This window comes from Elgaria multicarinata, chromosome 4, assembly GCF_023053635.1.
Source record: "Elgaria multicarinata webbii isolate HBS135686 ecotype San Diego chromosome 4, rElgMul1.1.pri, whole genome shotgun sequence".
In the NCBI taxonomy this organism is placed as follows: domain Eukaryota; kingdom Metazoa; phylum Chordata; class Lepidosauria; order Squamata; family Anguidae; genus Elgaria; species Elgaria multicarinata.
In genome coordinates, this window is record NC_086174.1 from 87218208 (window position 1) to 87362386 (window position 144179).

Consider the following 144179-nt stretch of genomic DNA (forward strand, 5'->3'; position numbering starts at 1 on the left):
TGTTGACATACTATTGTTGTGGTGCTTGCATGAAGTCATGTCTTGCAATACTCCACTGGCTTTGCACCTGGCGTAACCTAGCCTGTGCTGTCACGGGAAGCCTTAGGCCTTTGCTAGACCTACCTGTAAATCTGGGCCTGACCAGGGGAGATCCCACGATGCAAATATCACGGGATCTCGCCGTAGTCTACATGCAAGGTGCGCTAGCGCACTGGCCATTATTTTTTTTTACTGAAGGGGCTGGATGTGCAGGAGTGTTCCTGTGCAAAAGTGAGTATGTTTTTTTTTTTTTAAAAAAAAAAACTTCCCCAAACTCCCCCCCATCCCCAATCTCTCCCCTTCCATGGCCCCAATCTCTCCCCCCATCCCCGATGGGTGCAGCGCTCCTGGGGAGCACTGCGCCCCATCTGCAGTTCCTGCTCCTCGTGAGTAATTGCAAGGAGCCAGGAAAACTGCTTGTTAGAGCTGCCACACGCTTGCGGTCTCCTGAGACAGTGAAAAATATTGGGCTAAAAGTGGTGCCCGTTATCCTGGGGCTAGGGAGGGTTGATCCCTCCCTGAGCCCGGGATCCCCTGTGTGTCATCTGGATGCACAGGGACGATCCTGGGGTTCACCCCGGGACAAACGCTGGTCTAGCAAAGGCCTTAGACTGGTTTTACACTTGACAATCAAAAGCACCTTAACTCTTCATGTGCCACTTGTGCCAGAGGTGAACATTCACAATGCAAGATAGGAGGTGAAGAGAGAGCATCAAAGACATGTAAAATATAAAAACCCATTTAAGCCTCATTAGTGAACACACATCCATACAACCTCTATGGCTGAAATCCTAGGGAATATGTTCCACCGAATGGGACTTACGTCTGGGTAAACATGAATAGGATTGGCCTCTGTGTCAATTTCTTGGATGTGACTCCCAGAACAACCTATGGGCCATAATTATTTCCAAGTAAGATGGAGCAAGGGCTAGAGCATGGGAGTTGTGTGACTTTTTCTGTTTAAATGTGCTATGATTGCTCCCCAAATGTGTTTAGAATTATTTGCATGAAATGAACTAACAGTTTGAACCAATCTAATGGCAATTCTAGAGCATGGAAAAATGGAATCCTATTTTGCCCGTTGCAATGTCCAGCGGTACAAAGGTTTCACATGAACTGACACTACATTTGACTTCACCAAGCTAGGAACACAGCAAGCATCTGTACAGCACTTTGGTTCACAGCCAGGAGTGTGAGAAGTATCTGTGGAAAATAAAAGGTGCCTTTCCCTGTGTGGCAATCCCTCTTCAGTGGCAGGATTAACACATCCACTGGGCAATTTGCAAAGAGTGGTTCTGCAGGCTATAGTTGTCTATACAGTCCGTGCAATGTTCCTACAGGTCTTCCTCCTTCAGAGGTAATGATGAACCATCAGCCAACTAGGAAAGATACCATATATTCAGCTGGCTGTATGGGATTGTACTTTGAACAAATAGCATGGATCCAATCTGATAATGGATCTGTTCTAAGTGTGGTTTCAGAAAAAGGGAGCATGTCATGGAAGAATATAATGTCAGCATTATTTGGTTAGATGCAGAAAACATTTGACCTGCAAGCCACAATTGGGAAAGTGAAGCAGTTTTAGGTCATCTGGGACATGTGTCATGTCAGATGGCTCATGTTTTCCAGAACGCATAAGACAGCTTTAGTGTTTTAAGTGCCTACTATGATGACTGAGTGTGATGTCAGAAGGTCAGAGAGAGGTGTTTGCCATAGACCTTTGGGGTTGTGGTGTGGAGCCTGTGTGCATGTTTTAGTTGGTTAACAGAAAAGCTTCTGGAACCAGACTTTCAAGCAGCTTTCTGTCAGTGTACACTAGAGTAACAAATCTGCACTGAATAGAAAAGCCTTCCCCAAACTGGTGTGCTCCAGATCTGTTGGACTACAACTCTCATCATCCACAGCCAGCTTGCCCCATGGCCATCCTGGCTGGATGGTGATGGGCATTCTAGTCCAATACATAGCTGAGCTTGGGAAAGGCTGAAATAGAAAGCCAGAAGTAACAGCAGGAATAGTAAAAGTTATGGCTAGTGGTTTAGGATTGAGAACAAAGTTGGGCATGAAGCAAGAAATTGCATGGACAGTGAAAGGTAGCAAGGAATTTCACATATAAGCCAGAAAAAAGACACAGCTCTATAGTTACTTTGTTTCCTTTAAAAACAAAACAAAAACCCAAACACTCAAGAAGTCCCTACTGTCTGATAAGGCTGAAAACCCAGCTTCAGTTGAGACACACCACAAAAAAACCCAAATGTGTGGGGCTGCTGCATAGCCAGTCTTCTGTAGTGGCCAGAACAGAGGACTTGGGCTGGGGAGACCCGAGCCAAATCCCGCTTCAGCAATGGAGCTCAGTGGGTGATCTTGGGCCAGTCATTGTGTCTTCACCTAATCTACCTAACAAGATTGTCGTGAGCATAAAATGGGAGGCGGAGACCCTCATACAGTACCCTGAGCTTCTTGGAGGGCAGGTGGGACAAAAACGTAACAAACACACAAACACAGCTTGTCTTTCAAGCTGGATACATCAACAGATGTCTGCTGGATTGAACATTATGTCTATCGGTTGACATGCAGCTTGCTCCTATGCATAATTCTGAGTAAACCACAGGACTCAGGGGACTTGCTTCAGAGGAAATAAGTGTACGATATGGCGATTGGGCTGCAATTTTTCTGAGTTCATTTATTGCAAAGTTAAATCTCAATGAATACAAAGAGAATTACTTCTGAGGTTAGGACTGGGGTTTTCAGCTTCAGTTCTGAGTTCTTTTACCACAAAGTTAAGGCTACAATCCTAAAACACTGAGTAAGGAGGAGCGAGCTCTACTGAACACAGTGAGTAAAGCATGCATACGATTGCAATGCATGCCTCACTGACCACAGCAATCATTATTCCTGAGCAAACATGCCCAGGATTGGGCTGTGTTAGTCTATAATCCTTGTTTCCTTGTGCAGCCCTGAAATCTCTACTTATCTGTTCTCTGCCCCCTTCTCCATCTATAAAATAGGAATAGCAACCTAATTCATCAAGCTTTTCTAAAAGGATGAAGGAAATATGAATTGTAAAGTTCTTTTGGAAATGCTGGAAATGCTAAACAATGAAAAAGCAAAACAATTATTACTAATAATGGCAGTGCATGCCTTATCCTGGTTGGTACAGAGTGCGGTTTCTTTTAAGTGCATCTCAAATCCATTGCATCCTTTTCATTTCCCTTTTCTTAAAACTCCATTTGTTCATCCTCCCATTTGTATTCTAGTTAGGTATCATGGCTCAGCACCAGAGTTTAGTTTCAAAGTCCCCCCCTCATTCCCGCCCCCAGCATACATTGCAATAAACAGTTCCAAAGTCTGGAGGTTTCAGAAATCCAGATGTTAATATGGCTGAATAGAAGTTCAGGGCAAGTCCACCTCTTCTCTCCCCTCCCCACTCCCCCAAACACAAGCAGATTTCTGAAATCAGAGAAACACGTCCTTCCGTTGGTTGACCTTGCTGGTTTTAACAAAACTCTCTATGAATGTTCTTCTCTTTCTAAAACCAGACTGCAGGACTAGCCAAATATACTGGAGCAGAAACAACGTGAGAGGTGACAGAAAATGTTAAGGCATCCTTCACAAAATGTAGATATTAAAAAAATCTACTGAAGTCCTCCTTAGGAGCTTCCACATGAGGCTTTTATTATGCAATCACCCTGCTTCATGCACAGTATTTTACAGGGCTCCAGATGCCATTGTTATCTTCCACTCATAACCTTCCCAACTTTTGCCACCACTTCTTCCACCTTTTTTCTTGCCATGGACAATCCACCAAGGAAAAAGAAGGATGGAACTGGTGGCACAACGCCTTTTGGTTGTTAGCACCAAGAACCCCTGCCTTTGGAATCTTCCCTTTGCTGCTTTCCCTTGTTTTTCCACTGGTTCTTCTGTCTTTTTTCTTACCACAAAAAATCCATTAAAGAAGCAAAGATTGAGGGTGCTTCCAGCAGAGGGATCCTAATGTGCTACCAATCAAAAGGCAGTGTGCCCCTATTCCGTCTCTTCCTCCTTAATACATTTTTTTTCTGCTCAAAAATTAAAAAGATGAAAGAAGTGCTGGGTTGGGGGGAAACGGGGTGGGCTATAAATGGAAAACAATGTCATCTGGGCCCACACACCCCTAAAATTCTGTGTTCGACACAGGGTGATTACGGGATAAGACCTTTGCCTGGAAGCACTTGAAACAGCTGCACAACATCTTTGATTGGTAGCATTAGGATTCCCCTGTCTGGAAGCTCCCTTCATTGTCTTGATTTTGTTCTTTCCTTACTGAGAAGAACCTTGGCCAACACTACCCATAAAGAATAAATAAAGGGTACCCTAGGGGAATCTCAGATGCCTTCAGAAGAAAAAGCACCTTCTGCATAGGTGCTTTCTTTTCCAATCCTAAATGATGGTTTTCCGATTAATTTATTGGAATGTAGCTTGACGCAAGACTTTACTCCCAGGACGTCTTTCTTGCACAATTTTCAGTCTACAACATCCAAACGGTTTCACAGCCATTACCAGCGTGGTGAGGTGCAGGATTCCTCCTGCACTGTACAAGCCACCTAGTATACCAACTTGCTTGAAATCCTTAACAAAAGGCTGGATCTATTATCCAAAGAAGTAGAAAAGGGGGCAGTGGGGGATCAGTAAGACCACGTGAAAGTCATCCGATCAGCACTAAAGCAGAAATTAAACAAAGCCCCTAATTAAGGACCTTGCTTTGCATGAACTATTAAACACCAGGCACGATTTCCATATGAAAGTAAAATGTGTGTGCTTGTGTGTCTAATTGTAAAGATTCTTGGTGAGGAATCTTTTCATGGTAACATCATAACACACTGTTGCAATGTGCCTTCGGTTAGTTTTCCGTAAAGCTGGACGTTTATTCCCTGAAAAGAAATCATTTGTTATATGGAAAGCATTCTCCTGAGATGAAACCTTAACCAATGACGTTTTACGCTAAGCGTGGAAGCTAAGCCCCTAAAATAGTTGAAAAATAACAGCTCCCGAAGTACATTTATCTTTCTGGTAAGGTTCAGACACATTGAAAAATTGTAGCATAAAGCAACACCACATCCATAGTACTACGTGGTTAAAAGGAACACAGAGCCACTGGTTAAATAAAATAAAATAATTCTATTTCGTGCGTAGGTCAGAGGTAAACACAATCTTCTGAGAAGATTTGCTTGGAACTAACTTGAAGTATAAAATAATCCAAAGCTTTCCCATCCTTACCTTGCTAGTCAGCAGTGAAGAAGGTAAAATCAAACGCTTCACTTCCTCAGAGGGTTAAAACTTAAATGCAACAACTGTTTCAGGCACCGAGGCTGCCTATTTAAACTTTAAAAGTCTCCTGCTCTTTTGTCCGGAATGTCCTTCCTTTCCCCTTTCCTGAAAGAAAAGTGCTGAGACCTCGTTCAAGAAAAACACACACAAACACCCCTTTTTTTTTCACCCAAACTTGGAGCACGGAGCTTTTAAAAAGTTTTCAAGCCACTAACTGTGAAGGAGGAGGGGAAAAGGAGGGCTGAGAGAATCAGAGGTGGGGCTGCTAAGGAATGGGAGGAGAAAAGTCAGAGAAGACACAGAAGCAGTAGACAGCATTAAAAAAAAAAGTTGTGGGGGGGGGAGGAAAGGGAGAGAATGAACTGAGCACCGAAGTGGCTGAGTAAGCACATACTTAAAAAGAATGGGGGAGACATGAAAGAGACCAAAATGGGACTGTATCCAAAGCCGTCTTGCCGCAGGGAAGTGACACAGCTTAATTTGCTGTATGAAATACAACTCTCTGAAGGTGCGTGGCTTGTCTACATCATGAGTTTACTGTGGGCCCGGGATGAGACGAAGTTGATTTCATCAGCAGCTGGCCTAGAGCAGCTCTACTCCCAAAGGCAACCAACTGGGAATTGGCACCAGCAGTCCTGCCACCAAAAGCGGCGCTTGGACGGGTTGAGGTGAATTCTCCCTGTGGAACTTTACAAGCTACCAATAATGGTCAGAGATAGAGGTCTCATTTCCCCCTGCCAGCTGCTGCACATTGGCAGAGATCGTCGTTTTTGTGCCCTTCCCTCTCCTCTTTTGTGAAATCGTGCTTTTCTGTTGGGGTTTTCTGCGAACTTTACACAATTGCACAATTCTCCATGTAATTCAAAAAGAAAAGAAAAATATGTGAGGGAGGTTGCCGGCACTGTGAGGAAAGAAACATCACCACAGTCTTGGAATAGTCATTTTGACCAAAGATAGCTAACTGCCATATAAACAAGCAAAGGTTGCTCATATAATTCAACAGCAGTGCTGAAGCCCTGTGAACTAATATCATGCAAGGTTACCATGTGGAAATATTGAGGAATGGTAGACAAGCTCAACGAATTCATCACTGCTGAAATGCAGGCTGTTTGCCTGGCTTTGGCTACATAGTAGTCAATTGTTCCTATTTAACTACTGACTTGGTTCACACATAATGACAACGTATGTTCGTTTAACCCATTGGTTGTTGAATTTGCGTTGTCATGGTGTATAAACCCAGCCATGGTAATAAACTTTGATTTGTTAACCACAAAAAAACAGAAAGAGAATCTATGGTTTGTTGTTAGGCTGTGAGCTTTATGTCATTTAAACCATAGCTTGTTGTTGCATGGGAACCCAGAACTGTAGGTTGTTCGTGGTTTATTACACCAGGCTAGAGAAGTGGTGGGCAAGAGTGGCCAAACAAACAAACAAAACCACCAGCTAATCTACATGCTAATGCTACTATGCAGCAAAGTCATTTGGAATACAGGGAGGGAGCGGCTTAAGAAAACATGGTTTGCTCAATTGCCTCCCAGATAAACCTTGGTAAAGCAAACCACAAGTTAAGTATGGTTTAATTAAACCATTGGATATTGTTATGTGAGAACCTGGACACTTCCTCTATAATTTCTTGTCTATTCTTGAAATTGCTACTGACTAAGAAAAACTGATTAAACAAAACTAAGCACTTCAGAACATAGAAGAGCCAGGCTTGATCAGAACAAAGGTCTGTCAAGACCAGGGGCACGTCTACATGAAGGGTTTGCCCCGGGGTTGCTTCGCAGTAGTGGCAAGTCATCCACATGATGCAGCCACCATTGCAAAGCCATCCGGGGGCAAACCCTGGAAACTCCACTCCAAAAAAGTCGGGCACTTACCCCAACTTCTTTGGCAACGGAGGTGGCCCAGTGCCTCTAAAAAAGTTTTTTAAAACACAAAATAACGGGGAGGGGAGAGAGGAGAGGAACAGTGCCGTTCCAACCCCCCCCCTTTTAATTTTATAATCTCTATCTGTGGCTCTCCGCAGAAACAAATAATAAATATAAATGCGGGTGGGTGGGGAGGAACGGGAAGCCAGAGGAAAGAGATGCTGCTTAGTCTCCAGTCCCTCTCGCGTCCTCCTCTGGCTGCGTCATTCCCTCCCCCATTTTTATTTTGAATTATATGAATCTGCGGAGCTCCGCAGATAGAGCTTATAAAATTAAAACAAAGTGGGGGGAACTGGCAGTCAGAGGGAAGAGATGGGTTCAGTCCCTCTCACATCCTCCTCTGCTGCCTCGTTCCCTTCCCCCCCGTTCCCCCCCCACACACACTTATATGAATCTGCGGAGTCCGCAGACAGGGCTCATTAAATTAAAAAGGGGGAGTAATGGCCCCACTGCTTTCCTCCCCCCCCCCCCTGGTTTGTTTTTGTTTTTTAACTTTTCAAGAGGTGCCGGGCAGGAAAAATGGCATTTGCCTTCCTTTCCGTGCAGATGCCGGGAAAGAAGGCAAGTGCGGGTGCAAGGCTTCTGGCGGCTCTAAAGCGCCTCCGTAAAGATGGGGGCCAGCATCCTGTCTTGTACAATGACCAACCAGATACCTATGGGAAGCCCACAAGCAGGATATGGATGGAACAGTACCAATTGGGATCCAGTGTCATATTATCTGTGAAAATTGGAGTTCCATTTAACCATCATGACTAATAGCCATTGATAAACCTCTCCTCTATGTATTTTTTTCAAGCCACTTAAATTACTTGCTATCACCATATCTCAAGGCAGCAAATTCCATACATCAATTACACGTTATGTGGAGGAGTATATTATATTGCTAGATAATTTAACTGAATCACACACACACACACACACACACCCCTACAATTTCTGGTATTATGAAAGAGGGAGAAGAACTTCTATGTTTTCCACACCATGCATAATTTTATAGACCTCTAGCATTGTCCCAATTAATTGCCTCCCCCTGCCCCATCGTAAACTAAAAGCCTTCTCTTGTGGGGCTGCTTTTTGCCCCAACTTTTCTAGCTCTAAGGAATCTTTTTTTTTTTTTGAGCTCAACTGTATATAGAATTGCAAATGTGGTCTCACTATAGATTTATATGATAATATTGGCACTTTCAGTCCCTCTCTTCACTTTTTCATAGTAAAGCCCCATGCCTGCCTGCAGTAGAAACCTAGAAAAAACTAATTTTAAAAGGCGTAGAATTAAAGGGCAAGTTAGTTTAAAAACGAAAGTATAGGTTTTGCCTTCAGTCCAAGTCCACACAGTTTCCTGGAAGTAAGTCCCATTCATCTTACTTTTGAGTAGATATGTGTAAGATTGCACTGAATGAAGTTAATACACAATAGACTACACCAGCCTTCCCCAACCTGGTGCCCTCCACATGTTTTGGAGTTTATCTCCCATCAGCCCCAGGCAACATGGCTAGAAATGCTGGAAGTTCAAGGTCTTAGATCATTTTAAATGTTCTTTTTTTTAAAAAATTAAAAAATCAGTTTATAACTAAGATGTAGAATTAGAAAAGTGTATATTTCGCCAACAGGTCAGACTCTTACATTCCCAGTGGAATCTGAATAAGCTAATCCATATTCATCACCAATTCTTGTCCATTCCCTTGATGAAATCATTGGAGGAAAGGGTCGTTGGCATACAAACTTGTCACCCCACCAATTGCTTGTTGGTCTTTGTTGTGTGTGTGTTTTCCCTGATTCACATTCCAGAAAGTATTAACCAAGAAACGGTTGTTTTGCTTACTGCCAGTGTCTGTAAGACACAACTTGCACTAATTAGTTTCTACAGTCCACTAGCCCTGTGTGTGCACAAGAGGTTCTTCCATTGTCAATTACAGCGGGGGGGGGGGGTACCCATCCTGTACTTTTGCCTTAGCAAGCAGTAGACAGCAGCTAAGCCCGTAACAAATGTTTGCAAATATTCAACATCTGGCAACATCTCTTCTTTCACTATGTTAGACTGCAATACTGCGTTTGAATTTAAGCAGTGATGTGAAATCATATCTCGAGACCTTAAATTTGAAAACATTTTCTTGACACCTCTTGATGGTTTTAATTCTGACAAGCATCAAATAAGAAAGCTTATAAACTGCTTAGTGTCAGGTATGGTCAATTTTTTTTTTTTAAAAAAGAAATCCCTTGTTATTTCTCATACACCTTTAGACAGATAGGTTGCAGTCCTACATGGGATGTAGGTACAACGGAACATCCTTCTAAGTGGACAGGCCTAGGATTATGCTGTGAGTACCACTGCAAGCCAGCTATCAAATGCAATCCATCATAAAGTTCCTGTGCATGTCTAATACTGAAATCAGATCAAATATGGTGTGAATGCATGGCAAACATTCAAATATTCAGCATCAAACATTTTCAGTGAAAAAATCCTCAGGGATTTTTTGGGAAGCAAATTTATTTCAGTTTTAATTGCAGCACTTAGGTGTGTGTGTGTGTGTGTATGTGTGTGTGTGTGTGAGAGAGAGAGAGAGAGAGAGAGAGAGAGAAGGGAAGGGCAATGTAGCATTCCACCAAGAATCCACAGGACAAAATACAAAGCAGGACATTCATATTTCTAGGTTGGAAAGGGCGAGCATTCTATTGCTGTTGAACCTCAGCCAATCCCTTATAAACGCTTACAGAGTAATTTCCTGCTTTGAAACCACTTCAGTACACTCTTACTGTGATGGGGCTTCGTAGAGCCAAACTCTAGAGCACACTGCAGCTGTGTGGAAATACTTTTTAGTGACTCCTTCTCCATTGCCATGTACTATTGGGGGAGGGAAATAGCTTGCAGTAGTGTGGGCTAGTTGTTCAACCCTTTCCTTGACACCTATGTTTTTTCCTGAAAATTCACCACACTGCTCCTCCGCTGCGGCATTTTGAATTCTTGTCTGTGAGGTAAGCATAACATCCAGAACACTGCTGTCAGAGGAGAAAGCTAGGAATGGTGTACTGGGGGAAAGGAAGGGAAATATTAAGCATTCATCCAATGTATACTCCTGCTTTTCGGGCAGTGGGGAGGAGGCAAACTTTCTTCCTCTGGGTTCAATCCACACAGCTGCCAACATAGAGCTGGGGATCCTCTCCTCAGTCCCATCACAGCTTGCTTACCCAGGGAGATCAGGTGAACAGATAATGGCAGCAAAAGGAGCTGAAGCCAGGCCAGGGGGTCTCCAGGGATTGGCAGTGGGGTTCCTCCTAGGATATGGGTCTCAGATAGGGTCTGATAATGCCAACTCCATGGCAGTAGCCCTGCACTTATTTTCCCCTCCATTTCCTTACCCATTGCAAAGTACCTCCTGCTGAGGGTGCCTTGCAATAGCGAAAGGGCCACCAGACTAATGTAACACCTAGCTGAAGTGTAACAGGTAGTTTGGCCTTTAGCACAATCCCTGACATGCCTAGCTAGACCTTAGGGCCAAACTACAAATGATGCAAGAGAACAGATCTTCCGTCACCGTGAATTTTACTCAAAAGCAGCCATGGAATGCTCCATATTGGATTGTAGCAGTAACATTGAGGGAGGATGTGTTTTCCAGTGTATAGTTATCCTCCCCTGAAGTGTTATTTTTTGTGTTCCAGGGCTAAGTACCATACGTTGCCAACACAGTGCAAAGGAAATGGGTTAAACACCTTCCCTACCACCACCACCACTGCTGCTCCAACTCAGTTTGGATTCATCATTCGCTCTCCAGTTACTGTTAAGGCAAATTTCAAATATCAGAAGATCTATGATCATCAATCATATCTAGCTTGGCCCTTAGAAAGTGTAATTATTTCTACTGTGTTGAGCTGGTTCATATCCTTGAATTCTGGGCAACTCCTTGAAAGGGATAACAGATATTCCAGCTGCTCATTGTGTTTGGATAGCTCACCAAGTCTATTGTTCTGTGATGTTTCTATATTTTGACAGCTGAGAATTCTTGCTCCACTGCAGGGTTTCAGAAGGTTCATTAAAGGCCACCAACCCCAACGGTGCGTATTCTGGGCTAACAACCTTTTGAAATCAGAGCATAACTTTTATTACAGGCCCATGTTCATGTATAATGGCAGGTAGGCATATTTCCACATCATTTAAGCTTGATCTCCATACTATGTAAACCATCTATGTGATATTATCCAAATTCATATCCACTATGATTAAAAAAACACCTTGATAAATAAATAAATAAATAAATAAATAAATAAATGGTTTTCTTAGGATTCCTTTTTTTAAAACAAACAAACATCAGTCTCAAAATTATGTTAAAAGTTGAATGCCCATTATACAGATGGGCAAACCAAGACGAATACTCATATCTTCCTTCACATAGTGGCAGAAAGGAAGAACTGAGACCCTTCTCCCACTTCTACAGTTATATCTCTCTGCATATGACAAGATACTGTCGGACGATAAAGTGGGACTGTCCTTTTTACCAGCCTTTTCCCAACCTGGTGCCCTGCTGAAGTTCCCATCAGCCCCAGCTAGCATGGCCAGTGGTCAGGAATGCTGAGAGCTGTGATTTGTTAGATAGAACCCTGGTCACAAAAGGAAGGAGGGAGAAAGTGGGTTGAAAGTATAGATAATCCACTCCTGAGGTCTCAATGGGAAATTTGGAGTAAATTTAAAGGGAAGCTGCTTCCGAGCAACTCTCCCTTGTCACCGGTAATAATGTTAAAGAATTTCCCAGAGGAACTGAAGGGTAGATTAAGTAAAATATTAAAAGAGAAAAACAAAATGAAATTAAAGGATTGGTTAAGAGATATAAATACAAGAGAAGATATGGAAGAGCTGTTAAAGGAGAAAAAATTATCTTGGTTAGAGTATAGGCAATTAGAACAATGGAATAAAAAGTGGATTAAAGAAAATAGAGTTTGTAGAGAAATGACGAAGTTTGAGGAGTTAATAGTAAATAAGGAAAAAGGTAAAGGGGAAGTATAGTCTTAAAAGGGTTAATGAACGAAATATATAAAATATTGTTAGAAAAGGGGCTAATGGATAGCTCAGGAAAAATGGTATGGGAGACAGATTTGAAGGTACAAATAGGGCGACAGAGCTGGGAGGGACTGTGGAAACAAAGAGTGTTGAGAAGTATGTCAGTGAGAATAAAAGAGAATTACTTTAAAATTTTGTGGAGGTGGTACCTAACCCCGATTAGATTGAATAAGATAAATAATCAGCACTCAGCAAATTGTTGGAGAGGTTGTGGGGAAAAAGGAACGTACTTACATATGTGGTGGGAATGCAAATATGTACAAAGATTATGGAAGATGGTGTTTTTTGAAATTGAAGAAATAGTGGTAATGAAAATAGAACAAACACCAAAAATTGCATTACTGTCACTATTTGAAGATTTAAAATGTGGAAAAGAAATTAAAGAATTGATATCGAGTTTGCTGACTGCAGCACGATTGATGGTAGCTAGGAACTGGAAGATTCAGGGGGAATATTCTATTGAAGAATGGTATAGAGAAGTTTGGGATATAGCTATTAATGATAAATTGACTTGTAATATTAACTGGAGGAAAGGTATAACCAAAATAAATGAGTGTGAAGGAATTTGGAAACAGTTCCTAATATTTGTGTTCTCTAAGGGAAGTGGGAAGAAAGCATGAGATTTTGGAAGCAGGAATAGATCCCGAGGTGGGGGGTGCACTTATATGTTAAGAATGGTTATATTGTATGATAGGATAGGTTATAGATAATATTTACTCAATATATATGTATTCAACATTTATTCAAAATGTATGTAGTATGTTGTGTTGTTGTTTCTTTTTTGTAAGATGTTTATTTTGTGTCTTAAAATAAAAATTAAAAAAAAACAAAAAAACACCAAATGGTTAACTCAATTTAATTTTTAATAATGCAGTTTCACAGTTTGGTATGTTGCTCACTACCTTGAATAACAATGATGGTAGTAAGGAGACATATAATTAATTATTGATAAGAGTGCAATCAAACAAGATTTCCGCTCTTTAAATGGAAGGCTCTGATCTCCCATATGAGACTCTTCAGACAGGGTGGGTGGAACAACGGAAGGAAAAATGTCTCCCATTCCACCTTACAAAACATTTTCAGCTAGTTGGGCCTCTTGGCCCAACCAGCTTGCTGTGGGCTTCATTGGGTGACAGAGAGCTTTTGAATCCAGTGGATATACATCTCTCCCCTCCATTCCCACTCTTACCTCCTCAACAACCCTCTTCTGATGTCACAACAGCAATTTTGGAAGAGGAGGTACTATTGAGCTTCCCATAGGTGCTGTGGGTGGGGGAATTCTTACTCAGATCCCCCCACCCCAGATCATAGCCTGGTTACAGCCTGATGGGGGGATTTGGACCACCCTATGGTTCCTGAGATGCTTCCCAAAGACCATAGGATTGCTCTGTAAATAAATAAATGCAACTGAATCATGGAATAAATTATAATCAACAACCAGTAATCTGAAAGTCCTTTATCATCCAATGAAAAAAAGCATTTTGGTTAGGGGAAGAAAGCTCCCCACCCCAACTTAAGAACATTTTCCACCAATGTTTTATTGACCTTCTATTTCCTCCTGAACTTTCTGACAACAACACTTGGATTTTTCATGCACCTAATTACAAAAAAAACCTTCACTTCTTAATTCATCAATAATATCAGGCCATTTCTACACCTGCCTTTTCCCCCGGGATCATCCCTGTGCATCCAAATCACACACAGGGGATTCAGGGAGCAGGCAGGGACAATCCCTTCATTTTCCTGGGATAATCCTTAGGTGTAGAAAGGGCCTCAATGTTAGTTTTTAAAAAATTAAAACAGCAATAATAACAACAACAACAACACATTTAGCCATTTCATCTGGCTTGTTGATGGTCACTGATATTTATGAAGGAAGAATTTGCTATTGGTTTGTGTTTCCTGCCACTTTATATTTTATGTCCAGATCATTCCAGGGATTTATAATTTCAGTATTCCATACAAAGATATATTTGGGTAACAAAAGGAAACATAATTTTGATGCTTTGGGCGAAGCTTCCTCTCCCTGCACTCATCAGGCAAACGTATAAATGTCCAAGTGAAATACACTAACTCGGTGAAAAGTTCAGATCTGGCTTATAATATAGGAAGGCTTCATTATTTTGATTCTAAACACAAATCCTCTCTGTTCTTCAGGGCCACACAGTGTTATGATACTGATTATCCTTGCACTGTGAAACATCAGTCTTTAAGTAATGACACCTTCAGAACACTAGAAGTTGGAATCAGGGACACACAGTGAAAAGTTTGACAGTAGGTTAGGAGAGACCAAATTAATTTTTTTTTAAAAAAAGTCCTGCTTTATACAATGGCATCCTTATGGAACTCACTGCCCCAAGATGTAATGATGGCCTTTAACTTGGATAGTTTTAAAAAGAAAAGGATTAGATAAATGAATGGAGAATGTGTCTGATGGAAATCTGAAGCCAAGTAGAAGCCAGAAGTCCATTGTTATTAAAAGTTGCCAAAGGCTTACAGGATGCTGGAATTTTCTCTTTAAAAATCTCTAAAAAGGCAGGACTTTGTGGGGAAGATGTTCAGGACCCACTCAGAAAACTGAACAGGAAGGCCTCCAAACAAAGCAGTGTTGGACACGTTTGGAGGGAAGTGAAGTAAGACGTGTTATCATCTAAAGTGTGTGTGTGTGGGGGGGGGGGGGAGTGGGTGTAAGATCATTAAGTCTAGAATCTAATAATCACTTAATTGTATCATTGTATCTAACACACAATGGCTTGGATCCAAATATGTGGTTCTCTAATAATGGCTTCCTAACTTTAGCCAATTCCCTGTTCCTACTTGCAGCCCTCTGCGATGCATCCCATGCCATTCTGGAGAGTGTCCTAGCACTCCAGATCAACTTTTCAGGATGTGTTTGTGCAGAGAGCTATAGCACAAAAAGGTCCAAGCTGGAAGTTGTGTCACACTGATCAGAGTTGGCGCAAGACATTTTGCTTCCTGAGACAAAGAACAAGGTGGCGGCCCACTCCTTTCCAGGTACAGAAGCTGACTGGATTGGCAACTAAACACTGGCAAAAAATACTGGGCCCTCCAACACATCTGGGGGCATCAGTCTTGTTTAGGGAGTGCAGGACAGGCTGTGTGACACACATAGCTCTGCTATCCAAAAGTAGGAAATGGCTGGCTGGCAGGCAGACGAGGAACAGCTGGCGAGCTGTCACTCCTATCCCCCAGTATGTGGTGCCAGAGGCAGTTGCCTCCCTCTGTCAAATGGTTGGGGCGGCCCTGACACAGACAAGATTTTATTGGTTGCTGGAGAAAGATTAATTCTAGTTTCTTTAAGGTGCTGTTGATAAGATTAAGCAAGGCTATAAGAAAATGCTTTTTGTTTGAACTTTGGAAGTGTGGTTTTATCTCAAAATAATCTCAGTCCACACTGTGTATTTAAGAAAATGCATACAAAGGAAGAAGTAAATAAGTTGTGAAACTTCATTTTCTATTAACTGATGGAGGGGAAAAACAAAAGGTATGCAAACAATTCAGTAATTAGGCAAATTGAGTTTACTTGTCACATCACCTGATGTCTGTCACAAAGGCCACAAGAAGCCACTGGGACTCCCCTCAGTTGCTTATATACACACACTTGCTTAACTATCTCCATAAACAAAAGCTGATTTTGATCCACTGAAAGTGTTTGTTCTTCACGGTTGCAGAGCAAAAGCTGCAGGCATAAATGACTGACAGGAATTAGCACATTTCTCTAGGACATTTACAGGACCCTCAAGGCTGAGGACAGGAAGGAGAAAAGAGCCATGAGCAAATGAGGAATACACATCCACCTTGTGCTTCAAAATATGACACTTTTAAAAATGTATGCTAGTTATTTGTTTAGTTAGTTGTTAGGTTTGTATACAGCCCAACTATGCCTTTAGGGCAGTTTACCATGGTAAAAAAGAAAAAGAAAAAAGTTACCTGCGCCATTAGGTTAAATGGAGTTACATAAATATATAAATTTTGGCTACCTATTAGATTTGGTAGCCCAAAAAAATATATATCCATGTTCAGAGGCAGTATACCTGTGAATACAAGGTGCTGGGCTTGAGCAGGAGAGGAGGGCTATTACTTACTCTCACCCTGCTTGCAAAATCCCCTGAGCTTCTGGTTGCCTGGGGTTAGAAACAGGGTGCTCACTATTCTGATCCAGCAGAACTCTTGGTAGGTACTCAAATTCTGGTAGTAAAATCCCTTTGGAATTATAGAGTGGCCAGAGGTCCAACTTTACAGAGGACAATCAGTCCTCCGATTGAAGACCTGTTAGAGGACAGCCCTCCATTTGAAGTCATCCTCTGTTTGAAGTCCATGTGTGGTTTAAAGATGACGAACCATAACAAAGGAGAGCAGGGGGTCTTGAAGTTCCCTATCAAGAATGAAAACCTGGACAGAGAACTGAGCAGACACACAGGACACCTGGTCACACACAGTCTTCCCCACTATGGTGAGATGTATTGCATTTCTGTTTAAATTTTAGTTAGTATTTCTAAATTTCCTTCTATAAATTAGCATATGGAAATGTTATGCAAGTTGTTGTTGTTGTTTGCTGATGCTTAAGTGGCTACCCTAGTAATAGGCCATTCTCTTCTGTGTCCAGCACTGAGCATCAAAAGAGTACCCATTTAGTAAGATGGGGAGAAGATAATGGGAATACAGCCACAGGCAGAGGTAAATTCAGCAAGCGAGGTTCATGCTCCTTTTGCTCTCCCCACTTTATATTGTAACTGGGGCAGAATCACAGTTCTGCTGCCATCATGAGTCTGTTTTGGCCCAAACTGGCAGGATCTACACTACTGCTTATAACAGTTTATAAGGGTTATGACAACTGTTCAGGCCCAGGACACATTACATATGCCATTTTAAAAGTGTTATATCCTGCTTGGTGTAGATTGGCCCCCAGTTGTGAGAAAATGCTGAAGGCCCAGAGACACCTTCCTTTTGTGCTGACTGTTGTAAAACCAACTGTGTGGCCTGTTATAACTCTGTTGAGGAAACCAGGTCATGACAAACAAAAGCTACAGGATGGAGCTCAGAGTACTGGCTCTCTTAACTGCAGTTCAAGAGGATTAGGCAGCTAATCAGAAGGACAACATCTCTTCTCTCAGTGACCTGAAAAGGCCTATTTGTAGGCCACCTAATATTCATTCTGAACCACTGCTGCATGACTAGACTTTGGCTATTTCTTTGACACCCCAGGCCAATTTAGGTGTGAAAAAAATATTGGCACATGCCCCATGACAGTCTTCCCCAACCAGGCATCCTCCAGTTGCTGGCTGGCCGAGGGGTTATGGGAGATATAGTTCAGTACACATGGAATGTGGCAGGTTGGGAAAGGCTGCTCTATGATCGTAAAAGAGAAATGATGCTTTATATATGAAAGTGGATCCGATTTTCTGAGAGTCTTGGGTTGTAGTGGAACAAAGTGGGTTGCCTCCTTTAGGAAATCAAGGCAAAAGGACAATTGCAACTAACTGGCAGTCATAAATGTAAACGTTTGAAGAAACTATATTGGACAGAAAATACATTTTAATTCAAGTACCAATTCTTACCTCCATTGTGATATCACTACTTTCATTTTCACAATGGATATTTAAATAGACAAAAAATAAATCTATTTACAAATTCATTTGCCTACAAAATAGCCTTTCCAATCCATAAGGGAGATTTTTCTTTATCCTCCAATAACATGTGAGGTTATTGGAGGATATCTGGTCATGCTAGGCAGAGCCCTGTGGCTTTAACTGTTGTGACGAAGAAGGAGTTTCACCAGGTGCTGCATACATACAAATGGCACCTGCTGAAATTCCCCTTTCAATACAATTGTTAAAGATACATGGGCCCTGTCCTCCTTTTCATATGGTCACCCTATTGGTCCAACCCACCACTGCAATTGGTTGTTTAATTTTAGTATACTTCCTAGAAAGTAGTATGTGTGTTGTTGTTTTAAAAATGCCTTCTAATAAATATGAGAAGGAAGTAATAGAAGAACATTGCAAATAAACAACAAACAAAGCTTACATTTTTTTGCATTTGGCTCCCTCTTCTGTACATAATGGAAATAAACTTAGGCAATAAATCCATGCATTGAATGTTAATTAATATGTTTACTTTGAAAGTAAATATTTGTGAAATATGTAGATCAAAACAGAATTTCATGAGCGTTTGGGCTCTTCCTTTCTTTTTTGCCATTTATTTATGTCTTCATTCATTCATTTATTCTGCAGTATTCTTTTTGAGGTATAGTGACCAGAAGCGTGCACAGTATTCCAGGTTTGGCTGCACAACAGATTTGTAAAGAATAGGGGATGGGAACATTTTGCCCCACTCCCCAGACCATTCAGGTGGGCTGGATGTCACAGGATGGGAGCCACATAATCAAGCCCCTCCCCCTGCTCTGACATCCTCCATCACCACCCCATTTTATTTTTCTCCATGCAGAGAGAGGCATGGAGCTTTGTGCTTTTCTCTACATGGTAAAAGGGACTAGGCTGGCACATGGAAGAGTAGTTCTAAGTTGGGTGCTTCTTTGACACACTGCATGCCATCCCAACCAGGGCAGTGGCCAGTACGAGTAGGCTCACTTGACTGGCACCTCAGGGAGTGAGAAGGAGAATCTGCATTTTTATATCCAATCAGAGAGAAGAGTGAGGATTTCTTTTCCCACGAAAAGAGGGCAAAGCCTCGGGAAGGAAACCTGAGATGGGGGCCTCTAGATGTTGCAAGTGGCCCATGGGCCAGAGATTTCGCATTCATGAGCCATTATGTCATTGGCAGTTTTATTTTCAGTTCCTTTCCTAATAGCCCCCAAAAGGAATTTACCTTTCTTACAGCAGCCACACTTTGAGTCAATGTTTTCATTATCCACTACAACCCCCAAATCATTTTTCTATTCAGTCATATCCCAGCAGTGCCTTTGCAAGGTTAGGATTTTTTGCCCCAATGTGCATCACTTTACACTTAACTTACATTGAGCTGCATTTGCCATTTTAATGCTCATTCAGCGCTTTGCAACCCTTTTTGTCTTCACTGTAAATAATTGGGTGCAGCAGTTTCTGCAGCTGAAACTCTCCCCACGGCCTGAGTTCGATCCCAGTGGAAGCTGGTTTCAGGCAGCCGGCTCGGGTCGACTCAGCCTTCCATCCTCCCGAAGTCGGTAAAATGAGTACCCAGTTAGCTGGGGGAAAGGTAATAACGGCCGGGGAAGGCAACAGCAAACCACCCCGCTATAAGGCCTGCCAAGAAAACATCAGCGAAAGCTGGCGTCCCTCCAAGAGTCAGTAAGGACTCAGTGCTTGCACGAGAGGTTCCTTTCCTTTCCATCAGGAAACTAGGCCACCTCGTTGCCCACACCTACCTCCAGATAAGTTAGGAACAAATTAAAAGGCACTGGTCCCAACACAGACCCTTGGGAGGAAATAAAGTAGAAGGAGGGAAGCACCAAACAGGACAGAATACAAAAAAAAAAAAAAAAGCATTCTCAAATGTGTCAGAGAGCGCCAGAGAGCGCTCATTGCATTTTGGCACAAAGAACTCCTTTGTCGGGTAAAAAAAGAACTACATAAAACAAAAGAAATATATGCATAAAAGATCATAAAAGGGATAAACCAAAATTTAAAATACTTTGAAAAAAATATGAACAGTGGTACAAAAGGAAGGAATAACAGAAAAATACCATCGTTAACTACTACTATAAACATCAATGTATTAAATGAATACTTTACTATTCCAAATTCTAGGGAAATTCTAGCTTCCGAAGAGGGTGACTATCTTTTCTACACCATCAGGACAGTTGCATGGAATTTCAAAACAGTGTTCCTTATATTGCTCCCAATAAGCTATAGATGACACTTGAACAATGCATCTTGATGGGAAAATAATGTCTATTGTTGAAAAACAGACTCGAATGGGACAATTATACTTGTGAGTAACAACTTTCTCATCAGTAATCCATGTGACAAAAACAAAACAAAAACTTGCACACACACTCACACACACACACAGCATTGCATAAACCTACTCCGTACACCAAACATTCTTTCTTTCTTTCTTTCTTTCTTTCTTTCTTTCTTTGTAAACGTGTGCTTGGTGAAACTGATGTACTACAACCTAAAGTACCTAATATATTGACTTTTTCCAATGGCTGCAAAGTTTAGAAATAGTACATGACTGAATAACATTAAATATACTTTTTAATACTTATTCTGCCATCTAGTGTTTATATCATCACAAATATTGGGTAAGGCCTGCTTCACACAATATGCAAGAACAAACCCATGTTTTACCGTAAACATACACTATTGGTAAGCAAGCAAGTATAAAATATTTCATGGATTCACCTTAAAAGTATAATGTGTGAAACAATCCTAAGAATTAAATCTGTCTTGAAATTATTAACTGTATATAATATGAATGGTAGAGTTTAGAATGGCTCTTGTCTTATACTGGGAGTGCAATATCTGTGGCCTACAGATAGGCAATGAAGAATTTGTGGGTGGCTGGCCTGGCCAAGCACTTGGTGATGCACAAGTCTGGGCCTCCAGAAAGTGTGCAATTCCCCCGGCCATTAGACCCAGAAAGCGCGTTTTGCTTTCCTCCCCACCCCCACGCTAATTGTAGTCTTAAAGGCCCTCTTAATCCAAGAGGGCCATGAATGGCATTGAGGGAAGGGAGTCAAAGCATGCTTTCCGTGGCCTCCAGAAAGTGCGGTAATTCCCCCGGCACACTTGCATTAAGAAGCACTCTCTGGCCCTGAATGGCACCGGGGGGGGGGGGAGGGGTTTCCCCTTCCTTTTTTTTTTCTTCTAATGGTGGCCCCATCAGAGTAGAAGGGAAGGGGGAAAAAACTTCTCCTCCCCACCCCACCCCACCCCTCTGATGGAGGCCTTAAAAGTCCTGTTAATGGGCTTTTAAGACCCCCGTTGGGGGTGTGTGTGTGTGAGAAACATGATTCCCCCATGCTGGGGAAATTGCATATTTTCTCCCTCACCCACTGATGGGGGCCTTAAAGGCCCGATTAATAGGCCCTTTAAGGCCCCCATAAGCGGGGGGGGGGGCGAAACACAATTTCCCCAAGGCTAGAGAGGAGGGAGAAAATATTCAATTTCCCCAGCCACTGCCATTACCGCAGCAGGGGTAAAAGGACAAAGGGCATGCACAGGTCAGGGCAGAAGTAAGTTTCTCTTGGACGCTTTGTCCAGCAGCAGCCGTGGGGTGAAAATCCACTGGGCATGTCCATTGGGGCCCAGGAGGGCCAAATCAGAGGCATCTGGCCCTGCTGTGGGCCCAGACAGATTTTCATCCCATCACTACCTACAGATTGCATACAGACCACCCAGGCATTTCAGGTGGCCCATCATACCCCTCTGCATTATTCTGGTCCAATCATACTGAGCTGCATTATTTTAGTGACCCATCTTACCCAACTGCAGTATTCCGTGTCACTGCCTGGGGATAAACATTTATCTTACTAGCATTTGCGCTACCAAGAGAATTCCCAGTGTGTACACCCTGGCTACACGACACTGCCTGATATGGCCCTGAGGGCCAAAAAGGTTGTGCACACTGCCCTAAACAACCCAGTACACATAAGGACAGGTTGTGGGTGACAAGAATGAGGTGAGCACTTTGGTTGGAGTGCAACTAGGCCACTAGCTTATTTTAACGTTCACAATAATAAAATTAATATGATGGAATGCGGAACTCCTCTTTCTTCCTGCCTGAGAAACTGGTTTGCTTACTTATGCCTTGGGGCAGTTTGCTCACGCTTGAGCCTCTTGCCTGTGATGAATTCCTATGCTCAACATGCGATTGGACTAAGAATAGGTCACACTCCAGCAGTCACCCCAAATCTACTGGGCAGACTTTTCCGTGCCTCTGTGCCATTGATTACAGGTGTGGAAGATCCCCTCTCCCTCTACAATAGGGTGTACACATCATTAAAATAGAGAGCATGCATCACACAGCAAAAAAGGAGAGGAGCAATTTGCACAAAACTTTCATATGCCGTTTCATGCATTTAGATGCATATAATTACTATAATTTAAATAGATATATGCTACATATCACCGTAGTGATGAAAACTCTGACCAGATGACCTACATGCCTGCTTAGTCTGCTATGACCATCTGGAATGGCATGTGATGGGACATGGGAGGTGGTAGCAGGACAGGAAAATTGGAGGAATTTGTTGGGGTTGCCTTTTCTGCTTGTGCTGGACAAGCCTATATTGTCGTGTTTCTCAAAAACCTCCTGCCTTCTTGGGAGACAATAACAAGACCTGCTAAGTAATCCACAAAGCTTTATTTAAGCAATAAACATCTCTTCCCACCTGAAGAGAGTCTAATCTCTTGGTACTTTCCCTTAGGCAAAACAATGCAAACTAAGCGAGACAATTGTCCTTTCAAGAAGAATGAAAAGCATTTTCCCAAGATCATTAACTTCAGAGACACTCGTTCTCAGGCAGCTTCTGATGTGATGCTAGCTGGGCCGACTTTCTCTCACCTTCCTTTTGCTCCGCCCATTTTAGCCTGCGGCGTACTCTAGGAACGGCTAACCTGTCTATGCTCTCTCCTTAGGAAGTATGTTGGCTTCCCACTGACTGTGTATTATTTGCGCTTGACGAGATAAATTCTGGAGAGGGTTCACTCCCAGCTGGTGAAGAGCCCGTGAGAGCTTTCTCCCCCACTGGTACAGGTTAGCTTGTTTCTGGCACCGACTTATCTACTTCAGAGTCTGATTCTGATAGATCACCTGAAACACCTTCTTCCAACCCAGGGAGAGCAGGGCGAGACATGACATATATAAATACTGCACTGCTATTCCATGACTGCAATCTCTTCTGTAGAAGAAAATGCCGCAAGTAATTCTTCAAAGTCTGTAGAGAATGTGTGTGTGTGTGTGTGTGTGTGTGCGTGTGTGTGTGTGTGTGTGTGTGTGTGATACAGGCATCATCACAAGAAGGTAGGAAATGAACAAAAATGCATGTGACTCTTGTGAAAGTAGCCTTAGATATTATATTGACTGCAAAGCATTAGGGATGATTTTATATTCTCCAAAGTCTGGTATGGGGGGGGGGGAAGTGATAGGAAATAGTGTTATCACCATTTCCCATGTTCAAAGGCTGTATAAAATGGATTTTGAATCTATTTAACAGTGCAATACCAAATAATCAGTTCAAAACTTAAATTGATTCCGCTTTCAAAACTTTATATGTATCTATGTCAGTGGTTATGCAAACATATAGAAGGGGTGATAACTACATTTCTGTTAAAAAGGAAATTCACAAATGTTTCGTTAGCACTGGATAAATATTAGAATTATAAATCATGGGCCACTAGGGGGAGATGAAAGATAGAGAGATTTTGCGCCATATTTCTCTACAATATCATAATTTAGATTTCTCTGTTTCCTGCGAGTTCACCTGCATATGGTCTCCATATCTTTAACCTGAATTTATTTTAGTTGGCTGTTTTCAACTTCAGCTTCTGGTTTGTGTGTTGATAATAGTAAAACAGGCCTACCTGATAACTATGAGCATCAGCCTATACAGTGACATAATTTGGGATGGCAGTTCAGGAAACCTGCTTCATTCATCTTTTGACCTAATGGACATGTGAGTTGTGAGTCCTGATCACAATGGTTTCAATCTAGGACTACTCATGTGCAAACAGCCACTTTAAATGACTAATAAAGTACATGATACTTTGATGTGAGAGCATATTTGCCTTTCATTTAGATATGGAGTTCAAATCAGGGAAGATTCACAGGAATTGGTCCTGCATTGCCATTGTGCTGGTTTCTACATGTGCAACACCGTAGATAGATGGATTAAGACCTATTCTTTTCTCTCCCCTCCCCCTGCCCATACGCAGTGGGAACCCATGCAGTTTGCTATGCATAGAGAAGAAAGTAGTGGACATGCTCTCTCTGTTTTACCCACAATATGGTAGCCCCTTACACATTGCCAAAAAGGAAGATATGCCTCAGCAAAAATTGAGACAAAAAATAACAAAGTTGCATATGCTAATTTATATGTATAGATGTACACCAGTTGCTGGTATATACCAGTTGCTGGGAACATGGGTGGGAGGGTGCTGTTGCACTCATGTCCTGCTTGTGGGTTCAATGCCAAAATGTGGTTGGCCACTGTTTGAACAGAGTGCTTGTCTAGATAGACCCTTGCTCTGATCCAGCAGGGCTCTTTTTATGTTCTTATGCATACTTAGAAATAATTACTATAATTAAATAGATACAAAATACGTTTTGCTATAGTGGGGAAGTCTGTGACCAGGTGCCCTGTGTGTTTGCTCAGTCTAGTGCCCAGGTACTAACTGTTGCTGGGCAACTTCAAGGCCCCCATCCTCCCTTCTGATGGCTCTTGATCTTTAAACAGCACTTGGACTGGATAGGCCTTCAAACAAACAATGACTTCAAATAGAGGACTGTTCTCTGACAGCTCTTCAAATGGAGAACTGACTGTCCTCTGTAAAGTAGGATACCTGGCCACCTTAAAATTCCAAAGGAATTTTACTACAAGAACAGAAACTTAAGAACCTAAGTAGAGCCCAGCTGGATCAGAACAATGGCCCATCTAGTACAGCATCTTGTTTCTATAGAGGACTGTCCTCTGTAAAGTAGGACATCTGGCTTTCCCTGTGATAGCACATTGTAAGTGACAGTTGGTTTTGATACATGACTTTGAGCATATATGTCTCTCTGAACTAGGGATTGCAATCCATATGCAGATTCCCCCTCCCCTCCCTACAGGTATCAAGCTTAATGGGCAAAAATGACACCTTCTCAACAACTGACCGAGTGCACCTTGCAAAGCTCTAATAGCTGCTCAGCACAATTAGAGGTTTTGTCAAAGTGAAGTTGTATGGTGAGGTGGGTGCAAGAGGGAGGACATGCCCTGACTCACTGCCCTGGTTCACAAATAATGGGAAGCCACCATGGGTGAATTTCCCCAAAGGCTTCTCATTGTGGCGACCGCCACCATTTTGAATGTTTGAGCTATTGTGGGGGCACACTGTAGCTTGCTGTAAAGTGTGAACACAGTGAGGGAGGGTTGTTGTGGTGGTTGACAATCCTCCCAGAGCCCATGGACTGTTTAGGGTTGTGGTTGGCTTGTCAACTACCCTAACAATCCACCTTCACTGAGTTCACACATAACGGCAAACTACAGCATGCCCCTGCCATGATTCGAATAATTAGAATAGTGGTCACTGGTATGATGAGAGCCCCACAAAGAAATTCACTCATGGTGGCTTCTCGTTTCGTCTGAACCAGGTCAGTCTCTCTTCCCCAAATAGGTGATTGGCATTTTTAAACTAAATAGCTGTTGTTTTCCATTCTTTGGCAATGGGTACAGAAAACAACAAACAACAGCCCCAGTTGCTGGCTGGGAATGATGGGAATTGTAGTAAAACACATCTGTAGGGCACCAGGTTAGGATCTAAACTATTTAAATTCTAAAGAGTAGGAGAAGTGAATCAAGCAGCATTTTTATTCTAGTAGAAAATATGTGAAAACTTGATTAATTATGGAAGCAATAGCAACATATTCCTTGCATAGAAGAAAAGAAAATGGAAGAGCTCAAGGCATTTTCTATCAGGGTATCTGAAGCCATCCTTTCATGGTAAAGTGAGTTATGCTGATGTCAAGGAGATCAGAATAACAATAAATACAACAATTAATCAAGCAAAACAAGGACAAGTAATACAATCATGAACAATAGAGAACCTGGATCTATAAAAAAGGACCTCATGAGTTACTTTTTCATTTGCTGAAGTATTTTGAAACCATACCCTAAACTTGTGTTGGAAAACAATAGATAAAATGATCAATCATGTCTTTTTTTCCATCGTCAGATCTCTAAATTCTTGTTACTTTTGTAGGAAAAAAACCCCAAACATATAATTAATTCATACTTGAAAATGTATCTAAATGGAAACTGCAGAAAATGTTTTGGGATGATATCTTCTTCAAACGTTGTGGAGATATATTATCATGAAGTAAGTTATTTTTAAAGCAATGGACAATTTTTAAACATCAAAACAATGATGAATTATTCACCTTAATAAAATAAGTATGAAAGGGAGAAAAATGCTGCCTTGGAAGCTGTGCATTCTTCAATCGATAAATATAAATATACTCACAAAATACATTCTAAAACTTTGTTAAATGTAAAACATGCAAAAAGACCAATTAAAAATACTTATGTATTTTATTAAATTAATCAATACAAGAACTACATGAAAGAAGACATCTTATATAGGATGTTTAACCTTCCAGGAATAGAATTTTGGAGTATATTTATAATATTCAGATACAAATATAAGAAAGCCAACTATATATATGTATGTCTCAAATATGCAGCCAGCACTAGTACACCTTACTTATTTTTCTCATTTTCTGTTGCCATCTTAGTTGAGAAACCAGTAGAGAAATGGATAACGCTGTGCCACAACCATACTAAAACTGCTGTTGCAGCTGCAATGTGGCCAAATCTATCACTTAGCCCTTCTGCACATGCAGAGACAGATCCTGAAGAGTGACAGCATCCTTATTTTATAGGCAATTTCCTCTAATTAAATTTAGAAGCAGAATCTTATATGATTTCCTATCGCAACTTTAACCAAGCAATCAATCCAGCTAATTTGAAAGTGTAGATACACAAATGGTTGGTTGACTGATGTTTGAAATTCACAATGAGATTATGATGGAGGTGGCAATAAATCAGCATGCAACATTTTATTGCACACAAGTGGCCCCATGGGAACACAGGGGAGGGAAGTGGTACTTGATGTATCACATGATGTTTACTTTTACATCTAAAAGAGAACTCTAATGGAGAACACATCCAACATAAAGCAAAGGACCAGACTAAATAGGCAGGAAAGAATTCACTGTGCTTCAGAATAGCAGAATTGGTTAATTTATGAAGAATGGCCTATAAAAATGTACAATGAACTTGTCCCTACTATTAATATATTTCAAAAATAATTGTAGCATGTGCTGGTGAAATGAGACAAATGCATGGGCGGGTTCACATGTCACAAGAAGGCCACCCTTGAATAAATAGTAGGGCCATCCTTGATTATGGGGACTAAAGAATATGTCAACAGCTGCCAGTTCCCTCACACTAACATCATTGCAATGTCCTTTGTGTTTGAATACATATTTTGCCATCTCCTGGCCTTTCTTGGAACCGTCATGCCCAATTGTTAAACTGTTATGCAACTAGATTAATTCTAGCAGAGCATGAAATAAAGAATCTATTGCAGCCTTTTGGGGCCAATGACATATTTGGCAATTTGAGAAACTGTCTGGGCACCACCACAAAATGGCTGCCATGGGAAGCATGGCAAAGGACAAGTAACCTGACCAAAAAAGGCAGAAGTAGGTTCTGAGCTCCAACACACTAAACAACTCCTTTGAAGCCACAGTTTTCAGCACCATTAGAAAACTTATTCCACAGCAAACCCAACTGCAAGTTAGAAAATGTATGTTTTTTTTAAAAAAAAAAAAGGGGGGGGAGTGGTTGTACACCATCAAGCCAAGAAAGGTGTCTATGGGTGAATTAGTCCCTGTGGGCACTACATTGCCTACCCTGATGTATTACGTGCTTGTGAAGAAATACCCACAATGCCTTTAAAGATAACGGAAAAGAAGGGGTACAGATACATTCCTTCTATGAGATTTCTGAGCTTGTAACTAGGGATATATGGATTGTATAAAATCCGTTATGTCTGTGTTTGGTGGATTGTCAAGTGCCTTTTGTTCTGTCATCTGCCCATCAACAGTTTTTTAAGTTTCCAAATTATTAATACTATTAAAATATTTTTAAAATAATTGTAGCACGAGCAGGTGAAATGATACAAATGCATGGGCGCGTTCGCATGTCACAAGAAGCCACCCTGTGAATAGGCTGCAAAAAGTGTACTCAAAAGTGTACTCAGAAAATTAATTCTAATTGGTGATCTGGTGCAGGAGTGGTGGGAGTCTCCCTCGGGAGCCAGCAACCCCAGTGGACCAATTGCAGAAATGGTGCTGATGTAGGGACTGAAGTGGAGGATGAAATTGACAAGGATATTGTCAGGAGGAAGATATTGGTATGCTGGGCTAAACAGCAGAAAAGCTCTCTTGCACACTGTACTATAATTTCCAGGATGCTGGGGGTTGCAGTCCAACACAGCTGGAGCGTACAAAGTTGGAGAAGGCTGGATTTGATTCTCTGTCCTATTTCTCATGGTACTCTATACTTCCTGGACACTGCTGTTACCCTGTTTTCCTGCTTCCATTTGTTCTCTCTCGCTCCTTCAGACTACCGAGCCACAACCACAATCACATTTTGGGAGATGGCTCTGTGATGTGGCTTGCAAACTTGGCTCAGTGTTTCTTCACTGGCTTGAAAAATCTATCTGCTGAGGCTGAGTTAAATTTGACTTTCAGTCAATTGTAACTGTGTGTCTAATGAAGAACGTGGAGCTTGGGATGATCAGCAATTTCAAAACACAGTTCAGAGACACTGCATTCTTGCTGCCTGCTGGGATTTAAAAATAAATAAAAATAAATAAATAAACAGCCCTTGCAGTATTTGATTAGTAAACAGATCACTTTTCTCTTTAAATGAGATTTATTTCTCAGCAACCACCATCGTGTCTTTCTCCCTGTTTAATAGAAAACAGGCATTGGCCAGATTCAATTTCCTTCAGTCCTCTGAAATGGGTATAGCTCAATAATTTAAAGGTATTGAGAATGAGAGCAGGGCTGTCAAAACTCAGGCTGTGAATCTCTCTAGCACAAATGGATCCATTCCAACCTCTGGAAATTGCACTCAGAAACAATTGCCATTTAAAGCTAACACCACAAATACATTTCTAGACTGTACAGACATAGATCTTAGTAAAGATCTTGATAGCTAAAGACAAAACAAAAATCTGGGAGTTATTATAAAATTCATGATATACTAAGGATGAAAGATAAAAAAAGGTTGGTATTGGGCAGATTACAAATATAATAAATAAATAAATAATAAAATCCATTTTAATAGCATCCTTAGAAATACAGGATTTTAACTTTCCACTTGGTTGAAATGTGCCACCACCTAGAACAACTTGTTTGAGCAAGCTTTAACTTCTATACTTAAAAAAACAAACCAAATCCTGTGTTTTCAATCATTTTTATTATCCCCTTTGAAGGATTTAATAGCCTCTGTCTCTGTTAAAAAGTGCTGCAGGCTACGTAGTACATGCTGTCAAATGTTGAGAATGTCATTTATTTTTTCAAGTCTTGAAAGCCACAAAAATAACAGCACATGGTTCAGTGTGGTTCCTTTGTTCTCCCACAATGCAACATTTCATGCTCAAACAAAAAGCATGTATTTTTGTGGTTTTTGTCTAAACCCGTATGGTACTATTAGAAGGGCATCCCTTGACTTGGGCATTCAGACTTCTACAGCAGCATTCAATCTAATATAATATGAGAGGATTTTGTCGTTACCCTTCAAGAGAAGTATTTGTATCCACTAACAACAGCTGAAAGAGGCCTCATGCTCTCAGAATCTAAAGACATTCATTCAAGGAGTCAGCTTCTACTCTACTTGATGTTATCAGTCAATATTGTCATCAGAAATGTTTTGACATGTTTTGATTTGACATCTACCCCATCTGATTTTCATGTTTCGTAAGTTGCTTGTGTAGTCTGTACTTAATTCCATGTCCTGTCCTGATAGACTATTTATATCCAAGTTATTTCATGCTAAAGTGAGTACTTGGTAAAACAGATACTAACTATGGAAAGCCAGCCCACTTGGCTGGTTGGTAAGACAGAGCTGAAAGCTCATGGGCTCATGGGAGGCTGATACCTATGCCACTTGCACAGGCAAAGAGAAGATGAGAGATGGTCTTGATGCAAAGTCCTTGCGGGCACTTGGGCTCTTTACTGAGAGTCTATGGGCATGTCTAGACGAGGGCTTATCCCGGGGACTGCCCCGGGATCATCCGTGTGCATCCACATGAGTCACAGAGGATCCCAGGGGCAGGGAACGATGATCCCTCCCTTTCCCTGGGATAACAGGGGCGGCTTTAATCCCGACTTTTCCCACAGTCCCACAGGAGGATGATACGCACATTAAAGTCTTTAACCAAAGAGCTGTAACAGGCTCTGGGATCAGCATTTATTATTATTATTATTTATTTATATAGCACCATCAATGTACATGGTGCTGTACAGAGTAAAACAGTAAATAGCAAGACCCTGCCGCATAGGCTTACATTCTAATAAAATCATAATAAAACAATAAGGAGGGGAAGAGAATGCCTGCCTGATCAGGCACCCCCTTATTTATTTTCTCCTGGCATGGCAGTTTGAGCAAAATCAGGTAGCAAGATCTACCCATCCTTTCAATTTCTCACAATTCCCAACCTAACATCACTATGGGGCATTCTGGGGAAGTTAAAGATGCCTTTACAGCCAGGTAAGCACACCAGGAGTCCTGCACAGAAGAGGGCCCCCACTAGAGGACATGTTCTTCAGCAGTGCCTCAAACCTGAAGCTGATCCTGCTGTCATATTAAGATAATTAATGGAGGCCCTCTTGTGTGTTCCATTGCGCCTGAAATTAGAGTGAACACTTACAAATTGCCAAGAAGAAGAAATGCCTCACCCCAAAAGAGGACATTTATATGTATAGATGCAAATATATCTGGTTTGACTAGGAAGGGGGCCTATTCAAAGCTGTGCCTAGGGTATAGACCTTGCCTTACCCCTTCCTAAGTAACATTTTACTGCATAGTATCTTTATGTTTTAGTTCTACTGGTAGGAACTGTTCTAATCGGGTGCTCTGAACTGATCTTTTTACTGTTTTTAATTTTTGTGGTGGGTGTTTATGATACTGTTGGTTTATATTACTATTGTTTCTTACATTGTTGTTGTTGTTGTTGGCCACCTTGAAATCTTGGAGAAAAGTTGGGTGGTTTCAGATCATTCCTACTAATGCTGAACTCAGTCCTGGTGTACCACTGAGGAACCCAATGGAAGAATCAATGTACATGCTTGGGTTTTGGAAAATTATATATAAAAAAACCAAAACAAAACAGGAAAGAGGAAATAACCATTTGTTAGCTCATTCAGCACCTTAGGATGCAATTCTTCTGGACTGGGGGACTTGAACTCATGGAAGGGTGAAATCCTATGCATGTTTAGACAGAAAAAAGTTCTACAACACTCAGTATTCCTCTAGCTAGCCATGCTGGCAATTGTAGGACCTTTTTCTGTGTAAACATGCATAGAATTGTACCCCAAGGTGTTTTGACATTCCCTGACTATCTCTCTGTCAAGCCCAATCTGCATACCTACCCCTTCAGCCTGTTTGTCATATATGTCAAATGGGACACAGATCCTCTTTTGCGTGACGACTGAGCCAAAATAGGAATTGAGCAGTTCTGCCTTTTTTGTTTTGGTCACCTGTCAGTATTTTGCATGGATGCACATGTAATCCATTGTATGCATGCATGTTTCCAAAGTTATTATTTCTTTTTTATGACAATCCCCATGCAATTAATATGAGAAAGACTGTGTCTAGGGTAGTTAATAATTTAAAAGGTTAATTTCAAATAACAAACTGGCAAGAGCAGAACACGGCATCATATATGCAAGCTGTAATGATGGGGTATGTTTTCATGGACTAATATTAGCATGTATTGCAACAATGACTGATTCCAAATACATGAGAACAAAATGTAGGTAAACTTTGTAGAGGGACCATAGCTGAGTGGTAGATCACCTGCTTTGCTTGAGGAAGGTCCCAGTTCAATCACTGGCCTCCCCAGTTAAAAGGAGCAAATAGCAGGTGATGAGGTCTCTAGCCCCCAGAGAAGTGCACCCAGTTAGAGACCCCAGCACCTGCAACCTTGAGTAAGGCAGGTTGCTATGTTTCTTCCTTAGAAGCTTCTCCAAAGATTCTTTAAAAGCTTTAATACGAATGGGGGGAGGGGAGAAACATAATTATTACCTAATTATTAGAGAAAATCTAACACCTGCCTTGAAATCACAGGATACAACTGAAGCATTGTCAAGCACTCTATTGTAACCAATGACGCTCTCTCTTTTTACTGGTGATGATCTCAGTATATTACAGGTGATTTAAGGCTATCACAAAGGCAAGTAAAGGTGGGCAGACAGCTAACTTGTACAATAATAATTTATCACTGATGCTGGCACCTGAGAAGAAAAGGTGAGGAGGTACAGATCTTAACAAACAGTTATTTCTAAGCCTCTGATTTTCTTATTATTCCTTCTGGCGGTTGCCAGAGGTTCTGAAGAGAGAACAAAGGAGATATTACAAACAGAAGCATAACAGAGATTTCCCGGAAATGCTGTGACTGCCAAAGGTACAGTATATGAGCAGTACAAAGAAATCGACCACTGTTGTGTAGTTACAGTCAGTTCATCAGATGTTTGACAGTTGGCTCTGGACTAAACAGGTGAGAAGATAGAAGGTGATACTTCACTATGTCCCATGCTTGTCAATCATATTCGTAACTTGCATTGGGCAGAGTATTAGGACCACAGTGAGAATGTGCAGGCTTAGCTTTCACCAAGGAATGCCAGAAGTGACAACTTTAATCGATTGCACACTCATTGGGGGCAAAATCCAATGTCGAGTGCACAGACATCTGCCTTCACAACAGGACATTCCTCTTCCCCCTAAATCCTCTCCAGGGAGTCCCCAGCCCTCCAGAGAAGATTTTGAAGGTATGTGGGGACTGCAGGGGTTGGGGATGGGAAATTGTCCTCCCCCCACATTCCACTGATGAAAGTAATTCTGTCAGTGGGAGGAGTTAACTGGATCTCACCTTAGATTTCTAAAGCCATAACTTGCAGGAGAGAACTGTGCCCAAGTTATACATTAACTTGGCATAGAAAGAGAAATGGGATTTTTCTTGTATTAAATGTGGTTGACAACCCTACATATAAAAAGTTGGGGGGGAAACAAAATGTGATGACAGCAAATCCATATAAAGTAGTATGTTATTACCATAGCTCTAACAAATATCATTATTCTTCCTCAGTGAAATAGCACATTGAACGCCAGCTTTTAGAAGTGAATTTAGCAACATCTAATTGCAAGTACTGAATCAACAGATGAAGTTATTTGAGAGGAAAGACTATCTTCATTACCTATCCACAAACTAACACCTGAATTAGCATACAGGTATTTTAACTGGGGAATAGATGGAAGCTTAATTACATTGCTTTTAATAAATGAAATTGGTATGGCCTTTTTAAAAATCTACATGGACTTACAGCAGGACAGGACTGTTGTTTTTAACACACTGTGATTGTATACATGTTTGCTTTGGTCAGAAGCAAATTTAACTGTGTTCAATGGGACTGACTCTAATGTGAACTTCTGGAGGGTTGAAGCCATGATGGCATGGAAGGGAAAATGTTGGTAGGTGAAGCGTTCTCCCTCAGTGCTGAAGTCCTCCTTTCTATGCAGCTCCTTTCTATGCATCTTTCTATTCAGCAATTGTGATCCATACTGAGGGTTCCATTTCATTTATTCATTTATTTTATTTATATACAGCTCCATACTCGAAGCTCTCTGGGTGGGTTGTACCTAAGTAGCCATCTCTGCTAAGAGAAGGTTTCTGTCAGCAGAATGGGGAGTCAGATGATGTTTGGTGAACTCACCACAATTGCTCCAGAGGGTTAGGAGACCCTCTGGAGAAGATCTGGGGGAGCTACAGGGGGAGGAGTAGAGGGGAAAGTCCAGTTGCAGAAGTAAATGTTGTATTCCACCCTGAATCTGGCTATAGTTTATTAACAGAGAGACTTCAGCATGCTAAACTCCACAGTTGTTTTTCAAAGGATGACTTGAGAGTGTGAGTGCAAGGCCGAAAGGACATTAATGCTTCAGAGGCCTCCCTGAGTTTACAGCTTGAATGGCTTCTGTCCGAGCTGGATCCTCTCTCGGTATTCTATTTCTATACAAAAAGCCTATTCCGAGGTGTTGTTAGTGTGACTCCAATTCCTATCACACTGGTTTTTGCTTGTGTGCCACCTTTTTGTTGTTGAAGTTAAGGACCATCAAGGAAGTCAGATGTGTGCAGCTGTGCAGTCTCACCTAATGGAAATAATGCCATTTGCACAAATCCAAGCAGCGGATTTGTGTTGCTTGCAAGGGACACCAAAACAAAACACAGGAAATGATTGGCCACCATGACTGGTAACCATAAATCAGATGGAAAACACCCCTACTCCATGTGTATTTTGTGCAAGAGGAACTGGACTAAGGCAACAGGAGGAAAGGAATAGGCCAGTTTGGCCTGAATGGAAACCATAAGTACAGTAAGACCAACTGAGCACACTTTTGTTCAGTTTAACAACTGCTCCTGTTTAAAGCAGTCCAACCAACATCTTGCAAACACACCGTCCCATGGGGCCAAATGTACTCACACATATTTTCACTGTAGATGCCTCTTCAGGTAAGCATCTAAATCCATTTCAACTCAGTAGTGACTCAGGGAAAAATGGTATGGTAGATACCACCATGCAACAATGTATGACTCTTCATCATGTTATTTCTCAGTAGCTTTATGAAGAACAGACCCTCATGAATAATGCCATGCCCATGAAATGATGCCATCTGTTTCAAATTCAAGTTTTAAAACCTTATATACAGGACATGGAGTTTAAACATAGTACTGTCTCTACTCCTTATGGTGATCTGTGGTTAATGTATTTCTTTGTAATGAGAATATTTGTTGTGTTGTGTTCTTTCTTCTGTAAATGATAAAGAAAAACAACAACACTTTGCTGCAGTCTGTTTATAACTCTTTCCACATATAATGCAGGCATCTGTTAAAGTGATGAAAATCAGTAACTTGGTGTTATATTGAGTTATATGCAATCTAATATCTGAATTATATGCAATCTAATATCCAGCAACACCATAAGGTGCATAAACAGAAGAATAATGAGTGAAATACAGCCGCAATATAATTATTCAATGATTTAGTAGGAAACAAAGGAAACTAGTAAAATGAAAGAGACGAAGACACAGCACCTCATTAAAATTTGGAGATGTGGAATGAAGATGGCCAGGAACTTCTCAGCTTAGGGAAAAGAACAGATGTACCTACTGACTCAAACGATGGCATCCTTTTTCGTTCGTTCTTTTTTAACTACATCAAGTATTCAGGTGACAAAGAGAGCAACCAATAAGGACACAATACCCAATCACTCTCGCAGTATCTGTAGGCACCCTTTTGCACCAGACATTATTTATTTATTTATTACATTTATATACCGCCCCCATAGCTAGAGCTCTCTGGGCGGTATTACAGGAAGGTGTAACATATTGAGCCTCAATCATCAAGAAGAGAATTGTTTGGGCCTCCCCCAAGATTAAGGCAGTTAAAGTTCCTGAGAGGCCCATGAAAACATGGATGGGAAGGGAAGGGATGTTGGGCTGTGGGAGTTCCAAAACCTGTGGCTGGAAGGGAGGGATTTTGTAGTGTATCTGTGTTTGCAGAATGCAAACTGTATTAAGGGTATATGCATGTGCATATATGTATATATGTGTAATAAATACACACACACACACACACACACACACACACACATATATATATATATATATATAATCACATACACACAATATTCACATAGTTATATATTTATACAGTTAAATGGGAAAAAAGGGAAAATGCCATTCTTTATTCAGGAATTCAAACAGGGAATGTTTGGGAGGTATAGAGATGTAATAAATAAATATTATAGTGTACATCCTGAAAAAGAATGGGACAACCATACTTGCAAAACCAAAATAAAGTAAGATTCATATCATTAATTTATATCCTGCCTTTTTTCCTCCAAACAACTCAAGGTGGCGTACATAATCCTCCTCTCCATTTTATCCTCACAATAGTAACCCTGTGAGGTAGGTTGGGCTGAGAGTCTGTGACTGGCCCAAAGTTACCCAGTGAGCTTCCATGGCCGAGTGGGGACTAGAACCCGGATCTCCCAACTCCCAGTCCAACACTCTTAACCACCACACTGGTTCTCAAAGCCTTGTACTCTCAGGCTAGCTTCCAAACGAGCAATGGTTCCTACTAAGCATATTACTTGAACAATAACATTCTGCAAATATTTGCAAATATTTAACTATCTGAGCCAATCATTTTAGAGCATTAAAAGTATGACATTTTCCTTCTCTGTAGAACTGTAGCTTAAGAATTGCCATACTTGTCTCCAAAGATAGGCAACTGTGGTTTATTAGAGCAAGCCAGGATCAAATGATGGTTTCAAATGCTAGTTTGTTCTGAAAGCACAAGTCACAGTTCTCCATGGACAGACTTACAGAAAGCTGTGTTTTCTTTTAAAAATGGAAGCCAAAGCTTTCAATCACCTTCTTGTGGCTTGTGGAGTTTCTTCATGGAATGGAAAATCATCCTTTCCTGTTATGTCTGAACAGGGCCATTGATTTCAATGTGAGAGATTTAAGTCCATGTTTAATAGCCCTAACTGGAAACAATGATACTTAAAAGTGCTCAACTTTGGCTGCATCTTTCACTTGATGTCATTTCTTCAATTTCCATGTCAAGTGTAACCAAAGTTGCACTACCCATGCCTAAGAGGAAGATAGATTTTGGGTAACCCCAAGGTTTGCAGGAGTGCAATAAATCTTAAGAAAGAAAATCCTAAGTAGGTCAAAATGCCCCAAAACAACTCAATGAAGACTTGATGGCCATGGAATTTTATTGAGAAGTTAAAACTGAAAAATGGGTGAGGGGAAGGAATGGAATGGGGTGGCTGGAAAAGGAAGATGAGACACATGGATTTAAAAGAGTTCAGAGAAAACCATCTAATTCTCTGGATAGGTCATTTGCTGGCTTACACCATTTTTAAATGTCTGTAGGGGGAGAAGTGCTGACCTGGTTGTTGTACATTTCCCCCAGAGTAGCTCATCTGGCACCAAAGTAGCTCATCTCATTGATGCTCCAAGTGCTCTTTTCAGTGCCACTTGGAGCATCATCAGACTGTGTGTGTGTGGGGGGGTAGAATGTGCGTTTCCTTACTTTCGCTTTCCCTCTGCTTCTGTCCTATGATACTTCCTCTTTCTTCACACAGGGGAAGAAAGAAGAAGTAAACAATGAGCGTGTGGCCAATTCTGTGGGTGTTTTATCGCACTGTTTTTCCAGCATACAGCAGAAAATGTTGGCACATTTCGCTCCCCCCCCCCAAAAAAAATATTAGATTTACCGGGGTCTTATTTGTTGTGGAAAGAAGACCAGAAGAAGCAGGAGTCGTATGGGAGGCGAACGTCATCATCAAAAGGACCTGCAGAAAACTGTGAGTGAGCAGTAACGAGCATGCGATAAAACACTCGTGTGATGATGAGGGGGTTTAGTCTTTCAGGATTTTTTTTTTAAAAAAAGATGTGTTTCGTGCTGTTAACTTCTACTTTGTGTTTTAATCTGGTTTTATTCTGTTTAACACAAACATACACACACACAGAGTATCCAGTGCTGCCTGTGCCCCTCCATTGATTATTTTTCACCAGTAGGACCTATTGCCAATGCAACAGAAAGCTAGTGCTTCTCAGTCCAATTCTGGAAACAAGACAAAACATCCATGTCTAGAATGGGGCAGGTCAGTGGAGCGCCCTTCTGTGAGCTCAGCTGATCAGTTCCATTCCAGAAATGAGCATATAAACCAACTTCATATGTTCATATATGCCTATATGATTTGACATAAGAAAGAGTCAAGTGGGGTAGCCTATACCCCAATACTCTTGAGGGATATTACCACTGTGTAACAGCCATAGTAATAAGCAATGAAAATACTTCCATCCTATTTGGGTTCATATTAATTAGACAAATCTCTTCAAATAAATACATATTCTTAGAAGATACAAAATTTGCATAACATTGAGCTATGTATAATGCATGTTCAACATCATAATTCTATGTGATGTGTATTGTAATGCATCTCTATATTATTTAAAACAGCCATCTGGTTTAAACTGTCCCATTTATTAATATGTATGATACAACACTACTTTGTCACATTTCTAGTGATCATTTATAAGGAGGAAAGAATCTCCTTGAGGAGTAATTTAACATATTTGTAACTATGGTGTGCGCATGTTAACATTTCGAGATCCCAGGCAGAACTTTTGACAATTTTTTGCAGTGAAATGTCAAATGGGTTAAAATAACTAGAAGTCTGAAACCCAGTTAGAGTTCCTTCACAACCAGCACATTACAATGCAATGATGTAAACCAAAAAGGCCAAGAACTAGTATGCTAGGAAGTACACTGCCCCCAATGATAGGGCAATGACATACAACAATGCTGCTCTCATTACACAGAAAGTTTAAAGAGTTGCTGTTAGAGAAAGTGCCCCAATTTAAATCTAGCCCTGCTAACAATAGAGAGGGAGTAAATATCATATATATTTTTCTGACTTGGGGGCTGTAGGGGAGGAGATGGATAGTTGCTTTCTCCATCCAAATGAACAACTTGATTCCTTCCCTTACTGCAAAGGGAAGGCAGGGGCTTCCCTATGTCATAAGAAATTTGCTGCTTTCATCTTCTTGGCAAAAAAAAATCACTGCAGAAATTAAGGTGCTTCCAGACCAGACGTTTATTATACAGTTTTCATAGACTCCAACCAGGGGTGGGTGGGTTCCAGATGATATTGTCTTCCATTTGTGACTATCCTTTCTTGATTAAAGAGTGTAATTCAGGGTGCTAAGTTTATGTAAATATCTTCTATATACTTTCACTTGTAAACAAAGCTAAAATTTCTTAAATTGTGCTCTTGGACGAGCAGAATGGTCAAATTAGTATATTCTACTTGCAAGGATTGATCATGGCTTACTAATTGATTTGCCTATAAGCCCCCCACCCCAGTTATTATTTATTACATTTATATACAGTCCCATAGCCGAAGCTCTCTGGGCGGTTTACAAAAGTTAAAAACAGTGAATATTAAAAAGAAATATACAAAATTTAAAACCATAAAAAGCATAAAATACAATATCCATTTAAAAACAACTTTTATTATAATAGCAGTTAAATAGCAGTCAAAGCCCCCTTCTCACAACATTGTAAGAACCTACAGTTCTCAGCTTCATTTGTTCAGAGTTCCCTTCATGAATGAATTGTGTGAAGGGGGCATCACATGATTCCTGGGAGGGCCCCCGGCAACTGGCCTCACCCATGGCATAAGGCACACTGCTATATCTCCCCACCCTAGAGAGCCACACTTGGCATGAAATGTCTACACCAAGATCACATGATCGAAGGTACTAATATGTTATAGTTTATTGATAATAAATGGATACAGATAATAAAAGCAAAGTAAAGCTTACGCACGGCCTTCAATTGGTAGATCATAATCCCTGCAATTGGTTTTTCATTTGTTCCCTGGATGCAACAGGCCTTGTCCCAAAGGCTGTTTTCCTGAGCAGTTGGCAGCCTCCCCATCTCAGGTGAGAACAGAAGCAGGCCAATCTGCCCAGGATTTTATAGGGCTTGTCACCCTGAGTTAAAACACTGTCAGAACAACCCCTCAGTGCAGAATTTTTGGACAGAAATCTTCCTTGGCAAATGTACTCTGAAAATTAGGTTAGAATCAGATTAACCAATCTTGTTTTATAAGCACACAAGCATTCAAATACATAATTTTACCTACATACATTTGACATGACCTATACTAGCCTCCTCCAGCAAAGGAGATCGTTGGGCCTTAAGAAGCATTGCTAATATCAAGGCAGCAGGAGACGATGGTATCCCAGCTGAACTATTTAAAATATTGCAAGATGATGCTGTCAAGGTGATGCATGCCATATGCCAGCAAATTTGGAAAACACAAGAATGGCCATCAGACTGGAAAAAATCAACTTATATCCCCATACCAAAAAAGGGAAACACTAAAGAATGATTAAAGAGTGGCACTTATTTCACATGCCAGCAAGGTAATGCTCAAGATCCTGCAAGGTAGACTCCAGCAATTCATGGAGCGAGAATTGCCAGATGTACAAGCTGGGTTTAGAAAAGGCAGAGGAACTAGAGACCAATATCCACTGGATAATGGAGAAAGCCAGGGAGTTCCAGAAAAACATCTGTTTTATTGACTATTCTAAAGCCTTTGACTGTGTGGATCATAACAAACTGTGGCAAGTTCTTGGTGGTATGGGGATACCAAGTCATCTTGTCTGCCTCCTGAGGAATCTGTATAACGAACAAATAGCAAAGGTAAGAACAGACCACGGAACAACGGACTGGTTTAAGATTGGGAAGGGAGTACGGCAGGGTTGTATACTCTCACCTTATCTATTCAACTTGTATGCAGAACACATCATGTGACGTGCTGGGCTTTACGAATCCAAGGCTGGAGTTAAAATCGCAGGAAGAAACATTAAGAATCTCAGATGTGCAGATGACACCACTTTGATGACTGAAAGCGAGGAGGATCTGAGGAGCCTTATGACAAAGGTGAAAGAAGAAAGTGCAAAAGCTGGGTTGCAGTTAAACCTCAAAAAAACCAAGATTATGGCAACCAGCTTGATTGATAACTGGCAAATAGAGGGAGAAAACGTGGAGGCAGTGACAGACTTTGTATTTCTGGGCGCAAAGATTACTGCAGACGCTGACTGCAGCCAGGAAATCAGAAGACGATTACTTCTTGGGAGGAGAGCAATGACAAATCCTGATAAAATAGTTAAGAGCAGAGACACCACGCTAACAACAAAGGTCCGCATAGTTAAAGCAATGGTAATCCCCGTAGTAACCTATGACTGCGAGAGCTGGACCATAAGGAAAGCTGAGCAAAGGAAGAACTGTGGTGTTGGAGGAAAATTCTGAGAGTGCCTTGGACTGCAAGAAGATCAAACCAGTCCATACTCCAGGAAATAAAGCCAGACTGCTCACTTGAGGGAATGGTATTAAAGGCAAAACTGAAGTACTTTGGCCACATAATGAGAAGACAGGATACCCTGGAGAAGAGGCTGATGCTAGGAAAAGTGGCAGGCAAAAGGAAGAGGGGCCGACCAAGGGCAAGATGGATGGATGATATTCTGGAGGTGACAGACTTGACCTTGGGGGAGCTAGGGGTGGCGACAGCCGACAGAAAGCTGTGGTGTGGGCTGGTCCATGAAGTCACGAAGAGTCGGAAACGACTGAACGAATAAACAACAACAAAAACACTAGCCTCAGTGGAGACCCCCCAAAAAGTATCCTAATTTTTTTGGACTCTTTGATATTGTAGTGTCCAAAAATGCTCTCCTACCTCATAACTACAGGAATAGGATACTCCTGGATGTGTTAATCTAGGGTGTACTCTCAGGGCACAAAGTATGACGGTGAGGCCAACAAGTTTGTGAAGTGCTCTGTATGAACTCATTGGGCACCTTAGCACATGCCCCACAGTCCTCTGCAACACACAAGATTTTTTTGTGAAGCAGATTGTATGGAATTTCCGGAAGGTAGAAAGTTTGAAGCTATTATTAAATAACTTGAACTCCAGCCTGGTAGTCAGCCAAAAAAAGAGAAAAAGAAAAAGTTTATTCTAATAGTATAGGGCACTATATTAATTTTATTTAGTTTTCTTAAATTAAAATTGGCTTGGCCGTAGAATGGTTTGAGACTCAGCTTTTAATATCCTCAATCTAAGAGCTCCATCATATCAGCGACTTAGTGCACTCTCACCATGCCTGGTGTGCGGATTTGCAGCACGGTATTCATGACGCTGTGCCTGTCCTGCTGACACCCCGCCTCTTTCCCAGCCTCTCCTAGAACACCTAAAGTCTGGATTATTTTCCCTAAGCATGTTTTCCTTTGTTGTGTGTGTGTACTGACGGGAGCCTTGCTGTTGGCTTGAATGGATTGCATCAGGTCCTGGCAGGGAAAAGTGATCTCTCCCAGTTGGAGTTGACATTCAAACATCTGGAGGGCAGCAGGTTGGAGAAGGGCTGAACACCAATGGGCACCATCAAGGTTCGGACTTCTTCACACAACACATAGTTAAATTATGGAACTCACTACCACAAGATGTAGTGATGGCCACCAATTTGGATGGCTTTAAAAGGGGATTGGATAAATTCCTGGAGGCAAAGGCTATCAATGGCTACTAGCCCTGATGCTTGTGTGCTATCTCTAGTATTGGAGGCAGTAAGCCTGTTTGCACCAGTTGCTGGGGAAACATGGGTCGTTGGGTGCTGTTGCACCATGTCCTACTTTGATGGTCCCTGGCCGACGGCTGGATGGCCACTGTGTCAACAGAGTGCTGGACTAGATGGACCCTTGGTGGTAGGGTGACCATATGAAAAAGACGACAGGGCTCTTGTATCTTTAACAGTTGTACTGAAAAGGGAATTTCAGCAGGTGTCATTTGTATATATGGGGAACCTGGGGAAATCTCTTCATCACTACAGTTAAAGCTGCAGGTGCCCTGCCCTCTTTTAAGCCTGGTCACTCTAGTATAGCTCCTGCACCTTTAACTGCTGTGATGAAGAGGGAATTTCACCAGGTTCTCCATATGTACAAATGACACCTGCTGAAATTCCCTTTTCAATACAACTGTTAAAGATACAGGAGCCCTGTCCTCCTTTTCATATGGTCACCCTACTTGGTGGTTCTTACGTTCTTAAGACAAGGGTCTTTACCCCTCTTAGCTGGAGGCACCAGGGACTAACCCAGGAACCTTTTGCTTGCAAAGCATATGCAATTACGCCGTTTGAAACCAGCTTGTTTTACTTCGGAGTGAGCAGCACTACAGAGACACTGCTGCACGCCCCTCTCCCCAAGGCGACCACCACCCGCTGCGTTTCCCCGCCACGCCTTTCCCAACTTTCGGGTAACGCCATCTCCTCCGCCACCCGCTGCTTTCAGCTCCTCCCGAGGCTCCCTTTTTCGCTTTCAACCGCGCTCGGTTGCGCCGCCCTTCTCCCGACAAGCTTTGCGCAGCGTATCTCGGCTGGCGCCGTTGCTAGGAGGTCCTTACGGCGAGCGAGGCCGTGCCGGGGGGTTGCTAAGGGCCTCGCGGGAGAGGAAGGCTTAGGGAAGGCGGCGCCTGCGGTCCGTGCCTCGAAGGTGACTCTCGCTTTCTCTCTCCCCTTCTCCCCCCACTCCTCCCCCCGGCCAGCCTCTAGAACCGAGCGCCCCCGCTCCTCCTGCGTTGAAGGCCCCCGCCGCGAGAAAGGGTTAAAGCGTCCTCTTCTAACTCAAAGTCAGCTGTTTGAATGCACCTCCGAGTCTCAAGCGAGCTGGCTAAGCCCCATCTTGTGCAGGTTCCTTTGGAAGTGAATCCCGCCAAGTTCAAGGGCGCTTACTCCCAAGTAAAGTTGTGCATGACCCCAGGCTGCAATCCCAGGCAGCCCTGTTGAGTTTAATAGGATTTACATTTAGGTAAACCTAGATAGGGTCGGGGAGCGGACAGGTGATCTTGCCAAACTGCCGCTGTTTCCAGTCTCGTTTTGATCAGCATGTTCTTATCCAAGACTAGGTTCTGCCCTCTCTCCTATAGCTCCCTTCAAGCCATGGGGCCTAAAAGTATTGCAAGTGAGATTTCTCCCCATGTCTGAAGACTGAGGACTTGATAGGACTTTGAGGCCAACGTAGGATGGCTACTTAATGTATATAGGGGATTTGGCTCCAAAGCAGCCTTTTCCAACTGGGTGCTCTCCAGATGTTTTGCACTTCAACTCCCTTTATCCCCAAATAGTGTGGCCAGTGGTCAACAATCCTCAGAGTTGTAGTCCCAAACATTTGCAGGGCACCAGTTTGGGGATGGCTGCTGTAAAGTAATGGAATATCTGTCAGGTACCTTTCAGATGGACTCTGTATGCCCTGAACCTCTGGTTTCCCGTGATGGTCTTATGTGCTTCTAAAATTATGTGGCAGGAAAAAGGTCTCCATGCTCTGGATAGCCGTACCTGTTGCATTTGAGTGTGTTGTGCAGAGGACTTGCAGGGAAAAGGTGGCAAACTTGAATATAAAAACAGATGGAAATTATTATGATTTTAAGGACATGTGGCCAAACTTCCCAAAAAAACATCCTAATAACCCATGGTTTGGGGAGTCATCTGAACTTGGGCAGTGCCAATTGATTGTGGGTTGTGGGCATAGGGCAGCTAGCCGCTTGGCTATTGTAGCAGAAATCCATGGCACTCTTCCTGAGCGCAGCCGTGATTGCTTTTTGCGAGCGCGGCTGAGCCACTTCAAGTGTCCCTTGCCAGCAGCAGCCCTCCCAACTGTGTCCAAACGGCACTTTGGAGGAGCTGTCACAGGCTCCCTGTGTATGTGTGTGGTGTTTTTTTTAAAAAAAAAAATTGCCCAAAATTTGTGCAAAAAGTGGCTGAAGTAATTTTTATTTAAAAAATTTCAGCCCCAGGAATGTGCACAAATGCCCTTTTTTTAATTGGTTTTCTTTGGGGGGTGGGGTTTTCTTTGAAGAGTTTAATTTTCTTTAGATGAGAGAAAGCATTGGAAATGTACTCTGTCTTTGTAATATCTGTTTTATGTACAAATATACAAGTAGAGCTTATTGGAAACAAGTAGGTTGGTACGGCAGGCAGAAAATTTGCTGATCCTGCAACATTATTTATATAGAATATGTTTAGACGGCCCTTCCATTCAATGATGGCTTGAGGTAGTGTAAAAATAAAATACATAAACTACAAAAAAGGTGAACAACTTTTTGTACAATAAAACTAAGCATTAACAGTAATATAGTAGCGGCATTAGCTAAGGCTCAGTGGAATGATGTTGTCTTCAGTAGCCATCTAAAGAACATAAAGAGGGAGCTAAAGTTGTTGCTGCTACATGAACAAATCTGAGTCGATCTGACATTATGGACATAGGAAGCTGCCTTATGCAGGGGCATACCATTGATCCATCCATCCCAGCACTGTCGACACTGACTGGCAGTGGCTCTCCAGGGTTTCAGGCAGGAGTTTTTCCAGTGCTACCTAAAGAAACTAAGGATTAAACCTGGGACCTTCTGCATATAAAGCAGGTGCGCTATCATTGACCTACTGCCTGAGAGAAAGAAGAGGAAAACAAGAGTGGAAACTATTAATCCAAACATTATTAGTAACAATATTCTTTTTCCTCTAGCTAATAATTATAGCATAAAATCATAATTAGAATTCTGTACTGATACTATTGCTACGAAGGGCCAACAAAGCTGGGCCATGTTTCCTTTTCGTCAAAATTGTAAAAACTTACTGTAAATTATTATGCATGTAGGTAGATACTGATAAATAATTAAATGTGAAGGTACACTTGTGTGTATGTCATTGAGTTTTTCCTAATAATTGTAGTATTATTTGTACTGTTTCTGCACTAAATGTGGGTATTCAGCAACCAGTAAGTTAGATTCTAGAAGTGCAGACCATTGTTACTTTTATGTTTATTTCTTTACGTTTCTTTCTGTAGATGTCTCATTTTTCTACTGAAGATGAAGCTCTTTTGCAGTCTATGCTTAGGCAGTTACTGCAAAGCGTTAAAGAAAAAATCACAGGAGCACCATCGGTAGAGTGTGCAGAAGAGATTCTGCTACATTTGGAGGAAACTGATGAAAATTTTCACAAGTAAGTTTTTCTTTTTCTTTATTTTAATGTTGATGGTGTTGAATCAATTAAATGGTGATTGCTGATCTATGAGGGGAAACTGTTGTAGTGTAGCTTTTGTAGACAGTGACTGGTAGCAACGTTTTTGATTGCTTGTTGTTAAAACATTGCTGGTACCTCTACAGGTCAGTTGATTTAAAAATGTAGATGTTACAATCTTGCAGATAAGTTTTTTTTTTTAAAAAAATTTTTTTTGCCAACCTTTGCCTGTCCACCTATTCTCACTTGTGTGTCATGGATCAACATGAACAGTGGTTTGGAGAAGCTACACAGATGGAAGTGTGGCTAACTGTAAGCTTGCTTTGATGTAGGAAAGCAATGAAGCATCTGTATAAATCTTCTTTGAGACATTATGTTCAATAGTTGAAAAGATTTATGAACGGCCATTTTCAGGCATTGCAGACATGGCACCAGGTGTATCTTTAAATTTTGCTTTCCCCTTATGTTTCATAATTTTTTGATGTGCAACAATGCACTATGTTGTTGTTTTAAAAAAAAGTATGAAAAAAGACACAATTTTAAATTGGTAAAAAGCACACAATTAAATTCTCTTAAATTTTGGTGGAAATTATATACGTAGTGTCTGTTCACCTCTGGAAATCTACTCCCAGCCTTTTTTTATCTACTAATCTTTCATGAAGCCTTTATAAAATTCATTGAAGATTCTAGCAGTAGCCTGATGAAATACATTTTATGTAATGTTAAAAGCTATTTGAAATACAAGAATATAAGATAAGTTACAGTTTAATTGTTGTTGCAGCTATGAATTTGTGAAATATCTTAGACAATATATAAATAACATGTTGGGCTCCGTAATAGAAGAAGAAACTGAGAAATGTACTTCAGCACAAAGTCAGGGTGAAGGATCTGGCTATGATACACTTGTACAACACGTTACGAAAAAGACTAGAGAATCAAAGGAGTAAGTACACGTACAAATGCCTATAAAACTCCATTTTCCAAAGAAAAAGACTTTTCTCATTTCTTCTTCCCTCGTTTTTGAGTTTTAGTTTCTGATAGTCTCCTTCTGAAATCTTGTCACTTTCATGACCATCATAACTCTTTTGAAATAATTATTTCTGATTTCACCATGTTTATAATAATTCCTTTCTTATCAGTTCACTGTTGCCTTTAAATATTTGAAGAAAACTGCCTACAGTTCAAAATGTGTAATTTATGCAGGCCCTCAAATTCAAAAAAGCATACATTTTGTACATGTTGTATCCTAAGAGTTCACTTCTTTCAGAATAACATATTTCTCCTTTGTTTTAACAAGTGCGCTTGGTATTTGGGGGAAATTGTCCCTGTCCATTAAACTTCTAGTTCTGCAATGAATGCCTATGCTTGTTTTACTCTAAAGTAAGTCCCACTATGTTCAGTGGGTCTTTCTGCAAGTGAATGTGTAGGAATGTGGCCAAAGCTGTCCAACATGGATGGAACAGAGAAGTTGGGAAAGAAATACATATTGATTAAAAATGAATTTAGCTGGATTTGAACAGTAAGCATGCTATATCACTGTATTTATGCACAAGAAGTTAATCATATTTCAGGAACATCTTATAACATGATCCTGGAAAAAGTGTAATAAATAACATGCAATTAATGGTTTGTAAGGCTTCCCCGAAATTGCCATCTGGGCTTGTTGTTCTACTTGTTCTGCATCATTGTTGTTGTTTTTTTAAAAAATATATTAAAGTATTTTATTGCAGAATACCTAGTTATAACAAATTAGGGATGTATAAGTAGACCTATTTGAAAAATGTTATTTACTCAGTGTTTATGTATCTTTACTTGCCTTAAGAAGAGATTGCAGGCTGTTGCCTGACCCAGAGCCCTACAGGTGTTCCCATGAAAAGTAAGACTTCCACTAAATGGGTTTTTTCCTATTTGCTGTAATGTCAGGGCAGCACAGTGAGGATGTGGAGAGAAAGTCTGTCCTTGACATTGTGTTAATTGGAGTACGACAGCGCCATACACATGCTGGTACATTTGTGTACATAGACAGTGGTCTTTATTTTAGGGTTTATGTTCTATGCTTGTCTGAAATATCTAGTAGTAATAGCAAAATTAGAGCTCCATTATAAAATGTTATCAAGTGATAATGTAATGTAAAGAAAACAAATGTGTTCAATAAATACTAGTTACAGAAATGTTTCTGTCAGATCAGATAGCTATGAGTTTGTACTGAACACAATATTACTGGGAAAGGTGGATTATGTTTAATATCATCACACAGATAACCTTCAGGCGGTTGAAACATACAAGATGAATGCAGAGCTACCAAGGAGAAAAGGGACCCCTTGTAGGAATTTTCAGCGAACCTCTAATGATGAGATCAATCTTAAGAACATTTTAATAGTAATTTCAATGATATGTGGATGGCCTTGTTCTGCAAGAGGAAATTAGAAATGTCATTGTGAAAAACTTTGTTACTTAATCTGTGCTTAATTGCTTTTATAAATTAATGTGTGGGCTGCTGTATTTTTAATAAGCCATTTATTTACATTTAGGAACTGCATGTCAGTTTTGAGCCAACCATACAAGGTTCTTTTTTTTTCATGAAAGAAGTAATTTATCAGAAAGCACAGATAAATCTTATCTTCTAGCCATGCAGCATTTATGCCTGTGGGGTGCCTTTGTTTATAAAATGCCCCAGAACATTGTTTAGCATTCTGAAACTTCATTTTTTGGAGCAGCTTTCAAAGGTCTGTCCTATCTATCTTTTTTTTAAAAAAAACATGTTCTGCACATTGACTAGGAAGACTGTGTAAGTGGATATATATTTACTTTTCTTCGGAGAGCATTCTGGAAACTGAAGTTAAAAAGTGTATCAAATGTGGCCATGGAGAGAAGGCTTAAAATATATAGAATGTGATCTGTAACAAGCCTAAAAATCAAAAGCAGCCTTAGCGGTTGTTGTTTTTCTAAAAACAAACAAACCGACAACAAACCATGGAACTTGCTTAAGCAGAAGTAACTGGAATGTATTTTCCTGCTCCCATTGTATCTTGGTAGTGATACTACCTCAGTACTGATATTACCTCTAGCCTGCATCAGTTGTGTTTCACCTGATTTGTATCTGAATGTACAGCAATTTGCTAGGGCAGTCTGTTCCGCTTCCTCTGTTCCAATTAATGCTCCACTACCCCTCCTTTTTTTTGGCATGAAAGTACCTTATTAAATGGGTAGTAAAACTGTTATGGTTTTCTTCAGGTTTGTTTGGATAACAGAAGCCCCTGAATTTATCATCATAGTCATTGGTTCAAAAGTCTGTATTTGTGTTGCAATGTCTAAATAGCAGCACTCAAACCTGAAGGGATTAACCAAAAACAAACCACAATGCACGAATGTATGGTTAGTGCAGACATCCTTATAAGAGTAGAAAAGTTTAAAAGATTCTAGATGTTCATCATTTCAAAATGCTAAACTTTGTAATGCTAAACTTTTATGCCTATATTCTGACAAATATGTTAGAATCCAACATATGTGTGTGTTCTGTTTATAAGGTTATGGAGGTCTCCCCCCCCCCCCATCGAAATGCTATGAAATGCACACCTTGGTGGTAATCCAACCCATTCTTAGCCTCATCTTAAATTTGTGTGCTTGTAAGTAATTTTCTCTGACTTCAGGGTGACTTAGGCTGTCTTCCTATACATGTTTACCTGAGAGTAAATCACACTGTACTCAGTGGGGCTTGTTTCACAGTTGACATCTGTGGCATTGCACTATTTCACCCTAGTGTCAGTGCATTCTTTGGCAGAACTAAGTCCAAATAGCTTCAATGGGATCTGCTTCCAGGCTAGTATGCCAGTGTATATGGGATGTCAGCCTGTGCATGATACAGCTTATGAATTTTAGTCTATCGGTTTGTTTGTGTTTTAAACTTGAAGGTATAGAGAAATGATGCATTCTTTGAAGAATGTCATGACGGTTGTGGTTGAATCTCTGATTAACAAGTTTGAAGAAGATCAGATGCGATATAAGGAGATGCAAAGAAAAGTGAGAACAGAACAGCACAGCAGTTACTATGCAGATAACTGTTCTGATAGTGATTCTTCCTTTAATCAGGTATGAAATTGTATGAACAAAATGTATTTCATTTAGATCAAGGACTAGAGGCCCATTGGTTTTTATAGCTCTGTATTGTCTGAACTAAAAGATGTGTGTGTGTGTGTATATATATACACACACACACATCTATCTATCTATCTGAGGGCTCTTTGGGTGTACAGACATTCTGAGGCACACATACAGTTTCCCATCAACTGCAGCACAGAAGGCAGTTCATATACATTCGTGTGTCCACAGCGTTACCCCCAGTATTAAAGTCAATGAGAGACTCTTCACAGAGCTTCGGATAAGAATCATATTTTAGTACTCTTTGTAGGGACTTGGGGAAACATGCATGACCCTAATCCAAGCTATATTAAAATCCTGGATTTTTCTTTGAATTCGGGGCAGCTCTCACTTCTGTTTCTGGGGTCATTTAAACATGCCACCAAATTAGATTACTGCAATGCACTCTATGTAAGTCTGCTTTTGAAGACTATTTGAAAGCTGTAGTTTGTTTTATAATGTCATTATACTGGATTTTTTATGGTTTTAATCTTTGTAAACCACCCAGAAACCTTTGGCTATTGGGCCATCTTGAAAGGTAATAAATGAAGGAATGGATAAAAGTAGCTTCTCAGTGTGAACCTGGAAATGTCCTATATAGACAATGATACGGATCTTTCTATCCTTTTTATCTCTGCTTGTCTCTGCCTCCTTCCTTGTACAACCACCGTTCCAGTCCCCTTCTTTCCCATTGTTAGTTCTTTCCCTCTCAGTCTGTCAACATTAGGTTTTTCCCACTAAAGATTTGTGTACCCCTGCAAATCCCAGGGCTATCCCGAGTTTGCTGATATCTCTTTTACATGACTTACACTTCTGGCTATTTTCGTACGAGCATGGAAAAACCTGAATTGGTATTAAAAGGAATGATAATTCTTTCCAAAATGTCATGTACAGTTTTTCTACCAAGAGTTTTGGCAGACCACTTCATCTAGTTCTTTATAATTAAATAAAAAGAGATATTTTTCTCCTTAGTTTGATAATTAAAACACACACTCTAATGTTTCAGTAAGATAATGTGAATCCCTTAAAGTAAATTTCATATCATGAATGGCTAATTGCCATAGCTATTAAATTTTCATTCTAATAGGATTTACTTAATGAGCATTTTACAATGTGTTGCAGAGTTATACATTCATGAATCAAGAACAATTACAGCTACTTGTAGAAAGACTTGATCCTGCACAGCCTAAAGAGGTGAGTCTAAAAGGCAAGCATTTGGGGTTAAAATCCCCCCTCTTTCCCCCTGTTTTAATTTTGGCACACCTCAAGCTCATGTTGCATGGGTTAATTGTCTCTCAGTGAGGCTATTCTTATTGTTCTGTTGTTCTTATCCTGGTGTGTAAGCAGTGAAAAGGTAAAATAGCAGCTCTCTGGGGTTTCTGGCAGATTTCTTTTCCATCACCTGTTACCTGGCTTTTTCTTTTTTTAACTGAAGTTGCCATGGATTGAATTTAGGACACTCTGCATGCAAAACATGTACTCTACCACTGAGGAGGGTTACCTGATCATTAGCAGCAGCTTTTCAGGGGGCACAAGGAGCTATTATGGAGGAGTTTGTTGGACGAGTGTATTGTGTGCTATGCATTTCATTGACCATTACCCTGACCCCTTGGCTCAAGATTCTATTTTGGTTCTGGAAGGTTTCTGATTCTAGTTCTAAATGGGTGTCTGATGTCGGTGAGGGACACATTGAAGCTTAATACAGACAAGATCCTGGTCAAAAGACAGATCAGGGAATATGGATTCAACCTGTGCTGGATAGGGTTACACTGAAGTCTCAGGCTTGTAGTTTGGATATACTCTTGGTCCCTGAACCTGGATGCCTAGATCTCGGCGATGGCCAGGAGTGTGTTTGCACAGCTGATATGGCCATGAGATGTTCCTAGAAGTGTCTGATCTGGCCATAGTCACACATGCATTAGTTATATTCTGTTTGGGCTGTTGGAACACACTATCCATGGGTCTGCCTTTGAAAACTGTTCAGAAATTTCACCTGTTCCAGAATGTAGCCCAACCAGGCTGTTAACCAGGGCCAGTTACAGGAAGCATGTGACTCATTTGTTACTGGCTGCCAGTCTGTTTCCAGGTAGAATTTAAAGTTCTGGTTATGACCTATATGGCTTCATATACCTGAAAGACTGCCTTTTCCCCTATGAACCTGCTGAGTCTTTACGATCTTCTCAAGAGGCCCTTGTATTAGGCTGCCAACATCAGAGGAATGTTTGATGGTAAGGTGAAAGGGCTTTTTCAGTGGCTGCTCCCACACTATGGAACTCCCTCCCAAGGGAAGTAAGATGCACTCTCTCTCTCTGCTATCTTTCCAACGGTAGGCAAAGACTGCTTTATTCAAGATGGGTCTGTGGGTTGGGTGCTGTTTTGATTCTGTGATTGTTACCTTCTTATTGTATTTTATTGTGTTTTATTGTTTTAATCTATTTTGAATTGTTTTTGTAAGCTGCCTTGTGTGCCATTTTTTGGTCAAAAGGCAAGATATAAATCAGAAAAATGAATACTTATCACCCATAGCCGTCGTTGCAAACGTCTAATATACTTTGTTGTGATCTCATCCTTGATATTGCAGATACGTCAGGAAGCCATGCAGACATTGTGTTCTGCACCTCCATCTGATATATTAAACTGTGAGAGCTGGGCTAATTTACGTAAACATCTTGCAACAGCACTCTCCGATCCTGATTCCAATTTCAGTGTAAGCATTCATAACATTATGTATTTTAAGTTTAAATTTTCTTCTTCTGGAGGAACACATTTCTTTATGGTGGCTTAATAAGCTGTTACACATTTGTTATAAAGATGTTAGCACTGAAAAATAACTATGTGAAACCCTTTGGATTTTAATATGGTGAGAGATTCCTGGGCAGATCAGCTCTCCTTAAAGGCAACCTCAGGTGTTTTTAATGCAGCCTCTCTTAACCTGGTGCTATCCAAATGTTTTGGGCTGCAACTCCCATAATTTCTGACCATTGGCCAGTGTATGTTAGCATAGCTGCAGGAGCCAGTTTGGTGGAATTATTAGACTAGATGCATAGAATGCAAGGGGTTGTAATGAATCTGGGATTTTCAGTACCTTTTCTCTTATCCCAGGGCCATGATAAAGCTAAAACCCTGTTATTGCAAAGATTAAAGGATATAGAGATGCAGTCTCAGTCAGAAGAGCTTAAGTCCTGTAAAACTAACCCTTTCTATAATTCTTTCACGCCATTTTATTTATCTCTACCAAGTTATCTGGTGGATATACCTAACATTAAATTGAGGATAATCTTTACACAGGCAAGACTAAATGTTCTCCCTTTAGCAGTTCAGCTAGGATGATATAAGAGATTACCAATTAAAGATAGAGTATGTGGATGTAGTGTAGTCTCTATCGAAGACTTAATTCATGTTTTGCTTGAATGTCCTATGTATAATGATCTTAGAAATACATACATTTCTCCTTTGCTAAAATTGCTGAAGAGCTCCTCATCACATGCTAAAGTTTGTCAGTTGTTATCAGATGCAAAAAAAAATTGTTTCTTTTAGAGAGTCGAAATTTTTAGTTAAGTCTATGCAGATACGTTCTACACAATGCATGAAGGGTTTGGGTAGTGACCCCTTTTATGATGCTCAATTATTTTTATTGTAAACTGTTCTCTTTTATAACTTGTGTATAATGGCTAATTGCTGGTAACACAATAAATTGACTTGACTGACTAGAACTGGGGAGACTCGGGTTCAAATCCCCACTCAGCCATGAAACTCGCTGGGTGACATTGGGCCTATAATACCCTCTCAGCCTAACCTACCTCACATGGTAGTTGCAAGGATAAAAGGTCGACTGTGTATGGTGCCTTCACCTTCTTGGAGGAAAGGTGGGATATAAATGAAATGAAAAAAGTCCCAGATGTTCTAACATTTGACTCTTGTGCAGAATTGGTTAACATCATGGAAATAAGATTACATTAATCTAGCAACCTAGTTTTTATTCTTAATTTTACAGGACAAAGTTTTGAAGTTCTATGCCAAGACATTTTCTTCCTCTCCACTAAATATGACAAGGGAACTCTATGCAAGCTTAGGTAAGTTCATTAAGGCTAGAATCTGGAATATCTTTATCTGGGAGTAATTCCCATTGAAAGTGGTGGGGGTAACTTCAGAGTAAATGTGTATTTAGGATCACACTGCACATCATACAGACAACTTTTATTAGTTTTCTGATTTCAACAGCTGCTATTTTAATTTGCCTCTTAAATTAATTGGCAATTATTATTTTCTTTCCAGCAAAGTACGTAGAGCTGTACTTTCTTTCTGAAGATAATTATGTTCCGACCATATCAATGGGTATTGATATAAGCAACCCAGATGTAATTCGTTTACTTAAAAAGGTACAGATCACGTTCCCCATACTACTTTTTCTTATTAAGGTTGTTTTCCATCAGGTCTTTTAAAAAGTAAATCAATCTGTTATCCCTTTATTCATAGATACGTCTGTTAAATGAGTACCAGAGGGAAGTCCCATCTTTTTGGATTCGTCATCCAGAAAAGTATGTTACAATTCTGTAATTATCCTCTGTTTTAATTTGTCTCTTGTGACTTCCTTGTGATTGACTAAATACTAAATTACAGTATGTTAGCCATTTGTCTGTAGCTGTAGTGATCAGTTATTCCAGCTGTATTCCAATGCAAGTGATTATGTGTCAATGTGAAGCTTAGGTAAATGTAAAGGGAATAAGGTCCCTTACCTCCAAAACACAGCTAACCGGCCTGTTTTGTGCAATTTAATTTATTCTAGTAATTACCTTCATGTTACTGTTTTAACTTGTATAGGTGACACTTCTGTTTCCTGACTTGTGTTTGGCAATTTAGGCTGCAATCCTATGCACACTTACCTAGAATAAGTCCCATAGAATCTGGACCTTATTTTTGAGTATAGGATTGTACTGTCAGAATCACAGTTGCTTTTACTTGTGGCCTTGGCTACATTTAGACATAAACAATTACATTCTGCCTACCTAAATTCTTCTTGCAGTTTAACTTTTTCCCAATAAACATATTCATTCTTTCCCAATAAACATATTCACAATATTGCAGTTCTTCACGTTGTATATTTCTGAATCCTCTTTTGAAGGTGACTTTCTTTTAGTGGTATATAAAAACAATTGGACCTACAGTTTCAATTCAGTTTCTAGACTTTAAATCCACAATATTCATAGTAAAGTAGGAAGTATTAAAGTCCATTTTTTCTTTTGTAGTATCTTTTTTAATTATAGGAAATTTTACATGTGAATGGCATCAGTAGCAGTGGTCTGATTTTATTTAATAGCTCTTTCTTTATAACATGTTTTAAATAATCTTGTTTTTTATTGTTTTAAATACTTGTACACCGCCATAATGACTTTTAGCAAATTAGGCAGTATATAAATACTATTATTAATAAATAAAAATATTTAGGTACATGGAAGAAATAATGGAAAGTACCCTATCACTTTTGTCACTAAAGCATGAATTAAGCCATGATATGTCTACAAAATCTTTGGATCCGGTATACTTCTTGGCTCTAGTTGATCTCAAAGCTGTGTGGTTCAAAAAATGGATGGTAAGAAAATTTATATGCTTTACTTCTTGCAACTTGTATAGATAGTCTTTCAGAATTATTTTATTGCTGATAATGCTTTACATTAATAATCCTCTTAGGCTTCTGTGTTTCAAGAGGTAGATGGTAAAAGAAAACAAGTGAAAATGCAAAGTGATCCAATGGAATAAAGAGACAATGTCTCAGGATGTTGAAAAAAATATATGTGGCTTTATTCCAAGAAGTAGCCCTAAGTGTTTGGGCCCTGAATATGTGCCTTCTTAAGGAGTCAGTTCACTATAAATAATAATAATAATGATGATGATGATAATGATAATAAAAATATTTCTTACCCGCCTCTTCATTCTGATCGAGGTGGGAACAATAGTAAAAATAAAATACATAAAACTGAATTAAAAAATAATATACATTGTTAAAAAAATCCTAAAAACATTCTAAAACATCTTAAATGCCTGCAGAGATCTCTTGAAAATATTGTCTCCAAGATGAATCCTATGACTGAATCTGGCAGTGTGGAGTTGCAATTTCTGAAGAATTATATCAAATGTTGCAGGTTCTTCCAATTTCCTTCCCATATTCTGGGATTGTTTTTTCGGGATTCAACCCAATGTTATTAGAAATCTGTGAGTGTTCTCTGTGTTAACAGGATATAGGCAGGAAAAAAATAAAAGAAAACAGTATTGTAGAATTTTTCCTGAGAATTTGAATTACATTTTAAAGTAAATATAAAACACCCACTTGCTTTTAAACTGGCAAACTCTTCCTATGATCCAGCAAGTCCCATTGATTTCATTAAAAAAGGTGTAAGTGTGTCTTTTTCAGTGTCTTCAAAAGTCATTATTTTTTGGTTTATTAATTTGCTGTCTGTATTTGTGCAATGTGTATTCATTTGGCCTTCTTCAAAAAGGATGTTTTCCCCGCCCCCTCATATAAAATTACAATGCCAAACAACAAGGAAGAGCAAGTACTGTCCATCACACTTAATACTGAGTCACATTCAGTTTGCTGTACAATTTTTTAATCTCATCTGTGTTTGTTCATTTTACTCTATGCCCCTCCTTTTTTTCCTCTCGGAGTAAGTCTCTCCAGAAGGAGGAGACTGCTGTAAGTGGTCTAGGAACCTGTGAAATCATGCTCACATATGGATACCAAATCTCCATAAAGGATACCAGATCTCCACAAAGCTTTTTTAAACAAGAAAATCTAGATTGGGCAGATAAGGCTACATCACAAATATTCTTTAACTAATTCCTCAAAGTAACCAATTCCTTAGAGTAAATTCAGTGCTCGATTTCCGGTGCCTACCAATGACTAGATGTCCTGCTGTAAGAAGCAGTGCAAGCAAATCTTTGTGTAAGGATGAAGAGACAGCACTTCTTGAGGGTTGGAGTCACTTGCTGAATAGTGATCCACTACATGTGGAGGAATGTTCATTGTGCAATACACTCACTCCAATGTCAAGACGACAATGATGGATTGAAGCAACTCAGCTTCAGTGGAGTGTAGCTTCAACAAAAAGATAATTCCAACTTAGATTCCCAGATTCTCTCTGAAATAGTATGCAAAGACTGTTCCACAGAGATTCCTATGCTGTTTCTTCAATTTTCAGCCTGAGGTTCACTTCCCATACTGTTTTTAGCCCTTTTGAACCTGTTTGTCACTAGGGTTCTGTAGATCTCAAAAATTATCCCCCTGGTTTTCCCCTTCATGATCACACATTCAGGCTCAATTGTTGTTAAAGAACTAAGGAGACTGCTTTCCCTAAAAATTGTGTGTGTGTGCGTGTGCGCGTGCATGCACAAATAATTGAATTTGCTTGAGTTGGATCCAGTTCACTATATAGCCCTGTAGCTTTGCTGCTACCGAGTCCTCGTCGGAAGGTGATTCTGTTGATATAGAGCCCTTAATTTATATAAGTCCTTTGATTCCCAATTTCTGTAGTGCGTCTTTATTATCGGATGTCATAAACTGATGATATTGTTGTTATAGGAGGAGGGGGGAAGGTAAGGGTTTCCAAGCTTCTAAGGTGATTCTGAAAAATGGATCCACAAGATGTTGAAGTTGGAGGACCTGGAGCTGTGGAAAGGGCACAGCCCTGACAGCTGAAGTGTCAGAAGTTACCTACTCATGGCAACAGTGTTTTTTATTAAAATGCTTTCTACTTCTTGGTTCTGCTTTGAAAATAGGTTATATGTTAATATGTGTTACTTGAACATAGAATTGGACAAGTTTGATTTTTTTCTCAAATCAAAGCAAGCATTAACTACAATATTTCTGTTTCATAATTTTAGCATGCTTATTACAGTAGAACAGTGGTGTTGAGGCTACTTGAAAAGAAATATAAATCTTTGGTAAGTGCTTGGTTTTGGGGGTGACTTTCAAAAGACCAGAATATGCTTTAGAATTGTATTTTATTCAGTAAAAATGTCTTAGAGATATAGGGCATTTTGGTACTGAGATTAATGAGATGCAGAGTTTAAGGGCCATCTTTTTCTCAATATGAGAAATGATGCCTGTATCAGCTACAATGGAACTAAGTTCTCAGGTTACTATGTACACATCTTGGTAAATTATTGATAAATACCAGTGTGACCCATTAGGGAATTATCACATTATAATGTGATGTTCTGCAAAATGAGACTTTATATTTCACCTTTCCACTTATATACACCTATCAATACAAAATTTGCTGTAATCATTAGAGTCTAATGAGGCAAAGCCAAATTTTCTAATAAGCTGAGTGAAGTGACATTTAGTTATTGGTTTAAAAATGAGTTATATAGTATTAGGCATTTGTTGTGAAGTTTGTTAAGTTTGTCATTTTATTCTTCAGATTATTGCATCTGTTGAGCAGTGTGCCTCCTACTTGGAAGCTTGTGAATCAGCAATTGATGGAACAGGCAGGTGTCATTTTTTCTCCACATCACATAATAGTAAGTTATGTTTCCATGTGCTGAACAATATGTATTTATTCAAAAAGTCGCTTTATTGCTTACAAAGAATCATAGAATAGCAGAGTTGGAAGGGGCTTACAAGGCCATCGAGTCCAACCCCCTGCTCAATGCAGGAATCCACCCAAAAGCATCCCTGACAGATGGTTGTCCAGCTGCCTCTTGAATGCCTCTAGTGTGGGAGAGCCCACAACCTCCCTAGGTAAATGATTCCATTGTCGTACTGCTCTAACAGTCAGGAAGATTTTCCTGATGTCCAGCTGGAACTTGAGCCCGTTATTCCGTGTCCTGCACTCTGGGAGGATCGAGAAGAGATCCTGGCCCTCCTCTGTGTGACAACCTTTTAAGTATTTGAAGAGTGCTAGCATGTTTCCCCTCAATCTTCTCTTCTCCAGGCTAAACATGCCCAGTTCTTTCAGTCTCTCTTCATAGGGCTTTGTTTCCAGACCCCTGATCATCCTGGTTGCCCTCCTCTGAACACGCTCCAACTTGTTTGCGTCCTTTTTGAATTGTGGAGCCCAGAACTGGACACAATACTCTAGATGAGGCCTAACCAGGGCCGAATAGAGAAGAACCAGTACCTCACGTGATTTGGAAGCTCTACTTCTATTAATGCAGCCCAAAATAGCATTTGCCTTTCTTGCAGCCATATCGCACTGTTGGCTCATATTCAGCTTGCGATCTACAACAATTCCAAGATCCTTCTCGTTTGTAGTATTGCTGAGCCTAGTATCCCCCATCTTATTTATTTATTTATTTATTTAAGGATTTTTATGCCGCCATTCAGCCAAAAAAGGCTCTCACGGCGGCTTACAAAAGTATTTCTTGACAGTCCCTGCCCACAGGCTTACAATCTAAAAGACATGACACAAAAGGAAAGGGGATTGGGAGGGAGGAGGAGGAGGGGGGAAAGGAAAGCAAATTCAGGCACTACAATCTTGTAACTGTGCATTTGGTTTCTATTTCCTAAATGTAGAACTTGGCATTTATCCCTATTAAATTTCATTCTGTTTATAATAACATGTGTAGCAGTGTATTGTCAGAGTGTTCTTTATGACAAGTGATCAGAGTAGGTTGCAACTCAAAATTTCTAAATCACTTTTCAGTCTGAGTTTTCCCATTTGACTTAGCAAAATCAGTTTATTATTGGCTGTTGCATTTTATCCAATCTCTGCTGTTTCCTTTATAAATACATTATTGTTATGGTAGTGAATGTTTGGAGTCTAATATGCAAGGAGAGAGCAAATGAAGCATAGGTTTATTGATATAAGTTATCTTGTCTTTTAAGGTAATAAACAAAAGAATTTCTACACAGGAAAAGAATTACACTATATATATTTTGTTCATTCCATGAGCCTCTTAGGCAGATTGTTGATATATAAACAAGGCAGAAAATTGTTTCCTCTTCAGTTGAAAAACAGAAAAGGTATGGTCATGTATCTATGAAGGTATGGTTTTATAAAAACTTTTCCAAAGGTTGTTCAGTTTTGTTTGTTTGCTTTGCACAACTCTCTTCCTACAAAAAGTCAGTGGGTTGCAGTGTGGAAGAGAACATGTAGATGGAAAGCAAGGTGTAACTTTCATGGGGTCACTTATTGGAGGGTCTGATGCATTATTGATTTGCTGCCTGGTGTATTATCACTGTTGCCTTTCTACATAAAAGGACAAGGTATTAAATCCTGTCCTCTTTTTTTGTTAATCAAAAGAAAAGACAGTGTAGCTACTCATAAGGCTTTGCCCTAGTCAACATGGCCAGTAGCTAGGGATGATGGGAGTTGTAGTTCAGAACATGTAGAGGCCCCAGATTGGAATAGGCTGTCATACAAGATTATCTCAAGGTTCTTCATTTGTCCTCCCTGACCTACAGCTATTATAAAGGAAAACACTGATTATGTTATTTGCAGGTGTGGAACATGAAACTTACCAACTTTTTGACGCTGTTGAAATAACTCTACTAGTAATTATGCAATTGTGGTCAAATTAATGTTTTTTGTTTGTTAAGTTCTAGGAAATAGAAGGAAAGCTTCATCAAGTTTATTTGAATTCATACATAAATATTGTCCATGCATTAGAAGTAGCATGTATTTTCAACTATTTTTCCCATTTCCATAGATTTGATGTCTCTGTCAGACCTCGTCATAATGTTTATTCGTCTAATCTATTGCTCGCCAAATTGTCCAAAGACTCTTACTGTGCATTCAGGTAACATTGGTCTTTATAGTTGCTCCATTTAAACTTAATTTTTTTATATTATGTTTTACTATGTTTTTGTATTTTATAGTTTTAAGTTTTGTGATCTGCTGAGATTGTTTTGACTGATGGATAGAATAGAAATGTAGTAAATAAACAAATAAAAATAGGTAAATATTATTCCTTTATTTACTTGCTTTGTGAAGAAAGGTCTTCCACCTTTCATATTCATTCTTCTGTTCAGTATTTAAGCTCAATTATGTTGTATGTAATATGAAGCCACGCTGTTTCAATTTCTGGCTGGAATTTGAAGTGGGGGTTGATGGGGGAATAGGAATAACTTCTATTACTTCGTTTTCCATTCATATATATAATGTTGATCATAACATTATTCACTACTATTTTAAAACAACTTTTTAAACAATTTGTCAGGCAATTATTCTCCAGCTGGCCTCATTACTGATGTGCTAAGAATTCTTTGTGATCGAAAAGAATGTGCAACTGAATGTCTATATACTAATAGAGTGATTGAGGCACTTCTTCAACCAATACATTGTTTACTCAATGGGACAGAGGTTTGTTGTATTTCCTTTGAATAAACATAAATAAAATTTAGTGTAGAAAAATATGGTAGCAACGATCCACACTGTGGTTCTTTCATATGGCTAGTTATATGAAATATTGAGTGACTATTGAGTGAATGGGGGTGTGCATTCCCATCTGTACTGCAAGTACTTGGGGGAATTGCATTGGGTGTATGTATCCATATCTAATCTATATGCATGGTTTGCAATCCATCAAGGAATAGGGAAGCCTGCGTCAGAGACTAACAGTGTAATCCTATAATGACTACTCAGAAGTAAGACTTGTTGCTATTAAATAAGTGTGTTTAGGGTTGCAGCTTTTTTGAATCAAGGCACTTGTCATTAATTGGACAATGTCTTCCAGGAAAAACAGATAACATCTTGGGATTTAGGATTAACTTTTTTATAAATACAGCAACTTTTCAAAAACCAGAAGGCCTTTATTTTATTTGTAGTTTCTCTTAAGTAATTACGTTCAGTGATTGAAACAAAGTAAATTTCTACGAAGTTATACACTGCACTTTGAAATATAACATAATGGACTGGATCCGGACTTACTGTTGTGTTAATGGAAGGGATCCTTCTGTTCGTGGAACAGAAGGGCTTGTATTCAGCAGAGGCTCCTAATCCCCTCTCTGGACGCTCCTACAAGTGAAGTTGTGGGGAAGAGTTATTTTTGCTGTTTTCTCTTTTCCCCCTTCAGCTCCCAGTGCCACTTCCTATAGCATTCCAGAGGGTCTCCTAGCCTGTCGGGTCAGATTTTCAGAGGCATAGAGGGCTCTAAGGGAGAAGGAGAATCTTCAGAACTTGATTCCCTCCACTTTTCGCCTGCAGGAGTGTCCAGATTGTGAAGTTCTGTGCAATTTCTGGCTGAGCGGAACTGTAACTAAATTGCAAAAGCTAGTGTTAAAAAAAGACCTTGTGTTTTTGGAGAGCTAAAGAGATGAAGTGAAAGAAGGTTGAACTTCATTTAAGTGGAGGTGTTTCAGTAAGGAAAGGAGACTGGAAAGAATGTGTGGTGGCTGTAAGTTTGTCTTGGAAGTGAGCCCCATCCATTGCAGTTTTAGCTTAAATTTGAAATAAATGCTTCTGTATTTTCAAGGCATTATAGGTTCTTCCATTTTTTTTCTTCATGAACATGTATATTAATCGTCAAAGCTACTTTTAGATAAACACCAACAGTTCTGTTTAGCTAGTGGGGCATTAGAGCTGCCTGGGAAATGTTTTGATTAAAAACCTCATGCTTCATTGACATAATATAGATTTATAAAGTTAGGATTCCCAATTTAGTCTTGTTACATTGGTTTGTTTTTAGTTACATAAGATCAGGAGCTCCGTAAAGCATTTAACTTCAGACATTTTAAAATATGTACACAGGTGCATCTGGATTATCCAGAAACAACTCTAATACATATAGCTGACATTTTGGCAAGGATTGCTGCTGTAGATGATGGTCTTTCTCTTCTTCTTTATGGAGGAGAAAAGTCTTCTGCCATGGAGGGTGCTAGGTAAGAGAACACCTTTTAAAGAATGAAAATAGTTTTGCCTTGCCTGTCATGTTACTAATAAAGTTTGTGTATGTCTGGCAAAAGCTGTCATGAATGGGATTGTGAAGTGAATATTTATGCAAACGCTGTTTATGCAAATGCAGATAAGAGAGAATTCCTTCACATATCTCTGTGCATCACCTGAACTGGTCCTTAGGCTATTATCTTTATATTATTTCTCATTGGTCGTACTTATATTTCTTGGATTAATGCATGACTGCATTCAGATATAACAGTAAACTATGGTTTATCGTATAAATGAGTCTCAGGCCTTTGCATTCCCCTTTCCCTCTCCTCTGGTATGGTCACAAAGAGGAGATTGAATGCTTTTGCTTGTGTTTTCGACCTACTGCCTTATGTCCGTACCCAGGCAAACTGTGGTTAGTCATAAAAACTGTTTACAGGAGCAAGCCAAGTTCAAGCCTTAGCTTATGAAACTGACTTGTTTCATTTTGATTAACCTCAGTAACCTTGATGTACAGTGCAGCAAATGATGAGAGAAAATTCTAAACTTCAACTCTGCAAAGTCACTTTTCTGTGTGCCCCTGCAAGTGGCTTTATTTGGAAATAGCAAATTAAAATAAATTCATAATATACTACATGGAGATTGTAAATAAGCTTCAGCATGGTTTGTTGTCCCAGCAAAATGTAGACTTTGAAAGGAAAGTATAAGTGCCTGTACAGCACCATGTACATTGATGGCGCTATATAAATAAATAATAATAATAAAGAATGGTCATATTGTTTTACTATGTACAGCACCATGTACACTGATGGTGCTATAAATAATAATAATAATGCATTAGCATTTTAATTACTAATTGAAAGTGCCTTATTTTATAGCAGCCCAGCCAAGTCAATAAAATGTTGTTGTTGCTGTTTTTTAAAATATTGTAATGTTTGTAGCCTTAGGGGTGCACATACAATCGTTCAGTTTACAAAGAAGCTTCTTAATGAAGACATTTCTGCTTTGTCTGGTTCCGAGATGTTGCCAGTCCTCAAAGGCGCTTTCATCTTTGTGTGCCACCAGATGTATAGTACCTGTGAAGGCTTAGAGGTTCTGCTACCTTACCATTTACATGGATCTATTGCTGAAAGTTGGAAAAAGGTAGTGTTGTTGTTATTATTATTATATTTATTTGTATCCCACCTTTTGCCCAATACTGGACCTCAAGGCGGTCTTACAAAGTTTAAAACATACATTTTAAAACATAGGAAAAGAAATGTTAAAAAAAAGTTTAAAATACACAACAAAATTATAAGTCATTAATATAGATGGAGGCCTAAATTACTCTCAAAAGGCCTGCTGGAACAAACAAGTTTTAGCCTGCTTCCGAAAGCCCATCAAGGAGGGAACCAGTCTAGCTTCCCTGGGAAGAGAGTTCCAAAGCACTGGAGCAGCCATCGAGAAGGCCCTCTCCCATGTTCCCACCAAGCGCGCCTGTAAAGATGGTGGAACTGAAAGAAGGGCTTCCCCAGAAGATCTTAAAGCACGGGCAGGCTCATAAGGGAGAATACGGTCTTTCAAATAACCTGGACCAGAGCCATATAGGGCTTTATAGGTCATAACCAGCACTTTGAATTGTGCCCGGAAACAAACTGGAAGCCAGTGGAGCTGTTTTAACAGGGGAGTTGTATGCTCCCTGTAACCAGCCCCGGTTAACAACCTGGCTGCAGCAGCTCTTTGAACCAGGTGGAGTTTCTGAACACTCTTTAAAGGCAGCCCCACATAGAGTGTGTTACAGTAATCCAATCGAGATGTAATTAAGGCATGTGTCATACATATTGTTGTCATACAAAGCATACACATAGAAGTTATAGAAGAGGGCTGTGTGTGTGTTCCATATTTAAGGAAGTAGCACCTTAAATATACACTTAATATTATGATAACACAGAGCTGATTATTGATTGAGTGTGCCCTTCTTGTATAAGCAAGAGCTATACATAGTGGAGGGAGCTGTGATTTGCTTGGATCCTTGCAGCATGTATGCATGGTTAAAAATACACATGTATGGACCTCACAGAGCCTCGTGTGGCGCAGAGTGGTAAAGCAGCAGTTTCTACAGCTGAAACTCTCCCCATGGCCTGAGTTCGATCCCAGCGGAAGCTGGTTTCAGGCAGCCGGCTCGGGTCGACTCAGCCTTCCATCCTCCCAAGGTCGGTAAAATGAGTACCCAGTTAGCTGGGGGAAAGGTAATAACGGCCGGGGAAGGCAACGGCAAACCACCCCGCTATAAGGCCTGCCAAGAAAACATCAGCAAAAGCTGGCGTCCCTCCAAGAGTCAGTAATGACTCAGTGCTTGCACGAGAGGTTCCTTTCCTTTCCATGGACCTCACAAACTGGGAAATACGGCCAGTACATATACTGGTGTAACTTGCTAATTTACATAATATGTGAAGTGGCTCTTAATAGATGTTGGAAGCTTGCAAGATTATGTACAGTTGTTAACTAGATGTCTATTAATTCATTACTCATACAAGTTCAGTGTATGAACTTGTATGAGTAATACACTGAACTTGTCTGAACTTGTCTGGCTGCAAGAGTTACACCAGAAACGTTCAGGTAATTTTCAATATCAAACACTTTCGGAAGACTAAGTCAAATATTTTTGTGCATATTTTCTATGTTAGTGAGCAGAATGATTTAGATTTTGCTACCTTTCCAAATAGTCTAAATTTCTGCAATGACTTTTTCATTCCGGCAGACTAGTTTGCTTTCAGACAGAATTCCTACTCCTGTAGCTGGGGCAGACTGTGTTTCAACAGTTAACCAAGAATCACAGAGCTTGTAAGTATTTATTTAATACAGAGAAAAGTGCTTAAACCTGCATATATGGGGTTTTAGATAACATTTTAAAATTGAGAATTTTCTCTAATAATGGCTTATTATTACAATGACTAGTGGGTGGCAACACAATTCTGGAAGGAAAATAGTTTAGGGTCCTACACAACCCCACAATATTCTCATTCTCTTGCTGACTTTCCTTCCCTCATGTGCCATTCTTTCCTTGCCACATCCTCCTCACTCCCTGTTCTGTCTCCCATTTCTGTGTTTTAATTCTTCTGTCTATTGTTGTTTGTCTTGCCATTTTCCCATCTCTTTGTCACTGTTTCTGATCCATCCTCTCATTTGCTTTTCACCTCTCCCCCTTCCTTGCCTGTTGTAATTTCTGTCTCCATAACCACATCTTCTTCTTTTCTACCTCCTGATTTCTCCTCTCAGCTGCATCGGGTTCTATTCATTTGCCTCCCACCCCTCCCTGTTTTCTAATATTGGTGTTGCTCTTTTGGCTCTTCTTCCTAGTTCTACTCACCACATGCAGAACAATAGCAGTAGCTTTTTTATGTCTAGCATGCAAGCCATGATGGATTATGCATGTAATGCGTGCATTCACAGTTGTTTCAACCATTTTGGGTAGCATTTGCTCCCTTTTAGGGTTGGGTGGTACTATTTTGGATACATAATGATGAGCACTCACCCCTTGACATTGGTATTAAAAGAGGGTGATATTGAAGATATTGGAGATATTGTCTGTGCAGCGTCAGTATTTAAAGAATTTATGAATTTCATGTGTCAATCCAATGATTCACAGTTACACTTTTCTTTTCAAGCACCTCCCCACAACATTTTCTTAGGAGGAGCTATCTGGCATAATTTCCTCATAATAATGACATGACACATGCCAATTAAGACACACTATACATTCTATTTAATTTTCATATGCTGACATTATTCCATGCAAGATATATTGGCCAAAGCAATGAAGACATCGCAATTTCCAGAAATATATTGATTATAGTTGGTTGCCCCTCCTCTACAATGATGTTTAAATCATTTTTAACAGCAATTTTTCTGCTTCAATTTTGTAATGTCAGCATCCACTAGCCATTTACAAAATGAAGTGAGTCATTTTGCTGTCAAACTACAGGACAGCAATTAATTTATTATTTAAAGAACGTTGTTTGAAATGATAATTCCACAGAAGAAAAATACATCATTGTTAAGAAATCCATTTTTTAAATTATGCAGTTTGTAATATAAAGTCCATGTTTCATAGCTTTTGATCTATACAAGAAACATTTTGAACGTTTTGATTTTTAAAATATAATTGAAACACCAGCTTTCTTAGACCAGTAACATTTTAATATTCTAATATAAGAAAACTGTGACACATCAACAGTTGCAAGATGAAAGGAAAAAAAGCCTTTCCATTTAAAAAATGTATATGCTTGCTCATCTGGAGGCAATTTTTATTTGCCATATTACATTTCTTTATTGCCCAGTAGATCTGGTTTTCAGTAGGAGGATGACATCTGTAACCAAATTTATGTAGAACTAGCAAGCATCCACATATTATAGTTCTAACTGGCATAGTTAAAAATATCCTAGTTAGAACAGTTAGTTGTACAGTTTATTTTTCTGTAAAAACATTTTTCAGTGTAACAGTTTAGTAGACATAATTACTTAGTACTGCTTATTAGTTTGCACTGTTGCCTTTACCCCTTATGGTGGTAGTGGAGAATAAAATTTGGGTTCGTTCCTCTTTCCTAAATAGACAATACAAAACTCTGAATACCTTGGTAGTAGTGTCTATCCATATGTGAGGTCTGTTACTCATATTTTCTTGGGTGTTTTATTTTTTTTACACTATTCTTTCCATTTTTAAGAAAACGTAATAGGTTAAAGGAAACACTAAAGGCCCTTGCAGATATAATGCTTGTTTCCGGCAAATCATGGTTTGCAAACTGGGAGTCAGCTTTGGGAAGAGGCATCTGCTCATCTCCTCTCTTCTCCCACACAGATTTCCCCCTTTCTCTTTCCTTTTCAGCCTTAATAGCATCTACACTAGGAGTGGGCAATTTGTGATCCTCCGGGTGTTTTGTCCTACAACTCCCACCACCCCTCAGTTTTGGCTCTGCTACCTAGGGTTGATGGGACTTGCAGGCCAAAATATCAGGAGGGCCACATGTTGCCCACCTTTGAACTACACCAATGCTAATTATGGCTAAAGCCAACAAAAGTTCCCATCTTTGACAGAGTTTCAGAGGCCCTTTTCCAGATGCCACCACAATTTGGTGTTAAACTTGTTAGATGATGATTCTGATTCTGTTTTTCCTATCTCTTGATACATGTTTTTTTAATCATTTTCAACTGTTTAACATGAATTGTTGATGCCCTCATTCCAGTAGTAGTGAAGAGCGGGTATACATTTTGAAAAATAAATAAGCAACGCTAAACTTTGATTAAAACTAAGAAGGAAGGAAAGTGGGGAATTTGCACCAGAAAGTGGGGAAAGGAGTTTGTGCTCCAGAAGGCTAGCTCCAGGTTTACAGACCTCAGTTTGTAGCAAATCAGCATCAGACCTATGCACACTCAGAAGCAAATCCTATTGAACTCCCTGGGGAGTGTAATAAAAGGAAACCAAATCAATAACCAGGGATTGAGTACTGTGAGCACAAGAACTCTAGATTTAAGCTCTTGCTTTGATAGCAAACACTTTTCTATATGGGCAAGGGTATTATTTTTGAAGAATCTGTTACACCTTTTTCCATTTCAGCATGAAGACATGGGGTTGTCTGGCCTGTGTGTTTGAGAGAAATGTATCTAGCAGAGTTAATATCCAAACATATTAGATTCTAAAGAAAAACGTTAGACCTTCAGGAGGGGCAGCTTCAGTATAAGTAAAACATAATGTATAGGATTGGATAGTATAGGCAATATAGAAATTATATGCTGGTAGAGCAGTGTATGTCCTTGCTATACCAAAGAAATCTTTTGTACAAAAAAACCTTAAAGAATGATTTTACAGTTTTCAAAGGGGAGGTTTGCTTGGTTTATTTTTGTCCTCTTCATTGAGTTTTATCTGGTTGTTTTTTCCCAGTATTGTATTAGAAGAGACGTTGTTGGATGACTTGCTCAATTTTGCTGCCACACCGAAAGGGCTCTTGCTGCTACAGAATACAGGGACAATCAATGAATGTGTGACCTTCATGTTCAACAGATTCACAAAAAACCTCCAAGTAGGTATAATCCTTTAAAAAAAAAGAAAAGAAAAGAAAATGAAGTCATGAAACACTGTTTTTACTACTTGCTTTGCTTGAAAAACCTTCTCTGTCAGACCTATATAATAGCATCAGAATGTTAGGGTCTTATGCAATTGGTATGAGAAAAAACAATTAAACAATATATGTATATATAATGACCACACATACTTTTTCTTACACAAGTCATGCTCCTTCTGTAGAGCTGATGTATTCGGGGTCTTTAAATTAATTATTGGTTATAATTTTGTTTGTGCCAGGTCAGTGGATGTGAAAAGTTTGGGTATGGAGTAATAGTTACACAAGTGGCTGCAACTGCTTCAGGTGCTGTAGCTCTACAAAGTTCAGGTAAATTTTGCTAATCCATTTTATTGGAAATGATCATGAATACAATTTAGTAATAAAAGCTTGACTTTTGTCTGCATTAGAATCCCATGCCCCATTATTGGGCTGTTTCCGACATAAAGGCTAACACATGATTTGATGTTATGCATCTGAGCCTCAGGCTTCCACTTCTTCACCTGTTCATCTTCCTCTACTCCCCTTTTCCTCCCTTTGCACATGGCAAATCCCATCTTCCTTTCCTGGTTTGCAAAGCAAGCACAAACCATAGTTTGGATAAAGGAGGAGAAAATTGCCACGAGGAGGGGTGGGGGGAGAAAGAGTGAACCAGATCAAGGATCCAACCAAATTCATTCATATAATGTCAAATCATTATTTGCTGGTAAGCCTGAACTGTGTGTTTGCAGCATGTACAATGTTGCGTTGAGGTATAAAAGAAGCTACAAGATATAATTCATAGGTGTGTTATGTCACTAGTTACGCTTAATTTGTTATGAATTTGTTTTGCATGTGGGAAATAAAATGTGCTTGCTTCCCATGTGAGTATAACAGAATCCTCCCTGTCTATGCCAAGCTGATCTTGTGTGTCTGTGCTGCTGATACGTCAGCGATTTTCAGGGAATACAGATCTTCCCATTTTGCAGCCTCAAATAATCTGAACCTTTCCAGGTCCCCATTTCACAGGTCACTTGTGCTGAAAAAGGCCTAGAGAAAAGCAGGCTGCAGGTTGTAGCAAGGTAGGGGGCACGAGGGTCTGTGTTTCTGAGCTATTGTCTGGACGCAATAGCACCGTGCACAGTGTTAGTCTGTCAGGGTAAGGCTTGAAGTTAATCTTACTGGGTACACTGTTGTAGTGCTTTCCTCACAGGGCATATGATTAGACCTCACTGTTTTTGTTTCTTAAATTATTGTTATCCATCTTGGGAAGATAGACATTTGAATTAGTATATGTTAAGCAACGAGCTTTAATGCACAACCTTTTTCACAGTGGGTAATATCAGCAATAACGATTGCTAGGGGAACTGGAAAATCACTGGAAGGAAGCTCCACTGACTTGTCTCATTCTGGAAGTGGTAGTTTCAGCTAATTTCCTGGATTGCACTAGCAAGCACTCCCTTCTCATATTGGTAGCAGTTGTTCCCGCTAGTGCAGGGTATTTAGAATGGACAGATTGCCAGCATTGGATGATGTGCCATGTCGGTCCGGACACCATGAGGAGCATTGAGGCAAGGTTAAATCTCCCGGACAAAGTCCATGCAAGCAAAGCCACTACTTGGGATGTGTTCCCACTATATTTTGACATATATACTGGGGGGAAATAGCTTACATAAACCGTTAAGAGATCACATAGGAAATTGTGCATGTCATGAAAGAGGGGTGGTTGCATTGTTCAACAAGTACAGCAGAATTATCGGATTAGTTTTAATAATGGAAAGTATTCTAAGTAATGATGAGTGAGAGGAAGTTCTGTTCCTGTCCAATATCTTATGCAGGGCCTCTGTTCTGGAGTACAGTAGAGTCTCTGTGAATAAAATATTCTCTTCCTAGGATTTATAAAAGCACTTGTTACTGAACTGTGGGGTGTTCTGGAGTGTGGAAGAGATGATGTCCGAGTAACACACCCCAGATCAACACCAGTAGATCCCATTGACCGAAGCTGTCAGAAGGTGATTTTACCTTTCTTTTGCATATTCCTGTGTGACTATGATGTTTAAATACATTATAAGTTTTTGCTTGGCATATTCTTTAAAGTTTCCGGTAGCTTGCCATTTCTAAGTTAAGGATTAGAATATAGATGAGAATTAGAAAAACAATAAAAGAATAGCCATGGTATTAAAAGATTGCAAAGTCACGCTGTGCTGTGACTCACTTTTTATTGTATGGCTTTCTCTTGTTAAAACTGATAAAGGTGCAGTTTGGCTTCCTAAATCAAATGAAAAAGATGTACTAAATGAGTTAGCATTTTTATTTTCAAAGTTTAGCAGCTTAAATAACAGAAGCAAAATCAGTTCTAGAAGAGTTATGTGTAATCACATCAGGATGTTTTCAACTTCCGTAAATATGTTTCAATCAATCAGTTTTATTATCTCAGCCAGAGGCCATAATACAGAATGCAATTACTAACATTTACAAATAAAGGCAATTATCCAGAATAAAACGATACCCATATAAAAGTCACGATCCATGTTCCTTCCAAATAATCACCACTTCAGCAAATAACACATTCTTTGGCAGCATTTAAACTAGTGCATTTTGCAAAGTAACAATAAATGGATGCTCTTGCTGTATAATGAAGTTGGTGTTGCTTTGTGGAGCATCAAGTTCTTTCCTAGATTTTATTATAAACCTCCCCCCAACCTATCTTTATGCGATACAGCAATAACTTTCTTCACTGATTTTTATTTGGCCAGCTTCTATGTTTGGTACAGGAATGTGTGATGATGATGATGATGATGATGATTAATTTTCAAATGCATTGTTCAAACTGAGAGAAAGAGCTTAGCCTCTTAGTTCTGTGAGGGCCCTAAAACAGGGGACCTGGTCATCTAAGGTAAAATGAAAGGAAACTGAGGGGGCAGGCAGCTCTGCACAGCCTGCTGCAAGCATTCTGTCTGCCACACCACTTCTATTGAGCAAATAAGGCCTGTACTCTGCCAGCTTTTGCTGGCATCAGGCCACAGTGCAATGGGGCTCTGCTGACGATGGCTCTTTGTGAGACTTCCATTGCACAAGTCTGCCCTCCAGATTTAGAATGCGCTAAAGGGAACAACATTTGATCTGTGGCAGCCTCTGATGTGAATCTTTTCCCTTATTGCCCATCCAACAGTGAGACTGGCTTCCAGCTTGCTTATTCTCCATCCTTGAATAGCGACCCTTCTAATTGCTGAATTAATTAGTGTTACGTCATTGTTTTAGTCTGTTTTCATTCCAGGGGTTGCATCCAGTGTTAGTCTTATTTAGAATAGATGCATTGAAATAACATTGTATACAACCCCAGATGTTTGCACTGGGTTTTCCTCTTGCCTTTTTTCCGCAGTACACACCGTAAAATTGCCTTTAATCGCTTGTATATAGCCTTGCTCTATCCCAGATGTATACTTCTCTTTCCATTCCGTATAACTCAGAAGCTTAAAAACATCACACTGACTAGACTCGGTCCAATAAAAGTGACACTTTATTAATTGGATCAAGATTTAATCATACTTAGTCTTATTGAAAGCAGTGGGACTGATTTAAGTCCCATTGATTTCAGGTCAACTCTAAATGGGCCTCTTCAGTCAACAAGCTAAGCCATGGTTAGGAACCCTTTTGCAGCAAATGTTTGGTGAGCTGTTTTAACTCTAGTTATGTAGCCACCATGGTTAGGAATGGTTCACACAACACTCTAAGCCTTAATGTTTAGCTCAAAATGCTTAACCACTGTGGCTTAGCGTGTCGTCTGAACAGAGTTAGTATGTCTAAAATTGAATCCAGTTCTTTATATTTTACATACCATATTTCTGAAGCCCAAAGTAATGATAATACTTTTTGTATACTTTTTGTAACAAGCTTTAAATGAAATGCCAATAAATATTTTGTTTATTGTTTCCTGCTTTAGTCTTTTCTAGCTCTGATAAACTTGTTATCCTACCCTGCTGTTTATGAACTGATAGGTGATCAAGAGATACCTAATAAACCAGAATATTCTCTCCGTGAAGTTCCTACAGATATTATTGTAAGTAGCTTTTCTCTTAACCTTTTAAAACAGCTCTGTAGAATGATTATTTTGCCATGATTGAAGCAAGCTTAATGTAGCTTTGATTTTCTACTAAGTCAGTAATAGATTTTGAATATGTTTTCAGTCTTTTTTTATTGCAAGCAGCATGAGGGCAGTATATGCACAGAGTACTTTGTGTAGATCTAGTTTTTCTATTATTATGGCGAAAGTGTAACATTTAAATCTGCAGATACTGCTTTCTCTTGTCTTTCTCTTCTATAGGCAATAGATCTATTTATAATAGAATTGTTCTTTATATAACATAGTATATGTGTAGAACTCTGCATATCTAAATAAATATAATTTTTATTACAGCAAGTGTCAAAATAGTCTGATTTTGTTTTTGGTCTATAACTGTTGGCCTTGGGAGATGCTGTGTGTAGAGTCCCTGTGCTTTGGGTATGCCATCCCTGAAGATAAGTCAGCCATAATTTATTTATTTATTTATTACATTTTTATAACGCCCAATAGCCGAAGCTCTCTAGGCGGTTCACAAAAATTAAAACCATAATAAAACAACCAATAGGTTAAAAGCACAAATACAAAATACAGTATCAAAAGCACAACCAGGATAAAACCATGTAGCAAAATTAATATAAGATTAAAATACAGAGTTAAAACAGTAAAATTTAAATTTAAGTTAAAATTAAGTGTTAAAATATTGAGAGAATAAAAAGGTCTTCAGCTGGCGATGAAAGGAGTACAGTGTAGGCGCCAGGCGGACCTCTCTGGGGAGCTCACTTTCCCACCCGGGTGCCACAGCGGAGAAAGCCCTCCTCCTAGTAGCCACCATAAATGTCTCTCTGTTCTTTCTTTAGTGAAGATAATTTGCATCTCTAGAACCTTAAATCCAGAGTGGGTATCTGTCTTCTGTCTTCTAGTGGAAGGTATGCTTAAATGGATGAGATGGACTGTGTAGTCAACCAGATGGTTTGGTTTGTAGATTTGTTGACCTCACAGGTTACCACGGCCTGCAGTTCATTCTGACATGAAAGCATCTGCTTGGCTAGTTCATTCCATTCCTTTTTTTTTAATGCAAACACACCTTAGTGTCAGGTTGACTAACATGCCATGAGGTTTTAGTTGGGTTAGCACCATGGTGGATGCTTAGAACTGTCTGTATATAATATAAAGTTAGCCATTGTTCAGGATTTTCGTATATCTCCCTGCTGTTGTGGGCAGCATAAGACTTGCCACCCCTTTTGAAAATATTAGTAAAGTGGAGTTTTGGATAGCTTCCTTCATACTCTCTGACCCTATTCAGACAACATGCTAAGCCACAGTGGTTAAGCACTCTGAGCTAAACATTATGGCTTAGCATGTCATGTGAACTATGGTGTCTTCATAACTAGGGCTCCGCTTCGCTTCGGTTCATAGAAGCGATAGCGGAGTGGCCTGATTCGCCTCTGACAAAGGTGGAGACGGATCGGGTCGGGGGGGGCTGCGGAAGTCGTTTGCCTCGCTCTGGAGATCGAGGCAAAAGTAGTAAGTGGGGGGGAGGGGGACTCACCTGGCACCGGTGCTTCAATTGAGGCCCTGGCTTCAAGCCGGAAGAGGACACAGGTAAGGGGGCGGGGGGGGGAGTTTGGCTTACTTGGCTCCGCTGCCGCTTTCTATGCGGCGACAGCGCGGAGCCAGGTAAGGGGGGTGGGGGGATTTTCGCTTACCTGGCTCGGCCGCTGCAGTCCATGCGGCGACAGTGGTGGAGCCAGGTAAGGGGGCAGGGGGGTGGGCGGCTTACCTGTGTCCGTCGCGGTCCATTGCAGGCTTCAATTGAGGCCCCAGCTTCAAGCCGGAAGAGGCCGCAGCCTCCTCTTTCAGCTTCAAGCCGGGGCTTCAATTGAAGCCCGCGACGGACACAGATAAGGGGGGAGGGGGGCTTATTCAACCCCCGTTTTGCCCCCCCTTCCCCACTTACCTGCCTCTGCCATCCACCGCGGAGGCAAATAAGTGGGGAGGGGGGGGCAAAATCTCAATCCGCCCCTCTGGATCTTGCTCTGCGGAGCGGGGGACGGGTGGATCGATCCAAAGCGGTTCGGGCCCGATCTGGAATTTCCACAAAGTGGTTCGAGGGGTCTGTGCACAGCCCTATTCATAACTATGGTTTAAACACACTAACCATTTGCTGCAAAAGGGATAGTGGCTTAACCATGGCTTAGCGTGTTGTCTGAACAGACCCTTTAGGTTGATGTTGCAACATATTTGCAGTGAAACTGCTGCAGATTTTTAGGTTGTATCCATTAGAAAAAAAATGGGCCAAATGTTGCCCTACCCCTCATCCTCCATAATATTTATGGTTTCACCAGCTCCACATCGATTCATTATCTTTATATTCTATAGTGCACATACCTTCCCTAGTATATGTAACATTGAGTGTTTAACTCCTTATTCTTATCTCTTGTGCTTCCTGATTTAAATCAAATAAATAGCTCACTGTCGTCTCTGGAAATGTCTTGAGTCAGCAGCATACAAAATGTTATTTTATGTTACAGTTTGTAATGAATGATTTAATTGTTGGCCACTTCTTAAAAATGTAATGGCTGTCTAATAAATTAATAACAATAATACTTAGCGTTTATACTTAGTGCTTTAGAGTGTTAACAGTGCGTCATATAAATTATTTCGTTGTAGTTTGTACCACACCACAGCATAAATATGACTAAATGTGGACCTTGGCACTGCCAGCAATTATAATGCCAAGTGGTAATATATTGGCTGCGAACCTGATATTTTGGGAGTCATATGTTCTACTTAAGAAGAGGCAAAACATCACCTCCAGGTCACATGGCTCCCCAGCCATTCACTCTTCTCAACCTCAGTTGTCCTCCCTCATCTAGCCAATAACTGACTTCAGACACTGGCACAAAGAACTGACCGCTAAACTTGGATCAGATGAAAAATTGAAAAATAAAGTAGGGTGTTAATATTCTTTTATTATTATATATGAGAATTTCTGTAGTACCTTTTCATTACAAACAAATAGGGTTGCTAATAATCAAAACTTAAACAATTAAACCAGTTTAAAAAGAGTATAGTACAGAAAGGGTGGCCAGTGTGGTGTAGTAGCTAAGGTGTTGGACTGGGAGTTGGGAGATTCGAGTTCTAGTCCCCACTCGGCCATAGAAACCCACTGGGTGACTTTGAGTCATAGACTCTCAGCCCAACCTACCTCACAGGGTTGTTGTTGTGAGGATAAAATGGGAGAGGAGGAGGATTATGTATGCCACCTTGGGTTCCTTGAAGGAAAAAAGGTGGGATATAAATGAAATAAATAAATAATAAATAAATAAAATACAACAATTCACAGGAATTTTCAACTGATTAATTGGAATACTTGCTGTGATAAAAAATTCTTAAGGAAGCGCCAGTATGCTAACATGTAAGAAGCCAAATACATCTCATAGGACTGGGCATTGTGCAAACAAGGTGCTACTACAAGGATGGTGCTGTCATGTGTCCTAGCCAGAGATACCTCAGATGGAGATAGAACTCAAAAGAGTCTTCCAAGTTTACCTCAGAGCACAGGCAGGATCATACGGGCTTCTGAATTCTACCACCCAGTCCTCTGTGCTTCACAATGGAATACCCTCTCCAAGCAGATCTGCAAGGCACCAGCATTGTCAGAAGGAGCCATAGTACAGTGGTAGAGCGCATGCTTTACATGTATATTGTCTCATGTTTTATCTTTGGTAGGGCTGAGATTATGATTGGGTTCACACAACACGATAACCCACACTTAGGCTTAAGTGTGGGTTGTTGAAGCATGGGTGTTTGTTGAAACATGGGTGGTCATGTTAACTGAACCCAGCCATGATTTGTTTACCAAAAACAAGCCACAGTTCACAACCCAACAACCAAACCATGATGGGCTGTCTTCATGGGTTGTTTGTCGTTAACAAACCATGGTTTGTGAATTCAGCTGGTTTTAGGCAACACGACAACTCACTTTTCAACAACGACCCACACTCAAACTTGTTAATCTAGTCTATTTTTCTTCCGTGTTTTTTAGGGTTTGTGAAGCAGACATTCAAACTGGCCAGTTCACTTTTGAAGATTCGTCTCAAATGTATACATATGTATTAAGTGTATTTTAATATTTTCATTCAATTCCCATTTTTAATCCTATAAGGCAGAGATTGCTTTATTGATATAAATGATTACATTAAGGATATGCTTCTAGAGAAAGATATTAAGAGTGACACTACTGATTCTACTGGGCCTTCTAGTGGCCTTTAATATGGTTGATCCTCAAATTCTTGATATCCTTGATATGGTTGTGAATAGGGACTGCTTTGCGGTGGATTTGCTCTCGTGTATCAAACTCAAAAGGACAACTTCTCTTCTACACAATTTATGGACTACCATTGCAAGCCTTGCATGTTTCTGACTTGCCAACAGCGTAACAGTGAAAGATGCTGACCTGTTTGTATGGTCCTGTTAGCACGTGTATTCCTGCATAAATATCATGGCAAATACATCTGCTAGTGAAGATGTTGTGACATGAAATTATTTTGGGACAGGATAAATACAAAGTTCATTCTTCATAGAATCTTGGTGCTCTCACATTACTGAGAATACCAAAAATCCTATGGAACTTTATTCTATAATTATTCACTATATATTTTTGTAAACCGCCCAGAGAGCTTCGGCTATGGCGTGGTATATACATTTTATATATATTCCGGCTGATATACACACAGACCTAAAAATAAGTGTACAAAGTATCTTATAATTACTATTTTTTTTATTCTGTTTGCCTAGCTTTTTGCTTGGTATCAGAGAACCTAACTTAAATAAAATGGCAGAAAAACCTTTTTTAAAAAACACAAGAACGGTTTACTGAATTTTTTTTTCTCTGTTTAAGATATATCTCCAAGGAAATTTAATAACCAAATCCATATCTTTAATATACTTTCTCTTTCTGGTCAATTGTCCATGTACATTAAACATCAGCGTAATAAAGATTGTTAAGAATAATAATGTCTATTCAAAATATAGACACAAATGATTAAAATTGGCTTTTATATTTCAGGATATCATTGATAGACTAATAATTGTGAATACGGAAGCTAAAATTCATTCATTATTCAATTATGAACAGTCACATATCTTTGGATTGAGGTAAGATGCCCAGTTTTCAGATTCATTTAACAAAGGTAGCATACATGATTTGCTTATCTGATATTTACTTGTATTCAGCAGTGCTGATTAGTTGGAGTTCTTATGAGACCTGCTAAAGTGGGGGTTGAAGAGTCTGCAGTAGAAATATATAGGTTGAATGCAATATAACAATGAAGTTCAATAAGCATTCAGGAAAATCAAACCCTACAGGCAGCAAGTATTTCCCCGTTTCTTAGATAACACATTGTATTCAAGTTCATCTGATGCTTAAAGAGAAAATCATCTCAAGAAGAAAGGACCAATCATCTCTGGTCCTCGTCTTATTGGCCTGGTTTTCATGACATGAGAACCTACTGTGCCGTAATTTACCTGCGGAGGCTGTTGCGTCATGTTGTTCTAGGTGCCCATGATGTTTGGGGATGCTCGTTTTGCATGGTGCTCATAGATGCACAGCTTGTCATGTCATGTGAACTCGGGCAGCAGGGGTTGTTTGAGCATTCGACAACCCTAAAACAAGCTATGTGTTATTTGAAGATTGTCTAACCCTCAAACAACCCTGCCACATGACATGGCAAGCTGGGTACCTATGGGCGCCATGTAAAAATATCACCCGTGGACACCCGGCATGACGTGACAGCCCCTGCAGGTAAATTACTGTAAGCCATGGTGGGCTATTGTGTCATGCGAACCAAGTCAGTGACTGGGTTCAGACATTATGATAACCCATGCTCAAGGGTTGAGTGTGGGTTGTCGTTGAACAGTGGCTTGTTGTTGAAGCATGGGTTATTGTGTTGTCTGAACCCAGCCTTGCTAACAAACCATGGTTTGTTAACCAAGAGCAACCCATGAAAAGTACCCATCATGGTTCGTTGTGAACTGTAGATTGTTCACCGTGGCTTGTTGTCATAGCTGGGTTCAGACTACAATCCACTTTTCAACAGCAACCCACTCAGCCCTTGAGTGTGGCTTATCATGTTCTCCAAACCCAGTTTCAGTCTACTACAGATTGGTTCCAGATTACAGGACTATTTGCTTGTGGTGCAATCTACATTTTTTCTGTGCTGACACAGCATAAAAACATACTGAGCTATGTACCTAGACAGTATCATTGTCTCCTGGTTCCTCTTCAGCAGTTGCTCATGGTCTGCATTTGGTGGGGGAATGAATAGGATACCACAGCCTTTCATCAGCTGTCACAGTGGCTTTGGCAGATATTTTTCAGCTGCTTGGACCCTGTGAATGCCTAGGATTTCTGTACCCTCTTGTATGTCTTACTAAGGTTCCACATAATAGAAGATGCTAGCATTGAATATATTAGTTACATTTCCCCCCCCCACAATGGTGCCAATTATCATCAAAGCTTTCAACAATTATTTAAAATAACCCAATGAAAACTTAAATAAAATTACAGTAAAACAGCAACAAAGCATCCATAAAAATGGTGACAGCAAGTAATTGGCCACAATCATACATAATAGCAAGGCGTGTTGAGCATGTACCACTTCCATTTTGAATATGCAACCTCTCAGGCAAGATCGGAGGTTTCTCCATGATGTACAATCCCAGACAGTATGGGTTAATTGTGGGTTAAACAACCCACAGTTAATCTAACAACTAATTGTAGGTTAATTGTGGTTTTAACCCATGATTCACCCATAAGTTTGCATATCACAGAGCAAGCAATGATTGTGCTGATTGAAGGTTGTGTATTCAAAATGGCAGTGGCACACAACCTTGGCAAATCATGTCTTAATTAATTCACATTTATTGTGGCTAACACATTTATTGCAATAAACTTTTGTCTCCACTATTGACATTCTAATATACCTCATGTATTAAGCACTTGTCTGAGCTTTTCTGGGCGTCCCTGCTTGTCCCTTTCCTAAAATGTATCATTGTCAGGAGGGACAGTGGTTGGCATGGCTTGTAGCAGGAATAGATGCATCATCTGTAAATTCTGGATGCTGGGGAATCTGAAAAATTAGATTTCCCAATGGATCCTGACTCAAAAGGGCATCAGTTTTCCAGACTCCCTGGCAGCAGTTGATTAACAGTCCTGAGAATGTGTAGTTTTCCCCCAGAGAAAGTAACCCAGCATGTTCCCAAGAAAATAGCTAAAGTAATTGTCATTAGGTTCTGTGCATGTCCTTCTTTCTGAACGTAATGACAAGCCTCGGGTTAATTTTAGCTTTTGATTTGTACCTGAAGTGCCACAAGGTTTTCTGTTAGTACGTAAGGAATTTAAATTGGATTCTTTGCTTTGAAAATACATTATCTGGATTAAAACCATTATTCTCTTCCAGTAATCTCAGTACCTGTCAAGGCTAGTTTTTAATATAGTTATTTTAGTTCATTTCCTATATTAGGCATTTTGTATTTGGTCTTCATGGTTTCTCTTAGGAGAGAGCACTGCATAGCAGTCTACTCATCTTGCTTTGCAGATCAGGAAAGGGCAGTGGGTAGAGTTCAGGCCCACAAGCGGCATCCATTTCCTCTGCGCTTTTGGAGAACTGAGGGGGCGTGTGTAGGTGGAAGCTCACAGGACTAGTGAGATGTAGGGTATTCGCCAAAGAGTGTACCTCTGCTATACTTTCTGAATTTCAGAGCATAGGTCTGGGTATAAATGCTCACCTTTCTGTCCTCTAATGTTTCCTGATGTCTCTTATTTGTGGAATATTGTTTCTGTGCACCAGCTACATAGGCTAAGATGATCCCCATAACAAAGCATTTAACTACACCTTCATGATAATTAAATGAAATATACCACTAAGAATTTTAATCCTGAGTGTATACAGAACTAATACCGGTGATATTCAGTTACAACAGTGTTGTTCAGTGGTTTCTTCGAAAGTACTGGTAAATTACTTTTCTTTCTTTTTTTTAACATCCTATGTAATAATATATACCAAACCAGCTAGCCACAATGAGTTTTGTAGAAGGGAAAAAAGGGGTCAGCCTCCCTAAAAACAGCATAGTGAGGACTGAGTAATATACTTGATGACTTTGGAACGTTGACTGACTGTTGCAGGGGAGAATGGAAAAATGCGGAGAGGAGAATGGAATGGAGTATCTTTGCTTCCTAGCATAATGGTATTTGTTTCTGGAAGCCTTCATATATTGTGTTCTGACAGCCAAACCATACTTAATATTAATCAGCATATTATATATAATTTTATTTATATTTACTGCAAATTATGCTGGGTGTCGTAATAATTCTGATTTTTGTTTGGAAAACAAAGCAGATTGTATTCCAGGTTCCTAATCCTACTGAACTTTTAATTAGGTTTTGCAAACTATCTTTTGCAACAGTTTTAGCGACCTCTATTTTTTAAATGAATACACAGTGTCTTAGAATATCTGAGGATTGTCAGTTTTATTTCAGAACTAGAGATGAAGGATCACTCAATATGCCATATTTTAATGAGTAAAAGAACTTTCTGTTTGTTAGTCTTTCACATTTGGTCGGTTCATCAACAGCATCTACAGATAATATTATGACTACAGTTACAGGAAATAAAGTATAAAATAAAATGATCTATCAGTTATGATCTGTATACAGCCACATATATTTGAATTTGTCTTCAAATTTCAAATAACATTTCCAAAGCAAGATTAATAGAAATATGAAGGAGGGAAATGGAAAGAACACTGCAGTAATATGGTCTGGCAGAGGAATAGTGTAATAAATATAAATAGTTATTAGCAAGTTCTCTTTGGGACCGCATAAGTGGTGACTCATAGCTATTGCAGAAATTACATAGAAAAGGTGCTTTGGTCACATGCTCATGACATTTCAATATAATTCATGCGAAGACATTTAGTGTGGATAACTTTGATAGACATTTGGTTGGACTGATGGGTTAAAAGCTCTTAGCTTTAATATCAATGGATGCGTTTGTTTTCTTTGTTTGTTAGTAATATTCAAATTAAACTGTCAAAGACATTCAAAACACAAAAGGGCATTTGTGTCTGGATTTTTAAAAATATCACACTGATTTGTGAATGCATCATGTTGTTTTTTCCCCAGACTGATTACTTATAAGTAATTCATATTAAGCTTCTCATGCTAGAAATGTTTTAAAATGACATGATCATAAGTAATAAAAAATATAAGGGCTTTTTTTGTTCCATAAATCTTTATGAAAGCATTACATCTCTCAGTATTGATTTTATTAATCTCTCTGTATCACTCCTTGAAATATACTAACAAATGAGCGCATGTCCTGAAGATTATGAAGAATAATTTTATGAATAAAACATTGAAACTCATGAATAAGCTGTTAGGACTAAAAATAGTTATTTCTGCATTGCCTCTAGTAACTTTTATCAGTGGCCAAATGAGAAGGAAAGTTGAGTCCACAGCCATACTATGTTGGATTCTTATTTAACAAAATTTGCAGACAAGTACAAAAACGTTAAACTTGTCCCTGTGGCATATTGGATGAAAAGAAGCATATGGGTAAAATGGCATGGATGAGATAATTTTACCTGAAAGTCATTTTCTTTTATAAAGAGAGGACAGGTTGCTTCTACAACTAGTCTTTTTTTTTGGAATTGACATCCTTTACTTAGTCACTTCTCACCCACACCCCAGAGAATATGGGTAACATTGTTTGAAAAATTGTTGCATCCCAGTGTTAACTATATTGTGCTTCCATGTTTTTACTGACCTTATTTGTCATGATTTAAACACACACGCACACATAGCACCAGCCAGTCACGTATGGACAATATGGACTCTTTAGAGTATTCAGAACTTCTATGCCTTTAATTAAAAGCCTCCTCCTTGCAGGTTCTGCCCTTTCATTGTTAATAAATTTTCTTTATTATTAGTTCCTGTTTCTACACATTATTTCTTTTTCTTTTTATATAGCAAAACAGTGCTATTTTGCTATATAAAAATGAAAAGAAGAAAATAATGAGAAGAAATCAGTAATTAAAGCTCCCTTCTCTGTGGGAACATGAACTGACAATAAGGTCCGGGCCCGATTCAAAGTACTGTTACTAACATACAAAGCCCTAAACGGCTTGGGGCCAGGTTATTTGAAGGAACGTCTCCTCCCATATGTACCTGCCCGGACATTAAGATCATCCACAGGGGCCCTTCTCTGTGAGCCCCTGCCAAAGGAAGTGAGGCAGGTGGCTACTAGGAGGAGGGCTTTCTCCGCTGTGGCACCCCGGCTGTGGAACGAGCTCCCCAGAGAGGTCTGTCAGGCACCTACACTGTATTCTTTTTGTCGCCAGCTGAAGACCTTTTTATTTTCTCAGTATTTTAACACCTAAATTTAAACTTTGCTGTTTTAATTCTGTATTTTAATCCTATATCAATTTCTGCTGTGTGGTTTTATCCTGGTTGTGCTTTTTATATTGTATTTTGTATTTGGGTTTTTAGATTGTTGGATGTTTTATTATGTTCTTAATGGTTTTAATTTTTGTGAACCGCCCAGAGAGCTTCAGCTATTGGGCGGTATAAAAATGTAATAAATAAATAAATAAATAAGTCAGCCCACCTCCTATGGAATTCCCTGCCTCTTGTATTTCTTTTGGTACCTCCTGAAAGCATCATTATTCCAGGAAGCCTTTCCTTAATGACCAGCCACGGTTCACTGTATATTTTTCTCCTTTTAAAATCTATTTTAAAGTTTTATATTATTTTATCTTGTACACTTTCTCCGCTGTGGCACCCCGGTTGTGGAATGAGCTCCCCAGAGAGGTCCGCCTGGCGCCTACACTGTACTCCTTTCGTCGCCAGCTGAAGACCTTTTTATTCACTCAGTATTTTAACACTTAATTTTAACTTAAATTTAAATTATACTGTTTTAACTCTGTATTTTAACCTTATATCAATTTTGCTGCGTGGTTTTATCCTGGTTGTGCTTTTTATATTGTATTTTGTATTTGTATTTTTAACTTGTTGGTTGTTTTATGATGATTTTAATTTTTGTGAACCGCCCAGAGAGCTTTGGCTATTGGGCGGTATAAAAATGTAATAAATAAATAAATAATAATAAAATAAATACACCACTCCAAAAATTTCAATGGGGAGCGTTAAATAAATATTGTCAATCAATCAAAATCTATTGGAAATTTGCATCTGCTTAAGTTCATGTCAACTAGCAGAAAGACTAACAATGTCTAACTCCTATATTATGTTATAATAATTACAAAAACAATCTTGCTCTGAAATCTTATTCACTGTTGTTTAGTATTTCTGTATTACCAGGATGTCCCATCTAATGTTCTGTAATTTCAATATGTTGCATCCTGCAGATTATTAAATGTGCTGTGCTGTGATCTAAATACACTTCTACTTTTGGAATCTCAGTTTAAGATATCAGAAGTGCTCTTAGATGCCCAAAAAGAGAATACCATCAATATTTCTGAAACGTCTCGGTAAGAAATGGTAATTTAATTTATTATCATCCCAATGCACAGTTCTATATAACCTGCAGTTGGAGCTTCTGCACATGCAAACCTGTTTCATTCAGTGGAGGGGGCAGCTCTGGAAATGGATCCCTTTTACGCCAATGGAACTTTAATATCAGTCTATGGCTTCATTGAATTAAGGAAGTTATTTCATTTAATGTTTTACAAAATGAGATTACAAAAATGACTAGAGTCCCGATCTTGCAAGCATTAAAGTCGGATGTCGTAGTATCGTATTGTTTCTCCATTTCAGCTGTTCTTGAAAAGGAATCTGAGGAGTACTAATGATTTTATGCTCCTTGGCTCCATACAGCTAATAGGAAGCATGTGTGAAGGAACATATCAACATGCGTGAAAGTGCAGATCTCTGCTGTACTCCCAATATTTGTCAACAAAAAATGTGGCCTGCAGGGGTGGGAACTCCCTTGTAACTTTTGCCCACTTCTGGGGATAATCTTGATCAACCACTACTCACTTTTGACTACTACTTCATGTTGCTGTTAGGAAGGGATGATATATTGCTCATCAACTACATTGCTGTCCAGTTCACTAAAAGTAAATCATGAATGCCACATATGAGCTTGGTTTGTACAATATTATGGCTAGTTTATGCTAAGCAAAAGATTATACATGCTATATTTCTTCCCAGCTCCCAATTCCTATGGGGCCAGAGCCAGAGCCTGAGCCTGAATATGTTGCTTAAACCTGAAATTCAAATTCCATGTTAATAACTGGACTAGAATGACTTTGTAGGTAACCAAGCTCTTGAGACTTACAACAATTTTCAAGTGCAATTCAATTTTGTTTTGTTGCAGAGACTTTATAATTGATGGCCTATCAGTAGAGAGAAACCATGTTCTCGTTAGAATCAATCATGTTGGGGGACCAACAGAGCGGATCTTGCCTCCAAGAATACTGCATAAGGTTGTAGATGATGATTTTCTTCAAACCTAGCCTCTCTGGGGAATGCTGCTGCTGAGAAATAGTTTTCCTTCTGAGCTTGTTTGGACAATTGCGACGGGAGAAGAACATAAGGAGAGCCATGCTGGATCAGACTGAGGGTCCATCTAGTCCAGCACTCTGTTCACACAGTGGCCATTGTAGCTTCTCCTTTTGCCCCCATGCATGCTGTGTGCACCACTGCCATTTGCACAATCCCCCGTGATGCGGTGCAGGTTGGCATGTCGTCTGAGCCTGGCATGCAGTGCAGTGGAGGAGGTTTCATACCCATCCTACAATCCGTACTGCAAGTCATGGGTTGTAGTTGAGTATGAAGCCACCCCCAGCCAGGTTCAGCCGACATGCCAATCAATGCTGTTTCATGGGGGATTATGCAAATGGTGGTCATGCGGGGAGTGGGGAGAAACTACGGTGGCTTTTCCCACTGCGATCGACTGAATCCAGTCTAAGTCTCTCTCTCTCTCTCTCTCTCCCTCCCTTTCTCTCTCTCTCTCTCTCTCTCTCACACACACACACACACACACACACTTCCTTAAAGCTGTGCACTGACCAGAAGACTCAACTCACACACCAATTTGGCACTTTGGAATATGGCCTGCTTTTGTTTTGAACCCATTTGGAGGCGATGCCTTTCGACTCGGGTATGGAGTCAGGATTCGGAAATCCAAGTTACTGTGCCCCCCACCCCGAGACTATCATTGGAGATTAAAAAAATGAAATTTGCAGACATAGTAGTTGTTTTGGGAGATACACTGTCTACTTTTCTAAAACCAAATAGCAAACCAGACCTCATCTAGGGTTCAACTTCAGTTCTGGTCATTTTGAAGGGAAGCTTTGTCTCGGGAAGTACCAGGAATGGTCTGAAGGGGCCTGACTCAGTTTGGGCTTTGACTGAATCCTATGTGCATCCCGTGTGTATATGTGGAGAGAGATTTTCTGTTATCACACCATGGCGGCAATTTTTGAGTGGTTTAACCCAGGAATTGCAGGGCCGAGTGGCGTACGTGAGCCATGTGCTCGTTGTTTGCACTTTTAATAAACAACACAGGAACATCCTAGAAATTGGGAAACTCTGGGTTGTTTATCAGTTAAACAGCCCAGCATTAACTGAACAGCAAACCACTGGGCTAACTGAACAGCAATCACTGGGCTAACTGTTGCTTGTTTAACTCATAAACAAGCCTGGTTTCTGGGTTCACATGTTATGAAGCAAGCCGAGAATGAGTTATTCCTGAATTGTTAATTAAAAGAAGAAACGATGAACTGTTAGTAGAACAATGACAACTCTTGCTATTTTTCCATTAGTGTAACATTGGGTACACTACTTCTAAATTAGAGGTGGGCAGAAAGCAGATCTCCAGATGTTCTGGCCTTCAACTCCCACCATTCCTGGTTATTGACCATGCTGTCAGGAACTTCTGGAAGTTGAAGGCCAAAACATCTACCTTATGCCCACCCCTATTCTAAACAATGCCATTTTACTGTCTGGGGGTGCAGGGAGTAATAGTGGTCAATTTTGATTATATTTGTTTAAATCTTCAGGCTCACTTACTGCCTAGCCTTTGTATCCATTTCATTTATTCCTAATGATGCTATGAAATTATATTATCAAGTGAAGTTAGATATGTAGATGGTACATGAATGGACTGGACGAAGTATTAGTAAATTATTTATAACTTCACTTTATTCTTGTTTGTTCCTCCTTAGGGCGATGATCCCTATCCCTGGCCAATGTTTTCATCATACCCTTTACCGTCATGCTATCTTGCTCAATTTCCTAGAAAAACTGATTCAAGGCAAGGTATAATACAATGATTTCCTGCAGTGATGTATTGAAAAAAGTATAAAAAATGTACTATTTGATCAATATTTGATTTAATGTGTTAAATTATATTATATGTCTGTGCCTACCTATCGGTTTTCCTAGCTGTGCTTACCAGTCTGTTTCTTAGGCATGCATTGAGAAGCCTTTTATGAAAAGGCTTGAAATAAACACATCCTCTTTAGACTTAGGCCGTTGCTAGACGAGGATTTAGCCCGGTGCGAGGCCCGGGCTCTCTGCTGCGCATGCAGATGACGCACAGAGGATCAAGGGGTCAGGCCGGGCTAAATCCTCCCTTGACCTGGGATAACTGGATCCACTTGTGGCCCGGTTTTTCTGAGCATGGGGCTGCGGAAGGTCTAGCTACTTCCGTGGCTTTTCCCGGCTGCTCGCTTACTCGTGAGTAGCCGGGAGAAGCTGCACACTGGGCACAGCACTCCATAGGAGCACTGTGCCCATCAGGCCGAGGGGGGTTAAAATCAGGGGGGAGGGGGGAAAGAGCAGACCCGGCAGGAGAGATGGGGGGAAGAGCGGAGCCCATGGACAGGGGGGCGCAGAGGGGGCATCGGACATGGCGGGCGGGTGATCGGGCGGGCATGACGAGCGGGCTGGCAAGTGGGCAGGGGGGCGATCAGACATGGTGGATGGAGGGGAGAAGAATGGGGCCAGGGCAAGGAGATCGGGGATGAGCGAGTGAGCGGGGGCCAGGGCAAGGAGATCAGGGATGGGTGAGCGCGTGGGGGGGCGGACATGGCGAGCGGGGGAGGACGGGTGAGCGAGTGGGGATGGGGAGCGGGGAACCCTTTATTTTTTTAAAAAACCCTTACCTTTCCATTGGTGCGCTGCTGCGCACTTTGCCCCTTTAATTAAAAAAAATGGCCGACGTGACAGGGCTTTCCCTTACCCTGTCACATGTTATGTCTAGCTAGGGGCGACAGCCCACGCTAGCTGCAGCGCGGCCTCGCCCCGACTCCCCACCGGATTATCAGGTAGGTCTAGCAAGGCCCTTAGTTTGCATGATTTTGTTTCTGTTTTGTCACTGAAATGCAATATGGATTTGTATTCAGTCACTTTTGAATGATAAGGTGTTGCCACAAAGTCAGAGGGCTTTGCTAAACAAACTCCCATGTGAAAGAAAGCACATTAGGAGCTTCATCAGATGGGGGGGGGGAATCCCAGTTCCTTACCGTTGCTTCTCCGCCCCTGCATCGTCGCACAATACTTCCTCTTTCTCAACTGAGAAGAAAGAGGAAGTAAACAGCAACCATGTGGCCCATTCAGTGAGCGTTTTTATCGTGCTGCTTGTACTGCACACAGGAGATCACAGCAAGTTCTGTTTTTAAAAATCAATTGGACTTAGCGGGGTCTTTTTTTGTCTCTGGAAGAAGGCCAGAAAGAGCAGGAGACGCATGGAAGGGGGATGGCATCGTGAATAGGACCCGTGAATATCCGTGAGGGCCCAGTAATAAAATGCTCGTCTGATGATCCCCCAGGTGCAGATACTTATTGTCCAGACAAGCAGTACAATCACTGCACACATTTCAGGCACTTAAAGCTCCTCTTCAGAGGATTAAAAAACAACAACTTTATGGAGCTTAACTCCACAAAATAAGGAACTTTACTGAATGTCTCCCATGGTCTGTTGGTTGCATTTGCTCCCCAAAGAGGAGTCTTATGTGTTCAAAACCTGTCAGGATAGCATTGTTTATCTACACCTACTATGCTTTTCCTGAATTGTAAGGTGTACACGTTATCCATTAAGCTTAATACTTTGGTTAATATCCATGTACATTATCAAGTGTTAAATTGAACACAGGATGACTTTTCTATTCTTCACTGAATTTAATACAAACACAGCAGGGTTTTAATAATAAATGCAATCAGATATCAGGGCCAAAATGCTTTATGCATGAAAATCAAACTGAGAGAAAGCAGATTCTGGAAGCAAATTAGCTGGGTGTTTTTGTTTTGTTTTTTAGAGAGAACATAAAAGACAAATCAAACTTGTTCTAGGGGAACGTCTCCCAGATTAAGTACTTTCTGTATGGCACTGAATCTTAAACAGAATTATGTTTCAGGCAAGTCTTGTTGAATAGCTAGTGATATTAAGGTATTGCTACTTAGCAAAGTTTGCACAATTAAAAGGCAGTTATTTGTATTTGAAAAGTGAGGATGTCAAAGTGGAATCCTGAGAAGGTACAACAGATACATGCTTGCAAATGTATGGTGTTCAATAAGATGAAATTTGTTAAAGAAGGAAATAAATTAAGGACTTTGATCAGTATACAGTTGATCATAAGCAGTGTACAAGTTTTTTTTTCCTTTCTTTCTGGCGGTAGGTGTTAGCCTGGCTAGATGAAGTACACATAAGACAAAGAACTGAATTGGGTTTGTACTAGCAGAGCCTTTGAGGAATGAAGCCTTTTGCTGTGATTACTGGGCATTACAATGTGCATGCTGAATAGATTAAGGGAACTGTACTAGCAATAAAGTTTTGTGAAATACTCTTGATTGGTCAAATGAATTCCAGTGAAAAGAAAACTATTTAAGTATAAATTATTAAGGTCCTAACACTATTTTAAAATGCATTTTATGCAGTAAAACAAATACAAAGCAATTTTTTTTGTTTAATTATAAGGACTAACGGCATTCGCAAGTGATGATTTCATTTAGAAAGTTGAATATTAAATGGGATATTGGTGCACTGATATGAAGCAAGAATAACCATTATCTTAAGGGAACCAGGTTTTAAAAGTTTGACTACTGAAATGTTTAACTGTGCATCTTTATCACTTACGGACTTTCTCACTAGTTTAAAAGCTAGAAATGGGTAAGGTCTAGCACCGGCAAGAAATGAATAGACTATTGAATAGAGGATGCTTAGAGAAAATTAATTGCCTTGATCACCTTGATATTTACAATTAGGAAAGCTATTGGTGAAAGCCTCGTGTGGGCTAATATAGAACCATTTCTAGAAACCGGATAGTGATTTCAGTAGTGATGGCAGCACTTTTTCCAGCTGCTGTAATCCCAGAAAGGTTATGGCTATATCTATGTACAATCCAGTGTATATTTCTCTTCATGAAAGTGCCCAAACAGAGGTTGGAGCTGTTTGCTCAGCAGACAAAGGAACTGTGTGAACTATGCTGGAGTCCCTCTTTTTTTCAGATGTCCTTGTCTACAGTAGACTTAATAGGTAGTTCTTTACCAATTGAGGCATTCATTTCGACAAAAATAAAGCTACAGTTTCTGCAGTAATTTTTCATCTTCCTTTTAGATGATGATGCTAACAAGCTTTTGTCTGCAATAAAAAATCCAGATAAACAGCTGGGATGGATTGAAAATATTCGGAGAAAGTTTTGTGAAATCATGGAAAACAAGCCTAATGTTGTGAGTGGAACAAGTGAGTATAAATCTTTTTCAAAGGATACCGCTTTACCCCACTACATGACAGTGATAATTCTCTGTAGTGATCCCTAGTAATGCAACAAGCTATATATTTGAGTTTTTAAAGGGGAAGCCATGACATTTAAATGAGTATGTTGTGTTGATATATCCTAACACTTAACCAAAATTCCTAACAGGCATTCATGTAGAGGAATTATAATTTGGAACCATACATTATCTCGGGAACGGTTAGGCAGCCTTTTTAGGTAACCAAATTGCCAAATATGAGCATATTTGACAATTTGAGAAACTGTCCTAGGCACCATTACAAAATGGCTGCCATGAGACACGTGTCAAAGGACAATTAACCTGCCCAAAAGACTTGAGTACAAGGCAGAAGTAGGCTCTGAGCCCCGACATGCTAAACAAGTCTTTTAAAGCCCCATTTTCAGCAGCACCAGAAACCCATTTCATTTTTTTAAAGTAGGAGAGATAGGGCATTTGGGGTGGGATGAGGGGCATCTCATTGCCTACCCCTGATCTAGGCAAACTTGAGTTTCCAAACCTATATTTGCCAAGATAATGTGAGTATTGAGATAAGGGGGCGGGAGGTCGATGGTACTTGGCCCTTTTTCCTTACACCCAGGCTTACTTTCAGTTTCAGGGCTTGGCTCGGGGTTGGGGGAATGATTAAAAAGAACATAGAGATGCATTTGCAGAAGGGAATTAGTTGGCAGGGAAATAATGTACTTTCCGCCTACCCATTTAGTATCTTCTGTAGATCTGATCCTGCATTCGTACAGCTGGGAACCCATGCTTCTCTTGAAACATGTATTCATGTCTGCTACAACAGAGAGGGAGGCGTTCTCCAGTATAGGAGTCTTGGTTGAATGGCAAAAACTGCATGAGAAATGAAACCTATGAAAGACTGCTAATATAATTTACATAATTTCACATATAAACTTTCAAATTGGACTTCGTTACATTTTAGTATGATAGTATCTTTAAGCCTGCTGTTTATCTAGCAATTTTAAAAAAATGTTTTTAGGATAGTGTTCAAAATATGTTTAATGCTCATACCATCAATTTATGTGAGCATAGCGTGGCTGCTCTTCAGCTTGGATAATGTAATTCATGTGTATCCTGCTGAATATAAAAAATATGTAAGCGCTTGTAGAGAAAATATTTACTTGAATATAAATATTAAAACCACAGCTCTTTATGTTTCAAAATAATGAGCTTGCAAAGGGGAAACAAAGCAATGTACTGTTCTTTTAAGTAGACCATAACAATTATCTAAATGCAAGTGCATATTATTTATCATGACAGCTCTGTGGTGACAAATGAAAACAATTCTGTGATATTTACATTTTGTTAACATGGAAGCGAGAAGGTTGATGATTTGCATTGCTTACAACAGCTATAGCAAATAGTTAAGCAGCAAAACTGGTAAAATCATATTAACAAGCCTGGAAATGCAATGATTATCCTGAAAGTTTTATATAAAATCCTGCAACTACAGAATATTTTAACCAAGTAAATATGCTCTGAACATGACATTTACATTCCTCTTATTAGTAGTATGCATACTAGAGCTGTGAACTGCAGCCAAATCGCTGAAACCAAGGCAAGGTGGGCTGATTCGGCCTGCCTCACCTCATTTCTGAGTCGGTTTCGGGTCAGCCCAAGATGCCCTGAAACAGAATACCTAAGCTTTGGGGTGCCTTGGGCTACTTCAGAGTGGTGCTGGTCCCTCCCTCCTGCCGTCCCAGGAAAGCTGGTGCAAGGCTGGCCGTGAGTCTGTTGGACTCACCTCCCTCTCCCCACTCTCCTGCTGCGCATTGCTGCCACTGCATTGCCACCACTGCATCGCCCACTGTGACCAGGAAACCTGGCACGCCTGAGAACCAGGACGCAATTTCAAGATACCGTGGGGGCGCTGTTTAGTACCTCTATGGCCACAAACTATGGTGGCCATAGAGGTAGTAAACAGAGCCCCTGCGATACCTTGAAATCGCAGCCTGGTTCTCAGAAGTGCCATGTTTCCTGGCCACGGCAGGCAATGCGGCGGGCAGCAATGGTGGTAGCCATGCAGCAGGTGGCGGTGGCAATGCGGTGGCGGCAGTGGTGATAAGGTGGGCGGCGGTGAGTGGCAATGGTGGTGGCAATGCGGCAGCAGGTGAGTGGGGAGAGCGGGGAGAACGAGGGTGAGTACAGTGGAGTCATGGCTGGCCTTGCTACCGGCTTTCCTGGGTGCTGGCTGTGCATCCGGCACCCAGGGACTCCCAAGGCTGAATCACCTCAGGGGGTCCAAACCTCGCCTTGGCTTTGGCACCGAGGTGAGGTGGGCAACCCCTGAAGCACCCCAAGTTGAATCAGGTCTGTTTCGGGTTCAAAAACAGCCTCCGAGGGGTGCGGGGGGTGGGGCGTGCAAAGCCCTAATGGATACATAGAAAAATGCAGCGAAAGCACATTAGAAAAAATACTGTTTTTATTTGGTTTTTAAAAACTTTGTCAAGATACTAGGCTGATTATACAAAAAGATGTGGATAACTCTTGGAGCTCTTTATCGCAAAGAAAAACAGAAACTCTAAAGTTCATTGACCTTTACATCATGATGAAAGTCAAACTTTTCTCCTTAGTATTTCTGCATAGACTAATGTACAAGTGCAATCTAATTACAGCTAATTTTCCTTATGTTGAAACTGTCCAAAAAATTCTGAAGGAATCCTTGGAGGATCTAAGTATAACAAACGATTCCCTTTCAGTTTACACAGAATAGATTGTCAGAGAAGCCATTAAAAAAATAATTTGAATCCGGAATGTTGTTATGAATACAAAAATAGAATGCATATTTTGAATTGTTTTTACCATGCGAGTCTAAATCAACATGCAGCAGTTTCGATTGCTCTATTATGCTTTAATTTTGTCAATATGGTTCTGCGCTTTATTATTTCATGTTATTGCTTTAATCTTTACTTTAATCTTTGACATCTTTACTTTTTGCAGATTTGGCAGAATTAATTGAAAACTTTGTGTTGCATCTTTCTCAAACACCATCGGAATGTTACTTCGGTAGCAGAGAAAGTGAAGGTAATGTTCCTCTTTAATATTGTTATTCTGAGTTGAGTGAATTGAAAGAAAGATAACTGTGTCCCATCTTCTTCTCAGTCTTCCTCATTGGCCAGTCACTCTGCAGCTAAGTGGGAGAGGTAGAGAAAGCAAAGTCTTTTCTATCGGTTTGGCTTGTCCCATGTGTTATATGGTAGCTTGTTTTAATTTCCAGCACGTGCTGGTGCATGCCAGGGACCATTTTTCTACTTGCCTATCTGGGTGCAGCCTGCCATGTCACCAGAACCTGTGCAGCACGGCTTGTTTGAGGGGAACAACCCTTGTTTAAGTCACGGTGGCTTGTTTGATTGTCCAAACCGGCCCATTGTGTTGGCCACTTTCAGTTTTGGCCAGTTTATAAAGAGAGCAGGTGGATTTGAGTTTTACTAAGCCAGCTGATTACCTAGTGCAGCCTACACACATTGGCTAGGATTCTGATCAACAGGGAGTGTAATAATAGTTCAGTCTAGCTTTTTAATGAATAGAATCTACGTGTTATATGAAAGTAGTTTTTGGACAATGCATTGATATTCAGTGTGATCATGTTTCTGGAAATGAGAAATTGATTATCTTAAACTACAGCAGCTTTCTAAACCCTTGGGTAGATGCAATTAGAATAACACAATTCATCCAGCTGTTGTGAAATCCCTCAGGATTTCAATCCATTATAAAATTTGCAAATCTGGAAAAATCAAATTAGTTTCAGTTAGCGTTTTAAAAATGAGGGGAAATATTAAGCTAATATATTGACATTTATGCAGTTGCGGTTTTTTAAATTATAATAAACAATAGCAACAGTTAACTCTGCATTGCCTGTGCTGCATTAAGTGAAGGATATCCCTATCCCATGTCTGTCCATAGAAGAATTTATGGATGAGTAATGAATATGATCTATCCAAACAAAATATTGAGCTGTATTTGATTTTGAGTATCACTTTTGAGTTTGGACAAGTAATACAGAACTGGCAGGTTTTTTTTACAGGTAACAATGAGTTCAATGAGACTTACTTCCAGGTAATGATGTATGGGATTGCAGCCTAAAAATCTATCTGTCCTCTTTCATTCCCTTTTCCATCTCTGTATGGCAGCCAAGTGACTCTAGAGGTAGTGGGTGGGTGGGTGTCTTCTTAGCAATGTTCACACCATAACAGCAACTTTTAAATTTAAGATGCTGTGATGATGGTAGACCGCTTTTTGGATTGTGCTACTTTAGCAAGTGTGGTGCGCCCCATGATTTAATATTCCTTCACAGGCTTGGCTTTGGTACGAAAACAGCCTTGGTCACCCTGTATGATGATGTTTGCGGAGAGGAAGACAGGGGAAGTGTGACTCTGTTGATTCTCCTTGATCTCTCAGTAGCTTTCGATACCATCAACCATGGTATCCTTCTGGGATGACTGTCTGAGTTGGGACTGGGAGGCACTACATTGCAGTGGTTCTGCTCCTACTTGGCAGGTTGGCCTCAGAAGGTGGTGTTCAGCGGACATTGCTCGGCCCCGAGGATTCTCCATTATGGGCTTCCACATGGGTCAGTTTTGTCCCCCATGCTGTCTGACACCTACATGAAACTGTTAAGTGCGGTCATCTAGAGTTTTGGAGTATGTTGTCATCAGTATGCTGATGGCATGCAGCTCTATTTCTCCTCTCTCATCTTCATCAGGTGAGGCTGTGGATGTGCTGAACTGGTGCCTGGCCACGACAACGGACTGGATGAGGGCTAATAAACTGAAATTCAATCCAGATAAGACTGAGATGCTGTTAGTGGGTGGTTCTGCTGACCTGATGGAGGGTGTTCAACCTGTTCTGGATGGGGTTAGGTTCGCAGCTTGGGGGGTTCTCCTAGAACCATCTCTGCCAATTGAGGCTCAGGTTGCCTCGGTGGCATAGAGTGCTTTCTACCAACTTCAGTTGGAGGCCCAGCTATGCCCCTATCTGGACAGGGATAATCTGGCTTCAGTTGTCAATGCTGTAGTAACCTCCAAGTTAGATTACTGCAATGCACTCTACATGGGGCTGCCTTTGAAGACAGTTCAGAAGCTGCAGGTTGAGCAAAATGTGGCAGCCAGATTGATAACGGGGACCAGAAGGTTCGAACATATAAGACCAACGCTGCCTTGCATTGGCTGCCTGTACATTTCCGAGCCCGATTCAAGGTGCTGGTTTTAACCTATAAAGCCTTACACGGCTCTGGGCCACAATACCTGATGGAACGCCATTTCCAGCATGAACCTACCCGTACACTACGCTCAACATCTAAGGTCCTCCTCTGGATGCCTACTCCAAGGGAAGCTTGGAAGACAGCAACAAGGGAGAGGGCCTCTTCAGTGGTGGCCCCCAATTATGGAATGATCTCCCTGACGAGGCTCGCCTGTTGCCAACATTGATATCTTTTCTACGCCAGGTTAAAACTTTTCTCTTTTCCCAGGCATTAGCAATATGTGATGAGCTTCACTGATCCTAGATCTGTTTTTAAAGTTTTTTATAGTTTTAAATGTATGTTTCTGTGTATATTGTATGTTTTTGTATTTTTAAATTTTGTATATTGTTTTTAAGTGTTTTAATCTTATGTAAATTGCCCAGAGTGCTTTGGCTATGGGGTGGAATAGAAGAAATAACAACAACAACATTTATTTATTTATTTCATTTTTATGCCACCCAATAGCCGAAGCTCTCTGGGTGGTTCACAATATAATTAATAATGAGTCAGGGAGAAGAATATTCTTGAAGCCATCTCCCTGGTGTGACAATTTTCTGTGTCCTGGGAACTTCTACTTTTGGTATGATGGAATATTTTATCATTTGATCCCTACTTTCAGTTTGAAGGGGTATGATTCAAACACAGGATTGTCACTTTTATTTGCTGTTGATTTGATGATACATTCTGGCATTTATTAAATGACCACTAATAACTAATAAGATGCTGGGAAATACTTTTGTTTGGGACAATATAGCTTAATAAATTAAATTGAAATTGAAATGGCCTCTGAGCAAACAAAGAGCTAAGTTTATTGCCGTGTTTTATTACATAGCAATAATGGCATAACATAGCAAAGAATAGCAATGATTACACAATTATAATCTACACGGCATGTCCCATTTGAGAGTTAGCTATTAAAATAACATTTCTCACTTTATTGTCTTCCACAATGTTTTTATTTGCATGCTTGCCACTTGATTATATGGGGTTAACTGAGCTATATAAAACTAAAAGTCTGCACTCTCTGCTGTTAATTCATGTTTTATTTTTTCCTCTCTTAAAAAACTCTGAGGAGTACATATTTGTTAATAGTCAAATAATTCAGTTTGAAAAGACTCCTTAAAATGCTGGGAAACTTGTTAGAAACAAGTAGTTGTATATACTTTGAGCCAAACATGTCTCATTGAATTAGATGTGGAAGATATCTTGCACATTATTTTGCATCTCCTTTCGAAGTAGTAATAAAATTTGATCTTCTATGTTTTGAAATTGCTTCAGCCTTGCCCACAAATAACTTAACATTAGGTTTGCCCATCTACTGAATAGTATATAAAGATGCAAATACTGAAATGCATTTTATTTAATACATAGATTTGTCACAGATTGGAACTTACTAGGAAGTATACTAGGAAAGAAGATGATTCTTTGTTCCTTTTTGGGGCTTCTATGAGCTTTATGAAAGGTTTTTAACTTCTAAACTGAAATACAGTCCTAACAGCAGTTTTTATAAATTGTCTTTGGGCCCATTCAGGCGACACCGTTAACCCTGCTGGTTAAGGGTTTTTGGATAAGCAGCAGGGTTTAAGGTGTTGTGTGCAATGTGTTTTCCTTAACCAGGTGCACCTGCTAATCACATTGTGGCCAGGTTCACTAACCCTGTTCTGCAGCAGGGCTAGTGGCACCAAATTTGGCTTAAAGTGTCTTATGTGATGCAGCTGTGGTTAAGGGGCTGAAATCATAGAGCAGGCTAAATAGCCTAGGCCACTCTAGCCTGCAGGCTCACTTGCTGCCCCTCATAGCTCCAGTTCTAATACGGCCGTGGCGGCCACCATTTCACATAATCGGCTCTATTTTTTTGTGATACATGGAGTTTAAAGGGCCGTGTACTGAATCCAGCTCTTTTTTAATAACCAAAGGCACGTCTCCAATACAACCCTGTCCAGAATCCAGCCCCGGTGATCTGCAATTACCCCCAGACTGGGCAGACACTCCCAAAATGGCAGCAAGATCAGGATGGCAGAGGCTTCTCCTCAAAATAGCTGACCGCATCAAGCGTAGTGGCAGAACTCCCAAAATGGTGGTGAGATCGGGACAGTGCTGCTGTGCCTTCCATGTAAACAAATCTGGCATAACTCCTGGCCTGTGAGAGAGTGGGGATCAATATTCCTGAATGGCGACCAGTGTTACACCTACAGGACACAGTGATCACAAGCATCAAAGGAAGTATTACAACAGTAATGGCTGTTCACTTCAAAAACTGAGCTAAAATGGCGGACGCAAGTGCCTGTTTCCATAGCACAAGGTTGGATGGGATACAGGGGGAGCATTTGGAGGACTCAGGTGCTCATCTAAAAGGTTTGTGGTTAGCGTGTGGTTAAGGAAATCAGGACCCAGGTAGGGTTTACAGTGTCGCATGCGACCATACGTCTTGTGGTTAGTACTAACCATAGGGAAGCACGGTTAAGCTAACCACAGAGGCCCCAGTTTCGTCAGATAATGACAATTTATAAAAACTGCTGTTAGAACCATTTTTCAGTTTAGAAGTTGAGTAGTATCCAGTTGTGCCCCAGCACTAGCACTAATGATTTTGTGCTAGCATAAACCAACATTTGTGCAATGCAATAAGTGCTTGCTAGGACAAAAGGAAAAATTAGTGATTTGCTGCCAAACTTTGCTCCCTCTGCCGAAGGTTAGCTCAAACCAAGGACTAGTTAAGCTGAATTCCTAGATTTAAACAGGTCTCCGGTATTTTAGGAAAACATTTATTGGCATCTGGGAGTCAAAAGGCAGAGCTAAGTTCCTGTGATTCCCTCAGGAGAGGATCTATGCTCTTCCAGTACAGCCTTACTTCATCTGCCTGAAGCAGGCACAGTGTCGCATGGAGGAAGCAGCACAAACTCAAGCTTCTTTCCCCACTGTGAGAACAGATTTGGGTGCAAACTATGGTAGAAGTGCCTCTCCTTTTCTCTTTCCCCCACCCTCAGGTTTGGAAGAAACTAGTCTTACAAGCTCCACATGACAGCAGGGATCTATGGCAGGGCAATAGGCATTGTGATTGCCATTTTGTAAGAAGGCAACCTGATCTCATCTGAAAGAATCAGATCTTGCACTGAATAGGAAACATTGAAGGAGAGAGAGAGAATGTGTGTCCCCCTCATTATGTACTGTGCCTTGACAGAGGTTACCTTTAGGAAGCAGCTTCACTACTGCATTTGTCTGGCAGGATTCACTCACTCTCAGGTCGCATTCAGACTATCATGGATGGGAGAATCAGCAAGATTATTACAGTACAGCCAAGTTGTGGGACAAGGAGTGCTGAAGAAGGTGTAGATTCTGTAGCAATAACATTTCACTGGTCAAGTAGACAGCTGCCCACTCCAGTGGCCTTGTCTGTCCAGATACACTAGGATCTACCAAGGCATCTGGATCCATTGTACCAGGGTCTAGAATCACGTCTGCACCAGATATTTTCCATCCAGTGCATAATGGAATCCAATCTAGTATGGAAGATAGTCCTTCTCTTACCCTGGTTTTCCCCAATTTCAAAAATGCTTTCCATAGAACAATAAGAACAGGACTTAATAAGAAGACATTCCTTTGGGAGCAATTGACACCAACCCTTGGATGCCATTAACACTGACATCAACTACTGTAAACATTTACTGCATTGTTTAATAATTCAGTTGCCTGTCTCTCTATTGTTATGGAGGTGAGAAAATTTGGGAGACAGTGCTTGTCTGACAAGTGGGATAAAAATGCCAGCATAAATAAATACATATTGGTATAAAACCTATGATATCCAAACAGCCATCCTGGATTTAAAATAATTATATAACTTGAATATATTACAATGCATGGTGGTGGGAAGGCTGCCTTGTTAGAGACCTATCATCTTAGAATTGAGGTTGAAGATTAAGAAGCTCTTGTTTTATTGGCCAATTATTGATATGGTACTTCAGCAGAAGTTCTCACCAAGAATATATTTGGAATCCTGATAGTCATCACAACATGAAATTAAATATGAGTTAAGATACATTCAATTTAATGTTTCCTTTCGTCTAAAAAAAAATGAATTACATATATTCTGTGCAATTTTTATTTCTTTTTGAACTATGAGGTGATTCTCTGGCCTTAAATCGTTTCCCTGAATTAGGCCTCTTGGGAGATGCTGCCATAGTATATTTTATTCATTCTGTTTAACTACACCTGTTTCACCTCTTCATCTGATTGGCAGTTCGGAGATGCTCTGCCTTTTGTTAGGGGGGAAATGGTTTTCTTATTGAGAAAATTGATCCTTTGAAGCTTTTGTCCTGAAAACCACAGTATTTCAAGATGTTTTAATGAAACAGGTTTCACATCAATTTTTTGGAAAATTAAATAATGCACCTTGAATAAACAAGATACATTTTGTGCATCAATACAGTTTTAACCTTCAAACCTCCTCCCCTTCCTTATAGGACAGCTTATCTCTGAGCGTATTGAAAACATGAAGAAATAGTAGCATTTGTAGGGCCACTTTTTCGACCGGGTGGTCATGTAAGCCTATAAAAATGTAAGAACAGTCATATTGATTAATATTCAGGATACTTCAGTTGTGCGAGTTCTCCTACAAGTCACTCTGGTTATTTAAATTCCTAATATTGAAAATATTTACGTAAGTATGTACTCAGTAGTAAAACTGGTACTGTTTTGTATACTCCTATCATGAATATATAAGTGTTTTTTTTTTATTTTAAAGTAGTGATTGTGATACACTGCAGATAGTCTATTTTCTTATGAATGCTTAGCCATCTTAATGTACATCTAGATTGCAATGAATTGGTCTACTAATTTTGTGATATGTCACCCATAGTGGGCAAAAGGCAAATTTGAATCAAATGTAAGAGGAGTGCATTGCACTCTACTGACTCTGTCTCACAGAAGGATAAATGCTGTACTGCAGTAAATATTTTTGCACCCAAGGATGTAGGAAGGGTGCCACTTACAGAATTTGATGAAGCTATATAGGAAGAGTTGAAATATGACTTAATGGTTCTTTATATATAACTTATAAATTGGAAAATTGTACGAAGTGTATAGCTTAAAGTAAGTCCACAGAGCAGATTTTGATGGTGTGTTTGTGAGGGCGGGGGATGCAGAGGTGGTATCATCTCCTTTCCAGTTCCACTGGTAGAAGACACTCTATCATTGGAATTACACCATTCGATCCAATGGTAACTTCTGTATATTTTTATGTATCATTTTTCCTTTTGCTTTCAGCTGATGCAAAGGCCGAAATCAAAACCCTTTCATCTATAAAGCACTTTGGCGTTAAAATGACGATCAGGTATATTGGACCAAAATATTTCACTTGGGAGTTAATAAAATGTTCGGTTTTTCTTATGACTTCAGTTGTACTGAATCAATCAAATCAACACAAACATTAATGTCTAGGTGAAACCTTGCTGATTGTACCATGAACTGCAGATTGCCATCTGGCAGCAATCCAGAAGCAGGCATTCTCCACAGTGGTACCCGTCTTATGGAATGCTGTTCCCCTTCATATTTGGAAATATGAAGGGGAACAGCACTGTTTTATGCACTTATTAAGGACCCCTCTCTTCATCTAGGCCTCTCTTCCCTCTCTTCATCCCTCTCTTCATCCAGGCCTTTCCTGAAGGATTGAGCTGCCCAGTTAGTCTGCTTATTAATTATTGTGCTTTTGCTTTGGTTTTAAATAATTTAATCATTTTATATTATGCGTTTTTGTATTTATTATGATATTTTTAAATCTCTGTTTCTCTAAATCGCTTAGAGATATCTTTCTAATACTGCTGTTGTTCTTCCATGCATTCCAGCAATGGGGAATTAGCATTTTCTAAAGCAACCCCAAAATGAGTGGAAGCACTCATTTCTGGATCAGGACAGCTCAACGGAGCTCTCTTTTGTGAGCTCCTCTGACCTGCCCCGTTCTGGAACTGGAAGCAAGGGCTCCCTATGACATTTCATGCAAAATGCACAGGGATGTCCATGACTTATAAAGCTCGAAAGCCTTATATATCTATGTAGGACAAAATGACCACTTTATTCTCCTAAATCTTGCTATGATCTTTTAAAGTAACCAAGGGAACCCTTTTAACTATTTCCCCAATGTACTTATTGTGACCAGAACGTTTTCCATATGGATTGCAAGACTGATCTTCAAGAGAAACAGGTTTAATAGTCTTTTGAGTTCATGCATAGCTTCATGTTTCTTTGAATTTCGGCCTGTGTTTATATGTCTGATGAAAAGGTCTCCACAGAAGGCAATTATGCCAACTGAATGAACTAAGTAACATCTATGTGATATATACAATTTAATAGGCTGGCCACCTTGATGAAATTATTCTTTCTCTTAACTATTTGTCAGGTTTAATCTCCAAGATGGATATTGTTATTCCACTAATGAAAATAATCATCTCAAACCTTCCTTAAGCCTAATTTCAACCAAGGATGGGTGTGAGGCGTGGGGAGGTGGGGGAATCAGCAGCACCTGGACATACAGACACAAGCTAGGTGTGGAAAGTGGAGGGGAAACAGGTGCACAACTGGTTTTTAAGGTCAAAATACCTCCAAGAACCACCACCACCACCCTGCTCCAGGCAAGATTTTTTTTGGCACCATAGCATTTAATATGTGGAGGAGGGAGACACTGAAAAGCAGTCTGTGATGGTTTCAGCTTTTCAAAGGAAAAGTCAAAATACAATTGGGCTAATGCAAGCTCTTTTCAGTGAGCCTAAATGGCTCCCTGGATTCAAGCTATTGTCTTATTGTTAGTAGAATTACTTAGTATTATATGGCCTGAAAATGTTAGCAAAGTCCAAAAGAAATACTTATTTAATTAAGTAGATTTCTTGTATCTATAACACAGATAAGTCCTTCTTAAGAAAAAAAAAAAACATCTGCAAGTGGGCTACAAATCAGTAACATTAATATCTGATGCATTCTGTTGTATTAAAAATGTTTTGCTTCCAGTTAAAAGTTGCATTTTTTTTAGTTATGGTAAACATTTGGACCTGCTAAGAGAGAATGCTGAAAATGATCTATGTCAACTTCTAATGTATTGTGAGAAATACTTGGAACAACAACAAGCACTTGTAACAACATCATTGCGTATCCTTTTCTCGTGATGAGTTAGCCTTCACCATTTCTTTTGTCAGTATAACTGTTAAAATAATTATTCATGTTTTCTTGAATTTTAAGATTGCATATTAAATAAAAAATGACATATCTTTATGTCATATGTGCAGGAACTTCATAAAGGCATATTTTCAAAACAATTGCTCCTCGTACCAAGTTTCTATTCCTGCCCAGAGTTTTTGTACCTTCAGTCGTTTCCCCATTCATTCCAGTGTAGAAAGTAGATCCATATGCATGTTCCATGAATACAGATTCATGTTGAAGACATTGAAATGAATGGAGTGCCCTGAACATGAAGAGATGCATATGATCACTTTCGGATTCTTTGATCTGTGTAGTGATCTTTACAATAACCCCTGTCTCTGTTTTCAGGTAATTTACAAATATATCATTTTCATTTTGGATTGCAAAGTTTTCTGCACTTAATGAAGCAGTGTTGGATTTCCTTAACGTACTTCTATAGGTGCTCTGCAGGGAGGATATGCAAGCTATGATTGGTTTGCATCCTCTGTATTTCTGATAATGATGGGTGACAAGGAGAAAACACTAACATTTCTCCACCAATTCTCCCATCTACTTGTTTCAGCATTCCTTTGGATACCACGACTGCATAGTTCTGTAAGACTTCAAAAGCACTTTCATCATGACAAGATTGTTTCGAACATTTGAAATTAATGTCTATTAATGTAGACATTTTGTTTCTTTCCTTCTTTATTTCTTTTAAAAATGCACTCACTTAAAGATTTTCTAACCAAATGTTTGCCCTGCAAAATTTCTCTCTGAAAAATATGGATTTGACATCTGCTCAAATGGTTGTCTGGCAGCAGGGTAAAATCAGGTAGACTGATAGCAACGGTAGTATTATTGAATTTTAAAGTGAGCAATAAAATGCACTTTATTAGTAGTGTTAAATTCTGTGTGTAGGCAGAGTGAACTATTGAATGGCCTTTTTATTATTATTGCTCTGTGCAAGCTCATTCTTTAGATTATAAGTTTTTGTTTTATTATAAAATCATTAAATGAAACAAACTAGCATTGACGGGCAGAAAAAAACCAAATTAAGGGCGCAATCCTATTATATTCAGGCAGGAAAAGGTCCTACAACTCCCATGCTGACTGGGGAATGCTGGTAGATGTAGGGGTTTTCTTCTGTTTAAAGATGCATGGGGTTGCCCCAAGTCAGTTTGCATATTCAGGGTTGCCCACAGCCCTTTTTTTAGCATTTCAAATACTTACCTTAATGAGATAGTCTTCATTTAATGTAAATCATCATAAAATTAGCTGCAATTCTTGTTTAGTTAATTTGTTAATATTCTTTCATCATTGACTCCAGCCTAAATTTACCATATATTAAAAAATGTGTAGTTTCTACTTGTGACATGTCAGCATCCCAAAAACATGGTTCTGTCTAAGACTTCCTCACATTGAAAAACATGGTTTCCTAACAGTGGCCAAACTGTCTTACTGTTGAATACTTCTGCTACAATCTTAAGCGGGTTTTTGATATTTTGTTTTGTTGAAGTCAAAGGTTAAGGGGCAAAAATTAGATTTGAGATGCTAGACCACTGTGTGAACAGAGTGCTGGACTAGATGGACCCTTCGTCTGATACCTCATGACTCTTATGTTCTTAGATTCATGAATCGAATTATCATTTCCTTTGCTTTATTGATTGATTGATTTGTTTTAGGATGCACTACCCTCACAAGGCATCTTACAATATTATAAAAACATGAACATAGTGTTACAATTAAACACACACACACACATGTTGTGTTGTGAGAGTGTCTTTAGATATTTTTAAGGAGTTCGAGAAAGTGTGACAGCTACATTCCAAACAGTATTCTAGATTGAAAGAGTGGGGGAAGAGAAAAATGGGCATTTTCTTACAGTAAATTTCTGTTCTCCGATCTTCATAGAGGGCATTCCAAACCTTGAGATGCTGCCACCTCATGGAAGTTTGGAATGCTCTCCGAGAACATCAGGAGAACATCTGCGTACTTAACAACTGCACAGTTGCTATCCTATAAATGTGTTCTTTAGAAAGACCTAAGATTGTTTCAGGAATCAGCTTGGATCTCAAACAATTCAGGTTGACACTTAGAATTGCAATGCTTTTACAGGTGCCAGTGACACTGTACAGAGTCCCAGTGATGGTCACTGCTCTTTGCTAGGGTGCCACTCTTGCTTTGTGTAAAATAGTGCTATGTGAGAGTTGTGCTACAGCAGCCCTTGCAACATTGGAAAGGATTCTGGGGCACACATTTTGGAATGTGCAGGTGCAGTTGCTTAAGGGCAGCAAAAAGTCCCAATCCGTCTCTGGCAGACTATGGCTTGGATCCTGAGTTGTTTCTCCATTCATTTAAGAGAGGGATGCAATTTATGTACCCCCACACACAGATTTTCAGGGGCTACATAAGAAGGGAAAGGAGGAGAGGAAGCCCTGTTCCACTCATGAAAGGAATGTTGGGATCCAAGCCTAAGTATGCACACAGGGTTGTTCCTGAATCTTTCCCTAATACGTTAAACAGTTTCAGGGGCATGACAAACAAGATAGTTTTGATTACTTTTTTTTTTAAAAAAAAAGTCAAGTCACTTGAGCCTACAGGAATTTGGAGTGGAAATGCAGCATGGAGTGCTTGACCCTTTCCCCACAGAAATTCTTCACTCAGAGCCCCCACCCCAGCAGACAAGCACCCCTTTGGCAATAGAGAAGCCTTGCTTATTCATTCATTTACTCACTCTTAGTGATGTAGAAGTCCCACTGGCCAATGTTATCAATGTTGAATTAAAAACTGGCAAATGCTATTTATTTTCCTCCACTGTGGTTTGCCAAAGTTTCCTTGTATTGTTGGCCCTAAGTTGTACTCCCTACTTGATCTCTAGTTGTAGAAAGTTTAACATTACTATCCTGTGTGTAAATTTAGGCAGAAGGAAATTCCTAGGCTCTTCCAAAAGGTATATAAGAGGATCCTTTTTGTCTGTTTCTTCATCGGTCAGAGCCACCTGCCTATTGATACAGCTGAGTCGGGCATTCATCCAGTCTATTTTTGCAGTGCGCACTATGTTGAGATGTTGCTGAAGGCTGAGTTGCCACTTGTCTCTTCTGCTTTCCATATGTCTGGCTTTTCTTCATCACAGGTAATATCTGAAGGAATGTTTGAAATGGTTGCCTTAGCTGCAGCAGTGCCTTAAATTATTACACGAAGTCTGTAGCCAAAAACTACATTCACTTTAATAGTGCAATTCAACTGAGTTCTAAGGGGCTTTCTCCTAAGTAAGTCGGTATAGGATTGCAGCTGAAATTACTTCATGTTCAACAGTTGCACTAGTATAGGAAACCCAAAGTTTGAAATCAAACTTTAATTTTCTTAAATGAAAAGCATACTGATAGAAAGAATAATTTCCCCTGTATTCCTAAATATAAAGCAGTGGAAAGAGTTAACTGTATCATTGGATTTATTGCTAATTAATAGTCAGTGGGAAAGTCATAAATAAGTCCTAAAAAGTGAGCCTTTTGAAATTGAATTGCTTTCACCTGATAGTTCTTCATGACAATATTAGATACCAAGTGTACATATGAGACCTACAAAAAGAAAAATGCATTACAGCTGCTACTGTGATAAAACGTATGTGTGCTTAGGAACAACAGTGGCACTAGCTCTTAATTAAAAATGCATCAGATTTGACTGTATATTAGATGGCAGCTCTAATGCAATGATTTTGTTAATGTTTAAGGGAATATAGCAAAAGTAGTTAACAAGCATGTTTGCTGTATTGGCATTTATTCTTTGTATGCTTTCCCCCCCCCCCCCGAGGCATCTAAGATAGCATAAATCTATTCTGAAGCTTGCCTTTTGCAATCAAATTAGAAACAGGACTGTTGGCTGATTCACATTTGTAAATACATACGGAGTGATTAGCAAAATATTCGCACCTAAATGAAATGTGCTAAAGATTAAGTAACAAAAGTAACAGTTGTTAAAATTGCATTTTCCAAGATCAGTTTAATAACCATATGGTGTGTCTGATTTATTAAAAAGGTGCAGAACTTCCCTTCAATTAAATCAGCAAACTTTAAACAGATACATAATGCTAATTTAAAAATTCCTAATTAATTATATCTGTCCCCATATAGTTATTTTTCTCCCCAGCTGTGCCTTTGTCAGTGTCAATAACTGGGTTTTGCATTAAGTCATGCTTATGCCTTATGCTGGCCAGAATGGGAAGGTGCACTGCAAAGGGACAATTGGGTAATGTGATAAAATTCCAGCCATGTGATGTTTGTGTAAAGCTGTGTTTCCATGGGCAGGTCAGAGCAGATATCAATCGTGGAAGTAGCAGCTCCTAAATTTATTGATATTATTGGAAGGCCAGGAATCATACTGTTGCTTCTTTGGCTATTGTATTGTTAGATCATGTCTTCCCTTCACTGCAGTTCAGGGGTGCAAAAAGTGCGGCCTGCAATGCCATTACTGGTTGCCCACCAAACCGCTCTGCGTCTGCTACTGAAAAAAATAATGGCAGCACTGACTGGGGTTTCCATTGCTAGTCCTAGCACAGAAATTCAGAGATCAGTGTTAAGGAAAGGATTCCCTTGCTAGTGTTAGCAAGAGAAGTTCCAGGGTTGTTTATGAGTTCTTAGTTTTAGAAAGCAAGTCAGAAAGATCCAGCCTGAGATGTCTAAGTCTTCATGATTTGGCTGAATGGGTGAGGGACTGATTCAGCCTGAGGTGCAAATAATGATGACTAACAATAAAAGGGATCTCAGAAGGGAGTCTTGAACATTGAGTAATTTATGTGGAAGAGTTGAGGTTCTAAGTACAGAGTTAAATTCTGGATTATTATTTTTCTCCTAGATCTGTCAGCAGTGGCTAACTCAGTGTTTTTGGAATTACATGGATTGGAGTGAGATTTGCCACTACATTGCTATTTGTATTTTCTTGGGCCCAGATTATCAAATATATATGTGTATATCTGTGTTCAAACATTTACAGCAAGAAATTCTTCAGCATACACAGACTCAAGACCTCCAGGTTTTTCTTAAGGTGATTTATTTTTTATTTTTTCAATCTTTGTGGCTTAACAATAATAGAATGAAGCTAAATATGTTGAGGTCAACCTTTTGGAGCCACCAACCAGAAAACAACCTTCATAATCTATATTGATCATTTTCTGCCTTATGGTTTTTACTTATTTGGGATTGGATCCAGACTTAGTCATATTTTGTGTAGACCCATTGAAATGAACAGAACTTCAGTTAGTCATGGCTATTGATGCCCATTGAGCACAATGATATGCTTCTGAAATTTCCATAGAATGCTGGACCAGATGGACCTTTGAAAATCTCATCCAGCAGGGCTTTTCTTACCATTCTTAAGGTATAAATTTATTTATTTTTAGACTTCTGTCACCCTATAGAAGTAATAATTTGCATTTTATTATCATTTTATTCATTTTTACTAATGCAGATATTTTGCCTGTTGTGAATATAGGTAACAAGGCATATAAACAACTAGGGCTACTGTGGTTTGCACTAAAGGAATTAGATTTCAAATTAGACTTATCTTCACTTTACATTAAATTAATAATGCAAAGCCATTCAACATGGCAGTATTTGGAAGGGAAAGATGAAGTCAAATAAAAATGGAGGAAATGATCTCTTGGCTACATGAAGCATGCAGCCATGGTGGATTTTCGAACATATGAAGCAAGCTTAAACCTCCCTTCTGCTGAGAAGACCAGCCACTGAACTTCATCTATACAATTCTAGGGCCAGTTCCCCACCAAATAATTGCCATGTTTGTAATCTTTATCATGTTTCATTTATTCAGTTGAAGCTTGAAATGTTTAAACCTGTAAGTAGTTTATTTACTTAATTATTTATTAAAACATTTGTATCCCACCCTATATCACAAGGATCTCAGGGCGGTGTACAAGTAAAATAAAAAAAAAAAATATAAACCAATAAATATACACAGCTAAAAACAAATTAAACCATTAATAAGCTAAAACCAATTAAAACAATTAAAACTATGTGCAGGCTTGGTGAATTTAGCTATCAAAGGCTTTGTTAAATGATGATAGAACACAAGGATTGGGCTATTGGCGGCAGCTGTCACAATGGCTCATCAATCTGCATTCGGAGAATCTTTTGTTACTTTTCTTCCTATGGGAATGTTGCACTATGGGGTATATTCCCCACAGTTTTCAGCTGTCTGACAGTGACTTCCCTGCCTGCACTGGTAAAACAGAAGCAGGCAGTGGTTTAGATACCTTTAATGTTAATAATAGATGTTCAAAACTGGAAAAGGCTGTTGATGGGATGTACTCAAGGGAAGGTTTGTATATGATTGTCAAGATAATTAGCATTTCAGTGCTGCCTGAGTGTTCAGAGTGCCTCATGTACACCTTACAACAGTCCTGTGAGGTGGGGTCAGTATTATTCTCCCCATAATGCAATTGGGGATCTAAAGCAGAGAGAGTGTTGCACCTAAGCCCAACTCCTAGCTCATGACTTAGGCAAAGTTTGAACTGGAGTCTTCCTGATCCATAGCCAAGTCCTCTCTTAATGGCGACTCCAACTCAAGAAAGGGAATACTAAGGGAGAATTTATTTCTAGGACTGTTTTACCAAGAACTTTTTGAAAACTTCTAATTCAGAACTGAACTTTTAGTAAATCGGAAGATTGATATGTCACTGGTAACCATATTCTGATCACTAATGTTTTTCCTAATCCCTACTGCTACTTTTTTCTGAAAACTGCTTTTCTATCTTAAGTTTTCCTTTACCTTTTAGTAGAATGTACAAATTGCAAACTGGACGTTTATATAAGAAAAGAGAAATGGCTTCATGCATTCTGAATATTGAACCTGATAAGCCCTATTTGACAGCCATAAGTTTATAATAGAAACTGAATTGTTACTAGTATCACATTTAGGGTGGATAATACTTTTAAACCCAGAATTAATTGTTTAAACATGCCATTAGCTGCTGCCTATTCATAACAGCCATCTTGTATAATATGAGTGTCCAAATATACCATTAATTTAAAAAAATTTGACATTAATTTTAAAATAGCATGGCAGAACTCTAGTCCTCATTATATAGTAGGTGACAATACACCAAAGCTATTCTTCATACTAATAAAATTAATGTTAACATCTGATGACAGGCCATCGAGATGAAATAGTTCTTAAGGCAGAGAGGCCAAATGATAGGTCAAAAATTATAGAAGTCTCATTAAAACTGTACTGGACACATTTAGAAGGAATGGTAGTGCTAACAGTATCTTGTATAAAATAAATATTTGGGGAAAGGACAAAGTTTTAATTATATCTGTCGAAGTATCCTGGTTTAATAATTATGCTTGACCTGGCAGAGTTTAGAAATGAAACAATCCACAACACACTGATTACAGTTGAATTTTAACTGGACCACTCTGGACTTAATTGGTTGTAGATTGCATCCTAAGTCTATAATATGTTGTATGAAAGGTACACAGTGTTAAATACATGGAAGCATAGTAATGCTTCATTAAAATGCCCCCAATCTACCTCTACTTTTATGAAAGGATAATTTTTGCCCTTTCATTGACAAATTGTAGCTTATTTTATAATCCTTTGAAGCCTTCCAGTGATATATACTCTTAAAGCTAAGAAATATGTTCATTTTGGAATACTCATTCTATCTTCTGTGCTTATTTTATTAATTCATTTAGCAAATATGCAATTAGAAAGAGTTGCCCAGAAACAGATGTGATTATTTTCCCCTGGTGTCGTAATATATATTGGCATGTTACATTGGAAACGGAACAAAATAATAGCAAATGGTAAAAATAAAATAAAAATAGCTACTTTTGGTAAAAGCTAGATAAAAAGTGTAAGCTTGGTAGTATGTATCATTTCCTCCCCCCCCCCTGAACTAATAATACCTTTCTTTTGTGCAATGTTCAGGAAGAAGCCCTTCATGGATTTCAAGTGAGTGACTATTTCAAATACATGGAAAACTTGGCTCTAACCTATAGACCAGTGCTTCTAAAAGACATGAGGAACATTACAGTGCAGAACACATAGATCAAGCAAATGAGCATCTCATTTCAAATTTTAGTTATGTTCTTCAAGGGACGCTGATAGTTTATTTTATATCCTTCCCCATAAAAATGCATTCATTCTAAATGTACATACTGCCAAATCAATAATAAGGCTTTTCAGCATACTGCTTTCACACGACGACATCCTCTAAATTGGATCATCTGAAAAATAATGTGTTTTTCTAGCCATGCACCATAGCCTTGTTTAAACTTGGCTTCAGAACCTGTCCTTGAATTACTTTAAATGACCTGCTTATATTTTCTAAGAGTAATTTCCATACTATTAAATGTTGCTTCCCTTCAACTCCTACCTAAAATTTCTAAATTGCGTACAGGTTTGGCAACAAGGAACAGTCATTTGAATACCTCCTTTGAAAATCCAGCCTTTGCTAAAGGTGATAAGTAAAGGGAGAGCTGCTTCCTTCCTTGCAGCAAAAATGACCTTGGGAGGTCAGGAAACAGAACGTTATAGATACTCACTTTCTGAATACCTTAGTCAACAATAGAATGAAAGATCTACAATTCCCTTCTGTTGTAGTCATTTTTAAACATGGTATTCTAAAACCTTTATTTGAGTTTCTACATATTGTTGAAGTGAATAAATTAAAACTGCAACAGATGATAATATGCAGTATTCAGTGTGAGTTTGTAATTTCTCTTTTAAGCCAACATTCTGTGAGTTTGGAGGTATATATATGAATGTTGTTAACATTTTCATTTAAATTGGAGCCAAACTAACTGTGAACCCCTCCCAAGTATCTTTACACTGAAGTGTATTTTTACTGTATTTCTTATGGTGCATTTGATTGTGGACTTTATTATAGAAGGCATGTATGTGTCTGCACAAGTTTGTTAACTTGACAAATGCTGTGAGAATGGTTCAAAACAAATCCATCTGAAGTTAAGCATGTCTTAAATCCAACTGAATTGAAATTACTAGGCTGCAAAAGTGCTTAAATTTGACAAGAATATGTCTGAAGGAAATTACAAAACCATGAAATTTTCACATGTACAATGATGAATATTTTTGTCTGGTATCATGAATTTGAATTTAGTGTGACTTCTTTGCAAGTAATTTTTGTCATTTATTATTAAAATGTATATCCTGCCCTTCAGGCATGTTTTTCAACAGCTTAATTGATAGGATTGAGATCTGACTAGTTCTACTATACAGCTTTGGAACAAAAAAGGCAACCAGCTTGTTTTTCTTCAGCTATTTTTTTGTCACTGTTTAACTTGTTCCAGTTATCAAAATATAAGTTGGGTATAGATCAGAGCTTGGTGTGTGATATATGTAGATATATTTATTTCTAATATGTTAGTTCCCCTATAACGTATAGTTCTCAAGGCAACATACTCTGGGGCCATGACGTTAAAATGATGAAGAGGGAGTTTGTATTGGTTGGTCAACGTATTTTTTTGCAAAAACTAATGGAAACTTAACAAATTGGCCACAGGTATCCCAAGGTACATTATAAGAAAGTCACACATTTCACAGTTTATAATATAAAGCTATGATTCATTTTTGCCCCATTAATTCCTGATACTTTATTTAGTGCAGAAAATAATGCTGTGCTTTGTTTCTTTTTCTTCTTCGTTTTTAAAAAATAAGTTGCAACACCATAATTGGAAAAACAGTAGGAACTGGACTATTAAACTGTCTGTCATCAAGAAACATGAATGCTAAGTTCTAATAGCTGTACACTTTTTAAAGAAATGCTCTGGTATTCAGGCTAACTTCATCTAAACAAGCCGGCAACCTGGATTTCCCATCATGTATCTTAAAAAATCAACTTAAAAGATCAGAAGTGTCCAAAACATTGGATAGGCCTAAAAAAAACCCAGTTCTGTCGCATAGAAACATAAGCTGTCTTATGCCAGTTCGGACTATTGGTCCACTTAGTTCAGTATTGTTTATACTATAGCGACTGGCAGCAGCTTTCCAGGGTTCCCGATAGGAGTCCTTTCCCAGAGATGTTGGGAACTGAACCTAGCCCCTCCTGCATGCAAAGCCTTTAGCCCTTCCACTTCTGCAGTGAGCCTTTCCTCCTGCTGACTTCCTCATCACTTTACTTGGGAAGAGAAGAGAAGGAGCTAGAAAAGTAGGTTCATTGGTGGCAGGAGTGAGCTCCAGATGCCTGTATCTGGACAGGTTTGGACCAGGCTTCTAATGAGATGTGGATTTCTGCACATCTCATTTCTACTTTTCAGTTCTGCAATTCACTCCCATCACTAGCCACTGATAAACCTATTTCAGTCATGGCATGCCTCGTGTTACCAAGTGCAATCTGGCACAGGCTGATGCATGCTGGAGGTAATCAGCAGAATCGGAGGTACTCTTTTGTTCCTCTTTCACTTGTTCAGTGCAGGTTAAAAATGGTTCAGCAACGATAACACTTTTCAAAACAATCTTCCCACAAGCCCCAAATAAATTATGCAATGACACGGACATGCCAGAATATGGTACGGTTTCTCAGGGGTGCAAGATGACTTCACTGGGCACCGGAGCAAGACTGAAAATGAGAGGCAGAAGCCTCATCCATTTCCAATTGTCACATTCAACCATGTTTTATTCATGCCACACTTGCTTATGATCAGGAAAGGACACACAGAGGGCTAAAACCAGTGGTGTTCTTTATATTTTACAGGCAATTTTTGACCTTTGTGGCTGTGAAGATTTATTTATTTATTTATTTATTTATTTATTTATTTAATGTATATCCCACATTCTTCGTAAAAAAAAAGTGCTCAAGGTGGCTAAAATAAGAGCATAATTAAAGCAATAAAACTCAGCAATTAAAACCACATCAAATGAAACATAAAAATAAAAGATAAAAGCACATCAGTAAGGAAGATATAACAGTCCCACTGCATTAAAAACCCAATTCAACGACAGATCAGATTAAATGTCAAAAGCTTAGCTTTCTTTGCATGTTGGCAGCAGGATAACAGAGATGGAAATGGGTTTGGCACTGAGTTGTAAATCCTGGGAGCAGTCACTGAGAAGGCCTTCTCTTGTGTTCCTATGAAATATTCCTCTGATAGTGAGTGGCAGGACAGAGAGAAGGGCCTCTATTAATCATCTTAAAGCCTGGGCATGCTTCTATGGGAGAATGCAGTCTTTCAAATAGCCTGGTGCCAAGTTGTATAGGGCATCATAGGTTATAACCAGCACTTTGAATTGTGCCACGAAACAGACCGTATTCGCTGAATTTGTTGTAAGAAGGAAATCAGATGCTCCATATAACTGGCCACAACATTCTAGACCAGCTGAACTTTACAAACACTTTTCAAAGCCAGCCCCAACTAGAGCAGTAGTCCAAATGGGATTTAACTAAGGCTTGAGTCACTGTGGCAGAAACTTGACATTTCCAGGAATAGGCAGAGTTGATGCACTAGCCTTAGCTATGCATACGCTCTTGGCCACCCTCATCCAGTCTATTACCACTATCAGACGCATACTTAGAACTAGAACAGCTGCCTTGGATTTAAATAAAGTGATACAGTTGGGTATCCAAACTCCAAAATTCTGGACAACCACTCCCAGAATATGTGAATGTGTGATTACTGAATATGTTGTATATGTTAAATAGCATGGGGAGCAAGATGGAACTCTTAGCAATGCTGTCCCCCAGCATCATCTTTTGAAATCATTCCTCCATTGAGGACAGGAACTGCCATAAAACTGTGCCTCCAAGTCCCACCCCAGCAAGGCAGTCCAGAAGGATTCTGTGGCATAGAGCTGTTTCCCTACCAAGGTTACTTGATCTGGACCTTGAACAGAGGGTTGCTGCATAAAGAAGCTTGAGTAATCCGTCACATCTATGGTTGATGATATCAAAAGGTGACGAGAAGTCCAGTTCCCAGCATGGATTATCCACCAAAGCAATCTTTGTCCAATAACCAGGCCTGAAGCCCGGTTGAAATTGATCTAAATAATCCCCCTCCAGAAATAATTCAGAAACCCCTCAACTGAAACATGCTCAAATGCACCTTTCTCAAGAATGGAATACTAGAGACTTGTTGGGGGAAATCCAATATGGTGGGGTTCAGGAAGTAGTTTAGTGTTTTTAAAAAAGGACTCACCACCACCTCTTTTAGGCATGCACACATGCCATAGATGTTGTATTCTTGGTCAATACGAACTGAAAGGTATCCATTAAAACTGGACAAGCAGAGGGCAATGTTACATCAGTGACCTTATAAAGTTATTTTATCTGCGAAGTATAGTGCAAATTGGTCACAGTGGGCTATCAAGTAGTCAATGTTTTCATCTGTTTATCCAGAATGTTACAAATTCTCTGTTAGATTGCTCTGTGCAGATGCAATATTGGTGGAGAATAATAATTTATTTGCTGTCATCCCCATGGGTTTTGTCTTCAATTGAGTTATGCCCATGTTCAGTCAGATTCCTTCTGAGGTTTTTCCCAACATTGCTTTAGTTGTCATCTATTTGCTTCATTGCCCCTCACTTGATGGGAGAGGATGCTCAACCACCTGGACCATTTCTCCATTCGAGAGGCCAACCAGCATGTCAACAGGATTGCCAGCCAAGGTGACAGGAACAACTTGAAGTACTGCCAGAAAATCATTTGCATGTATCAGCCTCCTACAGTGGGCCATCTTAATTGGCTTGTCATATCATGTGAGAAATACATGGTGAAATCACAAAAACCAGAGTGGGGCCTAGTAGAATTTCCATGATTTGAAGACTTAGCAGGGCGGGTTGGGTTTTTTGTTTTTGTTATTTTACCCAACATAGTATCTTTCTCCTCCCTGTGACTAATAGGATCAGAATGAATTATGCAAAATGAGCAAATGTATACATGTGTGCTTAATTGCATACATTAAGTGGGTCTCTCAATCAAGCTGTTCTTGGAACATATTCTGGGCATTGTTTTTAGTCTTCAGTGAGGAATACATACAGCCCAGCTTGTAAAGTTATAGAATTAAACTATACTGTTTGATCCGTATGCATTTCAACAATTTCCAGAAGAAAATGAGTCTTATTTTTTGTTATAATATGCAGCTGAGCAATGTGAATTTTCAAACTGGATAGATAATTCAGTACTGATTGTTTACGCTATGACAGATGTCAACACCTGCAAAAAAGGGAAGGGTGGTGCAATATATTACAAAAAATAAAAAATCCTGGCTTTCTAAAGGCATAATTTAGATTAAAATAATGGCTGGAAATGGAAGAAGATATTGCGGCCTCTCTGGGTCCATCTGGCTGTGTATGTGATAGAAGCTTTTTTTCCAGCCTATGTTTCCAATGTATAAATATTCATGTTGGCAGCTTCTATGCTGATATGAATAGCCATTCTAAGTACAATATCTGTAAAATAACGAAGAGAACCTAGAGGGCACAGATTGCAGCTATCGTAATTTCCACTAAAGCAAGTACACTTTCTTGTGCAAGATAAATTGCTGTGTGAGAACATAAGGATTGATGTATGTGTATATATATATATATATATATATATATATATATATATATATATATAATATATGACTGCTGAAATGAAAAATGACATCAAATGTGTTTCTGTTTGTTGAATATATATATTCAACAAACAAACCATCTTTTGACCTCATTTCTCATTTTGGCAGTCTTTGCTATTTGGATTGAAGGGCTGAGCAGTTAGAGAATATACATCTTCTGCATTCAATGTTGTATATATTTAGGTTGTGTGCTCCCGTTGTTTCTGATGCAGCAATGCCCCTGGTAATAATAGCTGCACAGGCTACAGCAGAAGTTTCAGTTAAGAATACCATTCCCCCCCCCCACCCCAGGAGGCAGTGTCATGAATGCTTACTTTGGTCTAGAATAGACAGCATTTGTAGTGGTAAGACTTACTAGTACTCAGGGGCACTTCCAGTTCTGATTACTAATGGCTATGTTTGTATTAAGCAGCATCACCATGTTGTTTTGACTGTTTCAGTCTGCAATCTAGATCTCCCCCCACCCCCACTGTTCTTTTCACAATTGTACACTTGGCTTTGTCTTCCATGTAATCTCTTTTTGCTCTGCTATATGCAGTCAAGTAGCCAGCTGCCAGTTACTGTGGACTAGATACATAGGAGCTACAGTAGGTGCCCTGTCAAGGAGGTTGACAGTGCAATCTTATGCATATCTATTTGGAAGTAAGCCCCATTGAGTTCCACTTACTCCTAAGTGCACCTCGGATTTCAGCCTTCATCTGCAAGCTGAAATGTTTATTTGTGGTGATGTGTTGTGTGTCTATGCAGCGTAAAAGCAGTTTGCTTAACATTAAATATATTAACATTCATGCCTTGAGCCAGCAGTGTATACTTAATTATGGAATAAGTGGTTAGAGAGTTCCTGACTAATCTCCATAATGGTTCTAGAAATCATTCAAGTGACTCCAACAGTCTTGGCTCAAGTTTCTGTAGTGGCTGTCTGGTCATTATAGGCCCCTTTCAACTCTGCTATTCTATGATTCTATGATCATTGGTGCCAGAGGGAATCCACACAATGACAGATCTATATAATCCCAATGTCAGGTAAAATCCATACCATAGAGTGATGCTTATGAGATACCTGTCTACAGCCTCTTTAATAGCTATTCTGTTTCTGGGAATAATTCTCAGGAAACCTTTCATATCAGATCACTCCTTAGTGTTGTGTGCCAGAACATGATCTGCACATGAAGCACTTTACCTTGGATTGTCAAAAGCTTGAAAGGCAATGGGTTACTTGCCCTGCTGAAGACCTCTGTCTATTATTGATACTTGGAAGTGGAGAAAGACTATGGTGATGTTAAAATGTTTTCTTTTTGCCAGACCACCACTTGCTGAGTAGCCCCTACATATGATAGGAATTTTAAGGTCAAATAAGACTCCTGCCAAAATCATTCAGGAAATAGGATGGAACTGAGTACGAAATTACCAGTATTGAATTGGAAGATCCAGCAGCTGAACTGGCAACCAAGAAGAGGAGGAGGAGGAGGAATTCAATAATATTTAGTTGGGGATATGAAGAAGATGGCAGCTTTTTCTGCATCAGGGTTGCACAACTGTGGCCAGGGGCTGCATACACCCCACCCCACCAGGCCTTTATTGTGGCCCCCATGAAGATCCTTCACGCTGGCTGCTGTCAAATTCTCCCCTGCCAATTTCCCCACGGCCTGCACTCTCCGCTCTCCCCCCCAGCAGCTCCATGCTGATTGTTTCCCCACCACGACTAGCAGTGAGGGAAGAACAATCTATATCAAGATCACTGGTTTGTGGGGGTTCATCCTGGCTCTAGGTTTTTGTGTTTTTAATGTCCCTCGCACTGTTGTCTTCGAAGTTACTCCACAAAACAACCTTTTCAAATTGATTAGGGGTGATAGCTATTATTTTCTAGTTTTATAACCACTGATCTTCATTCCTGCACACACAATAGGGAACTTCCCCTTTGCTGTCACAACTCTTGGGTCATCTCGAAATTGTAAGCAGCATAACAGCAAACTGCACTAAGTATGTTTGCTGTCAATAAAACTGTATTGCATCATCCAATGAAAAATATGCCTCTTGCGCTCCTCCAACCACCATCTCATTGCTAATTATATACAGTATTTATGCATTCCAAAAATAATTTGGCTATACCACGTCAAATGAGTTTAAAAGTGAAGATGTCAGAAAAAATTGCAAAGACATGGGTCATAAGTGTCATACTGAAAGCTGGAGCCTTAAGTGCAGTGCTGCAAGATGTTTTTTAATATTATTCTGCAAGTCACTTAAACTAGTTTCTGTTTAAGGAGTAAATACTAATCTTACACACTTAATAGATTTATTAAATTTCCCTTCAACACTTGCCTAGGGGCCCTCCAGCCGCAGTACTCTGCATAAAATAAAAGCCTGCTCAAGACTTGAGATGATCAGAATCGTGTTGAAAATAATTGGGTTTGTATTTGAATTTGTTTGGGACTGGTAGAGAACAACAGAAGTTCTTCTTATGCATTCTTAGCTGAATGACCTTGTCTTTAAAACATCGGGTATATGGGATCTTGGTAATAATGATGATATGGTTTATTTGCAGAACCTTTTGAGTTTGAAAAGATGTGTCAGCACACTGCCTCTTCCAACCCTCATTAGAGAACAGACACTGAGGACCAGTTTTTCACTTTACATTAGTATAGCCAGGTGTCCTACTTAACGGAGGACAGACCTCTATTTGAATGACAGTTAGAGGTCAGTCCTCTATTGGAAGAGTTGTCCAGTGTACGTCAGGTTTAAAGGTAAAGAACCATAAGAAACCATAAGGAAGGGAGACCAGGAGCCTTGAAGCTGCCCATCAAGTTGTCCACCAGACTGAGCAGGCACAAAGGTCACCTGGTAATAGTCTTCCCCACTATAGTGAGCTGTATTTTACTTCCATTTAAGTTATAGTAATCCTTTCAAAATTTACATCTGTACATATAGCATGTGCAATTTTTGTGCAACCCTTTGTGTCCCTTTTTGGTCATGTGTGTTCTCTTTTTTCTCAATGTGTAACTGCCCGCCCAATTTTACATTTTTTACTCAGGTACAAACAACCTCAAAATGGTCTTGCGCTGTTGTAAAACCCCTTTCAAGGCTGAAGGATGAGTTGGTATGCAATGTAATATTTATTTAAAATAGTTATATACTGCCCTCAATATTGATTCTAGGGTTGTTTACAATAATAAAAATACAGCATGTTTGGTATGGTATTATTATTATTATTATTATTATTATTATTATTATTATTATTAACATCATCACTATTATGATGATAAAGATATTTGGTGGTGATTGTTTTTTTACTTTGCATCTCATTGTTACCTGCCTTTGGCATTTTCCGTGGAAAGACAAGGGATAAATTTAACAAATAAACATCCAGTAAAAAAAAAAAAACAAGATAAAAAATACGTAATGCCTGAGCATCAAAAATGTTGTTGCTTGGCATTTAAAGGATAAGAACATTGGCACCAGGTAAAACTCCTGGGAGAGGGAATTCAACGATTTGGGTGCTGTAGTCCTCTGCCTGATTGACATTGAAAATATTTTGAAATGGCAATTAGGACAGCATCACAACCCATGTCTGTATTTAAAAAAAGAAACCAAGTTCTATATGTGCATAAGTGCTTGTATTTGGTATGCCAGTATCCATACCCAATTACACAAATGTAAAGCAAGACATAAGCCATAACTATGTAGAGGGTGCTACTTTGGTGTGTGTGTGTGTGTGTGTGTGTGTGTGTGTGTGTGTGTTTGCTCATACAAAATGTCTAGTTACTTTATTCAACCTGACTGCATCTGCGTTAGCCCTTCCTTCACTGACCCCATAATGCTTGATGAGGTCAATTACAGAAGCAGCATGCCCTGTGCAGTGTGCGCACCAAGCTTTCCATTCTCTGTATGGGGCTATGTTATGGGGGAAAGTACCTGCCTTTCCCCCTGACTTCTCCCTACAAGCTCCAAAGTTATGATTTAGCCTCTGAAAACAATGTCTGCCCTCAGCAGGTAAATGAGAGAGAGTGGGGAATTTGAGCCAGACGAGGAGCCAAGGAGGCTGGGACTGACTCTTTCTTTGAAAAATTGAAATGTTCTGCCAATCAATGGGCAACCAGAGGCTAACTCATATCTTTGGAGCTACTCCGGGAGAAGTCAGGGAAAAACAGCCCACGGTAACTGGTGTGTTTTCCAAGGGTATTTCCCATACTTGCAGTTCAACAGGAGCTGCAGTACTCAGCAAGGATCACAGTCAATTGCCATGTGGAGAATCCTTCAGCAGACTGAAATTTTTATGAATGGAAATAATGGCATCCGTTCTGGAAAGAGGAGGAAAAATAATTCATTGGGTTAAGTGAGGGATTAATCTATCTGTCTTTGTTGAAACAGGCCCTCTGCATCATCTGTATGAATGGGCTCTCACTACAGAAAAGATATTGGAACCATTCCTATTTTGAAACGTGAGAATCCTAACATCCTATTTCGGGGAGTGATTAACCATTTTGGTTACATATGCTTTCATTAGATTGCTATATCCCCCTATAGCCAAAGTCTCAGCGGTTTACAAAAATTAAAACCCTAAAAATACAATCTCATAATTTTTGTGGCTTTTAATTTTTGTATATTGTTTTTAAGTGTCTTAATCTAATGTAAACTGTCCAGAGAGCTTTGGTTATGGGGTGGTATACAAATGCAATAAATAATAATATATAAAACACTTTTGCACAATTGAGAATAAAACCCCAGGATCCATTAAAAATGGTATCATATGCTGTCAAGTGCCTGGGAGTAGAGGAACATATTAACCTGGTGCCAATGACAATGTTATTGCCAGGCGGACCTCACTGGAAAGAGTATTTCCATTTCAGCTCTATTAAAATGCCACTGCTTGTGCATCGAGAAAATGGCCTCTTTTGCTCTGTGGTGATGAAATTTCAGGCTGTTATTCCTTTAGTACAGCTTTTTCCAACCTGGTTCCCTTCAGATGTGTTGGATTACAATTCCCATCGTTCAGGAATGATGATATTTGGAGTCTAATACAAATATCTGGAGCGAGCCAGGCTTGGGGAGGCTGCTTTTGTGTGTATGTGGTCTCATTCCTGAAGAATAGCTACTCTAAAAGAGTGCTGCAAATGATATTAACCCATGGCAGACAATTAGAGTCAATTATTTGCAGAAAGAACCACTAATTGAGTCCCTGCCTCAGGGCAGAATGGACATCCGGATATATCACAAGGGAAATTCAAAGACGTAATCCTCTATTCATTGCTTGCTACTTTAAAAAGGCAACATGAAGCCTGGCATGGTGATTTGCCTGAAATATTTAATCTGGACTGTGAGATGTTGGCAAGTAGCACCATATCACTTGAAACTTGAAGATTTTGTTTATAGTCCCCCTACACACACTTATTCAACCATTCTTCAGTTTCATTTTGACCAAATTAAAGGAGTAATTTATGTTAGGGGATGTGCCACGGAGGAAAAAAACACATTTAAATCACTCAATTTCATTCTTAAAGCCACATTAGTTTCACTTTACCTTCGTTTTAATTGCATTCATTTTGGTTTTACTTTTGTTTGTCTTTTCCAATTGATTTCAGAGGAGATCAATCCTGGGGCTGTCTAAACGCTTGGAAAGCCCTGGGGTGGGTGCGCAATAGCACGGCGGCAGTTATGTGATGATTATATGACCAAATGTCACTTTCTGCAAGGAAGGAATAAGGAATCAAGAAAACATCTTTTGAAGAACTTTCTTATCTAATGCTTCAGGCCCTCCTTATTGGAGGACATTTCTTGACTGGGTCAACTCCATATATATGCTCCCCTTCACTCACAACATTGCACTTTTACCTTTTCAACCAGTCCTCTCTTGCTGGTATGCAATAAAGCAGGATTCAGAACAGTGGAAACTTTTTTTTTTTTTGGCAGGGTGTGCATCTTTCAGTAAATTATGTACCAAGACAGCAAGTGAGTGGAAAGAGAGACCATCTGTCTAGATGACTTTGGATTCATTCAGTTACTCTTAGGAAATCCATTTTGCATAAATCTGAGCAGTGAGTTTGAAACCATGGTCCCTTGATACATAAAGCTTTTGAAGACCACACTGAAAAGGAAATGTTATGAATGTTGCAGCCAAATCACTTGGAGCCAGGAGCGCAACGTCTGCCTTGGTAAAATTAATTCTTTATTCATTATCCTATCTTTAAATGCCTACTAGATCTAAAAGGTTTTCTGGTTTGGGTTTTTCTTTGAAGCTGCCCCATCAGAAGAGAGCCACCATTCTGGAGTCAGTGCTGCAAATAATATCACAGCTGCTCTGATAGCTGGTGTTGAATTCATATGGAATTTGGTAATTCTGCTGTGTTGTTAGCACAGGACTGCACATCCTTTACCTTTGCAGTCTTCCAAAGAATTCAAAACAGCTGTTAAAATGAGAGGTTTTGGCAATGAAATCAAGTAGCATGCTCTATAGAATTGGTCTACTGACTTTCTGCACTCTCTTTGAGGAACACAAAACAAGGTATTGCCTATCACTATGCAGAAGGGCAAGGAAGTCCCAGCCTCTCCTCCCTTTTCATCCACCAAGCCTATATGCAAACTAAAGGAGGACAGAAACTCTAAGAGCAAGTGGAGTCACCCCAAATTTCTTTTCCAACACAATCTTCCTCAGCCAACAACTGAGGATGTTCTTCATTTTTTGAGCCCAGAAACTAGATGTGTCCTATCTTACAGAGGATAATCCCCTTCTTGAAGGGCTGTCCAGTCCAAGTCTGGTTTAAAAACAAAAACCCATGAGAAGGGAGAACAGGTCATGAAACTGCCCATCAACACTTCATCCCTCAGCAGCAGACTGACCAACCACATACCGTATTTCTTCAATTCTAAGACACATTTCCCCCCCCCCATATAAACATCTCTAAAAACGGGGTGTGTCTTAGAATCGGGGGTGTGTTTATTATTTCTTAGAATCAAAGCTTTTTTTCTGTTGGTGGTACTGAAATTAGTGTGCGTCTTACAATCGATGGCGTCTTACAATCAAAGAAATACGGTAGGTCACCTGGTCACAATCTCCCCCACTATGGTGAGGTGCACTGTATTCTTATTTACAAATTATAGTTATTTCTAAAGTTTCATCTATAGGTACACATTCGCATATGCAAATGCATGCAAATATGAGTCTCCTCTTTTGGGGTGATGCATTTGTTCTCTTTTGGTGATGTGTAAGTGGCCACCCTACCAGGAAGCAGGAATTATGCCATCCAGGTCCAATCCTCTTGTAGCATTGGCTGGGTTGCTTCCAGCACTAAAGTGACAAATACACACAATCATTACAACAGGCTTCTTTTCTTTTTAAGGTGCCACATTTTAATAATGATGCTGTTACAATACATTTCTGACTCTTGTCTTTTTAATTGTTTGTGGTGTTTTGTTCTCTTTTTAGTTGGAGGCAGTAATCTTTACCATGGGAGTTAGCCCCATTGAACTCAGTGGGACTTACTTTTGAGTAGTCATACTTAGGATTGTGTTGCTCTTGGACTAGCATTACAATTTATGTCAATTGTCACTTCATTTTTATTGCAAAAGCAGGGTAAAACACAACTGAAGTATAAAGTGTAGTACAAAGGATTCCCCCACCCCACCCCACTATCACATGGATTTCAGAAGAAAGACCCACACATTGTATAAAGCAAAGGGAAAGAGACTTACATCAGGTTATTCTTGGAAGTCTACCTGGCAGGATCTATACTACTGCTTTAAAATGGTTTATAATGGTTTTGGCAACTGTTGGGGCCCATGACACACTCCATATACAGTCTTCAAACCGTTTTCAACATGATATATCCTGCTTGGTGTAGATGTGGCCCAGGTGAGAGATGCCACTGTTCAAAGCACATCAGTAGGAGCATGGGGGAGGGGGGACAAATTGCATGGACAGGAAGAAATGGGGCACAATTATAAACTTTGTGTTGAAAAAGCTTTACCTTTTTCTATAATTAAAATAGGTGCATGTTATGAAATTTTATCCCTGGAAGAGAATGTAGCAATCTGTAGGGTAATTTCTAAAATGGATCCTAAACAGTTGCTCATTTCCTTTCTTGGTTTTCTGATGCTTTGTGATTGCTGGCCACACTTCTGGCTTGAGAATAGGCTGCCCTCTAATTATGCCTTTGGCTGCACAGCTCATGCTTTCTATTAAAGCTCCCTCACCCCATCCACCCCAGATTTTATATGCAGCAGCAGCAACAAACCATCCCAATGGCTTTATATATAGCATCAAATAAGGTCCCTTAGTGGACCTTGGCATCAAAGTATTTAATCGGGGAAATGTTTTCTTTCTGATTATCAAGGCATACTACTAACCCGACCTCCCTTCTTGAAAAGCAGTGCTGTGGCACCAAGATTATTCTCTAAAGAGCAAACAGGGTCATCTGAGAGTCTGCTCTGCAATGCAGCATTTTCCCCATTGTAAACTGCAAATTTAAGCAGCAATTGCAATTCAAGAGGGAGAGAAACCCTTTAGTAGGATTACAATTTACAATGTCCAAAGGTTGTTTCAGCCACTGCCTGGGTTTGTATATGACCTCAGGGGCCATACTGATTTGATAATCAATGTTTCCAAATAAAATGTTTGGCTTGACCTGTGTTGACCTCAAAGTTTTTAGACCACTGGCTGCAAAAAAACAAACAAAAAAAGGTTGCTCACTGTCATGAGAAATTAGTCCCTCCCCAGAACTGTACAGTTGTCTTGATCTTTCGGCCCTCAGGACCTCTTTCTAGTGCTAGAAACAGGGTTCAACAGAACCTCAGAGGTAATCTAGTCCAATCTCATGCCTAGTGCAAGATCTGCAATGCAGTATGCAGCTACACAATCCCTGGCTGTCCATCCTCTTCTTAAATACCATCAGCAGTCCATCACCTTCTGAGGCAGATTGTTCCACTGTCGAACAGCTTAGGACGTTCCTAGTAATGTTTAGCCAAAACCGACTTCCCTACAGTTTCCACCCATTGGTTCTGCTCCTGCTCTCTGAAGCAAGAAAAAGCAATCTTCTGCATGACAGCCCTTAGATATTTGAAGATCACTGTCATGTCTCCCTTTCATCTTCTGTTCTCCAGGCTAAACATACCCAGCTCTTTCAACCATTCCTCATGGGACTTGGTTTAGACACCTCATCATCATAGTTGCTGTCCCCTGGATATGTCCTTGCTTGTTAATATTCTTCTTAAAATGTGGTGCTCTGGGATCAGATTTAGCCTGAAGACCACTGGTGAGCAGCCCCCAAGAAATAGAAATAATTGTTGCCGAGTGGCTGCCAGAGAATGGTAGAGTAATAGTTTGATTTTGTTGGTCCAATGTTCAATTTACATGGCATCCTTTATCAGATGTGATGACCAGACAGAACATTCTTCACTACTTGGAGAAGACATTTACATATAACAAATTATGTTTTACGAGATATATATATATATATATATATATATATATATATATATATATATTCATTCATTCATTCATTCTGGTCAGTGTGTGAATCACAAAGCTTTCAGCGCCTTGCGCATACCATCAATGCAATCCCTAGCAGAGAGATGCTAACTGTTGTAATATCTAATTATCTGTCAACTGTTACACTTTGCTAGTCACTTTCAGCAAGGGTTGGCAGACTTCAGGTTTGTGGGATCTACTGCGTTATTTTAGGAGAACTACAAGATCTACCAACCGGACCATGATGCAAAATAAACACAAACTCTATGCAGGCAGGCTAAATGCACAATGGGAGGGAGCGCTCCAGCTCCACCTCTTTCCTTCATCACTTTTCATCACCCCTACTTGTGGAGGGTGGTAGTCTGGAGCGGAGAACCTCCTCCATCTGCGGGGTCTCTCCACGTGATCTGGAACATGGAACAATCTGCATTCAGGATTGCCCGGAGAGCCCCTGTGGATAGAGGAAGCTCTCCACTTCAGACTGTCACCCTCTATGAGTAGAGAGTGATGAAGCATGATGAAGGGCAAGGGGGGGGCATGGGGCTGGGTCTCCTTCCCTGAATGTATTTAGGCTATTCAGGTTCAGCATGCCTGAATAGGTCTTAGAATTAATAAATTCTGAGCCTAGGGATTTGTTTTCAATGCCAGAAATTGCTGAAGTCCCAGTCCTTCCATACTTAGACCCACTCTGGATTACCCCAGGTTTTCTTCATTATTTTCTTCAGTATAATTTAGGGTGATATGGATCATTTTGTTGCTGTTAGTAAACAATTGGGAGTCAGAAATCTTTGATGGTCTACTGCAGATCACCCAGAGATCTACCAGAAAGTACGAATCTACCTTCTTCCTCTGGCTTACAGGAACTGCTCCAAACTGCAGTGCAGGTGGCTGGATATTCAGTGGGTGTGGCCAACAACATCTGGAAGGCCACAAGTTGCTGGATTTATGTATATATCTGAGTGTACATGGATCTCTGGATTGGGTGCTATCCAAGGGCTGGTAGATATGTGCTTATTTGTTACTTGAGTTGCAGTAAACTATGATTTATTTGTGTGAATGGGCCATCAGAAATAGAATATGTATACCCCCTCAAATGCAGTGCTTTTGATAGTCTGTTCATGCATTCAGCTGCTCATCAACAATGCTTAATCATGTTGAGAAATCAAGTGATGAACGTCTCTGCCCTTGTCTGTACGGCTTCTGTAATGTTGAGCCTGGCAACATGAGCCGGGGTGCATCCGCATTGACGCTCCTTCCAAACGTCTATATGGGTAGGAGCGCAGCTGAGGGTTTCCCGAGGCACCTGGGAGCATCTGCCCCCCCTCTTCTCTGGTAAGTGGGGGGGGGTTTAATGGGAAAAGTATGGGATTTTTTGTTTGTTTAGCTGTAAATGTGAAGGATCGCATTTACAGCTAACTGGGGGAAAACAAGGGGGTGAAGAATGAGGCAGCTGGCTATCCCTCCGAGCTTGCTCTGTCTGCCCTGTTCCCCCAACCCATTTTTTTATTTTTAATATTTAGATGTATCACTGTGGAGCCCGGAGTTCCCTGTCCGTCCCCTTCTGCCTTTATTTATTTTTCTTTAAAAGGCTCCGCTGAGGCGCAGAGCCTGGCTCCGAGCTTAAAAAGTCAGGGTAAGTACCCTGCTTTCTTAGTGCGGAGCTTCGGGGCTTTGCCCCTGGATCCCTTCAGAGTGGTGGCTATGTCATGTAGACCACCAGCCGCCACTCTGAAGCTACCCCGGGCCAAAGCGCCCATGTAGACGAGCCTCCTGTGTGTGTGTAAACCAGGGCCAATTCTCATTGATATCAGTAATGCCTAAGCACTCTTCTCAGCCCGCTTTCAACTACAGTTTAAAATAAAACCAACTTCTCCCACTCTGGCAGCATTTCCTACCTTGTCAAATAGCAGCAGCAACTAAATCTGTATGCATGCATGGCAGGAAGATCAATAACAACAACAACAAGCAACAAGGAATGCTCAAGCTATTTTTACTAGGCCTGCTACTGTTTTGTATTTTGGCAATCAAAGACAGTGGGGAAGACTTTAAAAAAGGAAAAGAAAGAAGGCATCATGTGCTGCTACAATGTAACGAAGGGACCATTACTAATTACATTGATTGTTGGAAAATGCAACATCAAAATTAGAAACGGATTGCCATCAACATTTTTTCACCTTTTGTTGAAACCCCCCTCCCTGCATTAACCAGCATGCATGTTCCCATAAAATTAATTAAAGGATTCTAATATGCCTAAGTCATCTGAATGAGCCTTTCCAGGAAAGATTAATATTTGAGTCCCACTTTGTTGCTACTGCCTTTAGTGCTGGATCAGTGACAAACAAGCAACACACAAATTTCCTCTAAAACCCCTGTCCAATCTTGCCAGCCTATTTAGTACTTTAAAATAAAAGAAAGTCACTGTTTTACGTGCTTTGCTATCCTGCCTGCAATGATTAGCTCCGGTCCATTGCTGAGTTGTAAATCAGCCCTTGAGCAGGGCTAGATCAAGGTGAACTCCTTGCCAAGGATCTGATATGTGGAGGCAGCGTGCTTCCAGATCGTTAAGTCGTACCAGGCTTTTAAATTTTGCCCTACCTGAAAGGCATTATACATTCTGATGTTATACTAAAGTAGGCTTCAACTGCCTCTCCCACCCCACTTCATCCCTGCTCTTCCCTGCCACTTTAATCTTGTGTCTCTGTAGTGTATTCTTGCCTCCTGAGAGCAAGACAGGGAAATATTTTCAGGAGGCAATAGCCTAATATTAGATGTTCAACGGGTCAGAAGGAGATTGACATTTTGGTTCATGTTGTTGATTAGTGGAATTGATCCCATTTCCACAGATACAAAGTATGAGTGGGTGCACAGGCCGCTTAAGATGATTCTCAGCAGTGCCAAACAGACGAGACACCTCATCCTTTGTGTAAGGGTAGAAAATGTCAGCAAAACTCAGCTTTCTGATAAAAGACAGAGATGAAATAGTTCCATAGTGCTTAACAACCTGGGATTTAACAGTGGGACTTTTTGCAGCCTGACTGAAAGGTAGTGAGTGTACCATTACGGCATGTCAGTGCTGATGCATTGATTGGGTACCGTGAATATAACACAGACAACTACAAGGCACTCGGGGCTAATAACTCATTTGCGACTGGGCTTTCCAGCCTCCAACTCACCATGAAATGAGTCTCATCACCTCTTGGGCGGCCCTGTCTTAATACCTAAATTACGCTCGTGCGTTGTTCTCTAGAAGGCAGTTATTTATACCTGACTTTTCCCACTGAAGTCTCTCCTCTCTAAAAATCATGTTTCAACCTCATATGAAAGAGATGGAAAGGATTCTGTCAGGGGAGAGAAATTACTTCTTTCTTTTTAAAAAAATTCCTGTCAGAAAGAAAACCAGCAGCTGAGCATATTTAAACAAGTTGTGAGGGTAGTTTCTTTGTTTGTGAGGGTGGAGGGTTGTTTATTTGTTTGCTGCTGTTCTCCTTCCATCAGGCAAGCCTAGGAAATCTTAAAAGATTTTCTCCTTCTATACGGCCATCTGTGAAAAACCAGAAAATGACTTTTTCCATTGATGTCTTTCATTTGCCCGTGCCAATATATATTTCCTTGTGATCTGTTACAGCTGATGCTAGGTGGCTGCTTTTTGTTGACTTTCGTGGAAGATGAGAGAGAGGGAGAACTCCAGCCATTCTTTCTACATCTGATGTGTGTAGCTGAGGCTGCTCAGTGCATCTTCCTTGGGGTGAAATTTGCTCTAGCACCTAAGCCTGAGGGGCTTAAAAACAACATTTTCTTTTCTCCCGATTGGCTGCTTGAAGCTGATTTGTTGCTCTTATGATGTGTGTGTATCTGAATTGAAAGGTTTGGAAGCCCAGTTCAGTGCAAAGGGGGTCACACCCGCAAGCCCTGCCCCCAGTGCCCCCATGTGCACAGACTCTTCTCAGATCTTTGAATGTTGAGTGTGAAGGTCTGAACAGGATTTCTACACGTTCTTGGCTGAACGTGTAGAAGCTTCTAAGCCCATTCAACTGAGCATGCATAGAAACCTTCTTCAGTGAGTCAATCCCCTCTGTAGTTTCTATATTTTTTGTTTTGTTTATAATACTTGATTAAAACTAGAGCATTAGTTTAAAACGGGGAAAGCTTTGCACTCAGCCTATGAATGCCTAGAGAGAGCCCTCCACCTCTGCGGGGCTGTTGAGGGCATGGCTTGCGTATAAATCCCCTATGCATCTGTAGCCTTTTTGCATTCAAACACCTGAACCGGGCTCAAGTGTCTCTTCTTTTCCTTATTTCCCCCACACTGGGACCTAACCAGCACCTCATGTGAGGAATTTTAAGAAGCATAATATTCTAGTCCACAATATTCAGGTCAAGCAGTCCTCCAGACAAAGAGAACCGTGATGTATCCACAGTTACGAGATACATCAGTTCAGGTAAATATAACCAGATGGTCTGAGCAATGGAGCTTACACTGTCTGGCTCAATGACTTTGGGCAGGTCTCCATCTGTTGCCTTTGCTGCTCTTGAGCAGTGCCATGTTCCATCGGTCACCGCCTGCTGCAAGCTTGGAATCATGTCAGTGATCTTTACTTCCCTTGATTAGCAGAGCAAGGTGTCCTTCTTTACAGAGGGCAGTTCTCCATTTGAAGGTGTCTTCAGTTTGGTGGACTGCGCAGTCCTGGTCTGTTTTAAAGAACCATGAGAAAGGAGATCAGGGGCCTTGAAGCTGCCCATCAAGAGTTTGCCTCTCCTGGACAGCAAACTGTGCAGCCGCACACAGGTCACCTGGTCTGTCTTCATCTCTGCTGAGATGTATTGCATTTCTGTTATAAATTATAGCACATATTTCTAAATTTCCATTTGCACATATAAGTCTGCATATGCAAATGTTAAGTAAATTGCTATCCTTTTTGGGTGTGTGTGTGATTCACTTCTTCTTTTTCAGGGATGTGCAAGTGGGCACCTTATCCCAGATTCTGTCTTCATAAAATAATTCAGGAGCTAGTTTTTTGGACTTAAATATTTTCTTGTATATGAAAGGGGAATCCAGAATTACATCCCCTGTTTTGGAATGGAGCTTTATGGAAGAATTTATTTTTTTTAAAAAATGCCTCCTTTCTGGAATTTGCCATCTGAAACAGACGTAATTCCTACTGGTTTTTGTTTGTTTGTTTGTTTTTTGCCAGCCTTTGACCAATTGTTAGGAAAAGCAGAATCAAAAGAAAGAAAGATGTCTTCTGGCTGGGTGTTCAAAGGTGGACCCTCTTTCTGGAGCAGCTGAAACATTTAAGACATTAGAGCTGTAAAGAGAATATGGCTTCCAAATATCCATCCAAGCTTAAACCTGCATTGACATTAGGGAGAAATCCACAATGGATTGAAATGAGTTTGGATTTCTTGAGCCTGATCTACAGATTCTGCAGCGGATTGGCTTTTACTGTGTCGCATGGATTCTGCAGACTTGCGGAACATTTTTTTATATATGCTTTGGGGGGGTTGTACTAATGTACACTTATGCACATAAGAGCTAGTGCACCCTCGCACAGGTGTGCATTACTGCAAGTGTGCATTTGCAAGCAGGAATACGATTCTCGTATGTCCCTTTTTGAAAAAAATCTGATTCTGTCAATGAGCAGCCGACAGAATGAAGGACACCCGACAAGCCATAAAATACGGATGGATCAGATTAAACAAAATCCATACATCCCTCATTGACAGATGCCATCCAGATAAATGCTTCACAGTTCTAAACAAATGAGTCCTGGGAGGAAAGCTCTCCCAGCAACTCCAGCAACGAAGATATTTCTTTACGTGACAAGTCCTTGCTTGCCACAATGTGTGTTGTTGTGCAGTAGACCTGCAAGGGCCTGATAACAGCGCAAATAACTGTTTATTTGTGGGGCACGGGAGAGGGCCTCGGATCAGGATTTTTGAAAAGCCCATTATGAAGAATAGTCTTGATGAGATGTCGCAGACTGCATGTCGGCACCTTTTGACTTTACATTTCCGTGCTGCAAATGAGGAAGCAGCAGAGAAAAAGAGCTTATCTTTTCAGCAGTCAACCTCACATCAAGCTTTTTAAGTAACAGCCTGGACTCAATTCTGCAGTCACAAATTGAATCCAAGCAAAGAGATGTAGCATTTCTGTCCTCTAGAAGTCCCTAATAGATGGCGGAAACCTAAACAACCACAGACATGGTTTCCACACAGTTCTGTCCAGTATGGCAACTGTATTCAGCACTCCAAACCCAAAGTAATTGTTAAAGGCACAATCCTCTCCATTGTACACAAATAGCCTGAATAAAATCAATGAGGATACGCTGACTTGCACCATCCTTTGTAATTCTTCATGAGACCTTGAATTGGTGCATGCAAACCTCACCATGACAACATGACAGCTGAGAATAAAAGGGGTGTGATGCAACTCAGGCTCCCCTGTCAATGTGATCAAAAGTGCCATCTCTCTCTCTCTCTCTCTCTCTCTCTCTCTCTCTCTCTCTCTCTCTCTCTCTCTCTCTCTCTCCCCCCCCCCCCCCTTGGCACCTTTCATTTCAAGGGGCATCTTCCTTGTCTAAATCTTATCTTGTCTAAATACAAACAGGGCCCTAGAGATACAAACAGGGCCCTAGAGATAGATTTCATTTGGGTTAAAGGAATGTTCTGTTGCAGGAGTGGGGAATCAGTGGCTCAGCAAATGTTGGACTACAATTCCCATTATCCCTGACTAGTGGCCAAATTGGATGGGGCTGATGGGATCCCAAAAATCTGGAGGGCCATCAGTTCTACAAGTCCGTTCTGTTGACTCCTCAAGCTTCGCTGTTGTGTTACAATACTTTTTTTACAGCCATTTTCACTTCCACCAGAGCAGGCACATCAGTCCACAGTATATAGGTTGTGCCTTCTAGTGCCTTGTATCATTATATCTAATTGCAAGTCGGAAAATAGAGCTACTGATAGCTAATGATGGGCAGAAGCAAACTCCCTCAGCTTGATTTGGACCAATTGCCAGTAGTTTTAGAGAACTCTTGTGTGTATGAGCAGACTGGGCACTTCAAAAATCTAACTTGGGGCATTTGCGTAGCTCAGCGTGAGCACTGAGCAGTAATTATTTTAGGGTAGCTGTATTCAGTGGTGTCATTCTGCCAATGGGAGTGAACTGCCGGCAGAATCAACTTCCTCCTTCTCACACAGCCCCCCCCCCCCCCAGAAGGTTGGGGGAACCTCTGGAGCAAGTCTCGCCATGAGTTGGGACTGCTGAAGAGAGGATGGGAAAGTCCCATTAAACAAACAGAAGTCCCAATGTGCAAGTAGACTTTGCTCACATGTGGGTTGGATCCAACCCATTAGACTTGTGTCATGCTTTTGTTTTAAAAGTCTGCTCAGATGCAAGAGGTTTGTTTTAGCTTTAGAGGAACTTTTGAGAGAAACGGGGTTCAAGTCCTATTGTGCACTAGGCAAATTGATATTCCAAATCCAACAGTATCGCTGCTCCTAGCTAACCTTGATGTAAGCTGCTAGCTAACCTGTGCTGTTAAAGAACGGCAAGGTGCATATACGGAGGGCAGTGGGGAAAGAAACAAGAGGGTGCTGAGCACTGATTCAAATGTGCTTCGTGATTGATGACGTAATCATAAACAGACCTAGTAGGGGTGAAGTTCCACTGGACTAAATGGGATTGACTGAGCAAATGTGCACAGGACCATTCTGCACCCAGGCATAAGGAACAGAGCAAGCTTCCTAATACCAAGTCAGACCATTGGCATTGTTTGACACTGACTGGGAGTGGACTGTCTATGGTCTCAGAGGAGCCAGCCATTCCTGGAGATGGCAGGGACTGAACATGAGACTTTTTTGGGGGGAAGCCTGTGCTCTGCCACTGAGCTAGAGTCCTGTCCCTCATGGCCTGCACTTACTCTAGACTGGAGTATGAAAACTGAGAACTATACAGTCCATAGAAACTATTTCTGTATTTTTGTGAACCGCCCAGAGAGCTCCGGCTATTGGGCAGTATAGAAATTCATTCAATCAATCAATCAATCACAAAACCAATGGAGTAAAGGTACATGTGAGAATGATGTTACCGAAAAGTAAAGCTGACCTATGCGTTGCTCTGCCCCCCCCCCCTTTATGGATTAGTCAGCTCTCAGAAATAATATCCAGCTTCCTGACATGTAACACAAAGGACCAATAAGCAACTAATCTTGCTGGATAGTGCAAAGAGAGTGCATAGACCTGTTTTGTTTGACTCCTTAGCTAAATGATTCCACCCTGCTGGGTTCCAGGCCTTGCCATTCGTTTGCTTCTTTCAGACTCCTAGGAAGGTCCCTGGTGAGCGCCGTGCTTCTATCGTAAAGATTTCCACATCAGGGGAAAATGCAAAACCTGCCGAAACTCATCAACCTGGCGCTAAATTAAATGACGAAAGAGGACGAGTCTTTTCATCTGTCACGTTATCCGGAACGTGCCACTGCCCATTAGTTTCGTGAGATGACCTGATGCAGACTGACTGCACATATAGGGATGCTAAAAAGTCCTTGTTAAGACTGAAGGGACTCAAAATGAGATGTGACGTGTCCTTAAGTGTGTGGACACTTCCCTTGGCTGCCATCCAATCTCCTCTCCTCATCCATGTATATTCTGTACATGTGCTGATGGAAGCTCTTTATAATCAGTGTGCAAAGATGACACGTCGCCACGTAGCAAATTACTTTCCATATTACTAGGCTCAGCATATGTAGCATAGGGGAGGGGCCATAACTCAGGTAGAGCACATGCTTTTCATGTGTATGGCTCTTGATTAAATCCAGGATCTGAAGTAGCAAGGCTGGGCAGCCCCATCATTGCTTCAGACTCTGGAGAGCTTCTGCCTCTCACCGTGGACAATACAAAGCAAGATGGACTAATTTTTCTGATTAAGTATTGGCAATAGCCCTGCTGGACAAAGCATATATCTATCTTTAAAAGACCAGAAAAAGGGTCAGAAATCTATTATGTTTGTTAAGGTGTGCGCAATAGAAGCACACTCACTACAACCTATGTAAGCCAATTTCCCCCCAGCCAATGTCAACCTGTGAGATTGCATCAGAAGTTAGCTGTGCACAGCAATGACTGGCCAGTGCTTGTACGATCACCACTTCAGAGCAGTACTGAAACTACTTTTAAACAAGGCAAAAAGTTAATTGCCTAAATGTACAAACACTTCTAATTTAAAAAAAAGAAGAAAAAAGAAAAATGTCTCACCTGAAGCATAGGTGACGCCAAAACTGATGACCAAATCAACATACAGATAGCTGGTAAATACCTTGGTCCATTGCTTTGTGAAGGTGGGGGAAAGCTAGGCTGATCTCATGGGAGAAAATACATTTGATGGTACATTTATATGCAACCAAAATAAGCCTGCAATTCTATAATACTTATAGTGGACTCACTGGGACTTCTGAGTAGATATGAATAGGATTGCCCTACAAGCTTTGATTAGAGTCTGCCTAAGTCTCTTAGGTCCTAGGAGTTGCACCTACACTTTGATTTCCACAGGAAACATAGCTATAAGTGTAAGAAATTCAATTAAAATACAATATGGGAAGAGGACAGGAGAAAGCTACATCATGAAGGTTATCAATCCAAATATCTATTGTTAAACGTGATGCAATATAAGAAGCCAAATCAAATTCTCATCCAGTCATCTGCATTTCAAAGCATTAAGTTTGCATGATATCTATTGATGAAATAGATCTATCCTCATACCCGTTGGTAAATAACACCACATTATTATCCCTGGTGGAGGGGGGGCATGTTTCCAAACCCATTGGTGTGGTGAGCAGCTGCAGGGTGGTGGTGGATTGGAACAGGAAAAAGGCAGGGATTTTTTTTTTATTATTCTATATTGCTTCTTTCCAAAGCTGCTTTCTTTTCAAAAGTGTCCATTGAGATGTAGTTGCATGCATCTCTGCATGTATAGCATTTTGGCAGGCTGTAAATCCAATAGCATATATAATTGGATGCACTGAAAAGCTTTGCAATGAAGAGAATCTCAATCTAAACTTTGGTAAGCGAATTTGAGTCAGGGGCATTTACCCCGCAACGTATTTTTTTCAACTCTGATTTTGATAATAATTTCCCACTGAACTGATGTGGTCCGGTCTGTTCTTTCTGAATGCTGATCCTTCTTGTCCTACTAGATGCTGTTTCAGGCGAGCTGCTAGCAGGAAACAATCAGGTCACCTTGTCATGGGAAGAGACCTGGAAAGGAGATTTCTGCAATTTATTTTAATGTATTTATTAAATTTACATCCCACCTCTGCACCAAAAACTGGTGGTCAGGATGGATAATAATAAATTAGAAATGAGAACAAAACGTTGAAACACAACATAAAAACAAATGAATTAAAAACACAAGTAAAAATGGAACATTTTTTTTAAAAACCCTTCTGCAAGAGACTAGGGGACCGTCTTGATGTGGCCTTTGCCCTGGGGTGGCTCCGAATCTGCACTACATCAGTTATATGATGCAGCAGCAGATTCAAAGCCACGTCAGGACAAAGAGGTGAAGGTATATGGCTTGAAAGTCGGGGACTTACCCCCACTTTTCCAGCCAAAGAGAAATTACCCCCGCTCTTCTGCCGGTCTGTCCTCACTCAGAGCTACTCCAGGGGCATTCCTGGGCAGAAGGCAACCTCCTACTGGTTGCTAGAAGCCATGGGAGAGGAGTCAGCAAACATAATGGCTGCCGAAAAGCCCATGCTGCCTCCCCTTGTAAGGACAACTTTCTGCAGTGATAGTGCAGTGTTTGGTGGCAGAGTGGCACCACACAGTGCCGTGAAGACAGCCCCCAGTTTATATGCCAAAGGCCTACCTGAATAAAAACATATTTACCTCCCAGAAGAAGGACAGCAGAGAGAGTGACAACCTAGCCTTCCTCAGCAAGCAGTTCCACAGGCAGGATGCAGCCACCAAGAAGGCCCTCTTTCATGTCACCACCAAACACACCTCTGAAAGTGGCAATATCGAAAGAAGGCTCTCTCCCAGACATCTTAAGACCCAGGTAGGCTTATATCAGAGAAGGTGGTGTTTCAGGAGCCTGGTTTCCAAGCCATATTGGGCTTAATAGGTCGTATTGGAATTTTGCCCAGAAACAGATCAGTAGCCAGTGAAGAAGCTGTTGTATCAAGGAAGTCACAAGCTACCAGTTAAGGGTGTGCAAAGTGGGTCTTCTCCACCTCGAAATTTGAGCCAGAGCTCCATTAAGGCAATTCTCTGTCCTGATTTTGGAGTGGCTCCCTGTACCACCCCTTTCGGATAACTGCTCTAATCAATGGAAATTAATCAAATGCTTACAGCTCCCTCATTTTTAAAGATAGAGATAAAACCTGGCACATTGATAGCTCTTAAGGAGGGCTTTAGCCCCACCATGTTTGAATCAGATCGGTTCATGCTTTGATTTTTTGGGATTATTTTTTTAGAAAATTCCTCACTCCAACCTTCTCCAAACTTGTGCCCTCCAGATCTATTGGACAGAACCCACCCACCCCTGCACTGGAAGCCCAGACACTGAAATAAAGAGCCTGCCTGTGCCTGACTCAGGTGTAGAAGCTTTCTCACTCATGATACCAGTCAGCCCAGCAGCACTTTCACACTGTGGAAATGCAGATGATTGACTTCTATGAGTCGGAGCAGAAACACACTCCCTCTCCCCCCACCCCACACAGCCAGAATCAGGAGCCAGTTAATGTTTTCCACTCCCCTGAACACTGCGATTGGAGGAGAACATGGTCATGGCAATTCCTAATTGGTTAGCTACAGAAGTAAATAGCTCTCACCCCACTCAGTGCCTTCCAAATATGGAGATATTCAATTTAGACGCGCGCACGCGCGCATGCACGCACGCACACACACACACACACACACACACACAGAAGGATAATTCCAGAGACTTTAGAAGCTCCGATTGGGCACGTCTCCGCTCTGATATTAATTGATGGGTTTGGAAGAGGCCAATCTACAACAACAGCTGACAACCTGGCCACAACATTCTGGATCAGCTGAAACTTCCAAACAGTTTTCATGGACAGCTCCACATAGACCCCATTACGCATTACAGTAGCCCAAATGGGATATAAGTACAGTATGGCCAGATGAGGCATCTCTAGGAATGGGCCTCAGCTGTGCAAACAGACTCCTGGCCACTGTTGAAACTTGGGAGTCCAGGTTCACAGCTGAATGCTACATACTGTGGCTTTGGCAGACTGGAAAAAAAGTAGGAAAGACTGTTCATGTGCTCATATAGTAGGGGTTACTTTATTAGCATTGGTAGGCTGGACTCAATCACATAAATCCCCCCACGCGTTTCAATGGTGGTCATTTCATTTCAGTGAAAGTGATTCCATGCATGACCACATTAAAAATGCAATTTGTTCTGTTTCTTTTCCAGCAGAAGTATCTGTATTGAATCCTTAAAGAGTGTGTTGGGATTATATTAATGCACAGACCTTTGAGACAAGCACAGATTTATTTTCAGAAAGAATGAAATAGTAGAAAGCTTGGTGAAAAATAATGGACCATTCTGAATAACAGGGATTGCAGACAGAAATGACCTTTTCAGATAAAATGATATCAGAGCAGGTTAAATGAAAGACAGTCCACTCTTACATTCTAGTTAAATAAAAGTACTTTGATGTAGGCTATCCAGTTCTTAATATCAGGGCTTAATTGAGGTGATGAATTCCAACAAGATGCATCTACCAGAACTATGCAGCAGATATGCATATAGAGGGCTGTATGAATCACCACAGCCCAAGGGGTGTGTGTGTGTGTGTGTGTGTGTGTGTGTGTGTGTGTATGTGTTTTCACCTCAACAGCAGAGTTGGTGGTCTTATTTGTGCATGAAAAAGTGACCATTAAGAATAGGCACATATAGGGGAAAACGGAAAGCTGAAGATTGATATTTGTCATAAATTGATATTTGGGAAGGCTGGAGTTTCACTCTGCAGGTGCAATAGTCTATATGTCCACTCAGAATTAAGTCCCATTGATGTCCATGGGACATACTCCCAGTTTACCAGGCATAGGATTGCAGCCTACTTTAGACAACCCCCTGCATGCCAGTGTGGACCAACACTGCCTTCTAGAGCATATGAGACTCAAGAACTCCTTCTGGGAATAAATATCCTTCAGTTTAGACCCAATCCACTTTTCTAGTTTAATCCCCCCCTTCCTTTTTTCTTTTTTTTCTTTTTTTTACCATAGTCATCTGGTCTGAACTGGCTGACCCTTTTTTGTCATGGAAAGTGAAAACATCTATGTAATTTCTGACTGACTACCTGAACCATTACATTAGAGATGGAGGTTATTTCCTGATTGGTTCAATGACACTCTGGTTCAAAGGACACCCTGTTCCGAGATCATGCTAAACCATGGTAGTTAATGTTTAGCATGCCATGTGGGGAAAGAAAAACACCACAATGATGGGTAAGGAACCACCTCGAGTAACCATGCTGTTGCAGTAGGGTTAAGAGGTCCCAGCATGGATTACCATGATTTGGGGGGGGGGGCTCCCCAGTAGTTAGAACAGGCTCCTGGAGCGTTAAAGGTCATGACCATAGAGTGCATGGGCAAGAGTAACTACCACTTCTGGTGACGTTCTTGCCACTTTGGAGTTTCTCTATGATTATGTAGCCATTTTGTTTTAGCATTTTTTCCACAGAGAGGCCCTGGAGAGCCCATTTGTGCCATGGGGCAAGCTGGGGTGCAGGATAAACTGTGCAGAGGTATGTGCCCTAACTACAGAATGGAGTAGTACTGTGAGGTCCTGCAGTCATGTGTGGGCCCACTTGCAGTGTTTCTGCTAACCCCCACTCCCTGTAGGTGCCCTAACCACCCCCTCCTTGCTCATGTGAAAAGGAGACTGAGTCCCATTGGTCCTGGGTTGTTATAAACATGTGGGATCCTAGACACAGTGCTTCATGTCCTTTGCGAACTACAAATGCTCTAAAACCCAAGGTTCTATGGCAAGCAGGAAGGGAGGCTGGGAGACATTCTACCAACTGGGATCATGTGTTTGCAATTGCTTTTGGCTTGAGTAGGTATACTGCAATGCTTTGAAGTTTTGGAGGAATCATTGGAGCCTTCTGTCACCTCCTGGACCAATATTTATTGCAGTACTCACAATGTTTATCCTTTTCAAAGCTATCAATTTTTGCATCTATGGCAATTCAGGCAAATCTTTCACATTTGCACACCTTGGCCAAGCTCCCCAGTTAAGAAATTCAGTAATTAGATTCCTCCAAGACTATTCTGGATTAAAATACAGGACTCTGATAGCTAATGCAACACATCTTGGTACAAGAGTAATTAAACTTGTCTTATCTCTGAGGCTTCCCAGATGGGAAACAGAAGTGCCAGACAATTAGTAATTGATGATTAGCTCATTGGTACTCTTTACTGAAAAGAAAAGAATCCAGACATGAAGTGCAAGCTTTTGCACTTGAGGCACTTTTGCACTTGAGGCACAGTGCCCATGTTGGATTTATAGTGACCTAAATGGTAAAAAGAGAATAAAAACAGGTGTGTCATCAGATAAGATAACAAGGAGGGTCTTCTCAAGTCATAAATACAAAAGATACGTTTTGAGATCTCATATCCACAAGACAGGATGGAGTCAAATAAATAATGCTTGTGTGGCAAATATGCCTGTAACATGTCATGGGATTCTGGAATATGAATATGAATATTTATTTATTTATTTATTTGAAATTCAGCATTATTATTTAGACTAGTGCCATGCCAAATTTTTTGACTATTCCGTTTTCAGCATTTCATGGTGTGTGTTTTGGGGAAAATGAAAACTCAAGTGAAAGAACCCGGGAGAGGGGTGAATTTTGGAGAATTTGCTCCTTGGGTAGGGGGACATGGTTTTACATACCCTTTTAAATGTAGCCAGTTGTTGAAGAGTCTGCTTGCTTGCTTGCTTGCTTTTTAAAATACCCCCAGCATTTTCAGGAGCCAGGAGTTCTTCCTGAATGCTTATTGGAGAGGGTGAGGTCACATGGTCTCCAATAGGCATTCACTAAGAACTGTTGGACTCCTCCAAATGCTGGGGAAGAGGGTTTTTGGTTTTTTGGTTTTTAAACACTAAAAATAGGAAGAAGGCCCCTCAACTGGCTCCACTTAAAAAAGGTATGTGGAAATGCTGTTCCCCTCCCCAAACAGAAAATTCTCAGAATTCCCCCCCCCCCCAAGCAAAGAGGCAGAAAAAGCAATGCCTCTTTCATAGGGAGAGATAAAGTTCTGAAAAATTGGGGGAAGATTCATCCCAGCCCTAATTTAGACATACATTGATTTAAAATAGAAATGTATCCTTTGGAGGTGTCAAATCTGTTTCAACCTGAGGGCCAAATTCAACCTCAACGAAGCTCTCAGGGGCCTATATTCTAGTAGTGGGTGTGGCTAAAGACAAAAGGGGTGGAGCCAAAATACCAGCATACTTTAGCTTAGAGCTCTTACTGCTGAGAATTAAGCCTTAGGAGAAGCATTTCAACTTTTTAGCATGGTGGTCACATGAAAGCGGTTGGAGGCAAGGAAAGGAGAGATGGCCATCTGGGGGATCGTGGAAGGCCAGATTGCAACCCCAGGTGGGATGGATTTGGCCCACAGGCCTGAAGTTCCAACCCCCTGGACTAAAGCAACACAGGCTGCCATTAATCCATGTTTTTCTTCAGATGTGACTGTGAAAGGTAATGGTAATTCTAGCCATGCCAGCCAGAAAGAATATTGTCAATTAACATGGAATCCATGCATGCTGCCTGTTATTTTCGATAGAGGCTTTCAGGTTTTCATAGTTCTGGAGCACTGGGTTTGCCAGCTAGTCTTTGGGCCTCATTGTTCCACCAGAGAGAGTGTGCTTTATCACAGCAGGGTGGAAACCTAAATGTAAAGTTTGGATTGCTCCTGACTGAGAATTCAGACCCTCTACAATGAGCTCATCAAGAAAACCCTGGGAGCTCTCATCTGACCACACCCTGGTTATTTCACTTCGGATAATCACTTGCCTCTTCAATTAGCCTTTCTTGAAGAAACCCTCCAGCTCAATGTGAATTATGTGAGCAAGTAGAAAACAAACCGAAGTTGGTGATGGTAACACCATTGTGAGAATTCAAGCAAAATGTTCCAGGACTAGATTGTGGGCTGTAGACCAAAGTAATATATTAAGCGTCCTAGGGGCCCAGGTTGTCTTCCCTTTGCAGACAGGATCAGGGAAGGTACTAAAAGAAGAATAGTTGCTGGTGTAGTCAAGTGCATTGCTGAGGTCATATTTGACCCAGGGGTTTATTTCCCAGTTCACACTCGAAAGCATGCTTCCAATATTAACCCTACTTGGAGCAGAACCATTGAAATGAATGGAACTTAACACTGGATATAACCCTAAACTAGCCTACCCTAACCTGCTGACCTCTAGCCATGTCAGATTTCAACTCCCAGCATCCCCAGCTAGGATGTGCAATGATTTTGCTACCTGAGGTAGAGGGAAAGATCCTCCCCTATTCTTCCCCCTCATTCCTCATAAAGAAGCGAAGTGGACAGGCAGCTGAATTTTACTATACTGCAGAATGTCCCCCACAATATCTGAAGGCAGTAGGCTAGTTGCAGGACAGGCCATGTGGCAAATGATGGCTTGATCCTCCAACAGAGGAGAATGACTGGGAGGCTCAGGAGGAATGGCCAGGGCTCCTCCTTCCTCCCAGTATCTGCCACCTGAGGCAGTTGCCTCATTCTACTTAATGGCAAGGCCAGTCCTGCAGTCTCTCTCTCTCTCTCTCTCTCTCTCTGTGTGTGTGTGTGTGTGTGTGTGTGTGTGTGTGTGTGTGTGTGTGTGTGTGAGAGAGAGAGAGAGAGAGAGAGAGAGAGAGAGAGAGAGAGAGAGAGAGAGAGAGAGAGAGAATGGATCTTTCCTTTGTGCCATTTCCTTGATCTAAATGTCCCTGCCTAAGCTGCCGTGTGAATCACAGTATTAAAAAGTCAAGCACATTACAGGCTACCTGTATTTTATCTATTGCTTTGAGGCTAATAGCAGTTTCAAGGCAGGGGGAGATTTAGGTCCATAAAATGGCATGGGGGGAAAGGGAGAAAGACCTCAATTGCTCAATTGAAATCCGGACCCCACAGCTCCTTCAAAGTGGGAGAAAAATTGAGACTTTCCACATCATGTCTGCTGAAAAGAATAACAACTAGAAAAAACCAAGGTGATTGCTGTGTTAGAACTTCGCAGATTAGTTTTAATCAGTATTGCACTTAGTGTTTCTGTTCCCCTCTTCTCATTAAGGGTATCATTTCCCCACAATTCTTCCCTGTCCATCTCTCTCCCTCTCCTTCCAACTCCTCACATGAGATAATTTCCCTGCATAACCCTGAATGATGGATAACTGCTCCATTTTGTAATCTTTTTACAATGGCAAATTATCACCGTGGGTGCCAAAAAAGCAATGCCGAGCACCCTTGAAACAAGCCCCCTCGATCTTTAATTCTCTGTGTAATGGAATAACTAGAGCTAGCAATAAGTACTCACTTTAAGGCAATTGTGTGGAAGAACACTAACTCATCAGCACATGGACTTGCATGATTTATGGAGCTCTCATGGGCACAACACCCCAGAACCCAGTGTTAGCCAAAGGGCAGTTTGATAACTAGAATGCGTAATAAGAACATCACTCTGCTTAATAAAAATCAGGGAGTGTGATGTGATAAGACATTCCAGCAGGTTGTACAGAGGAAGATGAATTCCTAAGCAGAGCCGTTCCACCAGCCCAGCTGAAAGACTACTTCATTTTT

At 40.2% G+C, this 144179-nt stretch overlaps 2 protein-coding genes across 2 annotated transcripts in view; one reads left to right on the forward strand and one right to left on the reverse strand.

Moving 5' to 3' along the window:
* The window catches only part of GJA1 (gap junction protein alpha 1), a 12313-nt gene extending 6838 nt beyond the window's left edge, over nt 1-5475 (reverse strand). Inside the window, exon 1 of the mRNA XM_063124724.1 lies at nt 5293-5475. The gene's annotated coding sequence lies outside the window, so the exon portion shown is untranslated. The remainder of the gene's footprint in view (nt 1-5292) is intronic.
* A 37868-nt stretch (nt 5476-43343) lies between these two features.
* TBC1D32 (TBC1 domain family member 32) lies at nt 43344-112073 on the forward strand. Its single transcript, XM_063124725.1, has 34 exons — nt 43344-43463; nt 45810-45964; nt 46764-46925; nt 49894-50071; nt 51242-51313; nt 52701-52826; nt 54114-54192; nt 54395-54498; nt 54596-54657; nt 55565-55709; nt 57998-58057; nt 58540-58639; nt 59946-60083; nt 60770-60859; nt 61280-61422; nt 62809-62939; nt 63885-64086; nt 65684-65766; nt 68861-68999; nt 69281-69368; nt 70911-71029; nt 72961-73077; nt 78152-78240; nt 84511-84633; nt 85482-85590; nt 87334-87427; nt 90726-90851; nt 93845-93928; nt 101403-101469; nt 103159-103274; nt 103765-103919; nt 106300-106440; nt 108159-108347; nt 111255-112073. The coding sequence occupies exons 2-34, from the start codon at nt 45810-45812 to the stop codon at nt 111372-111374; spliced, it is 3906 nt and encodes a 1301-aa protein (XP_062980795.1). The 5' UTR covers nt 43344-43463; the 3' UTR covers nt 111375-112073.
* Nucleotides 112074-144179: the final 32106 nt, after the last annotated feature.

Bases quoted from the DNA above. Each gene is read 5' to 3' on its own strand.
- TBC1D32 (XM_063124725.1), top strand. From the start codon at position 45,810: ATGTCTCATTTTTCTACTGAAGATGAAGCTCTTTTGCAGTCTATGCTT. The intron at 58,640-59,945 runs GTAAGTTATGTT...TTGTCTTTTAAG, and splicing joins TTTCTCCACATCACATAATA to GTAATAAACAAAAGAATTTC. The intron at 106,441-108,158 runs GTAATATCTGAA...TTTTTCTCCTAG, and splicing joins CTGGCTTTTCTTCATCACAG to ATCTGTCAGCAGTGGCTAAC.